The following is a 144,179-nucleotide window of genomic DNA, read 5'->3' on the forward strand; positions in this document are numbered from 1 at the left end:
AGTAGAGTCAGCACCTGTGTGACTATGAAAAAATGTTATCAGAAAGATGCAACGCTGCTGGCTTTGAAGATGGAGGAAGGAAACCAGAGCCAAGGAATATGGGAAATTTCTAGGAGCTGAAAAAGGCAAGGAAATTCCCCAAGAGCATCCAGGAAGGAAACCTGCCAAAACCTCAACTTTGGTCCAGTGAACCAAACAGTTCTGTAACCTACAGAACTGTAAGATAATGAATGTGTTATTGATTTAAGCCACTAAGTTTGTGGTAACTTATTTGTCAGTGTTCTTTTTTTTGGGGGGGGGCAAGGGCGGGGGAGGAGAGGCAGAGGAATTTCAAGGCAAACTCCAGACTTTGTATTATCATTTTATTCTCATGTACTGGGTATATATATTTAGAAATATTAATATCTTCTTACACCCAAAGTACAGTTATCACAGCTAACAAGTTGAATAAAAATTCCTTCCCAATTAAAATGTTGTCAATTCACCCAGCAATGTGTTTTTGTAGTTGGTCTTTGAGTCAAGATCCAAAGAAAGTCCACAAATTACATTTGCTTATGTCACTTTAGTCTCACAATTAAGAGACCGGTCCCTCTGTCTTCACCTGTCCCCAGTTCATGCCACTGACTTATTGAGGAAACCCAATTTGCTGTCAGGTGGAAAGACCCATATTTGCTTCTTTGTGGGATCACTAACTTGTTTCTCTATGCTCTACAATTTTTATAGACTTGAAAATAGCCCTAAAAGTTTGATTGGATTCAGGTTTATAAACCCCTGAGAAAACTCGTAAGTGATGCTGTCTGCCTCACATTGTACCACACCTGGGATACAGTGACAGTCTAGTACAGTGGTACCAATTTTAATCAGTGAATTCAAATGGTGACAATCTGATGCCTCACTACGTATTTTTTCATTAAATTTTCCTTTAATGTTTGATCTTTGACTGAATCAGTTATTATATTAAGAGTTGAAAATAATTATTTTCTGATTATATTATTCCTCTTAAGTATTAACTATGATTTTCTATAAAGAAATGTTTTTCAAAACTAGATCATATTTATAATATGCTACTATATTTATTTTATCTAAGAAAGAAATGTGTGTTATAATTATAATATTATAGTATATATACCTAGAGATTATATATAGGTATTATTTATATATTATACTTGGTTATTATACTTATTTATCATATATAGTTATATACACATATACATAATATATGTACATATTATAGGCATATATTATGTATAGGCAATACACACATATATTTACCTAGATTCTACATATAAGTATGACTTCTATTGTATATGCAAAGTAATAGAAGGATAAATCAAAACATGAAAAAATACTATGGATAGTGGGAGGGAGTACAGTGAGAGGACTAGGGACAGAATCCAGGCCTTTCTGAGTATATCTTGCTTTGAATAGTTGAAGTTTAAATTATCTAAGTATTTTACACAATTTTGAACTAAACTTTAAAATTTAAAGAAAATGTAAGAAAACTGAAAAAAAATTCCCAAGTACTGAACCTAACTATATAACGCAATTGGTGCTATAACCATACAGAGAAGTTATTACATTGCTTCTAAAACACAGTAATTTGTTGGGCACCTGGGTGGCTCAGTTGATTGAATGTCTGACTTCAGCTCAGGTCATGACCTCGCGGTTTGTGAGTTTGAGCCCAACATCAGGCTTGCTGCGGTCAGCACGGAACCCGTTTCAGATTCTCTGTCCTCCTTTCTCTCTGCCCCTCCCATGCTCATGCTCTCTGTCTCAAAAAATAATACACATTTAAAACACAGGAATTTGAATTACTATTCCTGGTGAGATGTAGGCTAAGATATTTTAAAAAAAGCTTCAAAGTACTTAAAATGCTTTAATAATGTTGTTCATAATTTGTTATTATTAATTCTAAGACTATGTACATATACATATGATAATTATAGTATATATTACATATGATAACACTAGTAATTAATATTATAGAACCAAAATTTTCTACATTAAGAGATAAAAATATAAATTTAAGTTAAATAAAAAATATTTTTCTTATATTGAATGTAAAATATGAATATGAAATAAAGATATAGTTTCTCTTAAAGCTATGTAACTCTGTCAATTGAAAATCCTGGAAACTATGATTAACTAGACTATAATGAGCACTCTAACTGTTAAGATTATGGCTACTAAATACCATTTCCTCCAAAGGAACTGGATATTCTTAGAGAAATAAGTGATGTCAAGGTTGAGGTAGGATATATACAAGGTGAGCCTGCATCTTTGCACACCAAAAGCAATAAAAATATCAAAAAAAAAATCAAAAAAGGTAATATCAAAAGAACTCAGGAGTCATATTGATTAGTCAAAAATTGGAAAACAAGAGCATTAATAAGAAAATTATTGCAATAAATCAAAACACATCATAAATGTTTAAATTAATTTGTTCATAATAATCCTCTTTATTATTTTGCCCTTTGAAAATACATCTTGGTACACCTGGGTGACCCAGTGGGTTAAGCGTCCAACTTCAGCTCAGGTCATAATCTTGCGGTTCATGAGTTCTAGCCCCCATGTCAGGCTCTGTGCTGACAGCTCAGAGCCTGGAGCCTGAATCAGATTCTGTGTCTCCCTCTGTCTGTGCCCTTACTCCACTAGTGTTCTCTCTCTGTCTCTCAAAAATGAATTAAAATGTTAAAAAAAAAAAATAAGAAAATACATCTTGCTGAGATTAAAATACAATGCTACTAGAGGGCAGGAAACAAATTTGACATTTTGAAAACACGGAATACAGATGCTAATGACCCACATAAGCATCAAACCCATCAGTTTAATTACAGGATGCCTTAATCCAGTGATTTCCAATGTTGTGCTTTATAATATGATGCTTTCAGGGTGTTTGCAGGTTTCCTTCTTTAGATGATGCAAAAACCCATTTACTTCAAAATCAATGCTCTAGCAATTTCAATTTAGGGAACAAACGCATAGCACAATTTGAATATAAACTCACATAATTTTGAACTCAACAGTAAGTAGAAAGTTACTGAGAAGAAAATAACTGTAGAAAAAGTTTACTTGTTTAATTTGAAATTTAGTTATTGACCTCACACCCAGCCTTTTCCACAGTCAGTTTTGTATAACAAGTATAATTTAGTGCTACACAAACAGCTCTATGTAGTACAATAACTCCCAAGGGCATCACTGTAAAAGAATTGTATTTATATAAATGTGCATGAGTTATTAAGAAGCACAATTCACTTTCTATGGAGAAAACAGAAAGTGCATAATATTTTTCCTTTTTGGTCATAAAACATTTCATGACAGTTTAGAGCATATCGTGGGGGATTAAATTATTGAAAACACAAATAAAAATCAATGGCAAAAAAAAGCCTTTTAAAATGAGATGGCATGAAAGTAAGAAAATTTAAAAACCTCAAAATAAAATAAAGGCAGAAACCTAGAAAGTAAAAGTATGTGTTGCATCCTAAAAGTGTCTGCCACATCCTAGAGTGATTGCGCTTCAGTGCTGATAACTAAATGGGACATTGAACAAGTTTAGAACCGACCACATAAATAAACTGATGGAAGAGCCCTCTAAAATGCTGGCAACCAAACAACATGTAAAAGGTCAGCAAGAAAAATTAGTATCTTCAGAGAGTTTGTAACTATAAATCGGCCCTCAAGAGGATTAATACATCCAATTTCATACTATCCATGTGATCTGAAAAACCTGAAAACAAAAATTTTAAGTGTTTTGGTGTCAGAAATGACCCTGAGAAATTGGCAGAACCAAAAATGAATATCTTTGGAAAGACTTTTAACACAGTTCTCAAAGAATTCCAAAGGAGTCAATATAAATGAGTAGTTTAAAGTTAACAAGCACAATATACACAAGGAAACAAGTATTATTTGTGAAAAACAACAGAAACAGAACTGAAATTTATCAGACATTGAATATAGGACTATAAAAGGCTTATGGTTATTAGCACTAGATGAAGGCAATGCTTTGTTAAATTGGGTTTCCTAGAAATAAAGAGCAATGTTTGAATATGTTTTTTTTTTTTTGAAAGAATGCTCATCAGAAAAAACTATGAAAGAGGGAATATTGGGAGGGAAAGGGCTGAGCAAGGGTAAAAGTCAGGTAATACTCTAGTCTTGTCTCAATCCATAGATTAAGGATGGTTTCTGAAGCATAAACAGCAGTGTGTGTGTATCTCCTCATTCTGTTTCTCCTTCTACTTGTGTTGAAGTAGAACATTCATTCTGTTCTACTGAATAACATTCTTTCTGTTATTTTAGTAATCACCCTGGCTATGTAAGTCTGCATACGTAACAAAGGCAATCAATCAACAGCTACTATCGGCAAGGATTGAGAGAAGAGATCTCCTATTTCCTATTGGTTGCAATGGAAACTGGTACAACTAGTTTGGAAAAGAGTTTGCTACTTCTTAGTGAAGTTGAACATGTGTGGGTCCTTTGACCTGACGTTTTCACAGTTATTATGTCCTGGGCAAACTTTTGAATCTGTGTACCAAGAATGTTAGTAGCGGCATTGTTGCAATATTAAAGATATTGGGAAGAATTCCAATGTTCACTAGTAGTAGAATAAATTAATAACCCCAAATATATACGAGAACACTGAGCAGCAATGAAAATGGATAAATCTCAAAAACCTGACACTGAGCAAAGGAGGCAGAATATAAACAACACAATTAAATTTACATGAAGTTCACACACAGGCAAAATCAGCTAATATATATTTTATGGTGCATACATAGGTGTAATACTTCAGTGGAAGTAAGGAAATGGTTAACACAAAATATGATTTGATGGTTATGTCTGGATTTGGGGAGAAATGGGAATGCAGGCAGGGAGAAAGGGAATTTCTAATGCTTTCTTTCTTAACCCGCATGACATAGTGCTGAGTATGCTTTAAATGGTTTGTATGTATAACTTGATGCAATTTTAATGTGATTAGCCTGATATTTTAGAATTTAAAGTTATAAGCACTACCATATACCTCCCCTTACTTGACCATCTAATTAATACCCTTGAGATTTTTCTTACAGTATCATCTGTTTTTCTTTCATAAAACTTACAGTTTGTAATCATATGTTTACTTGGGTGTTTATATATTTACTACCCATTTCTCCCACTAAGCTACATGCTCCCTGAGAGCTGAAACCATGTCTGTTTTGCTTACATCTGTGAGCTTCAAAACGATTTCTCCTACATGAAGTTGTATATAGTCGAATTTTAGGGTTTTGAGAACTTTTCCATCCACAAAGATGAGTTTTGCCAAAAGTTGGAGGCGGCAGCTTTGCTAAAGCAGTTATGCAACCATTCAAATAAGTAAGATAATGTATAACTAGATTAGCACAATACATGGTACGTGGTGATTATTCAATAAATATCAATAGTTGCTGGCATTGGTGTCAGTCCTGCATCTTTTTATTTAACTCTAGCGGTTGTGTAAGTTATTTCCATTCAAATTTGTTCATCAGGGACAATGATTACATTGCAGTCACTCTTTCTTGCTGCCCATGTATATAAATGTAGACTGTTTTGCCAATTCATGAGTAGTGGTTGCAGTATCAACAACTGAAAACCAGGGAAGTCCAACAGGGCTGAGTGTAACTGTAGTTTTCCTAGAGGAAAGAAAGGGCCATAGATTTTGGTTAGAGGTTGAGAGATGAAGCTCTCATTTGTTAATTCTAATTCTCAATTGCCAATATCTTGGGGTGATTTATTTCACGGTTTCAGAGAAAGAGTAACATTTTCTATGGGGGGGTGGAGGGTTGACCTGGGTGGCTTAGTCCATTAAGTGTCCTGACTCTTGATTTTGGCTCAGGTCATGATCTCCTTGTTTGGGAGATCGATCCCCACATCAGGAGCTGAGCTGACAGTGTGGAGCCTGCTTGGGATTCTCTCCCTTGCTCTCTCTCTCTGCCCCTCCTCCACTCACACTCTCTATCTCTTTCTCTCAAAATAAATAAACTCTTTAAAAAATAGCCTTCTATTAAGAGAGGTTCCCATTAAAACAAACAAACAAACAAACAAACAAACAAACAAAAAAAGCAATAGTGATAACATTAAAAAAAGGGACAACCTTGAAAAATGAATTAGGATCCAAGAGTCGGTGGGCAAACAGGTTCAATGAGTTTCAACCAGAATTTGATGTGATGAGATAAAATGAATAATAACTAGCAGAGCACTAATGATTAATGAAACTTTTGCTTTTGGTACATATACCATTAAAAAATATCATATCTAAGATGCTATCTATTCATTGTGAGAAGCGTGCTAATGTCAAGGATGGTAACATGAAAGAATGGTCAGTAGCAATGCAAGAATCATTGAAAATTGAAAAAATTCTTCTTTCACAGATGTTGAAATATGATAAAAGTTTGTATATTAGAATCAATAAAATAAGACATAAACACATATAAATACTGGTATCTGATATTAAACATATTTCTTAGTGTGGACTGCGGTCAAAATATTTGAAAGCTACTACCTTAGAAAATGTATTTTCTGTTCTTTAGATTAGAGTTGGATGGAATACTGCAAAATCATACATATATCAGACTGCGAAATTACAGTGACTATAAGAACCTCTTTGGTAAATTAAAACTAAAGCGACATTTCTAAAATTGACACAAAAAATTGCACATATATTATGAAGTTGTCAGTCAAATTATAAATTAAATCAACATAAAACATTCACTGACCATGAAATGTGACAGCTAGCTAAGACTGTATACATAATACTTGGACCAATGAAAACTTTGATCCACCACGCATGGAGAAATTGAACAGACATGTGGATACCTCAGAACCCCAGACATTTAGAGAAAATATATCAGATCTTTCTGTAAACTAAATGATTCATTGCCAGTTATGTGCAATTGGTTTTGAAAAAATTTCCAATTATTAAAATAAGAACAACAATAATAAAATATAGTAGCTCTTAGTACTACTTAAATTGTTCTAGAGAACACTGGTATTTTTTGTTTCTGCAGAGTCAAGTGCAGAAGCAAGTAGATTGATAAACTTATAAACATCATGAAAAGAGTTGTAGAGAGGAACTGGAGCCACTCGGATGCCATCTGGATCCCGCTTGTCACACTGTGGTGGAGAAAATAAAGCCACAGGAATGTTAGCACTTTTCACATAATGAAAATCTACATTCAAGATAAAACTGCATAAAGCAATCATGCCGATTTCCCTAAAACTTAATATATAAGCCTTTTGTTAATTTTAGTAAAATACAATGTTTCTGTGTTATTTGAACTCTCCTCTTAATAATAGTTAAAATATGAGTGAAAATCATGAGGATCCACCAAAGTGCATTCCTTCAGCATTCATCCTCTTGAAGCATCCAGTAAGTCATGTATGCAATTTATCTGTGGGGAGACTCTAAGAGCCTGGAACCCTTGAGCACATTTAAATGAATGAGAACTTTAGGGGCACCTGGGTGGCACAGTCGGCTAAGTGTCCTATTCTTGATCTTGGCCTGGGTCATGATCTCACGGTTTGTGAGTTCCAGCCCCACATTGGGCTCTGTGCAGGCTCCTAGGATTCTGTTTCTCCTCTCTGCCCTTTCCCCTTGTGCTCTCACTCTCTCTCAAAATAAATAAAAAACTTAAAAAATAAAAAAAATAAATAAAAGAATAAATGAGAACCTTAAAAATAAAAGTCAATAAACAAACAAATAAAATGGGGTGCTAGGCAGCTCAGTCGGTTGAGCATCTGACTCTTGATTTTGGCTCAGGTCACGATCCTAGGGTTTTGGGATTGAGCCCTTCATTGTGCTCCCTGCTGAGCATGGACCCTGCTTAACATTCAATTCCCACCGCCCCCCTCTCTCTCCCTCTGCCTCCCTCCCCCACTTGTGCTCTCTCTCACTTTTTCTTTAAAATCAAAAATACATAAATAAAAATGAAAAAAAGAAATGAATGATAACCTCTTTGACACCTAGAGAGTTTTAGTCAATTATTTTTGCATAATCCTCTAATCCCTAATCTCACAGGTAAAGAATTAGCTGTATCCCTGAAATGTCATGAAATGGACACAGATAATTTGGTCTAGCCTGAAGATCACTATTGTTAATCTTTAAGAAACCCTCACTATGGGTTAGACAATACAATAAATTGTTTATTTGTGCTGGACTATTTAATTCCCATAACAAATTTTGGAGACAAGTAATTTGCACCCAAAATCCAGATGAGAAAACTCAAGCCAATAGATGTGAGCAAACTTTCCAGGAACACACAGCTTACAAATGGTAGAAATTGACTTGGAACACTAACATATGGATTTGTGCCTCTGGAATCTGAGATAACCTCTCCTCAAGAGTTTGTGGACCAGGACACCTGGGTTTCTCAGTCAGTTGAGTGTCTGACTCTTGATTTCAGCTCAGGTCATGATCCCAGGGTCATGGTATCAAACCCTGCATCAGGCTAGGCTCCATGTTGAGCATGGAGCTTGCTTAAGATTCTCTCTCTCCCTCTGCCCCAACTCATGCTCTTTTTTTAAAAGAGAGAGAGAGAGAGAGAGAGAGAGAGAGAGAGAGAGAAAGAGGACGACATGAGTGGAGCAATTCCTAAATTACATGGCTACTGGAAATAGATACACGACCACCATTTTTCCTGAAATCACCCTATTAACATTTATTTTCTTCAAGAGAATAGAATGACCACTTAGGTCCAAGCGCTTAAAAAAAAAATTATTTCATACAATGTTAACATCCCTGAGATGTGTTTACAGCTCTCTTCTGACTAAAATGACAGGTTTGAAAATGACTTGGCTCAATCAAACAACTAAATAAGACTGATTTTTTTCCTCCTCTTCTACCATATTATGTTCTGTAATTCTAGTTATTCAACCAACATATATTATTTGGGCTTTCACTACTGAAAACTAGGGAAAACATGTCCTAATTGATTATGATGAAACCATTTTTTTTTCCTGCTCAAACTGTAATAAAAAGAATGAATAAATTATGGAAGGCTAGTTCCTCATCCAAAATTTGTGGTTTCTTCCCTTTTATCCCTTTTATCAGAAATGACAGATCTCTATGCCCTTCAATTAACACAGTGACACATGCTTAGCTGACACATAATCTATCCTATCAAACTGACTCATGAAATAACATGCAACAGTGAATTAACCAAAGAACCCCAACGTGCCACCCAGAGAGAAAACCTGGTAGCAAAGCAAGAGATATACTTACAACCACTCCTCGTTTTTCTAGTTCTTGGAATACATATTTTATTGGAATAGAAAAGGTTAGTGTTAGCTGGCAGCCACGGTCCTCTATGCAGGATGGAGTAATTATGTTCACAAATGGTCTCTTGGTATCTGCTTTATCTTTGTTACAGTAATGCTTGATCATGTATTCCAGATAACCAGTTAGCAAAACAGATTTTCTCCTCAATGCTTTCATAGTCGCTTGCTTAAAGATCTACAGAATGAGAAACAATCAGATTAATAGTGTCTTGTTTATCTGCAAAGAAGCAAAAATTAACTGAAAAAAGGAAATGCGCACTTTTGACCTTTCCAAAAACATCCCGTTTTAGACTATCCTTTGTAAAAACATATCCTCTTTTAAATGCTTGGTCGTTAAAAGCCAAATGGAAAGGTTTCCGTGACAGAAAAACTGTATAAATGTCATTTAAACAATACTTGCTAAAGAAGAAGGAAAAGTAAGGTACTATAGTGTTCCTATACAGTTACTTTACATTAGCTCAGTATAATTAGTACAAGTAAAACATACCTTAATAAATGCATTTAAAGATCATGAAAGTCAAACCTTTTCCCCAAAGCCATTTTACACAATCATAATCAAGAAGACTTTTTTTTTGATTCTGATACAAAGTATTTTGGTCCACACCAAAGTATAATAAGAGTTAAACACCCGTGTATATATGGAAGGAAGTGTTATCAACATTATTTATAATTGTTTTTACTAATTCCTAAATCTCCCCAGCATAACAGTAAGCAAACAAACAGTTAAATAATAAAGCTAAGTTTTGTCAGTCAGGGAAACAAACCATGAAACCATAGTTATTCAATGAACATATATATTTGGGCTTTCACCACTAAAAACTAGTGAAAACATGTCCCAATTGATTATGATCAATTTTTTTTCTGTTAGATAATACATATGTTAGTATTGAGGCAGTTAGGTTTGCTTCTCTCTCTCTGTGTCTTTCTGTCTCTCTTTTCCTCCCTCTCTCTTCCTTTTTATCTTTCCTTCTTTCATCATTTTTCCCCCTGCTAAACTCTAGCACTGGTGTGAAAATACTGCCATTTGCTGCCTGAAGTTTCTTATATTAAGATGAGTGACAAGTGCACACAATAACTGGTATTGGAACATTAGAGGTCAGAACAGACATGCTTTTCTAGCTTATCTCTTAAGGTCAAGTAGAGTTTAAAAATATATCCTACATATAAGAACTGAATGAACTGCAAACAGAGCGTGATGCACTGGCATGTCACTTAATATCCCTTTTCTGTATCATGTTATGCCACAGAGCTAAGATAGGGTCACTCAGTGACATCTAGACTTTATGAAGCTTGTGAAAATAGTTATTTTGGTATATACATGTGGCATGTGTGAGCAGGCATTCTAATAGAACTCAAACCATTTGGGCAAATGACCTATATTGCATGAAAGGTATGGATTTGGCTGAAGGAGACCAAGGGAGTTGTACTGATGGTAACAGTACCCAAGGAAAAGAAGAGAAACAGGATAGAATGGTATCTGTCTCTCTGCAGCCAGATGTTGCAGACTATGGAAGAGAGTTTGCTACAAGTAGGGTTTGATGTCTGTTTCAGAAGACATTCTTCAGAAGACAGAAGCCTGTTTGGATCAAGAGGGCCTGGGTCTAGAACCAAATCTCGTAAAGGGCAGGAGCAGGGACAGGCAAGGCACCACCCACATGTGGTTTGGTTGCCAGGATAGGAATAAAAGAATAGGAGAGGAATTTTTCCAATCTTCTCTTTGGACATTAATAGTAATTCAAGGTAAATTTCATTTATAAATAATTCTGAAAAACTTTCTGCTTCTACTATAAGCCCCATAAGAGACAGGTAAGAGCAATGTGCGAAGTACTACCTTTAATGATATTTCATTTGTGTTTATAGGTTAGTAAGACTTGGGGGAATATTATTTAACTTTATTGTTGTTTTTTTTTAAGGAGATTTTGTTCTTGCAGATTTCTCTGATAACTAGAAACTAAAGTTAAATTTTTTTATGACGGTCTCAATTTTGACATACTGTTACTCTTTGATAATGAAATAACTTTAAAATATGAAACCATTTCCCATCATTAAACCACAGTAAGGGCAGCTGCATGGTGAGGCACTCTTAAAATCCTGTCAGAGGGTGTAAAGGTCTCTTTTGAGGCGTCACATAAAAATATTAAGAGGGGATAATAGGAGTTAACTGGAGAATAGAATAAATATCTTCTTTTCTTTTTAGCTTCTCATTATTTCTATGCTTTCAGTATTGAGAAAGGACGATTTTTTTAAATAAAAAAATGAAAACTGTAGGTTAAAAATATTCAGCTTATAACAATTCTTGGCAGAGTTTCAACTACTCAGGTTATTTTTCTTACTGAGCAAAAAGAATACAAAGCTAGATAAGTTAGATAAGTTTAAACAGGAAAAAGAAGTATAGCATGACATTTTCAATTGTTGCATTTTTTTCTCTTCAGTTCTTAAAATTGGCTGCCTAATAACTTTCTGAGGAAACACATAGTACATTTCTCCTTATTTGATTTGTATTTAAAATTTTTTTAATGTTTATTCATTTTTTGAGAGGGAGAGAGAGAGGGAGAGAGAGAGAACCTGTATGCACATGAGGGAGGGAGGGGTGGAGAGATAGGGAGACACAGAATCTGAAACAGGCTCCAGGCTCTGAGCTATCAGCACAGAGCCCAACGTGGGGCTCAAACTCATGAAATGTGAGATCATGACCTGAGCCAAAGTTGAACGCTTAAGTGATTGAGCCACCCACGCACCCTACTTGACATGTATTTTAATTGAACACTCTAATTTTGTATTTTGGAGCTATTTACTTCATTATAAATTCATATACTGAAATGTTCTAAAAATTGTCTACTTATCATTGCATGCAAGTATGACCCTACAAAATAAAATAGATGTATTTTTAATTTCAAGCTAGCAATTGAAAAGATTGAGGAGACTTCTGAAATACTCTGGTCTAAACATCTTCATCTTAAAAATGAGACAAATGAACTCAAGAGTATATATATAGTAAAGAGAAAGTTGTCACCTGTCTAAGGTCATACTTGGTGCCTCAGTGAGGCATAGAGTATATGCCTCCTTGTTCCTACCTTAATTTCTATTGATCCACATATTTTTATATGTAAAATTTGTACCATATTTTACCATATAAATTTGTACCATATAAATATACAATACAAATGATTAAGAGCCACTAATATAAACAAAGGACTGTTTGAAATTGATTACAAGGTGCTATTTTTCATGTTATCAATCAACTGGAGGCACATGTCATTGTAAACAAAACCATATTAATACTTGTAAAAAATCACTGTATTGCAAAACTGAGATCATATCCATCCATGTACACTGATTCTTAAGTTTAGAATCTCTCCTCCAATTGGTATTTGACTATGCGGAATATTTTTTGAAAGAGAAGTAGCTACAACAAAGACAGGCACTATGATTCATGCATATTTCTCTCATTGATTCAAACTTTTTCAATCACCTATCTCTTTCAATGCAATAACTTAAGCACAGTAGCAATATGATTGCCACAACGATGCTTACCCACTTGGCATCGAGGGAGTAGAACATTTTAACAGTTAGGTAAAGAATAAGAAGAATGACATGCATTGTTTTGTAATTTCAGAATTTTGCAATTTATGATGGGGAGGAAGAATTTCAACACTTTCTTCAACACAACTTTTGCTTACCTAATGATAATTTTGGTTAGAATGTAGGCTTAGCAGTGAATAGCTTAAGTACAGTATTTCTTTCTTTTTTCTTTTTTAGTTTTTATTTATTTATTTTGAGCAACAGAGAGAGCATGAGCAGGGGAAGGGCAGAGAGAGAGAGAGGGAGAGAAAAAATCCCAAGCAGGCTCCAAGCTGACAGTGCAGAGCCTGGCACTGGGCTCCATCCCACCAACCTGAGATCATGACCTGAGCTGAAATCAAGAGTCAGACGCTTTAGCCAACTGAGCCACCAAGCACCATTTACTTAAGATATTTCTAAGAGGCTCCAGAAAAATACTTAAGCGGTAAGAGAAGTACATATCCACTCTTGTGGCCTTTGGGATCCTTTTGTTATTTGTTTAGATGTTAAAGAAAAAAAAAAAAATCAATCAATCTTCAGATTCCAGCTGAAAATAAAAACCTTGTCTAGGTGACTACAATACAGCGTAATACGGTGATAAATACTTCCAAGCTTTTTATCATTCAAGCCTAGCCTAGGGGACTAGTGGCAGGAAAATTGAGAATGTGACTTCTTTTTCATGGCAGAAGGGGTAAGTACCTGACACCACCCACTGTGAAAACATACCAAAGTTAGAGTGTCTAAAAGAAAATTTCCAGATCTGGCTGAGAACTCATTTGCAAAGGTAAGGAAAATCAGAGGACAAAACGTCAAGTACCAGTTCTTCCTAAGGTACACTTCGGTGCTTTTCCTATGGTAACTCACCTTCTCCCTGAGACAAACTTGCAAAGTGAGAAAAACTGTGTATCATTTTAAAACGTTTAACAGAAGTTTTCTCTGAATAGATATTATAAAAATAATTCAAATACCATTATCTGACTTGCTAAGCAGATTCTATCCCTCCTCACCCCTCAAAAATTTTTAAAAACTTTTTTTCCCACTGGCTGAAAAATCTTGTTACTGGGTCTATTTTCAGTTAAAAAAAAAAAAAAAAATCTGCCAAAAAGTGAAAACAACACAAGCTCCATCTAGTGGCCACATTGAGTAGATGGTCTTTAAATTGAGATGAAGTGAAATGAGATGATTACCACTATCAATGGTGAAGTTCTATTAAAAAAAAAGTACTTTATATTGCCATCCAGTGGCCAAAGTGAGAAACTGCTATATGTGTTCGCAGAATCCTAAAATTTAGGTTTAGAGATTTTGGAAGTCTTTATCTAGTCATTCATCCTGGAACACTCCACAATAGAATTTCATAAAATATCAAAAACCAGATGATTTTAAAAGACTTTAAATTAAAAAAGTCAAATTCTTTTTTGAATACCTATATATTTAAAATCTCTGTTAGAAAAAAAAACACATTTAGCTAAAATATATTTTACTTTAATGTATGTATATAAGTATATTTACTTAATATGTGTATTGATGTTATCATTAATTATATAAGGATACAATTATTTACAATATATATTTCCTTAAATAAATTTAGTCTCATTCTCTTTTTATTTAATTTTTAAAAATGTTTTATTTATTTTTTAGAGAGAGAGACAGAGACAGAGCATAAGCAGGGGAGAGGCAGAGAGAGGGAGACACAGAATCCCTAGCAGGCTCCAGGCACTGAGCTGTCAGCCAGAGGCCGACATGGGGTTCAAAAGAACCAGCTGTGAGATCAGATGAGCCGAAGTCAGATGCTTAATCAACTGAACCACAGAGATGTCCCAAGTTAGTCTCATTCTGAAATTAATTAATATCAAATAATTAAGCTATATTGATATGGATATGAATATAATATAGATATAAAAGGACAAGGTAGGTATCTATATATCTATATAAATAGATGGAAAGGTAGATATAAATATTGGAAACCAAATTGATTCTTTGGATATTATTATTTAGGGTGAAACTAATGTTATTTTAACTAAAAACATTCATTTACTAAAAAATATATATTGAGCCAGTAACAGTAGAGAGATTATACAAGAATATGATGGAATAGACACTCCAGTAAAAAAAAAGAAATCCATTTACCTTATGAGACAACCTTTCTTATTCTTTGGTTTACTCTGATTATTTGTATTTTTTTCCTTAAAGTATGTCTTCCTACAGTTCTATCATATGGCACTTGGTGAGTTCTTTGACTCACAGAACCAGAAGAAACAGAGTCTCCAGTAATCACAACAATATCTGGCACATAATACTTTCCTAATAACTAAATGTTGAATGAGTGAAATAATCAAGAACTAAATATTGCATGCTTATTTTGTCACAGAGACACCAAGAGAAGATTAAGCAACTTATTTAAGGTCACACAAATTCTAAGAGGAACTAAAAATATGTATCCCCAAATCAGTTCCAATTAACATTTATTAAGTGCCAACAACATTTATTATGTGCCAAGCACAGTGCTGGGGCTGGACACATAGATAAGAGATGTCAATTAGCACAGAGTCACTGTCCTAAAGGAGAATACCAGCTTTTGACCATTGTTTATACATAATGAACATTAATCTTGCTCTTTAGCAGAGAAGGTCCTACAACATGTCACAGTCAGGTAAAGAAAAAGGTAAAGATATGAGAAGGGTAAAGCATAGTTCACTTACCTCTAAACTAGCGTGTAAGGAACAGACCAACAAAATGGGAGGATTTGAAATTCGAAATCCACTAACCCCAGGGATTAATTGCAGTTCTGAAAAATTAACATCATGTCATTTTTATAGAATGTACCTTGAAAAGTGTCCTTCATGGATTTTTTATGACACTGTAGTAGAAGAATAAGATTTAAAAACTTTTATTTCTAAGATTTCTGAGCTATTTAAGAGAATCTCTGTGGACCTAGAATACTGGCATATTTCCCCTTCACTTGCAATGTCTCTCTCCCCTGCCCCACTTTCTTAGCAGCCTACCAAATACTAGAGCCCTTAGAGATAAAAAAATGACCTCTTAAAGAAGATTTTCTATACCTCATTCTCTGTCCTTCCATACTCCCAAGCCAGCATTCCTTAACCTGCCCCATGCTTTGCTTTTCTACTATGAAACCATACCAGTGAGAGAAAAAAAAATCAAAATTTTAATAGTTTGTAATTGTAATGTCATCCAAAGGCAGGAATATAAATTAAATGACCTATGAAGGTGACTTCTAGCACTAGTATTATTAGGTCAAGTGGCTTCTCCTAGGGAAAAAATAATAACAATAAAAAGGCTTTTAAAAAAATGATCTGCCTAAGTATGATACATTTAAAAGGTAATTTAATAGCAGGTATTATCCTAATTAGAATCAATTAGATTGAATAGTAGCAAGTTAAGTCCAATAGCGTTAAGACTGCTCGCTGGAGATCAAATTAAAGCTAAAACTGACTAAAAGAGCATCAGAACATTCTAGGTCTTTAGAGATGCATCTAATCCAGGGCTCAACAAGCTATTTACTGAGGACCAAATGTGGCCCTTGACTTGTTTTTTTAAATAAAGTTTCATTGGAACATATAGCCACATTCATTCATTTATGTATGTCTATGACTGCTTTAGCACTACAATGGCAGAACTGAACATTTGCCACAGAGACAGTACAGCCCCCAAAACTTAAAATGTCTCCTCTCTGGCCCTTCACAGAGAAACTTTCCCCACTCTTGATCTAGTCCAATTCTCCCATTTACAGATAAGAAAAGCCAACACAAAGAGCGTAGGCAACAGGCATAACAGAGCTGACTATTCCAGCAGCCAAGATAAAATGCAGGTTTCTTGATTTGACTGGAAGAGCCCATCTTGATCTTTTGCATCTTGGTTTTTGCAAATATGAATATATTTAAAATAGTAACTCAGGTTAGTAGTAGTCTGAAGGATCAAGTTGAACTGAAGACTCTCAAAACACTTATGAAGCTTTCTGTATCCCACATGATTGAAGATGGGAGTCACTCAGGAAAAAGAAGCAGGGCAGTTTGGGAGAACCCTGCACGTGTTGAAATTTCATTTCTACCTGCTGGGGTTCAACTGCCATTGTTTCGTGTGTGGCAAAAGCCACAGAAGGAAGAAAAATTGGAAAAAGAGAGACATAAAGTGAACATTTATTAAATAGCACTGCTATGTGCTGCTTGGTTTATAGCTTTGAACTTGTCTTACCCTCAAACCAACCCCTGAATTGGATATTATTATTCACATTAGATATGCAAGAAGGAAAATAAAACAAAAAACAAAAAAATCCCAAGAAGTTATAATTTGTGCAGCATCACAAAATTATTAAGCAGCAAAGTAGAATTGACATCCAAGTCTCTCTGGGCCTGACTACAAGCCAAAAATTCTTTCCTGTCCTCACTTCCTGATGTTCTGGGTACTCAATATTGATGAGATATGAATCCTATACATTACAACTCATTTCCACTTACTTCCCTACAGAGGAATAGACTCGAAATGATGCTAAAATCTACAAACACTTAGTCTTACACTCTGGAAATGTCATTTCTTATTTTAAGAATTCTCAGTGGCATTTTCAAAGTGCACTCTCCATGAGGCATGTATATTACATGCCATACAAAGACAGATGAAAATTGAAATAAAGGTAAAATAAAATGACTTGTGAAGTGAAACTGAATACACTTACTGTTATCCATCTTAAATCTGGTGCTGAGTTCATGGCCAAACCATCCCACTAACCTAAAACATAAATAACAACATTAGATATTTTGGTCTACAAAAATAACTGCAATTAATATAGGAATCTGGGCCCTACATATGAATGTCATTTGTGTTGTGATTCATCAAATATACAGGCATATATATGTTATATGATATCATAAGGCAATTAATATTTATAACCTTATCAAGAAAAGGATAAAATCAATTTATCATATAACTGTATAATTTTTGTAAAGTTAAACCATCTGAAAATCTATATTTAATGATATTTTATTGCTTAAAATAAAATGAACAAAAAATGTTGAGTTTTTAAATTTTTTTTAGATTTTGAAACAAAAGTAAAAGCTCAAAAAGAAAAAACAATTAATACAATAAAATATTTTTCACAACAAGCTTCCTAAAGAAAAATGGTGTAAAAATAACCGATATAATTGTTGAAAATTTTTGAATAATTTCCTAAGGAAATTGACTGCTTTTTTTTTAGTGAGATAAAGAAATTAGAAAAATCATATACATGCATTTGTGTGTGCATAGTAGAGGAAAAGAATTATAAAATAATTTAAAGAAAAATATACAATTTGGGAAATATAAATTCAATATTTCTGATACTCTGTTCTACCTAAATACATTTTTAGTTTTTTTTTTAAGTTTATTTATTTTGAGACAGAGAGAGAAAAAGAGCAAGCTGCAACCACATGCAAGTGAGCAGGGGAGGGGTAGAGAGCGAGGGAGGGAGATAATCCCAAGCAGGCTCCTCACGGTCAATGTAGAGCCAGATGTAGAGATCAGTCTCATTAATGGTGAGATCATGACCTGAGCCTAGATTGAGTCAGACACTTAACTGACTGAACCACCCAGGTGCCCCAATAAATATTTAGTTTTAATGCTGCCAAAATAAAAAATTCCATGGCATTTTGTTAGAACTGGGCAAAATATTTTTAAGTTTACAGAAAATATGTGAGTGAATATAGTAAATTTTGAAATATAAGACTACAATGGTTAATTGTTCCTACCAAGGAACAAATAAATAAGTCATGATGAATGAAGAAATGTTGTAAGTGAGGTGCAAAATAAACTAGATTCAGTTACAGCAAGCATAGAGGAAGCAGAGAGGAGAATAGGTGAAATAGAAGATAAAATTATGGAAAATGATGAAGCTGAGAAAGAGAGATAAGAAAATACTGGACCACAAGGGGACAATTACAGAACTAAGTGATTCAGTTAAATGTAATAATATCTGTATCATAGGAGTTCCAGAAGAATAAGAGAGAGAGAAAAGAGCAGAAGGTTTCCTTGAATAAATTATAGCTGAGAACATTCCTAATCTGGAGAAGGAAGCAGACATCCAGATCCAGGAGGCACAGAGAACTGCCTTCATATTCAGTAAGAATAGGTCTTCACCATGGCATAGAATAGTGAAACTGACAAAATACAAAGATTAAGAGAGAATTCTGAAAGCAGCTAGGGACAAACAAGCCTTAACCTACAAGGATAGATGCATAAGGGTAGTAGCAGACCTGTCTACTGAAACTTGGTAGGCCAGAAGGGAGTGGCAAGAAATAATCAATGTGCTGAATATGAAAGATATACAACCAAGATTCCTTTAACCAGCAAGGGTGTCATTCAGAATAGTAAAAGATACAAGTTTTCCCAGACAAATGAAAACTGAAGGCGTTCATGGGCACTAAACCAGCCCTACAAGAGATCCTAAGGGGGACTCTGTGAGTAGAATGCTGCAAGGACTACAAAGGACCAGAGACATCACCACAAGCATGAAACCTAGAGATAACACAATGACACTAAATCCATATCTTTCAATAATAACTCTGAATGTAAATGGACTAATTGCTCCAATCAAAAGACATTCAGTATCAGAATGGGTAAAAAAAAACAAGATCCATCTACATGCTGTTTATAAGAGACTCATTTTAGACCTGAGGACACCTTCAGATTGAAAGTGAGGGGATGGAGAACCATCTATCATGCTACTGGAAATCAAAAGAAAGCTGGAGTAGCCATACTTATATCAGACAAACTAGATTTTAAACTAAAGTCTATAACAAGAGATGAAGAAGGGCATTATATCATAATTACAGGGTCTATCCATCAAGAAAAGCTAACAATTATAAGTGTTTAGGCCCCCCAACTTGAAACACCCAAATATATAAATCAAGTAATCACAAACATAAGCAAATCTTATTGATAAGAATACAGTAATTTCAAAAAGATGTTAGAATGGGAGAGAGCCAAAGCATAAGAGACTCTTAAAAACTGAGAACAAACTGAGGGTTGATGGGGGGTGGGAGGGAGGGGAGGGTGGGTGATGGGTATTGAGGAGGGCACCTTTTGGGATGAGCACTGGGTGTTGTATGGAAACCAATTTGACAATAAATTTCATATATTGAAAAAAAAAGAATACAGTAATTCCAGGGATTTTAATACTTCACTTACAACAATGGACAGATCATCTAGGCAGAAAATCAATGAAGAAACAATGGCCCTGAATGATACACTGGACCAGAAACACTTGACAGATATATTCAGAACTTTTCATTCAAAAGCAGCAGAACACCCATTCTTCTCAAGTGCACATGGAACATCCTCCAAGATAGATCACATATTGAGTCAAAAAAAGCCCTCAATAAATATAAAAGAATTGAGATCATACCGTGCATATTTTCAGATCACAACACTATGAAACTTGAAATCAACTACAAAAAAATTTGGAAAGCCTCCAAATGCATGGAGGTTAAAGAACATACTACTAAAGAATGAATGGGTCAACCAGGAAATTAAAGAAGAAATTGAAGAATATATGGAAGTGGGGCACCTGGGTGGCTCAGTCGGTTAAGCGTCCGACTTCGGCTCAGGTCATGATCTCATGGTCCGTGAGTTCGAGCCCCGCGTCGGGCTCTGTGCTGACAGCTCAGAGCCTGGAGCCTGTTTCAGATTCTGTGTCTCCCTCTCTCTGACCCTCCCCCGTTCATGCTCTGTCTCTCTCTGTCTCAAAAATAAATAAACGTTAAAAAAAATTAAAAAAAAAAAAAGAAAAAGAAAAAGAAAAAAAAAAGAATATATGGAAGCAACTGAAAATGAAAACATGACAGTCCAAACCCTTTGGGATGCAGCAAAGGCAGTCCGAATAGGAAAATACATTGTAATCCAGGCCCATCTCAAGAAACAAGAAAAATCCCAAAAACAAAACCTAACCACACACCTAAAGGAACTAGAAGCAGAACAGCAAAGAAAGCCCAAAGTCAGCAGAAGAAGAGATGTAATAAAGATTAGAGCAGAAATAAATAATATAGAATCTAAAAAAATAGGACAGATCAATGAATCTAAGAGCTGTTTTTTTTGAAAAATAAACAAAATTGATAAACGCCTAGCCAGATTTCTCAAAAAGAAAAGAGAGAGAACCCAAATAGATAAAATCATCAATGAAAGAGGAGAGATCACAACCAACACCATAGAAATACAAAAAAATTTAAAAATACTATGAAAAATTATATGCCAACAAACTGGACAATCTGGAAGAAATAGACAAATTCCTAGACACCCACACACTACCAAATCTCAAACGGAAAGACATAGAAATTTTGAACAGACCCATAACCAGTGAAGAAATTGAATCAATTATCAAAAATTTCCCAACAAATAAGAGTCCTGAACCAGATGGCTTCCCAGGGGAATTCTACCAGACATTTAAAGTAGAGTTAATACCTATCCTTCTCAAGCGGTTTCAAAAAATAGAAATGGAAGGACAGCTTCCAGACTCATTCTATGAAGCCAGCATTACTTTGATTCCCAAACCAGACAGAGATCCCACTAAAAAGGAGAATTATAGGCCAATATCCCCGATGAACATGGATGCAAAAATTCTAAACAAGATACTAGCATAAGGCATTCCACTGTATATTAAAAGAATTATTCACCATGATCAAGTGGGATTCATTCCTGGGCTGCAGGGCTGGTCAATATTTGCGAATCAATCAGTGTAATGCATCATATTACTAGAAGAAAGGATAATGGGATAAGGATAAGAGCCATATGATCCTGTTAATAGATGCAAAAAAAGCATTGGGCAAAATACAGCATCCCTTCTTAATTAAACCCTCAAGAAAGTCAGGACAGAAGGAACATGCTTAAACATCATAAGAGCCATATATGAAAAGCCCACAACTAATATCATCCTCAATGGGGAAAAACTGAGAGCTTGCCCCCTGAGATCAGGAACACGACAGGGATGTCCACTCTCACCACTGTTGTTTAACATAGTGCTGGAAGTCCTAGCCTCAGCAATCAGACAACAAATGAAATAAAAGCATCCAAATTGGCAAAAAAGTCAAACTTTACTTTTCGCAGATGACGTGATGCTCTAAATGGAAAACCTGAAAGAGTCCACCAAAAAGCTCCTAGAACTGATACATGAATTCAGCAAAGTTGCTGGATAAAAAAAATCAATGTACGGAAATCGTTTGTAGTTCTATACACCAATAATGAAGCAACAGAAAGAGAAATCAAGAAATTGATCCCATTTACAATTGCACCAAGAACCATAAAATACCTAGGAATAAACCTAACCGAAGATGTAAAAGATCTGTATGCTGAAAACTATAGAAAACTCATGAAAGAAATTGAAGAAGGCACAAAGAAATAGAAAAACATTCCATGTTCATGGATTGGAAGAACTAACATTGTAAAAATGTCAATACTACCCAAAGCAATCTGCACATTCAATGCAATCCCAATCAAAATTGCACCGGCATTCTTCTCAGAACTAGAACAAACAATCCTAAAATTTGAATGGAACCACAAAAGACCCAATGTTTATAGCAGCACTTTCAACAATAGCCAAATTATAGAAAGAGCCCAAATGTCCATCAACTGATGAATAGGTAAAGAAGATGTGGTTTATATATACAATGGAATGTTACCTGGCAATGAGAAAAAAATGAAGTCTGGCCATTTGCAACAATGTGGATGGAACTGGAGGGCATTATGCTAAGTGAAATAAGTCAGTCAAAGACAGATGTCATATGTTGTCACTCATATGTGGAATTTGAGAAATTTAACAGAAGACCATGGGGGAAGGAAGAGGAAAGAATAAGTTCAAACAGAGAGGAAGGCAAACCATCAAAGACTCTTAAATAAGAGAAAAAACTAAGGGTTGATTGGCGGCAGGGAGAGAGGAGAAAATGGGTGATGGGCATTGAGTAGGGCACTTGTTGGCATGAGCACTGGGTGTCGTATGTAAGCAATGAATCATGGGAATCTACTCCCTAAGCCAAGAGCACACTGTATATACTGTATGTTAGCTAACTTAATAATAAATTATATTTAAAAATAAATAAATAAGTAAATAAATATAAAATAAAAGAAGTGATAATTGTCACATTTCAAAAAAATGCAAGGATGAATAAAAGATATCCACATTTTTATAGTTTTCAAAAGAAAAATTTCTTTTTGACTTTAAAAACAAAAGAAAATATAGAAGGAAATATCAATACGTTTATAAACACTTAAAATTCTATACTGAAATGACAAAATTAAAAGGCAAACCAATGATGTGGAGAAGGCTGCTACTTGCCATGTATGAGTTTTCATCAAGTTTTTTGTTTTTGTTTTTGTTTTTTTGGCAGAAAAGGGCAATGCGCCCAAAGTTACCCAACCATAGAGCATGAACAGGGCATTGTAAAAGCAGAAATGCAAATGTACCACAAATTCAGGGGGAAAAACCCTTAATCTCTGTACTAATTTTTAAAATGTTAAATAACATTAAGATGAGACCATAGGAGGGATGCTTGGGTGGTTCAGTTGGTTAAGCATCTGACTTAGGCTCAGGTCATGATATCCCTGTTCATGAGTTCAAGCCCTACATCGGGCTCTGTGCTGACTGACAACTTGGAGCCTAGAGCCTGAAGCCTGCTTCAGATTCTGTCTCCCTTTCTCTCTGCCCCCTCCCCTGCTCATGCTCATGCTCTCTCTCTGTCTCTGTCCCTCTCTCTCAAAAGTAAATAAACATTGATAATTTTTTTTTAATTCTACATATATTCTACAAACTCCATATACCAAACTGGCAAGTCAGTCAAAAAGTATGAATCCTATTTTCACCAAGGATTCAAAGAAAAAGAAATTAGTAGTTTGTCTAATCATGAGAATAGTAAGTAATAAAACCTTTATAGAGTACAGTTTGAGAATATATGTGACAAATATGTAGAATTTCCTGTCCCAGGGCTTTTGTTCTTTCCAATCCATTAAAAGTACTATTTGGATCATACTACTTGAAGTATGCTAAAATTTATGCGCTCGTACAATGAGTACAATACTATTTACAGGGTCAAAATACCTATCTCAGAATAGAGAGTTAATAACATGAATTATTCTACTTTCATACAATGGAATACTATTGAATCCATTATAAAAATCTTATTTAAAAGAATATGTATGCAAAAAGAATAAAGTGATCACAATATTTAGAATATTACTCCAATTTTAGAATAATCATATATTAAAAACAACAACAATAAAAAATATAACGTATGCATTCATTTGTAATTCTGGTCAAAATTTTAAATTTTTAAATTTCTGATTTATTTGTACCTCTGTTTTCCAGAATTTTCTAAAGAGCATGTATTGTTATTGCATCAGAGAAAAACTATAATTATAATTTTAATCCATATTCATTAGTTCAAAATTTTTTAATTTTAAAAATTATGTATATACATAATTTTGTATACACATACATATATTTTTCTATGTATATATAACATATACTTATGTAGAATTAGTCAACAAAGATTAATTATGTAAGATAACTAATGCTTTTATCCTACCACTTAAAAATATCATATGGCTTCCCTTTACTTGAAGGGAAAAATTCACAGTCTATTAGCCCAAGCATAACTTTCAAACCTTATATATAATATTTCTTTTCTCATTTCAAATAATTCATTCTCAAAACTATCAAACACCTCTCCCCACCTCACCCGAACACCACAGGTTTTCTTCCTGAAATGCTTACAAGGGTAGAAGCTGTGTAGGAGCAATGAAAGAAAAGAATCAGGGCAGAGCAGTGAAAGCCGAAGTGATATAGTACCTGAGGAAACTCCAGTAAAAACCTATTTTCTGAAGTGGAGGCAAGGTTTTCTTATTTTAATTTCAAAAGCTACACCCTTCGTAAAACCATAGGTAAAGTAGAGGGGTGAGCAGGATTATTTTCAGAATAGCTGCTATACTAAAAAAGAAAAGAAGAGAAAGCATTTATATATAAAGAAACAAGAGGAGCTCTTATACTTGGAAGTAGTCAGAGAAGAAGATACCTGAAAGGCTACCCTGTCGCCTGACCTAACCTCTGGTTTAGTCATCTCCCCAGATTGCTGACCCAGGAAAATTCAACTCATTCACTGATGAGCAGTGTGAAAAGGAACTGGATATTGCACTGTCACAAAGATTTTACATGAAAAGTGTAAAAAGAGAAAAATCTACCCACAGATATAAAACATGCACCAGGAAAAGGTTGCCAGAAAGCTGATGAAAATGTAAAGCAAGTGAGTAAATTAATAAAACAATAGAAACTGAATGAGGAAATTTTCCATATGATGGAAAACTACCAAGTAGAAATGCAGGAATAGGATTGATATAGCTTGACAATAGGAGGGATAGCTTGCAGAAATCAAGAAAAATTCAAAAAAAAAAAATAAATAAAACATGTAAAAGAAATTTTGAAAAAAAAAGGAAAGAATGCAAGGAAGTTAGGAAACTAAGGAAAAGACAGCAAGCGTCAGAGGAAAGCTGTGAGAGAAAATGAACAAAACAAAAAAGAAAATAAGAAAAATTTGAAATAGTCAAGAAAGAAAGTAATAAATGTAATTAGCAAATGATCTCTATCATAACCAAAGTAAATTTCTGAAGACAAAAAGCAATAAAAAAAAGAAAAAAAATTTTAAAAAGTTATAATTCAAGACAACTATATTAAATTAAAAAATGCATTGAATCAACCATACTGAAAAAATGCAACATTGAATTGGGGAGAATTATTCAAGATTCGTCAATTTTATTTAAACTTTATTAGTTACTTAATTTTGGGGGTGAAGAAAAATACTGAGATTTCAGGCAAAAGTGGTAAGACAGAATAAAGGAAAAAATATTAGATTTGTTTCAAATTCATCAAATGCCACACTTCAATGAAGAAAATAACGTAGAAATATGTATATAATATCCTCCAAATAGAAAGAAAATGTAATGCATGAATATTATGTGTGGATAAGCCAAACTGTATAAAGATTACTGACGTTGATTAAGCAAGAGAGCTTAATGAGCTGATATTTTCCCCGTGAATCAACTGACGTTGATTAAGCAAGAGAGCTTAATGAGCTGATATTTTCCCCGTGAATTCTTCATGAAAATCTACCTGACGGTGAATTTAGTCAGCCAAGAGATGCCTGAGGGCATTATGACAAAAAGATATGTGGTGTTATTGAGTGTATTTAATTATAGGACTAAGATTAAACAAATGTGGGGATGAAGGTGACAGAACATAATGAAAGAGAATGCTATATGACAATGTGAAAATGGACAAATGGCAAATTGAGGGAAAATAAAGTAATTTCACTGATCATCCATATTTAAACTTGATAAATGAAGTAATAGAAGTATAATTAGATCTAAGAACACACATTCAACACCAAGAAAGTCAAAATTGACTAAGTCGTGGGGTGATGAGTGTTTAGGCAGAAGGAAAAGGACATCTGCTAAATCTTTCATTGTTCATGGAAGAGAACTAATAGAAGAAAACAAGAAAGATTAGAATTTTAAATTAAAATCTGAAATATCAGAAGTATTAGCTGAAAAATAATGAACCAAAAAGGAAAACATATATCATGTTGAAAGACTAAAAAGATCTAGAAACAGGGGTGCTTGGATGGCTCAGTTGGTTAAGCATCTGACTCTTGATTTCAGCTTAGGTCAATTTCATGGTTTATGAGTTCATGCCCAGCATGGGGCTCTGTGCTAACAGCATGGTGCCTGCTTGGGATTCTCTCTCTCCCTCTCTCTTCACCCCTCTTCACCCCCGCTCTCTCTCTCTTTAAATAAATAAACATTAAAAAAATCTAGAAACAGAAAATATGACATTAAGTGGCATTGAATTAAGACTAGACATAGCCATCAAGGCAATGAAAGTCAATGGGTTTGATTTAAGTACTGAAAGACAACGTTATCAGATTGTATCATACAAAGATTGTACCATAAATCAAAGAGAATCAATTAAAATGAGTGAGTCAGAAAAAAATAGACTAAAAGGACGAGCACAGGTATAAATAGAAAATGCACAAATGAAGCAAGGGTGGATGCAATCTTTATATTAGACAAGATGAAATTCAGACCAAAAGAGTTAAATGTTTTGTTTTGAAAAAGGACATTTTATAATGCTTATGAATTAAAATATTCACAATAAAGACAAAACAGTTACGAATTTCTAGACATCACACAACAGGACAGCAACATTACAGAAATAGAAATATCTTGTGGTTTCAGTAATGTTTTATTGACCTCTTTGAGTCTATGACAGACCAAGTAAACAAAATATCAATGAAGAGGTAAATCTTATCAATAAATGTTTAATGCTTTGCTCTGAAATAAAGATTATAGCTTTCTAAGAAGTGCTTATAAAATATTGACTAAAATTAACTACAAAAAATGTAATATTTCCAAAGGGGTTATATTGCTGACTATATCTTCTGGTTACAATCCAATAAAAATAGCAATTAATAAGAAATTCAAAAAAACCAGAAGACTCAATTACTTGGGAAATTAAAATAAAATTTATCTCAAGTTATTTTTATGATCAAATTGAAATGGTAGAATTTCTTTAAAAAATAATGAAAACACTATAGATCAATATCTTTTGGATATTGATAGAATAATGCATAGAGAAAAATTCATAGCTTCAAATTCAGATCAATAGAAACATTTTTTAAATGAAGCACATAAGTCAATAATAATACTAAAAAAATCATAGAGAACAAGAAAATAAACTGAAATAAAGCTGTAATGTAAAATTAATAAAGATAAAATATGGAATTAATGGTTAGAAAACATGAGTTACAATGATACATAAATAAAAAATCAATTGTGGTGAGGGTGTGAGACATCAATGAACTGAGTAAACACAAGACAAGTGTAGCTATAAAAACATTATGGGAAGGAATAATCACAAAGTGGGAAAAGTAAGTGCATCATAAGAGACAGATTGCTGAAATTAGTTTTAAAACCTATATTAAAATGGATAATTTTCCAAGACAATTTATTTATCCAAAGTAATTCCAGAAAAGAAAAAATATCTAAATCTACAGATTTTAATAGAAGAAATAAAGAAACCTCTCAAACACCTAAAATTCCTAAGAGAAAGTGATCTCATGAGGAAATTCTGCCACACTACTCAGAGTAGATAATTCTAAGATTATTTAAACTATTCAAAAGCATAAAAACCAAAATTAATACCAGGAAAGAAAGAAGAAAGAAAGAAAGAAAGAAAGAAAGAAAGAAAGAAAGAAAGAAAGAAAGAAAGAAAGAAAGAAAAGAAGAAGAAGAAGAAGAAGAAGAAGAAGAAGAAGAAGAAGAAGAAGAAGAAGGGAAGGAAGGAAGGAAGGAAGGAAGGAAGGAAGGAAGGAAGGAAGGAAGGAAGGAAGGAAGGAAGGGAGTATGAAAGAGATTTCCACTTTTGGGGGGGAACAAATATAACATTAATATCAAACCAGATTAGAACTGCACACATAAAAGCGGAAGCCAATCTGACTTAAGAATATTTAATACTAAAATCATAGAGATTCAAATAGCACATTAAAATAATAGTGTGTTATGAACAGTAGAGTTTATTTAAGGAATGCAAAAATGGCTGCATATTAGCAAATTTAATAATATGCAATTTATTATAGTAATAAAGCTAAAAAGACAATCATTGGACCATCTCTATAGACCCTGTAGAGATATTTGCAACCTTCTGCAACTATAGTTAATTGAAAGCAAATCTAAAGAAAGAAAATAGTAACAAGAAGATACGTATTACAATGATTACAATACGTATTAGAATATCTTTGTAATACTAAAAGTCAAACTTGCATTTAATGGAGAACACTAAACATGCTTTCAACTAACACTAAGATTTTTCAGTTATAAAAATTGGAAAAGAGAAAGTAAATTATCACACTTTCAAACTCTACGATTTTGTATCTGGTATGGACAAAAAACCTTATTTAATATGGAAGTTTGGCAAAAAGTTAATATGAAAAATTAATATCTAAAAAATGAAATTACAACAAATAAATCTATTACCAAGAAATGTTCTAGACCTACATAAAGAAAAATTTAAAACTCTCCTGAACCTGAACAACAATAAAAATATTTGAATAATATTCAACATGAAGAAAAAATTAATTCTCCTCAAATTAATGTTCAAATTTAGTATGATCCCAGCAAAAAATATGAAGGATTTATTTTCATTTTTATTTTTTTGTTTTAGAGAAAGAGAGTGCGAGCAGGGCAGAGAGAGAGAGAATCTTAAACAGGCTCCAAGCTCAATACAGAGCTCCATGCAGGGCTCAATGCCATGACCTTGGGGTCATGACCTAAGCCAAAATCAAGAGTCAGGGGTGACTCAGGCACCCTGAAGATTTTTTTTTTTTTAATTTTTTTTTCAACGTTTTTTATTTATTTTTGGGACAGAGAGAAACAGAGCATGAACAGGGGAGGGGCAGAGAGAGAGGGAGACACAGAATCGGAAACAGGCTCCAGGCTCCGAGCCATCAGCCCAGAGCCTGACTCGGGGCTCGAACTCATGGACCGCGAGATCGTGACCTGGCTGAAGTCAGACGCTTAACCGACTGCGCCACCCAGGCGCCCCTGAAGATTTTTTTTTTTAATTGGGTATACGCCAAGATGATTCTAATGCTATATAGAAAAATATATCATACTCAAAAAAAGAGCAATGAAGTATTTCTACTTCATTGAAATATAGAATATTCTGTATTTCTAGAAATATAGAATATTTCTATAAAATATTACTATATCACAAAACTTCAGAATGAAAAAAAAATGTACTGTGTTAACAAGTCAATTAATATAAATTTGTTATATTTATAATGCTAAAGAAAAAGTCATAACATCATCTCCACAGACTAATGAATCAAAGAGAAAGTTCTATCAAACAACAATCTATTTAAAAATATTTATTTGTAACTCATGTCACAAGAGATTAGTTAATCCTCCTAGTATAAAAATATCTAGAGATCAATAATATAAAAATGACCCCCCCAAAATGACCAAAAGATGTGAATTGATCATATAGAAAAGGAAAATGCCTCTTCAATGTTAAGAACACCTCTCCACCACTCACTAAAGAAAAATGTAAATAAAAACTACACTGAGATACCACTGTTCACCTCTTAGATTGGCAAAAATTCAAAACTTAGATTATACATTCTCTTGGTATTAACATGGGTGATGAGTAACTCATGTATTATTGTGGGAGTGTAAATTGATGCACCCCTCTGGAAAACAATTGAATAACAGCTACAAAGTTTTAAATACATATACGCGTAGACCTAACAAATTCACTTCTGGGAATTTACCCACCAGAACCTGTACAACTATGGAGTGAATTATGTAACAGTCATCGCATCCTCTTTGGTAATAGCTTAAGATTGAAAAGAACCTAAAATCCCTTCAATAGGAAGTTGGTTTTAAAACCATGGGAAACCTGTACAATAAAATGCCATATAATTGTCAAATTAAAAGTAGTTGAGGAAGACTTCCGTGTCCTGCAAAGGGGAAGATTATAAGAGACATGAAACAAACAAACAAAAGATGAAGAATAGAATGTTGAGTATATTTTGTACGTACTAAATAATTACTTGCTTAGTTTTGTTTTTGCCCCCAACTGGCACATAAGCTGATAAAATGAGGGCCTTGCCTCTTACAGTTTGTAGAGGAGTGTTTGTAATGTGGGGGATGTGATGTGTGATAAGCAGTTAATCAGTGAAGCATTGCATAAGGCAGCTGAACCAGTATGGGGATAGTCAGGGGAGGCTCTGAAGAGGAAGCTGAGCAGAATTAGTATATTCTGGCAAAAGAGGAAGGAAAGACTGTTCCACATGGTCAGAGCCGCACGTGCAAAGACCAGAGCTAAGAGAGGGCAAGATTTTTTGGGGAGTTGAGTGACTTTCCCAAGGCAGACAACTCTATGTTGTCCAAATGACAATTATCTCAACTATTTGAGATGTAGCTAATATGTAATGAAGAGGTATTATCTGAAACTTATCCAACATTTTAAAAACCTACTTTTCTTTCAACTTTTAAAATCGCTCATTTAAACTAGAACCAAGCTGAAAAAATATATAATTATCAGAAGTTATTTTTTAATGGTTAGAATACAAGGCAGAAGTTTCTCAAATCTAATGTAAATATGAGTTCATATAACAATTTTAACTCCATCTGTGGGATAAACTGAGAGAAAATAAATTTTATGACACAACTGGTCACATGAGATTCTGAACCTTATCATAATGGATATTTACTTCAAAAAACATTAGGGGTGCCTGGGTGGCTCAGTCGGTTAAGTGTCCGACTTCAGCTCAAGTCATGATCTCACATCCGTGAGTTCGAGTCCCGCATGGGGCTCTGTGCTGTCAGTTTAGAGCCTGGAGCTTGCTTCGGATTTTGTCTCCTTCTCTCTCTGCCCCTCCCCCCCCCCCCCCCCCCCCCCCGCTCACGCTCAGTCTGTCTTTATCAACAAATGAATAAACGTTTAAAAAAAATTCAAAAAGCATTAAGAAATGATTCAAAAGACAGCTACAACAAAATACCTGAGACTTTTCTGGAAACGATTTATAAAATCCAGAAAATTTGGAACAGAAATATCTGAGAAAATTTTCAACCTATATTGTTATAAAAGGAAGAATTTTCAACTTGTATTGTATAAAAGGAAGAATTTAATAATCCTAGTAAATATAAGCAGATATTTTTCTAAATAACATACTCACATATTGAAAGATGTATCTATGAAAAAATAGAATTTTAATTATGGTTGCATCTGAGGTCTTGCCTCAGATGTGAAGACCACGTCATCTCATTTCAAATGAAATAATCATTAACTGTGAAATTTTACATGATGGTAATGTACTTAATACTTTATCCACATAGATGCCCACTTTTGCTTTTAAAGGTCTTAGGGCAAGCTTTATTTTGAAAGTTAACTTGCCAAAAAATTTCAACAGAGTAAACTTTGGGAGAAAAGTATATTCCAGAATAAGTTGATATCATACAGATAGCTAAATGATAAATTTGGCATAGTCTGAAGGGAAAAAGCAAAAGGTACAGGATATTTTAATGTAGAAAATAGGAAAGGCAATTCCTCAGTTTTCACAAGACCATTTATTTGGCATTACTCTAAATTCAGCTCAAGCCACTGAGTTTAATTCAAAGAGCCCATACATGAATTTCTCATTGTTTGAAGTTGACATTCCATCTAAACGACACTATTCACTGCTAGTAAAATCTGAGTTTCCAATTTTATATGACATATTCTTGTCCATCCCAAAATACAAAAAATATGCAGGGAAATATTTTAAATGGTCTCATTTCTGTGCTCAAAAATCTATCATTATACTTCAGTAATCTTACATATTGCCAGTTTTCATCTCCACAAACAAAACAAAATAAAAAAAAAAACATAGTGGGGAAAAAAGCTAAGAGGAAGGAATATTCCACACATAAGTAAATGAACAAATATCTAAGTTTACATTTAGCATGTCATTTTGCCTCTGGGGAACATGAGAGAGTTTGAATGTTAGGAGGTTACTGTTTGTTCTTTATCCAGTCACTGGTCATGAAATCTCTAGCATTTGAAAACTGGTGAGATTTTCAGTTGCATACATTGACACTGTGAATAATCATCGCACACCAATTCATTCTGTTTGGCTCACTGAGCATTTTGCATGATGTCCCTGATGTGTCCTCCACCTCTAACACACACATAGACTATGTGGGCCCATTTCCCTCCACCTCCCTTGTCCAGTCTTTTTAATGCTATTTAATCTTAAAAGAATTCTGATTTTTTTTTAAATTAAGTTTACTAAATTCTAGGTGTACCCTAATTCAACTTCAGTATTGTCAGATGATTTTTCCAGAATAAAATACTAAATCTGATTAAAAAACTGATGGTCCAGTTTGGGTTCTATTCCCACTACCAGTGTTATTTTCAATCACAGATTAATTGCCAATTTTCCCAACATGGAAAATTTATGGATTAAGGAACAGCTACCAATACATTGTTGTTTGGAAAAAAAATGTTTGAAGTGGTAAAACTCTGAAGAAATTAATTAAGAATTTGTCCCATAATTTTCAGTTACCTACAACTTTCTTCTCCATGGTGAATCAGTAAATTTTATTGTTTCAGGGTTCACTTGTTAAGTGGAAAGCACTAAAGGATGTATATAGTATCAAAACTCTTTTGATTTCGAGTTCCATAATGAGCTTTTTGAAATTTATAACAAAGACAGTAGTCTTTAAAAGTCACGGCTTCTGGTTTGCAATAGATACACATTTTAGAATTCTAATCATCATGTGTCTCACACAGCCTAATGTAAAGTTAACACCATAAACAGAAAATTGAAAAAGAGAATAGAGGACAAAATGAACTTAACTCACAAAGTTTTATCATGCTAAGAAAGGAGAAACTTCAGAAAGGGAAGAGAAAGATTGGATTCAGATTCCTAATACTGAGCCCTGCTGGACTCCCTACCCTTCGTTAAGTTCAAGGAAATGGGTGTTGATATGGTTGTGAGGTCACTGGGAACTCCAGATATGTTTGGGAAGAACTGATAATAAAAAATGCCTAAACCATCTTCCCTTAGCCCTTGAAGGCAATCCAGAGGGTTTGTATTGAATCCCTCCACGGCAGCTTGGTGCCATAGTCTTCGTGTAAAAATATTATCAGAATCAAACAATAATAACACATCCAACAAAGATTATTCTAACCCGAGAGACCCAAGAGAGAACCCTGAAATTCCTGAGCCTCCAGAGAAGAGAATAGAAATGACTGAGGGGTTCAGCATCCCCAGTGGATCTAAAGGGTCGGGAGAGGGGTGCCTGGGTGGCTCAGTCGGTTGAGTGTCTGACTCTTGATTTTGGCTCAGAGCATGATCTCATGGTTCATGGGATTGAGCCCTGCATCGTGCTGACAGTGTGGAACCTGTTTGGGATTATCTCACTCCCTCTGTCTCTGCCCCCATCTCTCAAAATAAATAAATAAACATTAAAAAAAATAATAAAGGGTTGGAATAAAGGGCATGGGGCCATGGTGGTTCCACAGAGAGCTTGGAGGATGCAGCAGTAAGAGGAAAAGTTGACCAAGGGGGTGTCAGGTGCATTTTAGTGGATTCCTAGAGATGGCGGTGGGCCAGATGCTTCTCCCTTAACTATAGCTGAGTGTTCTGTACATCACCCACCCCGACAATCTCAGATGCCATCTTAAGAAGAGAACAAGAAAAAAAGTCTGAACTGACAGAACTTCATCTCCAGAGTTATTGAAAAATATCACAAAGGGCACTAAGTTTACTAGAAGAAACAAAACTGAATTTCCTGCATCAACTCAGTTGATAAAGATTTAAAGAATAAAATTATTTACCCACCACAGTTTATCACCTGATGATATTTACATATATAACTTTAAAAATTATCAAATATCTGATAACTATAATTAATAATAAATTAAAAGTATATTTATCAAAGCTCTGAAATGTTTTTACACTAAATATCAGAATCAGAACCTAACTTAAGTTAATTGGGACATATAACTGGGTTGTATCAATGAGTTAAAGCGAGTGGGAAAGCAAAACCACTATACCAAGTAGTTGTTTATTTGAAGTCCTTCCTTATGTTTATTTTGATGTATATTTATTGAAAGTCCATCCTTTCCGCAGCATGGAACAGAGGTAAATACTGAGGGGACTCACTGTCATTGAAGCTTCGATTAGATTTGCATAAAAAGGAGGGATTAGGAAAGGAGTTCTAGTCTAATGAATTAGCTCTATTTATCAGCCATTAGAACAAAGGCATTGACTATTATTTTATTTTTTATTTTATGAAAGAGAAGAAAAATACTACAGTTTGTTAAAGAGAATTATTTCTTCTGTAGTTACATATTGAAAAATAATATATTGCACATAATGCTTTCTACAGAAACATTCCAAATTTACCTCTTGGCATTTTCATTTTAAAATATCTAAAGAAAATATAGTGTCTGTGAGAGAGGTCATGAAAATAATGGCAACATGTTTTTTTTCCATTACTTTTCAATAGGATCAAAATAAAAATTGGGAGAGTATTTCAATATGTTTTTCTTACTTAGGAACTTTTCTTTCATTCTTGTGTATTTGCTAAAAGACTAGGTATTTGTCATTTCTGTTGGTGGAGTGATATTAAAAATTCAAGAGCATGAGTTATGATGGTTGCTGGGAATATCTGACAGAAACATCAAAGACCAAGTGTGCGAACATGGTATCAGAGGACGAATAATAGTGTGTGCTTGAAAGTACTGACATGTTCATAACCTAAATGTGAAAGAAACAAGTGACTACATGAAGGGAAAAATGTGTTCTTCCTAGAGAAACAAAAATTGAGAACTGATTCCATAACTGAGGTCAAGGCATCATTTTTTATGCTTTATTTACTGAATCTATAAAAAGTACTTTAACTTTATATCTGAGAAAGTACAAATATGGTATTCTGATTGTTTCTGAATGGTCTACCTCATCATTTGATAACATGCCTCTTTTGCATTAGTTTACTGAAGAAATCATATTTTGTTATCCAAGGGCTTAGTACAAAGGGAACCAACCCCCAGACCCCATTGGAGATTCTAATTGTTTGCCAGTCATCATCTTCTGACACTACACCCACATTGTGCCGGGGTGGAAGTTATATAATCCCATAGTACATTTAAGAGTGGTCTAACTAATCAAATTATTGCTTCTTATGCCAATAGGAAATCTTATTCAAAAGGCATGGCTGAGCAAATCTTTCAGAAGCAAAGTGCTAAGGAGAAAAGGAGCAAAACCAAAACACGTTTGCTAGGAAATGGACAAGACAGTTTCATGTCACTTTACTTAATCTTTACAATAACACTCTCAGGAGGTATTGTTTCCACCATTTTAGATTTGAGAAAAGTAAGGCTGGGGCGCCTGGGTGGCTCAGTCGGTTAAGTGTCCGACTTCGGCTCAGGTCATGATCTCATGGTCCGTGGGTTCGAGCCCCGTGTCGGGCTCTGTGCTGACAGCTCAGAGCCTGGAGCCTGTTTCAGATTCTATGTCTCCCTCTTCCTCTGACCCTCCCCTGTTCATGCTCTCTCTCTGTCTCAAAAATAAATAAATGTTAAAAAAAAAAAAAAAAAAAAGAAAAGTAAGGCTTACAGAGACTGAGTGATTACCCAAAGGAACCTAACTGAGTAAGCCCATATCCTACTTATAAGCAGGAACACTGACCCAAAGTAAGAAGCTGTGGTTGAGATGGCATCATCAGAAGGAAGTTGAAGATCAGGGTTCAGAGCAACTGTCTTAACAAACCAATAAGCAAGTAGAAGCTGAGATGCACAATCCCTAGAAGCTGAGTGGAAGAGTACTAGCTAACATAGACATGGGTAAAGTAAAATAGTTTAATAAAAGTTGAAGTTGACACTTGTTATTAGTGAGTTCATTTCTATCACTTATGCTCCTAATTAAATTACCTTTCTTTTTGAGACTTATCAGACTTTTTCCATATTTTATTCATCAATTCCTCAGAAGTAGTTAATGAGACACTTTGCTGGAAGCTATGGATAGAAACAGTACAGTGAGCTAGAACAGAAATGGTCCCTGCACACAGGTTTAAAGTCTCTTGGGTAGATGGGGCCAGGAACTAATTAAATAGATATTAATTCAACAAAGGGGTGGGTAGGTGACCCCCCCATCCCTGCCTCTTGGTATTCATGCCTTTGGGTCACACCTTCCCTTATAACTATGGATGGGCCTGTGAGTCTTCATCAAGAAGCAAGAATCCAGGGGATGTAGTGAGGTGGGAAGAATTGAGAGAAGGCAAATGGACTGGAGCCTAAATGTTTGATATTAAACAACTGCTAAGTGGGGTGCCTGGGTGGCTTGGTCAGTGTGAGTTTGAGCTCTGTATCTCTCTGCTGTCAGCACAGAGCCCACTTCAGATCCTCTGTCCCCCTCTCTCTCCACCCCTCCTCTGCTTGTGCGCACACGTACACCTGCTCTCTCTCTCTCAAAAATAAACATTAAAAACAAACAAACAAACAAACAAACAGCGCCTATGGAAGATAGAGCCGTTGACATACCCCATTAGAAGTGAGATATCAAGTATATTGAAACCTAGAGAAATGAAGGTTAAGTTCAGTTTCATCAACATGAATATTGAAGTTATTAAAAGAAGGAAGGTAGAACAAGAGAAACAGAAGAAGGATAGGGCTCTTCATAAAGGCTATTTACACCATCATTCCCCAACAAGTAGTAGTAAATGGAGTAAGAGTACACCAGAGCAGGAAGAGAATATAAATATTATCTACATAAAATGACTGATATCTGGATGTGACAGTAATCACATTGATAACATGATCAATTTCAGTTATCAAAGTGATTACTTGATGAAAATATTCATCAAAACAACTCAACAAACATAAACACAAACTCTCTTAGTTTTATGCCACATAGCCATAAAAAAAACGGCAGGAGGAGACGTTCCATGTTGTATGTGCTTCTAAGTTCTGGGTCCAGTAGTTGTGAATTGTTTCACACTGTCACTGATTGTTCATATGATGTTTTTTTTTCCCTTTGCATCTTCATTCTGATATAAAGTATTAGTAATTACCATGTTCTTTTAATTGCTGGGTGGGGGGGGAGGGTATCTATCTTCAATCTTAATGACATTCTAAATGTTATTTCTTAGGGAAATGATTCAAATGTCTAAAATTAATTGCTCTACACTTTCACTTGATAAAAAGAAATTTAATCATTTAAATGGGATTGTGTAACAGGAAAATGACATTTTTATCTTATTAAAATTTATTTTTACCCGTAACTCTTTGTGAAGTAAAAAAGTACTAAGATCTCTTCTATAATGTTTGACATTTTTCAGGTTATTCTGGATATTTTCAGGAAAAACAACATAAATATGTTTTTAATATAAGAGCCTATGCTACTATAACTCTACCCTACTAACCAGATTAAAGTTTTGAATAAAACATTGTTAATTTAAATAAGATAATAAAGAAAAAAAGAATTCTATTTAGTAAAATAATATGCAAGAGAGACAAAGTCTTTTCCCCATATAATCTTCCAGTTGAACAACATGAACTCAGGTGATTGATGCCTCAACCATTTAGCAAAGGTCTGTAAAAACTGTCCAACAAGTTTAATTTAGGGATGCATGTGTTTATCCTGATTTAGGTTCATGTAATTGTTTAATAGTTTTGGAAGCAACAGAAACAAATGTTAATCGAGATTTCATTATGAGCCACGGTTCTTTTTTTTTTTTTTTTTTACATATTTATTTATTTTGGGGAGGGCAAAGCAAGCAGGGGTGGGGCCGAGAGAGGGGGACAGAAGACCCGAAGCAGGCTCTGCGCTGACAGGGTGACAGCAGCGAGCCCAGTGTGGGGCTTGAACTCAAACCGCGAGATCATGACCCCAGCTGAAGTTGGACACTCAATCGACTGAGCCACCCAGATGCCCCTATGAGCCACAGTTCTAAGCAATATCTTTAAAATAATCTTATATCCTAGATGCTATTATTATGCTCACTATACGGATGAAAAAAATTGAGGTTCCGAGACTCTCAATAGTCTACAATAACACAAGTGTTATTTGTTGAAGCCTAAATGTAGATATAGACCATTATGATCAAGAATATTCACAAACAGGGTGCCTGGGTGGCACAGTCAGCTAACCATCCAACTCTTGATTTAGGCTCAAGTCTTGATCTTATTCCTGAGATCGAGCCCCAAGTCAAGCCCTGCACTGGGTTCCATACTGGGCATGGAGTCAGCTTGTGATTCTCTTTCTTTCCCATATCCTCTGCCCCAACCCCCTCATTCACCTCTCCAGTCTCTCTCTCTCTCTCTCTCTCTCTCTCTCTCTCTCTCTCTGTCTCTCTCTCTGTGTCTCTCTCCCTCTCTCTTTCTCTAGCATAATGCACAATCACCTGAGGCAGATTTTTTAAAAAAATGAATCAAAGATTCTGTAAAAGTAATATTCCCCAGATTACTTAAAAAATGCACTTAGAGTTCTGAGCTGGCAGAAATATACAATTTTTTCCTTGAAAAACTTTTTTTTTTTTACTTTCTCTGTTCTTTTATAATCTCTGTAATCAATTCCTCTTCTTCAAGGGCACTGACTGAAGCATCTAATTTAGTAAACTTGGATAAACATATTGTTCATATTGCTCATACATCACACCTTGAAGCCTTTACAGATGGAATGGGGGTTGTTTAAAGTCAAATAAAGAATGATCATTTAAAAAAATGTTCATTCAAACACAAAATACATCACAAAAAAACCTAAGGGAAAGGTAAATTCATTTTAAGGCTCTACCACTTGGAGCATAGGAAAGACAAAATAAAATACAAAAGAAATGGAATCTAAATGGAATCTTGGCATGAATTCTAAAAAGCAAATATTCTAAAGCTAATGAAGAAAAGTTAAAAACCATTAAATTAGTTTATAAGTAGCTACTATCACAACAAGCTCATAAATCATTTTTACAAACTGAATATGAACAATAACAATTAAGATGCAATTTCATCTCACTTGGGCCAGAAATTTGAATCTTTTCCCACCAAAAATTAAAACTCAAGCAGGGAGTTCATTCACTTAGAATGAAGATATTAATAGAATTTTGAGAGAAGTTGTTGGAAGAGATCTGATAAATAATAAAAAGTAAAGATTTTAATATGCTTTGTGTTCTTTGAACATCATAAATTTCCTGAAAGGAATTTCAAGTAAGTATTATCAAATGGAAAGTATCACTTATTATAAAGACATCTTTGAGGCATGATATTCAGATTCAGTAAGAGAAAGCCACCAGGGATCCCCTGAATATGATTTTGGAGGCTAAGAGCTATGAAATGAAAAACCCAAACTCTCCTTGATCCCCTTAGCAAGCCTTTAATGGCAGAATCTCCACTATGAATCCCTGAATATTTCATGCACTGAATTAATTTAACTTGTTCTGCAAACCTCTTATCTCTCCTATCCCATATCACACCAAAACAAGACAAAACAAAACAACTTTTCCCAGTTTTATTAGTCTGTGTTAAAAATGCAGTTCATTGCTGGGGCAAAATTCAACAAATAAAGAGATCAGATCACAATCTGCTCTAAGAAAGTATATTTGCATAAAAGATTGTTTACATAATGTCCTTTAATTTGACAATTTATTACCATACATTTAATAATTTTCATCTGTGTTTAGAAATACGAACCTCACCAGAATAAGTTTTTTGTTTCTTTTCCTTTTCCTCATCCTCTCCCCCATTTTCTTCCCCCCACACCACACCCTCTCCTCCCGACCTCTCTCTCTCTCTGTCTTACTTAAGATCACAACTGAGAACTAAATACAATTGTCTTACTTCTTTCATGGCTTCAAAAAATGTGTTGAATCAGAAAAATTGTTACAACATTGCAGAAAAATGTGGAACATTTGGGGTACAGCATAATTATTTATTCTTAAAAATCTGTAATAGCAACTGGGGATAAGTTTGAATGCCTGCCATCTTATATACCTAGTATCCTCTATAACCTAACCTCAAGTAAAAGCATATTACTTAAATTCCTCATGAAATAATTATGTTTCACAGAATCAAAAAGTTCCACAAAGGTTGTTTTATTCAGAAAGTAATGAGAAATTTATTCATTCAAATAGCTTTTATATATTCTTAATTTTCATAATAAAATTCTGGCAGATGAACTTTCAGAAATATGCATATAGTACTCTTTTATACTTGAGAAAAGGAAAAAGATGGGAAGGTTATAGTAAAGTTTGTTACAAATTTGTCTCAACCTAAGTCTGCTTGATTGCATTCACCTACTACAAAAAAGTAGAGGGGAAGAGGGTCACCAAAGCCATCAATACAGTTGATGACACACAGATTTCCATCAAGCTGGTTTTAGTTTCTCAACTACCCATAAAGGTGGTTCACCTTATTCTGATGGTTCATTTTTATTGCTTACAAGCAGAGTTTAAAAGCTGGAAGAAATCTTAGCAATCCCCCAGGCCTAACTATTTATTTTTCCCCTGAGCAAACCAATACCTGGAGAGGTGAAGAGACCTGAATTTGTAATCAAACAGTTGATGGCTCCCCACTGTTTTTAAGCTAAAGATGAAAATTACTTACTTGGAATTCAAGGACCTCAATATTCTGGTCCCTGACTGGGATGCGTGTAAAACCACCCTGCCTGGAACACCCCTCCACTGCCTGTTCCCCTCCAGCCTCAGTACCAGTTAGGAGAATTTCTCCAGTCAGCTCAAATATCACCTCCTCAACAAAGGTTTCTCCAACCTCCCTCTTTCCTTTCTCGGCTGACATTGGGACAATGGGGCTCATTCATGTCTGTATCCCCTATACCCTGCATACTGCTTTGCCTATAATAGATATCAAGAAATATTTTTCAGTTGATAAATGAAATAACCACGTGACATTCAATTAATGATTTAGCATTCTTTTGCCCAAACATCAAATTAATCTTTCCTGTCTATCCAAACTTTTCCCTATCCTATTGATTCAATTTTCTAATAACTTTTAACCCTATTCTGTTTTTGTCATCCTATTATCTGTGACCATATTTTAGATAGTGAGCAGCTCACTTCTGTATGATTGCAAACATTCCTTAACTGGAATCCACGTTTCTATTCTTGACCTCTTTCAGAATGCTGCCACCTATTTTTTATAATAGATCCCTAATCCTACAATTTCTCATCACCTCCTCTGCTACTCCTCTGCTTTCAATTGTGACCACCTCTTTGCCTGCTTTCTCTAACAGTTCCCCAGCAGGTCTTCTGAAGACCATCCTTACCTTCCTATAGTCTATTCCCAACAAAGCCACCAGAGGGATCATTTTGAAAATTGCTATGCCATGTTGCATTTCTGGCAAAATGGGAATGGATGCCATGTCTTTATATAGTTTTCTAAGGGTCTACATGTTATGGACCTTTCTAGCTCTCTAAATTTCATCTACTCATCTCCTGTTTGCTCATTCTATTCCAGCCAGGCTAGCCTCCTAACTATTCCTCAAATATTCAAGACACGTTCCTGTCTTACGTTTAGATACTCCCTCTGCCTGGAACTTTCTTGACCAGATAACTGCTTGGCCCACCCTCTGTCTCCTTCACTTCTTCATCCACATCTTATTTTCTCAATGTGGGCTTTTCTGAATGCCTTTTAAATACTGCACATTGCCAAGGATCCCACATACAGTATTTTTATATCTCCTTTTCCTGTCCTACTTTTTCAATTGTCCATAGGACTAATCAACTTCAAATGCATTATATAATTTGCTACTTATTATATGTATAGTTTGTCTTCTCTGGCTGGAATGCAAACTCTTTGAGGACAGGGATTTTTGCTTTGTTTGTACATACATCCAAACACTTTAAAAACTGCCTGGAAAAAAATATATATATATATGTATATGATGCTCACTAAATATTTATTCAATGACTACAAATGTATTACAAGGACATTATACAGCTAGAAGTCAAATTTTTTCCACGGTGTTCAGTGAATATATTAAACTTCTTTTCAAGAACAATTATAGACTTTTTGGGCTCTTCGTTTTTAGTTGTTCCGAGCTCTATTCATCTATCATTAGCCAAAGTGTTTCTTCCAGCCTCCACTGACTGTCTCTTCTAGCCAATCAATCCAGTTTGAGAGACCAAATGCAAACAAGGAAGGGTTTGAGCATACTAAAACTCTGCCCTCAGGGAAGATATGTTTGGTAGGATTTGGGCATGGTCTCATGGGTACCTAAGACTCCTAGTCCCGTTCTTAGGCCATTCCTCACAGCGTCGCACTAACTCTGCTAAACCACTTTGCAAAGTAAGAAGAGAGACTTGGAAACAGAAACACTATTGCTATCATTTAAGGAGACATTGGAATCCAGAAATAACAGTATATCAGTGTATAAAGAAGGTGGAACTAGTTAGTGTATAGGAATAAGGAAAGCAGTAGATATAAACTATAATAAGAAGTTAAAAAAAATAAAAGAGAAAAAGCAAGGAGAGTCTAATTCTAGGCAGTTGGAGACCAGCACATCTGCAGGAAAAGTAAAATCATGGCTAAGTGACAGCAGAAGATTCAAAAGTGTCAATGACAAACAAAAAAAATCTCGAAAACTGACAAAACAGGTTGCATTAGCTTATACATTGTACATTCATCCCGTGATGCCAACAAATAGTCCCCAAGCAGGACTATGATAAGGCTTGACATCTCCATGACCCTGGACAGGTAAGATATTACCAACTCACTCTTAGTAAAGAAAATCTCTATCAAATCTTATTTTCTAAAAAAAAAAATATATATATATATATATGTATATATATACATACACACATATATATATATATATACACACATATACACACACATATATATATATCATCTCTTCCCAATTGCTCTGCTCTATTCTAAGTCTACCAATTTAACACTGCTCTGGAAAACAGTGTGAGAAGGTATCACGAAACTCAACTCCTTTTCCTCCTCTCATTTGCTCACTCACCTATAAATATTGTTTAGAGTACTCCACCTGGTTCTGTTACATATTCATTACATCTTCAAATCTTCTTTTTAAAAAAAAATTTTAATGCTTATTTATTTTTGAGAGAGACAGAGAGACCGAGTGTGAGTAGGGGAGGGACAGAAGCAGAGAGGGAGACACAGAATCCCATGCAGGCTCCAGGCTCTGAGCTGTCAGCACAGAGACCGACGCAGGGCACGAACCCATAAACGGAAGAGTTCATGACCTGAGCTGAAGTCTGACATTTAACCAACTGAGCCACCCAGGCACCCCAATTACATCTTCAAGTCTTATTCAAGGGGTGGTTTGTTAGAGTATGTCCAGGAGTCTAACAGTGTGACAAGTGTAGTTATAAAAAAGCACTTCCTGATATGATGAGTTTTGATTAATGACAATTATTTCCTGAAGTTTCAGAATAATATGGTGTCTTTAAAATAACTAAGTCAATATTTTCCTGGTATGAAAGCTTTGTTAACAAATAAACCCTTTGAAAATTTTCTATATATGCTTTCTTGAGTTATGTTATTATTTTGAAATATTGATTTATAATCCTTTGAGGTAGTATTGATGTTAAAAGCACAAAAACAGAGATGTCTGAATTTAGGACTTTCTAAAGGACTTGCTGCAATGTTGATTAAAATACTCATGAAGGATTTTTTTAAGTTGTCTATAGCTAGTTTTCCTGGATATATTTGGTCTTTGTAGAAGCATATGGAAATGCATATTTAATTTGACAGTATTTTGCAAATCATGCCCCCTTCAGAATAACTTGCAAAGTAGAAATGCTTTCATATGCTAGAGGATGGTTTGTCTATTATGCTGAGAGTAAAGAAAACCATATATTCGACAACAAAATTTTTTAAAAAGTATTTTTTTGGGACACTGCAGATTATGAAAGAAAGAAATATCACAAGACAATGTCCTTGTACTCAAGAAAGGTAGAATTAATTTATAATCAATATTCAAACAATCATATTGAACATGTAAAGGTGATTTCTCACAAGTATCACAGGCCCCTTAAAAAAAAAAAAAAGACCATTTTCAACCTAAGTTTCTATGACTTCTACCAAATCTTCTAAAATCTTGTCCAAAGCTGATTAGAGCAGAGATTGATATGGGAACCAAAGCAAAATATCTATACATGAACTAGTCATGACCAAGGCAGACCTCAACACTAGAGAAAAAGATCATTTCCACCCAATCAAATCTTCTCCTTTGTAGTTGAGTAAAAACAAGTATGCAAAGAAAAAAAAAAAAAAAAACAAAGCAGATCACATGAGTTCAGAACTTTGTTCTGAACAATGTATTTTATTACAAATGTTCTTGTGGTTGGTGAAGTTAGCCCAGCCCAGTCTTTTGAAAGCACCAGGATCCAGTGGGTCTGTGTGTGGCCCACACACAGGTATCCCTGCACCATGGCTGTTTTGGCCATCATAAGGAGCCAAATAGATACATGGATTTTTCTCAATACTAACAAGTAAAAGTTTTAGCACTAGTTCTTCATATACATATATATAAAACTACCCTGCAGATTCCAAAGGTCACTTTAGGGGCAAAACTTGAAGTAATTAAAACAAGAGCTGAAGCTCCTTGACAAGTTTTACTTTTGGTGTCTGAAAGGTTCACTGACCTCATATATCTTCAGAGACACTTAACTGCAACTTTAGAAGAAAAAATAAATTTTGAGATTTCAAAGGACTCCACAATTTTCCCAAATTAATGATTATGTCACCATTATCTGAGAGTAGTGATTTGCAAGTAACAATGGCTTTAATATATCTTTTTATACTGATAATTACTATTTTGGCTTCCCTTTAAGAGCCAGGATTACTTTATCTCCTGAGTTAAAAAAATCAGATTATTTACTGAATTTATTTCTAATTGTGATCACACCCCAGAGTATAAATGTTATTTTTATGATTACAGCTTAAATTCACAACACACAAAAATCATCTAGATGATTATGCATAGTTAAAATTATTTCAAGCCAAGAAGATAAGGGATCCTTTTAGAGTTACTAATCTAACATGGTTTCCGAATGAAGATAGGTATAGGTTATATGTCATGATTCCATCGATGAGTTTTCTTCAATCAATGTGCCATCTTTTGGGCTCCTTACAGTGAGGATTTAGGGACTAAAACTTAGAACAAGTTTAATGTCCTCCATGAGCTTGGCTCTGAAATTAAGTGTGAGCATGAAGCAAACTTGATTTCACCAGTGTTTATAATTTCTAAAATATTGTAGAATAGGCATAACGAGCAATTTCATGATAATAGGCAGAATTTTAAATGTTAAGTCAATAACTCAGGTTCCATAAAAGTTCGAGTGAAAAGTATTAAAAGAAAATGATCACTTGACATATCCCTTTAAGAAATGTCATTTAAGTAATTCTTTCTACTTCTTTATACTTTCTCAAATGTGTGAAACTAACCAAGTGAAATCTTTCTCATAGGCAACAATTTCAGCTCTCAAAGTAACAAAGAGTAAATTTATTCACTTAGTTAATGTAGCATTCCATTCAGCAGAGGATTTGTAACTGTAAATTTCCCCACCAAGCTTTTCCAAAGCACCTGAGTTAAAGGTATCTATCCACTGCTCCTATGGCAAGGTCTGAGAATTCACTTAGCAACTATAAAACATAAAAACATATAAACATATAAAACATATAAAACACATATTCTAACCTTGCGTTACCTGTCATCTAAATCAACCATCAGTTATTAAAATATTATCTCTATAGTGGATTATAAGTTAAAATCATAGGCAGTATCTTATATTTATTTTCATCTGTGAAAGTTACTTGTACAAAAATATGTATTGGTTATATTTGTTCATGTCTTCTTAATTGACTCAGGATCTTTCTTTTTTTTTAATAAAATTTTTTAATGTTTACTTATTTTTGAGAGAGAGACAGAGCATGAATGGGGGAGGGGCAGGAAGATAGGGAGACATAGAAACCGAAGCAGGCTCCAGGCTCTGAGCTGTCAGCACAGATCCTGACCTGGGGCTTAAACTCAGGAGCCATGAGATCATGACCTGGGCCGAAGTCGGATGCTTAACCGACTGAGACACCCAGGCGTCCCAGGATCATTTTCTTTACATGACAAAGATGATTACCTTAAAAAGGATACTTCTGCTGCAATAAGATAAAATGGAAGTTTCACTCTGTTTACACCCTGAGATTAGAAAGAAATATGGACGTAATGGAAGTCTTCATTATTTGATGACCAACGGAATACTGGGAAAAGGTCATTTAAAATAAAATCCATTTTAAACAAATAACCATATTTTTATAGTAATTAATGGAAGTTTTTAAAATTTGATTGAGATGCTTTTAAAAGGTAAAGTTTAAAATTATATAAAAATGTACACAAAATTTGATAAAACAAGTTAGAAGTATAATGTGCTAATTATTAAAAGGAGTAAATAATAAATCGAGTGTTGATTTTTTTGGTGTATTTTAAAAAATGTTGGGATAGAAAAATACAATCTCTTTCATATTACATTTAACTTTTTTAGCATGACCATAGAAATGATCATTTCTATAAAAATTTTTGAAGCATTCATCATTTCCTTTCAATCCTTGATATTCAAGTCATTTGCTTTTGAAGTACCGTGTCTAATTTCTTCTACTTCATCTGTTATTGGTTCTAACTCTGACAGATTCTCACTGCCCATAATTTTGTGATTCAGCAATTCTTCAGTATCACTTGCATCAGGAAATCTTGAATCTCTTGAAAAATTTTACTTTACAATCCATTTTCATTATGTTTTTATTGTGTTACCTGATAGTTATAAATTTTATAACCAGCAAGAGACCAAGACATTTTATAAGTCGTAGAGATAGATGCTAATACTAATTGGGAAAGGGTGTTCAGTAAAAGCTAATTTTGTGAGTAGTTCATTAGGGAATATTTTCTATTATGGCAATCTTTGCTTTCTAACATTACTATGTGTCTTTGGGAAGTGGGATAATGCCTTGGTAATCAGAAACTCTTGTAATTTGCAATCAGATTAAAAGAAGGGGTAAAAATTAAGCAAGTGATAAAGCTGGAAATGCAAATTGGTGTCCTCTACAAATGTCTATTATTGAAACCAAGACCGTGGATGTTTCTGGACCCAGGGACCAAAGTTGAGGCACTGAGAGTGAAAAGGTGAAAGAGTAAACTTTGTAAAATTTAGAAGAGTCATCACATAAATTGGAGCTGAAGCAAGAGAAAATGGCGCCCTGAAGCCTAGGGCTGTGGGAGGGAAACATCAATGACAAAGGGGATGGTGAAGGATATCTAATATAACTGAGAAGTCAAAAAGTTGTGGCTGAGAAGTCATCCAAGTTAATAGTAAACACCGAACTTGAGAAACAGGCTAACAGATGACCTAGGAAGTGGAGGTCACATTTCAACTTAAGATTCTCTGAAAACGGAGAAATCTATTGATATTGGCCTACTGCATTTCAAAGGACCTGGAGTTTCATGAATTTACACACCTTGCTGGTGTCCCCTACACTTCCTCGTTCTCTAGACTTTAACCAGGAGAACTTATGCAGGTAGTAGACAAGAATACGATACCTAAGTCCAAAAGGATCACTAAGAAATTAAACCAGGTTTAAATTATAGATAAGTTTTAGATGATGGCATTCTCCAGCATTGCCTGGAGAAGTATATAGAATCAATGTGTCAAGTCAGCATTCCCTGGAACAAATGTGTATTAGATGGTCTTCCCATTTAACATTAATTGTACAGTTGGGCCAAGCATGGCATGAGCTTTTCTTAAGTTGTTTTGCTACATTTTCTTTATGCCTCTTTTTATCCTTTTTTAGACTTTCCTGAATATTGTTTGGCTTGTCTTTTTTTTTTTATTTTCCCAAATAAAAATAATAATAACCTACATTGCTGAGTTCTAAAATTTGCCCTAACCATGCACTGAAGTTGGCCAGTCTCTTCAGCTGGTTCTTCTTAACCTGGAAATTACTTATTATAATAAAGAAGATGACTCAATCCCTTTAAAAAGCCTTAAAAATGTCATCTCTATTTCTAGGCTTCAATCACACACTTCTAGCTGATTATGGGAATGTGCTAACACGATTTGAAATTCTAGCATTTTCATCAAAATTATCAGTAGGTCTCATTCTTGGTCACTCAAAAAACTTAAAAAACCTAAGGGAAATGAACATTTCAATAAATCTAATACATTGGAGCATTTGGAGCTTTATTATGTCCTTTATTATGGAAATAATAAAGCTTTATTATGGAAAGTGAGGAACAGCAATTTTCTAGTATGAATGGTCTTACTGGATGGGGTAAAAAAGCAAGTGACAGAAGGAATCTTAATATGGGGCTCCTGGGTGGCTTAGTCAGTTAAGCATCTGTGCAGAGCCTGCTTAGGATTCTCTCTTTCCCTCTGTCTCTGCCCTCCCCATATCGTTCTCTCTCCTTCCTCTCTCTCTCAAAATAAATAAAAACACATTTAAAAGAAAAAGAGCTCATATGATCCAGGCTTGTTCTGTTTTCATGCTAGACTCTCTTTCTCAAAAAAAAAAAAAGCATATATACACATGCACATATATATGTGTATGTATGTGTGGCTGGGGGTGTTGAATTGCAGTCTATGGCCTCCTACAGAAGAATCATTTTATGAGCTTCAGATATTTTTGAATCCCATAAAACCAAAAGGTTAATTACTGATCTAAAGTGTACCAAAAAGTCAACATTTATAAAGTTAAAAAAATTCAATGTATTTAAGTCCTTTTTTAGTGATGCATTTCTGATCTTCAAATTCTTATAGCTAAAAGTATTTCCCTTTATATCTCAGAGCAATAATTATTAATTTTATAGAATGAGTTGAAGTCATCCTTGAAGGAAAAAAAAACAAGATGGCATTTACTCAAAACCAGTTCTAATTTAGAATAATTCTTAGCTATAGACAAAGTTTAGAATATGACACTGGAATGAGAAAAGGTGATGATAAACTAGGACAAGGTCAAGTTTTACTTGAGAATAACGGCTTGAGTTATGATGCTTAATGCAGTGGATTGACGATAGTCTGTACTCTTTCCCTTTATTGGCAAAAGGTTTTTGGAAAAAGTCTTAGGTTATATGTTCTGAAAAATGGCCAAAATGCCTATTTAAACAAAAAAAAAAAAAAAAAGTGCAACTTCTTGGTACAGATGTAATTTACCAGTTGCTAATGGAAACATATAAAATATATTTCAAAGTTATATACTGAATATTAAACTTTAGAATTCAGGGTTACACATTCTGGTATCCACTGTCTACACCAGGTGGGTCAGTCACTCCCATAATGCCCTTTTTCCCACCCTTGGTGAACATTTATGCATTCTGTTTAACCACACACTTAGAATGCCCCTAATTTAACTCTGACCTTCATCCTGTTTTACTTTTTTTGTTGAAGGTTTTGACCACACAAGTATAACACTATAAATACAGTCAAATAGTACAAGAAAAACCAATTTAAATATATATACTTTAAAAATTCTTAAGAAAGAATAAATGACATAAAAGAAAATATCACTTGTATACTACTTGTTTGAAATAACACGCTTAGCCACTAGATGTCACCCTTTAAAAAAGCAACAGAGTTTACTTCCCAACGTTTGCTACATCAATAGCTGTTACATTCCACTATTGGGTGGAAGTTGGCACCGTTGGAATTAGTCATTCTGACATGATGTAAAAAGAAGCTTTAACAACAAACAAACAAACAACAACAAACAGGGTTTCCTATAAAGAGGGCTTCATGAGTCAAGCCTGATTTGAGTCTTTGGAGACCAAAGCCGGATGGTTAAAATGCCACAAGAGATAATAACATATAATTTTCAAAATGTTAAAAGCATGTCTCTCCTATAAGTATGAAGTGAAGATCAATAAAGATCTCATTCAACTCATTAATTAGCGAGGAACCAGTCAGACGGTAAGGAATGTAAGGCCTGTAAAAGAGCATTCAAGGAATGGAAACTTACTTACACAGTTTTCCAAAGGCCTGCTGAAATGAACTTGGTAACAGACACAAAACTGTGTCATGTTCTACAAATTACAAGCCACAGCCTCTGAGGTTATGTTTTCTATTTGAGAGAAACGATCTCTGCTAGTCAGAAGTCTAAGAGGTGACATACAACTTCACAGTGAAGCGACAAAGTATTTAGCCTAGATGTATGGACAACATGTAATTCTTTCACAATTGTGCCTAGTGCTTTACATGCACCGTCCCATTTTATTCTCAGAATCATTGCTTATGAGGTAGATGCTGATATTATCTTTATGTAGAGACTAGAACACTGAGAGGTCAAGGAACACTCTTTAGGTTATGGACCAGAGAGTGATCATGCTGGAATGTGAATGTGGCCTGTCTATACAGTCTTTCTCCTGGGACCAAAGATCTAACAATTAGAGTGGTCTAGAGGATGATGGGATTCTACAAGACGAAGTGCATGTGAGCACACTATGGCGGCTTCACCCCCTCCTGTTTCTCATCCATGAAGGACAAATAGTGACAAAAGAAATTTCAAGTGCAACAGACATATGCTGTAAGATCAGAGCTTAGCTGCTAACGCTTAAATTCTTGAAAATTTGTGTAGATTACTTAACATATCCCTCACCATCCCACCAGCTTGTCTTTGGATTCGTATGATACACCAGATCCTCTATTACAATTTAAATAAGTGGAGAGTGGGAAATGATCAGAGTAGTGAGTCTCCACACAAAAGCAAGCAGTATCTTATATACTGTCTACAGGGAAACCAATTACGTTAGGTAAAACACTATCAATGGGTTTTGCTAAAAATGAAAAAGAGACCATTTAAAATATGCATAGTATTCCTGTAACATAATAATGCTTTATATTCTTTTCAGAGAATTTGGGACATGGGGAGAAATCTAATATACTGACAATATATTTGGGGAAGACATCTGCCTGACAAAATACCTGTCTAAAGAAAACGCTCTATTTAATTTTAAAACTTTCAAATCTTGAAGAAATTTTAGACACGATTAAATGAACTGTAGAAAATCATCTTAAATTTCTTGGATTTATATGCATAGAACCTCAGAAATGTGAGGTGCTCCAAGTTTTATTACTAATTCAGCTTCAATTCTTGTAAAGATTACACCACTCAGCTAGTGGCTGAGAGGATTCAGAAAACTAATCAAACATTATTATATTACCTATTATGAGTCTAGACAGTCTCCTCATCACACATACTTTGATACAAAACTCTGAAAGAAGTTTTTTCAGAATATTATTTCTTTATCTCCATACAGATAAAAACAAACTTACAAGTTCCCTAGTCAAATAAAAATGTATAAATTTGTTAATGTATCACATTTGCATTTATACTTGCTCTAAAAAATGAGAAAGTTATATAAAGTAGAAAAGTATTGCTTTTTATGCAGTCTGTGTTGTTCAGTGTTCAGCTTCTTCAGTTTTCATGGATTATAAAATCTTTTAGGACAGAAGATAATCCTTACAAAACCATCATATAATGTTTCTAGCTTTAAAGGTAGATGTAATTTTAATAATAACATACCACATTTAAGGCTCTATTAGGCACAGCTCTGGTTGCCTTTGATTTATTCATCAATGTGAGGAATCTGAAATTTCTGAAGTCTAATTTTGAAAAAAAAATAAGTCATCTCTTTGCATTAAACCATCTGCTCTACATGATTACAGTGACTCATTTTTAGCATTGAGCTTCCCCTTTTGTGATTCATGTTCAACCAACTGAACTCTTCAAAAAGCATTTATTTCTAATAAAGTGCATCATTGTTAATAGAGTGGTAATATAATCATAATCAATCCAGATTCTTATTGGATAGCACCTTAAAGAGCTCATGTAAATTTAGCATATCATTAATGCAAATTAATTTATTCATCACCAGAGAAGAGTCTAAAGATGGTACTCACGCAGGTTTAATTGTATGAGCATGTTTTTCATGGACAAAGGCACCAGCAAGACCTCCCGCTCCTGAGTTTAAATACTGGATAGAAAAGAAATTAAAATGTATGAGCATATGATAAAAATGAACAATAAAATCACTTGACTTTTTTGTGATGAAACCAACTTTTGACCAGCTCAAAATGTGTGATTATTTGAGCTTTTATAATAAACCATAATTTTACATTGCCTAACTCAAAGAAAAAAAAATAAACATAAGCATTATTAATTGAGACTAAATACCTATTACATTTTTGGCCAAATTTTGCCTCAACTAAATAGGTAACAGTTCCAATGAAGTCTATCTAATTTTAAACGCTATTCATTTCAATTATTTTGTTACAAAAATATTTCCATAATAATAATAAATCTATTTTTAAAACACCTACATTAAAATAAAATTAGTTTCATTTCCATAATCCCTGCCAATGAAATTGTCTTCAAATATCAATATCAAGTTGATTCCATAAGAATTATCTTTATGTATGTAGAAATGACACAGCATATCACCAAAACCTAAGAATCTAATCAATTTGAATTAAGTTCTAAGGGTGGAGCTTTTTTCCTAAAATCTCATGATTTTTCTATAGTAGCCAGGCAATTAAAGGAATCAGTACTCTATAGTGGATGGAAATACCCAATTTTAATTATTTATTATACTACTCTATCATATGACTTTATAATTAACTAAAGTCAGAAAAAAACAGTAACAAAAGAAATGGAGGAAAGTAAATCAAATAGTTAAAACTGGCCACCAATCCAGTTGTTCATTTAGATAACAATCAATGTGTAATAAAAGGATATGAACATATTAACTAATTTGTACCTTGTAGGAGCACCAGCAGGCAAAATCAACCCCCCAGTCATGTAAGCGGAGTTCAACATTTCCAACTGCATGTGCTAGATCAAAGCCAACAAAACAACCCTGGGGAAGAACATAATAACAAGTTTTGAATTTGCTTAATGATTAGAAATAATAAGTACAAATATCTCTAAAAAAAATCTTTGACAAACTGCTGTACTATAAATATGGTTTATCCTTTGGTACAGTGGTTCACAAGATGTAAACCACAAAACACTGGGCATTCCCAAAATCCTTCTAGGTCAAAATTGTTTTCAAAATATGAAGACATTTTTGCCTTCTTCACTGTGTTGACATTTGCAATGATACTTTAAAAACAGTTATGGGAAAATTGCTGGCATGTTAGCAAAATCAAGGCAGTGGCACCAGATTATACTAGCAGTCACTGCATGTTGAAACCATTTAGTTGCAGGGGGAAATAAGATAATTTTGCTTAAAAATCTCCTTGAAAGGGATGCCTAGGTGGCTTAGTTGGTAAAGTGTCTGACTCTTGAGGCTCAAGTTGTGATTTTTCAATCTTGAGATCGAGCCCCATGTCAGGCTCTCCCTCTCTCTCTCTGCCCCTCCCCTGCTCATGCTCTCTCTCTCAAAATAAATAAATAAACATTAAAAAAAACTCCTTGAGACATCTGTAAAAATGATAAAGTTATTTTAAATCTCAATGCCTTAGTTCTCATATTTTTAGGGTTTAACATGAGAAGTATGCATAAAACATTTGACCACATTCTGAAGTAAGAAGGTTACCTCAAAGTAATGCACTTATGCAATTATTTGAGTTGCAAGCTGAACTAGCCACCTTTACTCCACAGAGAACAATTTTTTTTTAATGAAAAAGCAACTGAGAGACAAACAACAGTAATTCATACTTGGGCATTTGATAGACATTCTTTTGGAAATGAATGAAATGAGTGTCAAATCAAGGAAAACAAGTCATAGTATTTGCTGCCAATGAAAAAAGTTTCTAAGAGAAATTAGGATTTTGAAAACTTATATCCACTTCTATGAATATGACCACTTCCCAATATAAGATATTTCTAACGAGTTTAGTAGTAACATGTGCTTTTTAAAATAACATATAATGAAATAAGTAGGTGTTTGGAAAATATGAACCAATATTTTTCAAACAACCAATGTTTGATATTACATATCAAGCATGGATAAAGACCTCTTCAAAGTACAAAACCATACAATGGATTTTAATGTAACAAAGCAGAGAAAGTTAGTAATTTGGTTTCACATTGCATATCACAACTTGTCAAATTCTGGTACAGTATCAAAGAATAGTCATAACTAACTGAGAAAAGACTATTAAAATACTTTTGCTTTTTCCAACTATCTATCTGCATGAGGACTGATTTTCTTAATATGCTTCATGAAGGAAAAAAAGCAAGAGATTGAATGCAGAAGCAGATATAAAAAACTAGCTGTCTTCTATTAAGCCAAATTAAAGAGATTTGCCAAGTGTACAACATTCTTATTTTGTTTTAGAAAACATAGTTTTGTTTCCCTAATGGCATATTATTTATGTTAATATGTAATGTGTTTGGGATACCAGGGTGGCTCTAGTCCATCGAGCAACTGACTCTTGACTTGGCTCACGTCATGATCCCAGGGTCGTGAGATCAGGTCCCATGTCAGGATACATGCTCAGCATGGAGAGATGCTTAGAATTCACTCTCTCTCTCTCTCTCTCTCTGCCTCTGCCCCTCTCCCCCTCTCATGTTCTCTCTCTCTCTCTAAAATAAAAATATTAAAAAAAATATATGTAATCTATTTGTTATTATTACTCTAAAACGAATGAATAAATGTATTTAATTAAAATATAGTAAATATAGATATAAACACAATATCAAAACCTCTTTGAGGTCTTCAATGGTTTTTAAGAGTGTAAAATGTGTGCATTACTAAAAAGTTTGAGAGGCACCTGGGTGGCTCAGTCTGTTGAGTGTCTGACTCTTGATTTCGGCTCAGGTCATGATCTCCTGGTTTGTGAGTTCAAGCTCTGCATCAGGCTCTGTGCTAACAGCTTGGAGCTTGGAGCCTGCTTCAGATTCTGTGTCTCCCTCTTTCTCTGCCCCTCCACCTCTGCTTGCATGCTTGCTCTCTCTCTCTCTCTCTCTCTCTCTCTCTCTCTCTCTCAGAAATAAACATTTAAATTTTTTTTAAAAGTTTGAGAACCTCTGCTTTAGTATATCCTCTAACCTGATGGAGTTAATAGTAGTTTTCAGTTTGTCACTGAATCCCACATCATGCCCACATTTAATTTAATTAATTCAAGTATATATATATATATGATATGATAAATTGCCTTAATGGCTTTCATTCTTTGTCCATCCTTATATCCATCTTCTTTGCCATGTAATTTTTCAGTTCTTCTCACTGTGGGCAGAATGTGATTCTCTGCACTGGGATTAGACAAGTTACATATTTTGACCAATGGAATGTTAGCACATGTAATACAAGGAGAGTCCAAAGCACTAGAGTGATTAGATTAGGCTTGTTTTCTCTTGTTCTCTGCCATCTCTGTAACAAGGACCTGCTTAGCCAACCTGCTGGCTCAGAGTCTTCCTCACCTGAGCTCAGCTTGGATCAGCTGCTCTCCCCACCTCTCCTTAGTAGGCCAAGAGATGCATGAGTGAGTTCAGTTGAGACTTAGCAGGATCTCTATGACTAAGTAATGCCTAGATCAGTTGACACAAAGATGACCAATAAAAATGATGCTGTTTCTATGACTCAACACTGTGTCTCCATATACATTTACTTGAGACCCTAATAGCCTCTTACTATTTGACTTTGCCTTATTTACTTGTTTACATGGTCCAAGTGTTCTGTATGTCTGCCTAACAGAATTCACTGTTTTAGAAACTAACCCTCTGTTTCTACTGAGTTCCCAGAAGGAAAATCTGAAGCAATGAATTATATTACCCAGATTGTACCCAAACAATAAGTTCATTTTAATGGCTTAACATCAAAACCTTTAACTTCCTATAAATCAAAATGTTAAAAGTTTTACTTTGAGAATATAGTGATTCTTCCCACATTAAGACAATTTTGTACATAAACATGAATTTAAAAAAAAATCCCTGATCATTAAATGGGGGTAATAGTTCACTTTGCAAAAATGTTTTACCTGTGAGTTTTTCTATTTTTAGCTCACTAAGTGCATATAATAATTATGTTTTCAAAACTTTAGATTTCCTGCAACTTTGAAGAAACACATCTATCTATAGAAATTATTGCAGTAAATAATTTCAGAGGGGCCAATTTTAGCTTTTTCTAACACCTTTTAAAAATAACTAATGTTCAGGAGCCTGGGTGGCTCAGTCAGTTAAGCGTCTGACTCTTGGTTTCAGCTGAGGTCATGATACCACAGTTCATGAGATTGAGTCCTGCATCTGGCTCCCTGTTGACAGTGCAGAACCTGCTTGGGACTCTCTCTGTCCCTTTCTTTCCGACCCTCTTCTGGTCTCTCTCTTTCTCAAAATAAATTAATTTTTTTTAAAAAAAAGAATAACCTCAAACTGCTATTACAGGTACTTTCCCTGAACAGAGGGATGCAAACTATGACCTGTTTTTGAAGGTAACCTTGTATTTGAACACAATTAGTTTCATTTGTTTATTCATTTATTTTTTTTATTATTTTAAATGTTTATTTATTTTTGAGAGAGACAGCGTGAGTTGGGGAGGAGCAGAGAGAGAAGGAGACACAAAATTCAAAGTAGGCTCCAGGTTCTGACCTGTGAGCACAGAGCCTGACACGAGGCTCAAACTCACAAACAATGAGATGGTGACTTGAGCCAAAGTCAGATACTTAATCAACTGAGCCACCCAGGCGCCCCTCAGTGTTTAAATTTTTCTATGACTACTTTTGCAAGCAGAATTGAGTGGTTTCAACAGAGACCATATGGGTCACAAATCTCAAATATTTAATATCTTGCCCATTAAAGAAAAGATTTGCTGACCCCTAACATATAGAATTAGTTTCATAAAGAAAACTCAATATATTGAAGAGTCAATTAGAAACTTTACTCACTATAAAGTGGCCAGAACTGGTATCTCATAGAAGAAAAAGTTTTTTACCAGTATTATATATCTGATTTTGTTTTGTTTTGTTGTGGGGGAGGGGATGGATTTGTACTTTGTTTCTCTCAGAAAAAAAAAAAAAAACAGGCAATTCATGTCATAAATGTAGAGAATGATAGAAAAGAAACACAATTAATCTCTATCAAGATTTAAAGATGGTCAAAATCTGGGTTTGCAGACTAATGTTTAAATTCAGCACACACACACACATACAGATTTTTTTGTTTGTATTTTAAGATACATTTTAATACTGAAATTAAATTTAGAAAAAAAAAAAGGTCTGAACTTGACATCCTCTTTTTTCTTGCCAACATTTCTAATTAAAACCAGGTTTTTTTTTCTTTTTTTGTGAAACAGTATTTACAACTCAGTTTTTTATATATATATTTTTAAAACTCAACTTTTCTTCGAAAACTTAAGAAACAGGAAAGGCAGCATTTTTATTTTATTATCAATTATTTATAAAGAATGTCACAATGAAGAAACAATGAAACTTCACCTACCATATCCCATTATTAAAAGCCCTGTAGTCACATCTGTGGTACCACATTAAAAAATCACTTGAGGCTCTTACAATATGTTTTAATGTATGTACAATTCTTTCCCCATGGATGGCAGAAACATAAATTATTAACATGTAACTGTTTTGAGGAAAGGACCAAAAGATACAAACTTTAATGAGACCACCAAAAAGTGATCTTTCAAAAGTTTCACTAGATGGCAGCATCTTAAAAATAAAGAAAAAACACATAGTTCTCCAAACCCTCACCATACTCATCCAGTTAATATTTTCGTTATTTTACCTCTTAAGAGTAGGTAGAAAAACAATATGAATAGGTGAAAACAGAAACTGCTCATTTGAGTGCCTACTTAATGCAATTTTTTAAATAAAAATAAAATATTTTTCAACAGATTTCTATAAAATTATCCAAAGAGCTCACACTGATATTGACACAGCCACATGCATTAAGCTTGCTAAATCACAGTTTTGAGTGCAAGATTCCCTGTGACGCTTCAAAGTTATATTTCAGAATATAACTCACTTTGCTCGGTATGGCTTTTAAAGACCTTTGTCATCTGGTTCAGTCTTCATGTCTCCTGTGCCCTTTACCTACCTCCTCTATTTGCAAAAACCTTTCTCAGTCTCACTTTGCATGGGTAGCTCAGGTTTTGATGGCAAGGTAACCTCTGTGAAAGATTATTTTGCCACACTCTCTCTTCTATCCCATCTGACAGCCCTGTTTGCATAGCTTTCTTGCAGTAAATTTCCAATCATATTGTCTTCTACTTTTACACAATATGCATGAACTTAAGTAATTGTTGAATAAGTAAATGAATAAAAAGTCATACAATTGTCAGTAGATGTTCTCTAAACTGATACTAAATTTTAAAACAATATTATTTGACGCCCTTTGTTCTTGTGGCAATTTTATGTCATAGCAATTTATTCAGACCTACATCTTTTAAAATGAAATTTCTTGGACAATTAATAGTAGTTAAAAATACATTCAAAATCCCTCCGATAAAACAAGGAATATTATGTGTTTTTTTCCTTGCCATCTTCACTAGCTCAATACGAACATTTTTCTAACCAGTGGACTAATACGCACAAGGGCTGTTCTGAGATTTCCAGGTGAAGGGGTAGCTCACTGTCTCTCAAGTTTGATTCATTATTTGTCTATTTATTAAAGTAAAATATGGGATAGTACAACTTAATTTTTTTCCTGATAAGTTTATTGATTCATTCAGACAAATTGACTTTAGACTGAAACCATTTTGTTTCTTCTTCATCAAAAAAAAAACCCCTATAAATTATTAAGACCATCAATAAGCAACAGATTTTAGTGTGAAAAGGTAATTATACAAGATTTAGTGGGTACACACAGAGCTGATAGTCAGCTGGTATGCATTGGGATGCTCATATAATTGCTAAAGTAATAAAATACTTGAAATGTTTGTCCTGATCCACTTGAGTAATCACCCATGGTGGTAGGTCCCATGATCCCTAGGAGATAACTGCAGGGATGCTTTCCAGCTAGCTTGTGGCCATTCATACATACCAGTCTCTTCATGTTCCCTCTCTAGTGCATGTCCAAACACCAGTGGATGCCCAAGGCAGTGACACTAACATCATGGTGGGTAAATTACAGATGCCTATAAGTCCCTTCAAGGCTAGTAAAGAGTACTAGTAACAAAAATGTGGCATTTCCATGGCTGTTGGGGGGAACTACAGCTTTCACACCATATCAATCAGGTCTTTAAATATTGTGAATATCATTCCTGGTTTGGTATAAAAATCATAGGAAACAATCAAAGAACTGCAGTGTTATAAATTTGGACAACATTACCTTAAAAAGAAAAACTGATGGCAAACTTTGAGGAAAGTGAACAACAAAAAAAGAAAAAGTTATAGTATATGTGAGTGAGTTCGTGTGTGTGTGCGTGTGTGTGTGCGCGCGTGCATGTTGGTCAACTCTATATAGATGGTAAAAACAAATGGTGGATTAACAGTAATAGGTTAACCAGTTATCTCTGATCTTGGGATTCTCCAAAGAAGTTCATAATTAGGGAGTAATTGGATAGTATTGGAGGAAGGTAGGAATGAAGGGGAAGAAGATGAAAGCTAGTAAGTCTTCTTGCCATAGTCTTTTATTTTTTTTTTAAGTTTATTTATTTATTTTGAGAGAGACAGAGAGAGACAGAAAGAGACAGAGAGAGGCAGAGAGAATTGCAGGCAGGTTCCACAGTGTCAGCGCAGAGCTTGACATGGGACTCAAACTCATGAGCTGTGAGATCATGACCTGAGCCTAAATCAAGAGTTGGATGCTTAACCAACTAAGCCGCTCAGGTGCCCCTCTGCCATAGTCTTGAAGCACTTAATTTTCCAAAATGGATTCAAGTCCTATGATTCAAAAGCATACACAGATGCTAAATAATAATAATTATAATACTCAATAAAGATCTCTGTAAAAGGTGCCTCTATCATCTCTGTTAGTATCTCATTTCAGAGTCAATTTTTATTCTGAAAGTCTTTCATCCAGCCTGAGTTTATTATGTTCTCCAATTTCTTTTCATTTATTCTACTATGAAAGAGTTTAGAGCAAGTGTTCCCAAAATGTGCCACTTTGGCATGTGGAATATTTTGAGCTGAAGGCAATCAAGACTCTGCAAACTTAAGAGAAATATTTACCCTAGTTACTACCTAAGAGAATCTAAATTAGTTTTTCTCAGAATAAGAGTTATTAGCAGAGATAAATTTTATCTGAATGGCCCAACTCTGTGGCAGTTCAGACATTTAAATACCAAACATCTGTTCTTCCTGTTGCCGGGTGAATTGCCCACCTCCCCATTGAACTCCAGGCCTCTATCCAATTCCTTAGCTGTGGATGGGATATATACCTCAGTTTACTTTTCTATCTTTGAATCGCTTATGTATATAGGGTTCTCATATGTACAAAATCAAATTTTATTTTCTCCTGCTAACCTGTCTCATGTCAACTTGTCAGACCAGCCAGAACAATCTTTGAGGGTAGAGGAAAATTTTCCTCCTCAACAGTGCCAATTATTCACATTTGTATAAATTGCTATTGTAGAAACTTAAATTAATCCTTTTAGTTGGACTTGCTTAAAGTACATATTGATGACACTGACAAATCCATAGATGAGTAGTCAGAGGTGGGGAGCATGGAGTCAATTTGCTACTGAAATTTAAAAGAAATGTGTCAGTTAAGAAGGTATGAGACAGAGCCAACAGCTTATGGAGAGAAAAAGGGATTTAGGAGACAGAAAAGGCAAAAAAAAAAATCTTGAGACTCCTAAGTGTTGTGTAATTTGCAGGTAAAAATGTCTTACTCTAACAAAGAGTGTGCTTTCAAGAGTAAATTTCTGCTATTTCTTTTACCAGAAAAAAAGCAGTGATTGTTGTCTCTATATATTGTTGGAAGTAAGTATAAAACTGAAGGGAAAAAAATAAAACAAATTGAGTGGCAGTGTTCTCTTTTAGAGTCTTTCTCCAGCTGGCAAGGACCTCACACAAAATAGTTTGTTTGATTTATTTCAGATACCCAAGATGAGAAAAATAGCTCAAGGTAATTTTTCAAGCTTAATTTAGTTCATTTAATATTTAATGAGTTAATGGAGCAGTCTGCATGTCCTAAGTGTGTCAAAGAATAGAAATGGAATTTGAAAAAGAGCTCAAAATTTACAAAACATGTTTTGATTTTTAGAATAGTTACCCATTATAAATAATTCTTCCAAATTTTCTGATTCTACTTAAATGGGGGCACAGTTGTGCTTTAAATAGCATGTGATCCATAAAATTAGCTTGATCCATCCTTGCTGATGTGTACACACTTATTCATCCACTGGCCAAACAGGTATGTATTTAGAGAGAGATAAGAGATTATGTGCAAAGCACTAGCATGTGTCTGTGAAGTTTATAGGGTCCACTTTCAATCAGTCATTGAACACTCTGCTGACATAAGCTTCCTAAATTTGAGACTTAAGATAAGCATAGAAATAATTACAAGATAGTGCAAAAGGTGGTCAATAATACGTTTTCCATCATGCTATGAAAATACAATATAAAGACAGATTTAGCCTGACACAGGGAAGCAAGAAAATTTTGATGATGGAGGTAAAGGATTGCACACTCATTTTTCTATAGGAGGTAGTCAAGAAGTATATGAGTTGGGCCTATAAGAAATATTTCACTTTACCCTTTCTTGTAATATAAGCATAAATACATATGCCAGCTGTCACGGCTTCAGTGCCAGGGTCAATAGCTACAGATAAGAGTTGTGCTGAAGAGCTCAAATCCTATTTAATGGGCAGAGCTATTACCCAGCCTTGCCACTTATTCTACACAAATGATGATCCAGTATTGCCAACCTTCTTATTTCTCAGGAGATATTTGAAACTAGGAATTTTTATATAAAACCTCTTGACTTTTTATTGTTAACATGTGATGATTTTTTTTTTAAATATACCATGTTTGTGGGGCACCTGGGTGGCTCAGTCAGGTAAGTGTCTGACTTCAGCCCAGGTCATGACTTCACGGTTCATGGGTTCAAGACCCACATAGGGCTCTGTGCTGACAGCTCAGAAGTTGGAGCTTGCTTCGGATTCTGTGTCTCCCTCTCTCTCTGCCCCTTCCCTACTCACGGTCTGTCTTTCTCTCTCTCTCAAAAATAAATAAACATTGAAAAAATAGATATACCATGAATGCATGTATAAAGGCTAAACAACACAAATCTTTAGGACAGGTTGTAACCTGTAAAGCAAGTAGTGGTTAAGCTGGAAGAACAGAATTCACATGTGGGAATTCTAACAGGAGGAAAAGCTAAGAATAAAGGCATGGAAACAGAAAGTATGACAACTGGGCAAGAAACCTATGAAACATTTGGTTTAGCTGAAAAAAGTTACATGAAGGAGAACAGAGGCAAATGTGATATTGATAATTTAGGTATATGCAAAATCATAAAAGGCTCAAGTGATTTGGATTTTATTCCACAAATGGCAGAAGTGTGGTGGTCATCATGTGGGACAAACATGAGGCAGGGCATCTAATAGATATATAGATCTATCAGACACATGGATCTAATCACAGCATTCCCAAACACTGGCAGTTGTCTTTTCAAAGGCATGGTGACTTTTAACATTTACTTTTCTCTTTATCTACCCATCCTGTTACAAAGTGGATTTGAAGCAACTCTTTAATTTATCCATCACAAGGTAATAATACCTATATTAGAGCCCCATTTAGATGTGAAATGAAAATACGATTTTTCATAAGGTATTTTCCAGTGATTGCTATGTCAATTTACATGGCAAATTTCTCAACTAGATTTACTTATATATGTAAATTTACTTACATACTGAACTTGATAATATTTCAGAGGAGTCAATAGGATAATTCTTGAAGATATCATCCTTAATTTCTTCCCTTGAAGCTTATTTTTACGGACAATATGATAGTAATATTCTTTGTTCACCACCTTACTTAAGATAGATTATTTGCTAAGAAAATGAATATTTTGTCTTCACTCAACTGAGGTTTGATATTCTTTATTTTATTTTATTTTATTTTATTTTATTTTATTTTATTTTATTTTATTTTTTAATGTTTATTTACTCTTGAGAGAGACAGAGACAGAGTGTGAGCAGGAGTGGGGCAGAGAAAGAGGGAGACACATAATCCAAAGCAGGCTCCAGGCTCTGAGCTGCCAGCACAGGGCTGGACTCAGGGTTCAAACCCACAAACTGCGAGATCATGACCTGAGCCGAAGTCCGACACTCAACCGACTGAGCCACCCAGGGGCCCTGAGGCTAGATATTTTTAATCTTGTTTGCATAAATAATTTAAGTGATTAAAGGAGGGAACAGTGAAGAGGACATTAAGGGAAATCTCTCATATTTTGTTGGGGACTTTTTTTTCTTTTTCTGCTTAGAGGTATTTTGAAATTGTACTTTCCTTGCTGTGAGGCACAAAATTGCCTTTCCATTCTTACAGTGGTCAGTGGATAAATTAGAACTAGTGTATATATTTCATGTTGAAACACTTCCATTTTCCAGTTTAACAAAGACTTACATTACTCTTCCTTTGATTAATCAAGTGGTATGAACAATGGGATATTGGAGAAAATAGCCTAGGGTTTAGACAACTGAAGTATTTTATAAAATGCATATCATCTACAAAAAATAAAAAACAAAACCCTAAGTGTAATATCTCATTTGGAGTTGGGGGGGGGGGGAGCAAAATGTTTGAATAAAGCTAGATCCAGAGAAATAGTTATCTACCATGGCTTTGATGGGAGTGGCCACAGAGGCAACAATCCTGATTGGCAATGAGGAGGCTTGCTTTTTCTCAGATCTGTAATTCTAAAATAATGTCTTGAATCCAAAATACTCCCTTTTTTTTGAGAATTAATCTGTCTTTCTCACACAATCCATCTAATGAAAAACTTAAAACCTCTGATGAAAACTTCTTAGAAAGAACTCAAAATTTTTAGATTCTTGGGTCCTGATCCTCATCAATATATTTTGACTTATTGTTTGCAGGATCCAACCTGGATGAATTTAAGACTACAGATACAGTTCACTATGTATTTCTGAGTAGAATAATCCTTCATTATTCCCAAAGTAATGGATGTTTAGTTAATGGGACATTTCATCACATCTCTGGCCTTTTTCCCCTTTTCTCTATTTCTATGTGTATATCTACACTATCGTCTTTCTTTTATCCTTGGATTCTGTGAATAGAACCAAATCTGGGTGAAACAGCAGGAGCTCAGTACAGATGCTTGATTTCTGATATTTATATAAAACCTGTTTTTAACATGACTGAGAGAATAAAGTTAAATAAAAATGATTTCTATGAGAGATCTGAAAAATATTTCATGTAGCACGAAATAAGTCTGGTATCTGGTACACCCGTGTTGAACTGTATCATGATAGAGATTTTTCAAATTCTTGTATAAGCAACTGCAATTGCCTCTTAACTTCTGTCCATGCTTATCGCATTCCTACTGATTCCTGTAGGCAGGAAATTTCTTTTTAAAATTAAAACAAATTCTAGTTTCTTTACTGTCTAGAAGCTTTCAGTGGCTCTCTGTGGGTCTTCAGGGAGAAGCTCAAGATGTATAATAAAGCTCAATAAGCCCTTCTTTACCTTTGTCTGTCTTATAGATTCCTTTCTTATCATACCCTTTCTAACTGTCCAATCTTTTGTACAATCAAATTATACTAAAGTATTTGCTTTCTGGCAATCCAATCAATTTTTTTTCTTTTTTCTTTTTCTTTTTTTTTTTAGTTGTCTGGAATGGCCCTGCCACAAAACTAGGTACCTGGAGGGGATTTTACCTGGTTAATTCCTACCCATAATTCTAGAATTGTCTCGGGTCTCATCTTCTCCCAGAAGGTCATCACTTTGACACTCCAGACTAAATTAGGTGTTTCTATTTGGACCTCCATTACTATAAGTTACTACTTAAATATTTACTGATAAAAAGAATGAATACAAGAACCAAATGCATGTCATTCTACTGTAGAGAGTATAGAGACATGATTCTCCTTATGCACTAATGAGAAGATCATATTAGGTGAGCTCACAGTGACTTTAATAGAATAGGTGTATTCATTACCATTTCTAGTAAAGATTAATTAATATTTAACATTCTAATATTAAACTGTTTTGGAAAAGGTTAATTTTTATGCATAAAAATTCATACAACATGCCAATTTATATTATAGTTATATATACAAATATATTTTGTACTAATTTTTCCTAGCTGATCCATTGCTCAAATCCCATGCAAGTATTGTTGATATTATTCTATCATAATTGTCCTTTACAGAGTTGATGCCCGATCTCAATAATAGAAGCATCTCAGCCAAGCTTTCTGTAGAATTTTGAGGCTTGGTCAATCATTTGTCTCCTGATAATTGTTTTTAATAAGAATTTAGCCCTTCCTGGGGCACCTGGGTGGCTCAGTCGGTTGGGCGGCCGACTTTGGCTCAGGTCATGATCTCGCAGTCCATGAGTTCAAGCCCCACATCGGGCTCTGTGCTGACCGCTCAGAGCCTGGAGCCTGTTTCAGATTCTGTGTCTCCCTGTCTCTCTGACCCTCCCCTGTTCATGCTCTGTCTCTCTCTGTCTCAAAAATAAATAAATGTTAAAAAAAAATTAAAAAAAAAAGAATTTAGCCCTTCCGTAAAGATAAATGGATAGTTTGAAGAGGTGATCATTTATATGTGTGTTGTTTAGATGTTTCAGATTTTACTAAGTGATGTTAAAGCTAAACTATGTCTTTCTTCTTAGGAATGGTGTTTTTACTTATATTCCGGCTTATGTCTTACATTATTCTGGATCCAAAATTAATTCCTTTTTATTCAAATTGTTTGGGCTCTACTAGTGATTATTATTTATTAATAATTTAAGCAGCTTATGATTAGGTCTAAGAGATGTTTGTACTCATCCTCAGTGGAAAGTGACACAGGACAAGGTAGAAGCTAATAAATTAAAGTGCAGGTTTGCAAGATTTAGTTTTTTTTAGCCATCATTTGCATTTCAATTTTCAGTAGGCTAAAAGAAAACTAACATGCTAGAATGCATAGAAGTATAGTGAAATATAATGTAAAAATGTGATAAATAAGGGGATCAATCATTCATTGATTGAACAAATATTTATTGGCACCCACTGTCTGCCCAGCACCATGAGTTCCAGTATGTTGTAGGCCATTTTATATGGCATGGAAGAGAGAAGGTGGAGTATAACCAGTTAGCATTGAGTTTTTTTAGGGATACGATTATTACAATTTCTATTATTCATTACCTAACCTTATAAAATTTCAATCTAATCTCTTGAGTCTTAGCCATGTTGTTTAGATTACTGTTTTGTATTCCAGTATGGAAGTGTCCAGTGAGAGTCTTTAGTTTAAAATTCTGAATATTTCACTTTCTGTCTAAGGATCCATTATTTCTTTTTCTGGTAGATTGGATATTCCAATATGACTTTTCTCATATATTGGTAATTGCTAACATTTACTTGAGTACTTACTAAGCAGTAAATACTAAGTGTTGTGAGAATAGTAATTTGTTTAATTCTCTTGGGAAACAGGCATTCTTACCTTCCCCAGTTATTAATGGAGAAGTGAAGTGACATTGGTAAGTTCATTCAGACAGCCAAACTATGATAGAAAGTAAGGGAGAGACATAAACACAAGACCAGGTCTGACTCTGTCTCTACTATCTAAACTTTTTATTAATGCAAATGCTACCCTGCACCTCAGAATAAGTATCCTACTCCATCAGCAAGACAAAACACCCGAGTTCCAGGTGTGGCAAAACTAATAGCTCTTATTCTTGAGTGCACAAATATAGCTCATTTCCCAGAAATGTCCATGTGCTAGCCAATGTAATATAAGTGGAAATAAATTTTGTCATGGTTAGTGCTTTTAAGAAGTTCGTATGCTCCATTCACATCCTTTTATACCATTCCTTTGGCTGAATCCAGACGGAGGCTCCAGGGTATACAAGTCTCTACTATAAGACCATAAAAGTTAAAAATTTCTTTACTCATGCTCTTTTCAAGCTACCACTTCAGACACAAACTTGAGTCATTGGAAACCTGGATCACTTCATGAGAGAAAGTGAATTCCTGGCCGCTGCATGACAATAAAAGGACATCTATCACAGTGAAAGCATTTATGGCTTTATTTATTTGTTATCAAGACCCAGTCTACCTAATATACCAAGAATTTCCATTGAAAATAACCTCTATTTGTTACCTTTTTTTTATCCTAATCCAAATTAAGAAATTACAATTTATGGGGAGTCCATTCATTTCTCCAGATGATCCAGAGATTCTCCCTTTATTCTCTCTCTTTATATTTCATTATGTTGCCTAATCAGTTTCCTGTGAATCATTTTCAAATGCTTTGTGAAATGAGGTAGAAAATAAAGTAAGAAAGAAATAAAAGAAAGGAAGCAAAAAATGAAAAATTAGGAAGGGATGGAAGAGGAAAGAGTAAATAAGTTTAAAAAAAAAAAAATGCCCCATGAGGGTGAAAATGGGAAATACTGTGGGTTGGTAACTCAAACTCTTTCCCAACCCCTTTTCCTTAACTTCTTTCTACTATAAGACCATAAAGGTTAAAAATTTCTTTACTCATGCTCTTTTGAAGCTACCACTTCAGAAGGCAATGAATCATAAGCAGAAATCTGCTAGCTTTTTCTGGGAATAATTTTGCACTTTGGATGAAAGGGATAGATTAAGCTGCATTGCTACTTCTCCTTCCTTCCTTCTCTCTGCCTTAAATAGAATTGTGATATCTGGATTTGGGACAACTGTCTTGTGACCGTGATGTGAGAAACCCAAGAAGAAAAACAAGAGAGCCCTGGAGATGCCATTTAGACGTTACTCAACTGCTTACTGCATCCCAGAAGCCTTCTAATTCAAATCTTTAATCATGGGAAAAAGAAGTTCCTAATTTTTGGCTAATTTCCCACAGGGATTTTGTTTCTTAAAGTATAAAAACTTCATAATTGATTTAGGAATATTAAAGAAAAGACCAGGGGCATCTGGGTGCCTGTCGGTTGAGCGACCGACTTCGGCTCAGGTCATGATCTCACAGTTTGTGAGTTTGAGCCCCACGTTGGGCTCTGTGCTGACAGCTCAGAGCCTGGAGCCTGCTTCTGATTCTGTGTCTCCCTCTCTCTCTGCACCTCCCCCACTCATGCTCTGTCTCTCTCTGTCTCAGAAATAAATAAACATTAAAAAAAAAAAAAAAACAAAACTGGAAAAAAAAGAAAAGACCAAACCTGAGAGGATGTAATTAAGAAGTGATTGGTTGAAAAGGCACAGAAGAAGAGCATATTAGAGTTGCCTGTAAAGGTCCAGAAGGGTGGTGGCATGAAATAGTAGGAACATTTTAGGGGGATACAAACTAGAGCATGCTGACTTCAAAGTGCATGTAGGATTTCCAGGTTTAAGACACAGATGAGCATAAATAAACATTTTTGAGTGTGGGAGTACCCTGTAGTTTCACTTGGCAGTGAGAGTGGAATCTCGGCAGTGGTTAAAATCTCTAGGGATAGTAATTCAAAGGACAATGGGGAACAATTACGTTCAGTGGGTGTAGAAAAGAAGAAATGATTAGTAGAAACAAGTAATAGAATATGAAAATTTAGAAATAGAGACATAAGGCAGAGCTCCAAAATAGCGGGTTGGCCAATAATATGAAATAAAGTAGATGGCTTCAAAGAAAAAATAAAAATGTATCTTCAAATTAAGATCTATTTTTGTATGCTGACCTTCCCTTATAATGTGATTCTCTAACCTGATGCTATGTTTAATTTTCCTTGGCCTGCCCCACTTGTCACCACCTCAGGCCTTCTCATTTAAGAAAAGCCTCAGCATCTGAAATTTGTTACATGAATCAAAACTATAGTATCAACTGTTCTTTTGATTCATTAATTCTTCTTAATTTTTAGATGATCACTAGAAATCTTGTATTTTTTCTATGCTTCAAAATCAATTTCTATTCCACCTACAACCAAATAAAAAAGACATAACCAAATATAAAATTGGGCAAGACACTTGAACAAGTATTTCATAAAAGACAGTACTCATGCAAAAACACATTTGAAAATCCCAACCTCATCAATAGTCAGGGAAGTGCAAATTAACACTACAATGCATTACCATTGCAAACTAATCAGATTGGCTATTGGTGAGGATGTAGAGCAGCAGACACTCTCATACCTACTGATAGGCATATATACCAAATTGATACAACCCTTTGGAAAGTTGGTTTTATTGATTAGGATAGAACATATGTATACCTTATTTCCAAGATTTTCAATTCTAAGTATATATACTTAACAGAAATCGGTGTGAATGATTACCTAAAAAAATATACGAGAATGTTCAGAATAGCATTTATTGCAATAGCCCTCAAGTAGAAATAAACTGCAAATATCTGTCCTGATTAGAATGGAAAACAGGGGCATCTGGGTGGCTCAGTTGGTTGTGTCCGACTTTGGCTCAGGTCATGATCTCACAGTTCGTGAGTTAGAGCCCTGTGTTGGGCTCTGTGCTGACAGCTGGGAGCCTGGAGCCTGCTTCAGATTCTGTGTCCCCCTCTCTCTCCGTCCCAACCCTGTTTGTGCTCTGTCTCTCTCGGTCTTTCAAAAATGAATAAACATTAAAAAAAAGTTTTTTTTAAAAAAAGAATGGAAAACAAAAATATTGTGATCTATTTCATACACTATAACAATATACTGAAATGAAAAGAAAAACAAAACTACTGCTACCAAAAATCTCCACAAAATTACTGTTACATACAACACGAGTGAATTTCAGAAACATAATAGTGAGCAAATAAGACAGATACAAAAGAGGACATATTAACATGTTTATAGATGGACAAAGTTAATATAAATGGCTACAAGTCAGGAGTGATACCTTTGGTGGGACCTTTGGAAAAAGGCACAACTAAGAATTCTGAGTGGCATAAATGTTCTAGAAGTTTCTTAAAGTGGATGATGATTATAAGGGTTCAGAATAACTCAACAAGCGACTTATTTATGATGTGTGCTCATTTTGGTATATGTGCAATTCCTGTCCCCACTTTCCTTTCACATGATTTTGAAATAAAAACTATTCTTGTTGACTTTCATTGTTCCATCCCAAGATCATTTTGGTTCCTGCCATACTTCATTTCTGGAAACTTTCTTCTTTTTTAAATCTTATTTAGCCATTTCTCACAGTGACTCTTTTATGCCATTTTTTTCCCCAGGATTTCCTAACTCGTTTTTGACTGACACCTTTAATTTTCTCTCTGCCTTTGTCTTCAGCTTTATCTTCATAGACCACCCAAGAGAGCTATGTAAGTGTACATTTCAAATAACTTTTCTCAACATCCACTGGGAATGTGGGAAATTGTCTAGCAAGAAAGAGTATAAATGAGTGTTAGAATAATTTTGATAATGGATAAATTGAAGTCTACTCTGTCACCATTTCACTCGCATAGTCTCTGTCACTTCTGTGCAGTTACATTTAGATGGAACTGCTCATTCCTACCTTCATTTGACTGAAAGCTCAATGAGAATTTCATGTGGCAGGCATTTATTATACTTTTTAAGTAAAAGAAAGCCTGAAAAATACCAAGAGAACGGTTTTAGCAACCAAAGTAGTTAAGAATGAGAATTACCTGTGGCACCTAAGCAAACAAATTTATTTTGCTTTTAAATGGGAAATAAAAGAAAATATATATCTGAGCCACCTTCCATAGGTTTGTATTTGTTGAGGTCAGTAGAAGGTGCGAGGGTTCCCTAACTAAACAGTGGAATGTGTGCAATACAGTGGATACTTTACATTCTTCCTTCTCAACACTGGATTTATGAAGTGGGTCCTGTTGTCCCAAATTAACACTTGTGAAAGAGGCTCAGAAAAGTCAAGTGATTTGCCTGAGATCATATAACAATTAAATGACCTAGTTAAGGTTTAAAGCTCAGACTGTGATTCCAAAGCCCGTGGTCTTTCTTCTCTATCTTCCTGCCTCATTTCAATGAAGGTTAATGAGACATGCATGTACACTAAGGGGATCAGGGACTGCTGGTTACTCGCATAGCACTGAAAAATATAATTTTTTATTGACCTCTCTTTATTTTGGTGTTTAACATTTAAAGCCTAAATTAAGAAGACATTATCTTTATATCTTTCGTAATGCACCACCTTCACAGTTATCCATCAAACCAGTTGGAAGCCGTGGTTGGAAATTCCTAGAGACGGCGGATAACGGTGCTAAATTTCTTTTCATTAGTTCTATTCATTAGCTTCAATAACTGAATATATTAACTAGACCTCACACATATATTAATCCCATAACTTGTTAATGTTCAGAAGAAAATTCGATTGTCACCTTTTTAAATGCATAATTTCATTGCTGGATCACATAGAACTGTTATGTAAGGATTTTAAATACAAATTGTAACTGTTGAACATTGATCCTCTGATTTCCTTTTTCAGGCAAACAAACACTAAAAACACTTTTTTACAAACACTTATATAAAAAGATGCAGTTTCAAAATAGTAAGCAATTTAAGTGTGATTTAGTAATATGTATGGAAAAATTCTCGTTATTGGCAGGATAATAATTTCTCAACATTCTTAAGAACAAAGTGGCTTTTTAAAAGTACACTGTGTAAAAATCGACTGTTAATTTTTATTCTGCATCTCCCTTTCTTTGAGCACCTAGGGTTAAGTGAGAACTGAGTTATATTTAGAATGAGTTATAGCATGACAAAGTAGTAGGGTTGTGTTTCGAACAATCTTGGCATATGCAGTTATTTTCTGAAGTATTCTGTCTGGTGCCTGGTGATGGCGTAACTCAGTACAAATGACATCACCTGCATGCAGAAACCTCACCTGTCTTACTGATTAGAGGGAGAGCAGAAGGTAGTAAGGAAGTGAGGTCATAGAAGTGACAAAAAGAGGTTTAAAAAGAGATGCCTCAAGCAAAAGACTACAGTTTTTTTTTTTTTTAATGTAAGACTTACTGTGTTGTTTTGTTTTGCTTTTAACTGTTGAAATAATTTTACATGGGTGCAAACAAAAAGATTTCACTACAATGTGCAGTTAGCATACTTCTCAGTAGAGTGATTTTTTTGGGCAATGTGGGAAGGAGAAAATGATGTGCATACCTTTGCTTGTCCAGCTTTTGTGATGGCAGGTATATTAAAGAGCTGTCCAGTGTAAAAATGTACCCCACTGAACAGGATCACTGCAATTGAGTCTCCTTCCTTTTCAATTACTTCAAGGATATCCTCTGTTCTCAATGTTTCTTCCCCCTAAAGTCAAGTTAGACACAAATTACACCAAATCCACAATAATAAATTTATCACTTCAAATTTTCCAATCTAAAATTCACTTTGATGGAGCACCTGGTGGCTCAATCAGTTAAGCGTCAAACTCTTGACTTTGGCTCAGGTCATGATCTCATGGTCCTGGGATCAAGCCCCATGATAGGCTCTGCACTGAGTGTGGAGCATTCTTCAAATTCTCTCTCTCTCCCTCTCTCTCTCTACCCCTCTCCTACATCTGTGAGTATGCAGGCTCTTTCTCAAAACAAATAAACATAAAAAAAAATAAAATTCACCTTGAACTTTTCCCACCTAAGAATAATCAAAGACAATTTTTTTTTCAGATTAATGGTCTTCAAAAATCTGACAAGAGAGCAGAATTTTTGTATGGTTTTTGTTATAAGAAATGATAATAAAATAATAAAAAAATGTTTATAAAGTAAAGTCTTTGCAAAACCCTACTCACTTGAGTTTTTTCTTCAGTTTTTCAATTAATCTTCAGTATCTCCATACCTACGAATTGTTTTCTCCTCCTTCCCATCCAGTAAAATATCAGAAAGTACTAGAAGTCATGAAATATTAAATGGCGAAAATTTCTTGAAAATTATTATTTCATTTATCAACCTATCACAGTATTTTTTCCAGGATAAAAAATCCTTACAGATCTTTCATCTGAATATAACCTAATCAATATTTTCTGTTACTTTAAGGAGAAACTCTCCTCCACATTGATCTAAGGATCAAGATCCAAAAATGAAGGGAAATATCAATAAAAGTCAATATTATCAAGGTTAGTTTTCCCTACTTCTCTCCAACTAAGACTAATTATTGCTTACTTAGAGAAAATGGCTAATTAATTTAGATTTGGTCTTGCAAACAACTTGAGCAAAAAGAAATCAGCTAAATAAATACAAAGTATCTACTTGTCCAAATCATTCTTAATCATTCATAAAGTTTTTATGAATTTTCTACTGTGCTAAATCTGACATAGTTTTGAAGTCAAAGTATAATTAACTCCATTAATATCTGAGGGAAACTCCTTAAGGTATTCATAAATTTTCCTTCAGTTATTTTAATTTTTGGTAACTGTTGTTATTTGTCCATTACTATTCCCATGTTAGGCACATATATATCACAAATACAGCACACACTTTAATTTCTACTAGAAGCTTGGAACTTGTTTACAAAATTGAAATCTATAAAAATGGTATCGATGCTGAAATCTCTAAATTGTTAACTGATGTATACTTTATATGTAAAAAGAATGATTTCAGTAATTGTAAGAAAAATTCTAAGTAAAATTAATAGCATGGTAATCCAAAACCTTTTTCTGGGAAGAATCTAATATATTTGTCCACCATAATTTCAAAAAGAAGATTAATAAAAGTATTATATATTAACAATCTATATATTTGAGGATTCAGTATAAAGCAAATAAGAAATATATTTTTTAATGGCAGAATGTGGTTCTCTCTGATGTTGAATTTCTCTGATCTCGTAATGCTAAAGAATGCTCCCAAGATTATGATTAACTCATGAGGTTCCACAACACTTGTCTCTCTTAACATTAAAACGTCTGGTAAATTAGTGGCTATATTCATTTTTAGTAGAAATTAGCAATTTTTATATGAGGTATGAAATAGATATGCTGTCACAGGTATGAGAACTTTCTATTCCATTAATCTATTGCATGTTGGCAAATAGAACTAAATGGAGTAGATTTTAATTTCTCAAAGTATTCTGGATTGAAAGAAATAATTGTTCAACATTGGCTTAATAGCCTGGGAGCATCATTTGTGAGACCTGCCATTTATTCTGTGTAGATCTCTTGATGCCAAATTACACAAGCTACAAGGTTCATATGTCAAAGTCTGTGCAACTTAGCCTTACATACATCTCTATTAATGTAAAGTGCACAGTATTTTAGATCGTAAACATATGTCAAACCTGATTAGGTGTTTCCTTTGTTACCTGTTTAAATATGAAGGTATTGCAGAGAGATAAAGTAACTATCTCAAAGTCCCTTGCCCGATAAGTTGATGGGTCTGGGATTTCTGTGGAGTGTATTAGCCAGGCTGAAAAGCCCAAGTCCTTTCCACTAAACCATATCCCTCTTTACACCCGCTTTGAGTCAAGCACAAAGGACAACATCTGATACTTAGAGTAAAAAGAGATATTTCAACAAATATCATTTTAAAGGCATCCATAAGCTATGGAGCTTGAAACTGAAAATGATATATGTAATTTGCCATCCTTTCCATCTCACTGAAGAAAATGAGAGACTCTAGTGGTATTCAAAGGAAAATAGTTTGCTTGTAACATGACTATCCCTTGAAACATGAAAATAAATACACTTCTGAGTTAATTCTCCATTGTAAGCAAAATTAGCTAACAGTAACAGAAGTATAGGTCTTTTATATTTTCTTGAAAGTTCTATTAAAGTAATGAAGATAATAAACTTTTGAGGACACTGAAGAAAAAAATCAATCCCAAATAGAAGCATAATGAATATTTATTTATCTTTCTCTCATACCTCTCTTGGCTTTACAATCCGCATACTCTTCTCAATGTTAAGTCCATGTAGTTGAAGCTGTGACTCAACAGCATACTGGAAAAGAAGAATGATTTATTAAATCAAGTCCAATGCACAGAAATACATTAAAATAACTCCAAAAAGAGATAATAAAATGACAATAAAAGCACACTATTACATTAACTTTAAGGTCAAGGTTAAAAGTGACTAAACAGAACACATCAGAGAAGAACTGCTTAATATAGTTTATACACAGGAATCTGAACATTCCTTGAAGCACTACATTTTTCATCTAGACTTTAGGGTGTTCCAAGTGATTTTTAGAAGATGTTTTGTCACCTAACTTAAGTCAAAAATGGAGCTTACAAAATAACCAGAGTGAGTACTGTGGACTTGCTATGTTTGAACTAGAGTATAAAAAGGGCTTACCCTAAAAAGAAAGGCTTTACCCTAAAAAGAGTAACTAATAAAAGGAAAGAAGATCAGAAATTTCCCTTCCCTGAGCCTACAGGATATGAATGGGAACAGGAAATTACAGGGATCCTGAATTTTTCTCAATATTAGGGTTTTCATCCTTTTTAGTGAAGTAATGGCTATTAATTTGATTAATAATGTCAATAATATATAATTATTAAGCAATAATTAATATTAGGGTTTTCATCCTTTTTAGTGAAGTAATGGCTATTAATATGATTAAATGACTTAAAATTACAAGATGTGGGTTAGAATAGTTAGCAGTGATAACAGAAAGACAGAAATCAAATTTGTCTAGCACTAAATCTGAAACACACAATACACTTTTAGTTGTGTCTCTGTCTGGAACAATCAAATTTCTTAAAGTAGCAAGATTTAAGGAACAACAAAAAAAAATTTTAATCTTTAATAAATATTTTTTTCAATAATAAAGCAGCAATAATTATGCTAGCATGCTATCGACAAATACAAGTTTATATCCTTATTCTATGTAGCTGAAGGGGTAAGCACTGGGGTATGTATTGATTTGATTTCATAAAATAAAACAGCAACAAGAGTTAATAAAACATTTATAACTGCACTTGATTGAAACCAGCAGTTCACTCAATGTTTTTAAAAAGACTAATAAATCAATGTTCCCATTCAATCCTTTCCTCCCCTAACACATGTTTTACTTGAACAGAAGGAAAAAAAAAAGCTACATTCTATATTTTTAAAATGCCTAATCAAAAGCACTTGACAGATGTTTTTATTGTAAGGTTACTTGGAAGAGATTAGTGAATAAACATTCAAAGCAGGCAAATGGTGTGCACCTCTAGGAAGAGTAGAAAGAATATAAATATAATTTGAAGAATCCTTACATGATCTGAAGGGAAGGCTTTGGCTTCCAAAAGAATCTTATACCGTTTTGGTGTAGGCTTAAAAAATGATAGCTGCAATGAAATGGATTTATTGAGAAAAGCATTAATGCACAATTTATACCTGTGTTCATTGTATACCACATTACTTAATTACACATCTCCGGCATTACTTAATTACACGTCTGCATGTCTATCAAGGGTACCTTTGCCAATTAGCCTTATTTCCAATGAATTACAAAAAAGATAAAGGTATTGGTTCATTACATTTATCAATGGAAAAGCAAATTTGGGAGACAATGTGAATCAGATAAAAACAAATTTTCAAACTTTACCTAAATTTTAATTGATAAATTGTATTCCTAGTGCTTTTAATGGTGATTTCTCTATCATGAGGCTGAAATATCATGTTCTATATAAATCTTATTTATATTGATTTATCTTAGGCTGTTGATTTGGTTTCTGGTACATAATATTTCCACTGCTTTATGATTTTATGAGATTTTATTTTAGGTCCAACTAAAAGTACCTCAGGCCTGACATGAGACATTTGGCATTTTAGAGGCACCAGGGAGAAGTGGCTTATTTGTTCAGGGGGGCCTTTCTTTTCCCCCCACAGTTCCTAGAAGATAACAATAACAACAATAGCAATGGAATGATTGCTGCTGTTAACTCAGTGTTAATCATTGGCCAAGTGCTAAAGCAATTTTCACATATCGCATTTCACCCTCGTGTATACCTGCAAGGTAGGTACTCTTGTTCTCATTTTCACAAAGGAGAAAATGAAGATTTAGAAATCACTAAAATCTTGTCCAAGGTCAAACAGACATTAAGTTACTTAGCTAAGAATCAAACCCCAGGGCATCTGACTTAAAACTATGCTATTTACCATCATGTTTAACATAATTCATGAACATGTCCCTCTGGGGATATTTCATAATCATTTCTTCATTTCATTAAAATAAAATATTAATACAGTCATTGTGCACCTTGGTTACATAGACATGTTTCCAAAAACTTGCTTAAAAATGAAAATATTTTTCAAAGCATCAAGCAGTTACTATAGGCACCATATTCCAAATCAAGAATATATTTGACATCGTAAGGTATACATATTCATTAAGTACTTAGGCAGTATGAAACACTTTAAATACAGTAACTCATTTAAGGTATTAGATCCCTTTTCTCCAAGCTAGTTTTATTTTTTAATTCTTTTTTAACCTACTCCTCCAAAATTAATCTACAAAAACATAACTGATCCATAATCCCACCCTGCTAACGTCCAGCATACTGGAAAACTCTTTCTGAAAACCTCAGTGTTTGCTGGCATTTGTACATCATTGTTTTGTGTGCTTGCAAGCAGTTTTGCTTTTAACCCACTGTGACTTTTATTCCTTATGTTCTGAGATAAGAACTGTTCATCATTTTAAAGCTCTTAGCAAGAGTCAACTCTCCCATGATTATGAAGAAGCCTTTCTATCATAGTCCAGCATTTCCTGGTAAAAATGAAAATAACCTCACAACTTATTTTTAAATAAGTAAACCACCAGATGCTCATGAATTAAAGATAGAAAAATGTCAGATTCTACAAATGAGTGTATACTAAACATTGGTGGGAAAGGAAACTTACCAGTAGAAGATGTAAATTAACAGTCAAACCATTCATTAGGGCTATTTCTTTCTCATTGGCTCCTGCAGAGTAAACATATCATAATTTAGATTTTTCTATTCATGCTAAAGTTACTTGGAAAAACAAAGTAGGAAGGCTTTGCTCCTTCATCCTTAATGCTTTTAGAGATAAGGACATATTTGATGTGTCATCACAAAGAAATGGAAGTTTTCCCGCTTGACTCATTTTGCCAAATGATATCTGGACTCACATGCACATAGCTAGCTAAAATTATATTTACTTTTTGATATAGTAAATAATAGCAACAAAATAATGAAGCATTTGCTTTTTCCTGTAAACTAAAAATGATTTATCCTATTATCAGGTAGTTTACCAAATTCCCACAGAGTACATTTTTGTGGTAAGTGTATCTCGAAAGAAATCAAGGCCAATCACAGGTTTAAAGCTGGTTGTTTCAAATGTCCAATTAAAATGCAACTTTAATAAAGACAGCTAGTTTGCCAAACATAATTCACTGTTATTGCAGTGAGACATATAGTAGTTTATAAGACAAAAGAGCTAGGAAGCAAAATACAAAGACCTAAATAGCTCTGGGATTTATTCATACACACCAAGATACAAGATAATTAATATAGATAGGTATCATCTGGTGGAGAACAAAATTAATATATCCACTACACAATCATAATCTGATCTCATTCTTAGTAAGGAGGGTTTGAGTGCTAGAAATAGACCCAGAGACAAAACATATATTAGATACTTAAGAACTCAGAGTAATACAACAACAATAATAATACTTCCTTATTTTTAGTTCTTATGATGTCTCTTAAAAGCAATTAGACCTGTGGAATAGGAAAAATCTATTTAACCACCACTGACAAAAATGGGTGACTTAATGTTTGTAAAGCTGTATCAGGTGTTAGAGAACATGTACAATACAAATCCCATATTTCATATCCAAAGAGATATTTCTGTTAGAGTTCCATTTTAAAAGAAGAGACAATAAGTACAATAATTAATCTAATTTATAGATAGATTTTAGGATAAATTCACTTGAGGAGAGGCCACTAGAAATAAGTTTATAACTTAGAAATTTATATTTCAACACAGTCATCTAGTCAAGAAAAACTTTATGTTGCATTTAGCAGATAGATTTCTCCATTTGATCATTTGATGTGCAAGGTTGGTAAACAATTGGTTAGAGAAATATCACTGGTCATTTGTTAAGGTGAACAGTGTCTGAAGTCAAGAGTCAGTGAGACCAATCTCATTCTACATTCCTAGCACTAAATAAAATTTGTCCTAGACATACAAGATAGATATGAATATGATAACCTTATGTTGCATATAGTGGCATATGTCTTCTCCTACAATATGAAAATCCTTTGGAAATATGTAAGATAAATGCTGCCAGCTTTACTATATTTGTTTCTTTGCATTATGGTATGACTTTTTCCTGTTATTTCTAAAACAAAACATTATCTAAGATATCTAACGTAATATTATCTTTAATTCTCTGAAGCTAATTACATGCATCGTTTCTGAAAACCATTTATTTCAAAAAATATTTTGGCAGGAAAAGTGAAAGGAGAAAAGGAAGGCAAAGTAGTATAAAGAGAGAGGAGATTTCATAGATACAGAAGCATCTGAAAGAATGTAATGAGAAGTAAAAAGAATTCAATAAGTTAGTTACCACAAAATGAAAACAAAGAAATAGAAGAGGCAGGAAGGGAGGGAGACTTTCTGATGAAGTTTAGACATCCTATTTTTGCTTAACAATTACACTCTGATTAAAATGACTGTAGATTTCTTGAAAATTTTAGTCCTCTAAACAATACAGTGTTCATTGTGGATAACCTAATTTTTTTTTTTTTTTGTGAAGAATGTAATGAACCGTTTGTGCTAGGCACAATTAATGTAGACATACACTTGACCCTGCTTCCAGCCCACCCCAGCCCCCACTTTCAATGGCATACTAATGGTTGGATCAATTCTTTGTAAATAATCCCTCACTGTCCTGAATAATTTATCTGTCAGGATGCACAAAAATTATCTCATCTTAGAACACTCCAAATTCAACCAAGTACTCCACAAAAAAGATCTCCTCACCTGCTAGTGAACTTTGTGAAGGAGACAGTCTATTTAATGTGTGTGCATATGTATGCAGGTATATGTGAGGACGGTGCAAATATTAAAGTTTCAGAACATTAATGGAAATGTTTATTTCAAATATAACCTAAAAGCACTGAAGAATCAAGGGTTCTTAACATCAAAGGACCACAAATCAGACTTTTTTAGCATATTTTTAAAGGAAAATTTACCTATTTGACCTATCTTTTGATTAAAATTGCATTTCTGAAACCAACAGTTGTTCTTCTAAGATATTTCAGTATCATCATCATGCCATAAGAAAATTTTAAAAAATTAAACAAACTGAAATTCTTTCAAGATGGTTTTCCTTGTTCTTTTTCTTTTTCCTAAGAGCTTTTTTTGAATTAATGTTGACACATCAAGAACTATCCGCATTTCAGGGTAAAAACATTTTTAAACTTCCTGAAAGCTTATCAAGATTTGAAAATCTTTACTTTAGAAGGTCACCCTCTCTTAGAAAAAAAGAAAGTTTCAAGATTACATTGGGAAGCATTGTCTACATACATTATCAACTCCCTGTAAGTCAAATATAGGAGGCTGATGTTCATTACCAACATTTCTCTGCATGTTTCTAATTTTAGTTTAATTTCAAATATTTTGCCCAGAGAAGATGATAGGGCCCCCAGCTGGTTAGTGTTTAATAAGAGGATTCATGATGGATCTCCTACCTGCCATCCATGTTCTGTATAATTTATTAAGCAGATGCAAATGTTATTGTGGATATGCTTATTTATAAGGTTTGTAGTTACGCTAACTCTCAGAACTTTCCATTCTGTGTTTCAAGTAGTAAATTCCTGCCGCCTCTGTAGGTAGCTAGTGCATGGTTAAGGATTTGTAACTGGAGACAGCTTCCAGGGATTATTGCTTCTCAGAGGGTCAACCATGAGTTTCATAAAGCAAATTTATGTCCACATTACAACATTTTTATAAGCTGAAATGCATGTATCTAGCCCTTTGTGATTTTTATGTACCCAGGGAAGAGTAGGCTTAATAATAATACTAATAATATTCTTCAGCAATTCTATTTCTAGCATCTTGATAATATGACATTAATTATAAGGGGAATTTACTCCATGTTTTGCAAAATTGTTGGCTCCATATAAAATGTTTTATTAATAGTTTTTCTGCTCAACTGAAATTGGAACTCTTTTCTATGTCTATGAAAAAATATAGGTGCTAATTGTCTCCTCCTCCTCTCCAACTACTCTATCAATTTGTACACGTAATAATTTTTATTACCCTCCTGCTACTTCTTTTAGGGAGATTTTATGGTGAAATAAAGGCTGTGGTTTTAAGAACCTGGAAGATTCCATCATTGCCCCAACTATACAACTTGTCTGTTTGCTCATGACACATTTAGGTAGCTGGGCAACTAGCAAAAATAAATTTGACTTCCGCTGCTCTTTACTGTGCTTACCATATAATTATTTTAATTATTTCATGATTTATACAACATCTACTTCCAACCAGGATTTGAGGTTTCTTTGGTTACAAAGTGAGGGAGCATTATAAAAAATAGCATTAGAGTACAATATATGCAGATGAGAAACAAACAAAAACTGTTAAATGTTTTTGTTACTTCCAATTCAGTCAAATTTTCTCAGAATTTCCTAGGAATCCAGGCAAAAAGGGAACCTGGGTGGGATTTGCAACAAACAAGATAAATACAAATATATGTAAAAACATTTTCTAAAACGATCTATTCCTAATAAAACAAACAGTGTGAACTTATTCATTTTTCAACTTGTCTTAAGAACCATTTCTCTAATATACACAACTGAAAAAAGTAAAGAAAATTGAAGGATAATAGTGACTAAAACTTTTTTTAAAAAAGTACCAAGTTTTTAAAATATCATTTATAATACACATTTGTAGACACAGTCAATTCATATTCCTTTGGTCAATAAGAAATAGTAGAAATATTTCTCCTGATAAAACACAAATTGTAGAGAACAAAACAGACATGTAATAAAATCACAATTAAACTAAAGATCACCTTCATTCACTGACATTTCAAAAGAAATTTTACAACGTATTTGTCATATGAGGCTTGAGACTTCAATAAGACTATCTACCTTATGTAAATCATTTATTATATATACTTATTATATATAATACTTATGATATATACTAACAATCATATATCTATAAACAAAATACATGTTTCTTGAGCTCCATGTCTACAAACGTGACTGTGCTCATTTCAAGAAGTAATTGTTATCTTTTACAACCCATATCATTAGGATCAACTGTCTGTAATTCAGTTATTACAACATTAAGGACAAAACCACAAAAAACAAAGAAGTTTGTCCCATATGTGTGATAACTTTGTATGGTATTTCAAAGACACAGAAAAATCCATAAAAGTAGAGTTGATAAATATATATATTTAATTTTTTAATACATTCAATCCTTTTACTTGTCTAAATAAATCTGACTAGTTAGTGGGCTTTTTTTTTTCATTTTCCTTAGTAATTGTAATGAGAGGTGGCTCGTTTAAAATTTCAGTGATTGTTCTGATGCATTTGCTGGGCAACAAAATACTCGCATATTTAATAAGTTTCAACAGAGCTATAAACTTTTAAATGGTCAAAGGAAATCTTTTTGCAGGGTTTATTGGATTCATAAATAAATCTCACAAAATAATATTACCTTCCCACTTGCCTGGCCTGTATATAAATATCCTAACTTGTCTTTAGAGGATGATAAATATTAAGCACAAAACAACAGGATTAGAATGCAGTTTATGTTCTGAAAGCAAACCTCGTAAAGAAAAAAAACAATCCACAGCTAAAGAAAACATATATGCTCAGGTCAAATTAATCCAGGATTTCTTCAGGTTTTTTTTTTTTAATTTCTATGTTAGACATTGAATGAATATAATTAGCTTCTTAAAAAAATGAACCCATATGGAAGCATTATTAAACAACGATTTAACACATCCTTAAATATAATCAAGGACTTTCCTCCATCAGAATATACACTCCTCTGGATAATGCTGACACCTGATCAAGTGCTCTGTGTTCTCAAGGACCTGATTGGTCTGGTAGGAGATGTTAGGTTTTCATACCTGCCCTGGCTGACCAATATTCTGCCCATGGGTCCCAGCCTCAGGCATTGAGAGCTATGCAGATTCACCCCAGGGCTCCTTGCAAAGGTCTGCATTCAAGCCCTGCACACTCAGCCTGTCTCCTTGTGCTGCCTCCAAACTGTGTTTCCAGGCTTCCAACTGCTACTTTGTTGAGCAGCGGAGGTATTTCTGGTCTATAGAGATTTCTATTGATTTTTTTTTTTTTTTTAGTGCTGCTATAAGTCTGTAAATCTAATGTTTTTCCTATCATTTCTATGTGTTAGGAATAGAAGGGATCCCTTTCAGTTTGTACTTAAATCTGTTATTTTAAATGAGAAGTCAATATTCTGATCCTATAATATAACCACATAAAACAGAAATGTATATGGTATAATGATTACTCAACAATGGCTAGTAGGAAATAGCACTTGCTTTTGCTTGCAACCCTTCTATTTGTTTTCAACTTTATGAATATGTAACACTATTTAACACAAAACTAAAAATAGATTTTCCTTAGAAGTCTGGTAATTTGGGCTACATCACACATGAGTGTCTTTTCCACTGTGCATGTGATGGGGTTTGCTGTAAGGTGACCCTATTGAGCCACTGTATTGGGAAAACTCATGTCAGAATCTTTAGGTTGTCCAAATATCACAGAGAAGACGTTAGTAGTTTCCTGCATAGATACTGGTTGCTAAGTTAGAACAGAGGCAGGTAAACATTTATTTAACTCTTCTGTCTTCACCAAGGAATTTGTTATAGACTAAACTGTGTCCTGCTGAAATTCCTATGTTCAGGCCTTAACCTCCAGTGTGACTGTATTTGGAGACAGGGCCTAAAGGAGGTAATAAAGTTTAAATGAAGTCATAAAGGTGAGGTCTTAACCCAACAGGACTGATGTCCCTACAAGAAGAGAGACACCAGAGATCTCTTTCTCAATGAGTGTGCACAGAGGAAAGGCCAACTGAGGAGGACACAAAAGGCAGCCACACACAAGCCAGGAAGAGAGTCCAACCAGAAACCAATGCTTGGATCTTGGACTTCTGGCCTCTGTCTTGAACTGTGAGAAAATGTCTGTTGTTTAAACCACCCAGTCTATGGTATTTTGTTATGGCAGCCTGAGCAGAGTAATATAGTATACATATCCTCCCTTTGGAACCTGCTTTTCCCTTCGCCAGAGACTCACCCAGCAGTCCCCGGGGGGAGGACTCACCTGACAGCATGGAGTGGGCAAAGGGAGCTGGCATTCTAACTGAATTTTAAACAGACTTACAACACATCTCTCTGTTTTCATCCTATTTTACTCACACTTTTAGAGATGCTTATTGTAATTCCCAAACTTTTGAAGGCTCTGCAGTGTAAAGCAGGTGGCTTTCCATTTTTTGCCATTGAGAGATTAAGATTTGGTTAATTTAATTTTATTTTGCAAAAGCAGTTACCATTTGTCCACCTGCTATCCAACTCCCAAAATGTTGCTATAATCTCCTTTGCTATTCTATTTGTTCTTCAGGGTTTACACTTTTTTATTTATTTTTTTAAATTTCATTACAAGTTGTTTAGTGAGAATTCAGTAAAAAGACTTAAATGCATGTTCAGTCCTCTATCCTTAACTGGAAATTACCTCTGTTTTGAAGCACTAGTCCCAATGTTTGTTTTGTTTTGTTTTGTATTTCTTTGTGTTATGTATAGATTATGTATATATATATTAATTTTACTTTTTTTTTTTTTTGGTATCTTCCTTTAATGGGAGTCCCATGAGGATACCTCATGGGATAAGGGTGTTGAGTATTCTTACTCACTCTTTTACTTACTCACCATTTGTCCTCAGTGCCTATCACAAATCCTGACAGACACACATCAGAGGCTCAATAATTATTTTTTGAACAAACTATTCCTCAGGTTTACATGGTATGCCAATTGCCATAATTCTTTCAGGTGTAAGTCTTACTTTCTTCGCTCTAATTCTACTTTGTCCCAGCTCACATTGCTTTGGTTTTCTGATCCCTGACCAAGATACAATTGGAATGAGGCAATAAAGATATTTTTATACTTGTCTGTAGAGGAGTGAGGTTTGAAAAGGCATTATGAAAGTTTGAGGTTTCCTCCAAATAGTTCCAAATAATAGCACTCCAATTGTTTAAATATCATTAATTTTTTGTTCAATGCCGTAAATATCATACAAGATTTCAAGCAGTGCTGAATATTTAACCCAATTAAATATTTTTTTTTTTTTTCCAACGTTTTTTTTTTTTTATTTATTTTTGAGACAGAGAGAGACAGAGCATGAACGGGGGAGGGGCAGAGAGAGAGGGAGACACAGAATCGGAAACAGGCTCCAGGCTCTGAGCCATCAGCCCAGAGCCCGACGCGGGGCTCGAACTCACGGACCGCGAGATCGTGACCTGGCTGAAGTCGGACGCTTAACCGACTGCGCCACCCAGGCGCCCCGAAATATTTTTTTTAATTTTTTTAAAATTTTGTTTATTTTTGAGAGAGAAAGAGAGCACGAACAGGGCAAGGGCAGAGAGAGAGGGAGACACAGAATCTGAAGCAGGCTCCAGGCTCTGAGCTGTCAGCACAGAGCCTGATGAGGGGCTCAAACTTGTGAATCAGGAGATGACCTGAGCTAAAGTCAGATGCTCAGCTGACTGACCCACCCAGGCGCCCCCCCACCCATTAAATAACTTTTTTTCAAAATGTTAACATATTCACCATCTAAAACTTTCCTTGAATATTACCTAGAGTACATACAACTCATTTTAGGAAACACATAAACCAAAGAACAGCATCAACCGTATTATTTCTAATAATTCTCAGATTAACCTGAAATTTATCACCATGGATCAAACTGAAACAAGCCAAACCCTGCTTGGCATTTTAGGATTTTAGCATGTAAAGGTTAGTGTTTACTTTATCATGTATAATGAAGTATTAGAAAATTTAAGTTGATTTTTATGAGATTTATTTAATTACAAATAAATACAATGCATGTGTTTTTTATTGGAGAGTAAATGTTACTGTTAAAATACACAAGAAAAAATAATAAACTATTTTACTTCTGTACTAAATAACCCAGTTATGTCCTCTACAGCCACCACGTCTCAAAGGTATCCTCACTCTTTACCTTACTGGGTTAAAATAGAAAATCAGGATGTTCTTCAATAAGATTTTTACTTTATAATCTAGGTTTATATCTAAATGGTAATGCCTTTATGATTCTTTTGGGAAAAATCCATTTTGTACTTACCTACAATGTCATTCATAAGGCCTAAAATAGTCTCATCTCCTGTAATCCAAGGACGTTTCCCTATCTCATGACCATAGGCTCCCCTGAAATTGGAAAGGGACATAAACATTATTAGTTTGTTGGAGGATACTTGAGACTGCCCATGTACTATTCCATTTTTTTTCTCTATTTTAGCATCTAAGATGTTCCTTTTTCTTCTTTATTTTGAAAATTTCAAAACTATTTGAACATTCTACTTGTATACCTGTAAGCATATAGTAAGTAGTATCTACACTAAAACATAGCTACTATTTTTTGAGGCTAAAGATTAAAATGATTACGAATTCAGTTTTTAAATACAGCTACAATCTGTAAACTAAATAAGAGTGTATATAACATGACTACACTCATGATGACATTTTAAGTAGATAAATAAACTTGGCAATAATCAAAGCAAACACTGTATCTTGACCTGTTTTCTAGCAATTACATCTACCATATTATAGCTCAATTTTATTCTTCTAGTAAGTAAATATCCCCGTTAGGCATAATGACAAAACACAAAATGCCTAAGAGAACTTTAACTTTCAAGAAGTTTCCATTACATGAGGAAGGCAAATACTTTTGAAATACACAGAAAGGAATTGAAACAAAGAATCAAGGTGGGGAGTGACTTCATGTGCTGTTTCAAACTTGTGCCTTAGGGAACTCTGAATTAGACTGTCCTTAATTCTTTAGGAATCTAAAGACTGCATAAAGTTGTAGGAAAGGCATAAACATGTATGTTTTGTGTAGTGCAGTCTGTGCCTGGATCTATGCTTGAAATCCAGTGAGCTGGCAGTGGTGACGTGGTAAACCTGCTCTCAGAGGTGAAGGGGGGCAGAATATGTCCCCCCGAAACATGTCGCTGTGGTGTAGTGATTATCTTGAGCTGCAGGCTTAAAAAAAAAAAAAACTGCTAATACAGGGAGAGGTTGTCCCTGAACTCCCTTATCTGCCTGAAGACAGATCCCCAAAAGGAATTCAGCTGTCATCAATCCCCTCCCTGGGAGTTTCATCAACCAGAAAAGATTGACTCTTGTCACAGGAAAGGGGACTAGAAGTCAACACCACATCCAGTTGGGCTTTGTCACAATCTATTCTATCTTTTATCTATTCTCCTAAGGGCTCTTTCATCTTTCCTGAAAATCACTTATTCTCTCCTCTGTGGCCTCTCCTCTTATCCTCCTCCTCTTTCCCTATTAAGATAGGATTTAAGCCTGAATTCTAAGTCATTGCGAGGAGTTCTTTTCCCCTCGCACGTGTCTCCCATGTGTGTAAGGTATACATGCTAATAAATGTGGGGTTTTTTTCTCTTGCTGATCTTTTATTATAGGGGTCTCAGCTAAGAATTCAGAAGGATATGGGGAATTTTTTTTTCCTCCCTGAAAGAGCAGTGAGGTAACAAGAGGAAAGGACCCCTGTTTTTAGCTTTTGTTGATTTGACGGTGTGAATATTCCCTGTGGTCCATTTCTTGGCATCCACAAAATTCCTGAATATTTAATGACTGGTTTTCATTGCCTGGTCACAGCCAATTCCAGGTCACCACTGGTTATGACACTATATGTATTAGAAGCTAATAAGGGGGCGCCTGGGTGGCTCAGTGGGTTGAGCGGCCGACTTCAGCTCAGGTCATGATCTCGCGGTCAGTGAGTTCGAGCCCCGCGTCGGGCTCTGTGCTGACGGCTCAGAGCCTGGAGCCTGTTTCAGATTCTGTGTCTCCTTCTCTCTGACCCTCCCCCGTTCATGCTCTGTCTCTCTCTGTCTCAAAAATAAATAAACGTTAAAAAAAAAAAAAAAAAAAAAAGAAGCTAATAAGGCCTGTAAAAGCAAAAGTAAATGGGTGGCAATATGTACCTTAAAGGATTGCAATGGAATAACATGTAACACCCCTTTTCTGACTATTCCCTAACGTAAATCTAATGCTACAACTCCCTTCTTGGGCATGTGGGTTACAATGCAGTTTTTAAACTAATATTTTGATTACCGTATAAACTGACACGAGGGAAGAGGACTTTCTTTGAGGATAAACAGAGACTGTAAGAACTGAGGAGGAAGAGAAGGGCAATTGCTAGCTATTATTATTCATATTATTATTAGATAGCCTGCAGCTTGCCTCTTCTTGACTTCCAATATAAATGCTAAAGACAAAAATCATTATCATTAAATGGTAGTTAAAGGCAGATACTTGGATCCTTTTTTATTTTAATCACACAGAGCTCCATGGCCTTGCTGATAGCACAATACATCTTATTACATTTAGGTAGTAAAATTCTATGTTCTGCCTCAGAGAATTTATATCTCAGAATATTATGCCACCTACTTCTCACTCTGGTAGACACCGTGGCAATAATCTTTAAGAGTATGTTTCTTCTTGCAATGCATTTGCCATCTCCCCCCCTTTAAAATATCACACACAGAGTCTGCTTCTTCATTTTGTCAGTCTACTAGCCTGGGGTAGTGAAATGTATTTAGGAAGTTGTTACCCCAATAAACTCCAACTAAAGTGGCCTGTCTTTATAAAGAGTTGATGTAGATTACAGTGCAAGTTTAAACATATGTATCAGAGAAAACGATGATATTGCTCTCATTCAAAACTGCCTAAAATACTTGCAGCACAGTTGGAATGTTCTTTTACAAGTGCTGGAAAGGAAAAGAGCGTGGCAAACAGTTCACTCCCCATTGAGGCATAAATCATTCTCCCTGAGTGAGGTGCTCTCTGAGATGTCTATGGAGTGCTATCTACTCACGAAATTAGATCTCAGGACATAAAAGCCTATTAGGAAGTTAATAGTGGATCCTCTTTGAAATAGGACCATGCTTTAACCATCCTACAAAATAAAAATTACCCAGCTTTTTAAAGCTCCTCCCAGCCCCGCCCATGAGTAAATAAATAAGACATTAATGATTGGCCAACACAGATGTCAGGAAAATCTTTGTAACATGTAATTCCATGTACTTTCTTATTCATGCTGAAGGCTGGCAGACTATGCCACACTAAAATATGCCTCTTTGGCATAAAGAATACCTTGAGCTGAAGGCACCTGATGAACAGCAGGTGCAGGGACTAGATTCCTCTGAATTCCCCCATCCGCCTAAAGACAGGTCCTCCAAGGGAACTCAACTATCATCAATCCTTCTCCAGGAATTTCATCAACCAGGGAAGATTAACTCTTGTTCCAGAGAGGAGCCTACAAGTCAACACCACACCCAGATGACTTTGTCACAAACTCTCAGGTCTCCCATTTATTCTTCTAAGTGCTTTACATCCTTCCTAAAAATAATTTATTCTCCTCTATGTGGCCTACATTTTCCTCCTCTTCCCCTCTTAAAATGATATATAAGATCTCAAATGTCACCAATTTTTTCTGGTTTTCACTTTTTTTTCCTGCCACTGAAAGGGCGGGCCTACGCCGGCCGACTCCATCTTGTTCTGTGTCCTTCACCTAGACCACGCCTCCACCCCTTGAGTAACCTCCCGCTCACCCGTTCAGACTTCCTGGTCAAAACACGCCCAGGGACCTGCGTTAACAGGACTCCGACCCTTCCCCAGACAATCAGCTGAGGCCACAGCCATTACCTCACCAACTGTCCCTAGGCCCCAATAAAACCTTTGTCCTTTTGAAACTCGCTCTCTCTCCCTGGTATCTCACTGCTGCATTGGTGCAGGTAGGGGATTGAGCTTGAGCTAGCTCAAATAAAGGCTCTTTTGCTTTTGCATCGGACTCGGCTCCTTGGTGGTCTTTGGGGATCACGAATTCTGGGCATAACACCACGCTCTCATGCATATATTAACAATTAATAAATATTAATTATTATTTCTTATTAATCTGTGTGTTGTCAGTTTATTTGATAGATCAGTTGTTGAATGTAGGGGGTAGAGGGAGCATTTTTCTCTCCTAGAATACACTTTTTTTTTTTTTTTACAGAAACACTTGAATTGAATGAAACTGTAGTGTCGGCAGGAGCATGCCTCTCCCACGTGTGTCACCAGCACCCTCCCTGCACACATTGCCATGTCAAGTCAGGCATTGTCTGAACACTAGGTGGTTTGTTCCTAATGTGAAATTCAGTGGGCTATTTTCTTAAATAAGTCGACCTAAAATGTCACAGGTCTTAGAAGAATCCCCGTAAAGACACAAACTGGGTCAAGTCTTTGCGCCTATGAAAAAGAAAGAAAACCATATACCTAGTAGATAAGACAATGAAAAAAAACCTCAAGTATTGTGATTATATCTTAGAGACCTAATATACATTTCTCAACTTAGAGTGTGCTCTTTGGGACGGATATATCTTTCTCGTCTAGCCAAACTTTCCCACTATGATTATTAACCCATGTTATTCTCCTTTAATCTGAGCCATTAGTAAATCCATAATACATAAATATGTAATTTTAAATTTCTAAAAAAATTCTGGCCAATCCACAGTATTCAAGCATATTAATGCTGTTTCTTATGGTTATAGCCCCATTTCTGATAATAAATTATCATATGTGAAATGAGTCAAATAATCATAAAAATTTTCTATTTCAGAATATTGAAAATATCTAAATGCTGTCATTTCACAAAGCAAAAATAATTCTCCCAAGTAAAGTGTTATTAATCTACTTTAAAAATCGCATGCAGTAGAAAGTAGCCATAATGAGAAGTTAAACAAAATCCACAGAGGTAAGTGCATTATTTTCATTGTTTTGTCTTGAATAACTTAAAATTTTAGAAGAAATCAGTTAGGTCCAAAAATATTTCTTTTTAAAAAAATTTTTTTTAACATTTATTTATTTTTTGAGACAGAGAGAGAGCACGAACAGGGGAGGGTCAGAGAAAGAGGGAGACACAGAATCTGAAACAGGCTCCAGGCTCTGAGCTGTCAGCACAGAGCCCAACGCGGGGCTCGAACCCACGGACCACAAGATCATGACCTGAGCCGAAGTCGGATGCTTAACCGACTGAGCCACCCAGGCACCCTGGTCCAAAAATGTTTCTAAGTGTGCCTCTATTCTTGACTTTCTTTTAGCATAATTAATCAAAGATGGTAGCCCTATGAATTATAAAAATCAGGCTGCCTTATCGCCAGTGATGGTTTATTTTGTAGATAGGTAGGTACTAAGTCTGTGATAGGATGTAAAAGATAGAGATACAGACAATAATAGCCATAAGCCAAGTGGCATTTCCTACCTTATATGTCATAAATGGCCAGTCAGACTTGGTATCAATATCCCAGAGCAATATCTCACTTAGGCAAAGTACTGTAATTTTTAGTTACTGTTAAGATTATAATTTTTTAATATATTTTTTCCTGTTAAGAAACTAATTTCACTTTGCATTATTTAGGAACTGTGTAGCTCTCTTTGACTCAGTCCTTCTTGAAGTCTTCCACTCATCAAGAAGAGAGGAAGGCACTGGCCTGATTTGGTTATCAGCTAAGAAGTAGGGCCGAAGTGGGGTTGGAGAAGGTGAAGAGAAACAGATAATCAGAAAAACTCACCACAATAATGGGAGGCCCTGGACCTAGAGGCAAACCAAACATATGTGGGGGTATTTAGTACAAAAACACAAGCAGAAGCCAGACAAGTGAACAGACCAACAGCCCACCATAGTGGCAAGAAGATTACTTAAATTAAAAGCATGTGAACAAACAGAAGCCTAAGAAACACTAGACTTAGGGAGAACATCCTGAAAATGATTAGAAATATTTTAAAAATATATTCTGATTATTAGAATCTCAAAATAGATATGAAGGGAAGCCAAACCTGAAAGGAAAAAAATGCAGGAAAATGAAACCAAATCAGATAAGAATTCTGAGCAAGACATTTGGCTCTCATGGAAACTCTGTCTTCTTCTTTCTTCAGTTTTCATGACACTGGGCCTTCATATTGGTAACAGTGCCTCCGTTTCAAGTTTATTTTAACACTGCCTGTGCTAGTACCGCAGGCATTAGATAACACTGCAAAGTTCTTCTTCTTTTTTTTTAAGTTTATTTATTTATTTTGATAGAGACAGAGACAGTGTGAGTGCATAAAGGGCAGAGAGACAGGTAGAGAGAGAGAATCCCAAACAGGCTCCGTGCTGCCAGCACAGAGCCCAATGTGGGGCTCGAACTCACAAACCCAAGAGATCACTATCTGAGCTGAAAGCAAGACTCAGGCACTTAACCTACTGAGCCACCCAGGCACCCCGTAACATTGCAAAGTTCTTAATTTCAGTGGTTAAGAATATAAATTCACAACTCAATGCAAAAATCATAGAGGCTTACATAATTTATTAAGCCTGTATAACTTTATCTGCATAACTTGTATGCATAAATTGAAAAGTAAATATCACCACATTTGGAAGCATTTTGCACTAGCAGGGTTTAGTATTTAAAAAATGAGGGTCATAGTTAATAAAAATGGTTAATATTCATTTTTGGCCCTAATATAAAAGGGAGCAGAGAATTAGATTGGATTTGAACTTTAGAGTGTCCTTGCCCCCTGGATATTCGTTCAGCAAGGCTGTGCATTTTTATCCTTTAGGCATTTAAAAAAGATTCTGCCCTGCTGTCCTGTTCATCTGCTATGATTACCGTACTTTACTAGGAGACTGGTTGATTGTTTTCAAGACTTTAAAGTTGTATTCCAGGGAAGTGTCTTTATGTCATAACACCCTTCTATTGTTGTTGATTTTAAATTTTATATTTTACCTTGTGACAATGGAAAATTACATACTCTTAAGCCCTTCTACCTATTTTTCATTAGACAGATGATTCAGAAAGGAGGTGCATTATTAATGCTTCAAGCAATGTCAACTAAATTTTAAAAAGACTTCTGAGTAAAAGATGAGGTAGCTAGTTTGTTTTATTTTGTCTTTGTTTTGTTTTATTTAGCCTTCTTGCTTTATTATTTTTTAAATTATTTTGTTTATTTTGAGAGAGTGAGAGAGAGAGAGAAGGAGCAGGGGAGGGGCAGAGAAAAGCCCAAGCAGGCCGCATGCTGTCAGTGCAGAGCCTGTTGTGGAGCTCAAACCCACAAACTGCAAGATCATGACTTGAGCCAAATCCAAGAGTCAGACGCTCAAGCGACTGAGCCATCCAGGTGGTCCTAGTCTTTTTGCTTTAAATTGTGGTGGCCCAGTCACCATCAGGGTCCCTGTTGCCCTGTGGATGTCAGTGGTGTTTGAGGGCCATGATCAAAATCGCGTTCTATCCTATCTCACTGCCCATCTTTGATCTCAAAAGTGTTCATTATTTCTTTGGTCCTAAATGTTTAGCTTAAAATTTTACTCTGGACTTTTTCAGCTAAGGTTCTGTTGGGAGGAAAACTTTTCCTCTATTAGTTTACATCCTTTTGGTTGAGGACCTGAAGGTTGATTGATATGAGATAGATTAACAGGAAAAGTTTCTTTCATGGGCACGCAGAAGTACTCAACAAAAAAGTGATTCACTGAATCGCTTAGGATGATTCATCATCCTAAAAAAGAATGAAATCTTGTCCTTTACAACAATGTGGGTGGCTCTAGACAGTACAATGCTGAGTGAAATAAGTCGGTCAGAGAAAGACAAATACCATACAATTTCAATCAGTTGTGGAGTTTAAGAAACAATGATCAAAGGAAAATAAAAGAGACCCAAAAAACCAAACTCTTAACTAAAGAGAAAAAAACTGATGGTTACTAGAGGGAGGTGGTGGGGGGATGACTGAAATAGGTGAGGAGGATTAAGAGCATATTTATAGTGATGAGCACTGACTAAAATATAGAATTGTTGAATCACTATATTGTACACCTGAAACTAATGAACTCCATATGTTATTTATACTTGAATTTTTTTAAAAATGAAGAAAAATATTAAAAATGGACTATATATATATATATTTATATATATATAAAACATCACCTTTATCTTTATCCATTTATCTATGGATAGACACATGAGTTGCTTCCGTATCTTGGCTATTGTACACAATGTTGCAATAAACATAGGGATGCCCACATCTTTTCAAACTAGTGTTTTTGTTTTGTTTGGGCAAATATTCAATAGTGGAATTACTGGATCATACAGTAATTCTAGTTTTAATTTTTTGAGGAACACTTGCACTGTTTTCCACAGTGGCTGCAACAGTTTGCATTCCCACTAGCAGTGCATTTCTCCACATCCTTGCCAACACTTGTTATTTCTTATGTTTTTTATTCAAGCCATTCTGACAGGTAAGAGGTGATATCTCACTGTGGTTTTAATTTGCATTTCCCTGACGATGAGTGATATTGAGCACCTTTTCACAGGTCTTATTTTTAATAGTGTAAATATTAAACAATTTAAAAATAAGATGAAATTTTGGGGGGCGCCTGGGTGGCTCAGTCAGTTAAGTGTCCAACTTTAGCTCAGGTCATGATATGGTTCATGGGTTCGAGCCCCACATCAGCTCCACACTGACAGTGTGGAGCCCATTTGGGATTCTCTCTCTCTACCTTTCTCTGTCCCTGCCCCACTTGTGCTCTCTCTCTCTCTCAAAACTAAATAAATAAGCTGTAAAAAGAATATTACATTTTCTATAGCTAAAAGTATTTTTAAAGTATTTTTAGTTTCAGCTTTATTAGTAACTACTGAGGAAGGATAAGAAGCACATAGGATTAAGTTATTTCCCTAAAGGAATTTATAATATGGCTGAGAATATGAGGCCAATGAAAATAGACACCTCTAAACTACTTATCCCAGAGCAGTGATTATTAATGCAATGGACAGTTGGGGAGAAGAGATCATCTGCATGATTGAGAAGGTTGAGATTAAGAAAGGTAAGCATCCAGGGAAGCAGAAGGTGTGAAGGGTTTCATAGGCAGAAGAGTAAAAATAGAACAGAAGAGATGGAGGGGGAAAAAAAAAAAAAAACAGATATGATTTCAGATTCCCACATGGTTGGAGCAAACCCACTTAGCTAAGCCCAGAGTATCTTTTTAGTAAGCACGCTCAGTTTGGGGATAGCATTACCTTCTGCTCCACTATTTTCTCCCTCTCGATAATTTTTACTTTCTTATTTATAAAAATCAGTGTGATAGAATTTAGCTGGAATGACTCATGAAAATACTGAATTGAATTCTAAATATTAACTCCTTTAATCAGTCACAAAATAAAATAAAATGATTACATATGATTTAGATATATCAACTTGGGAGAGGGACTTTTTTCTAATATTGTAAAAGTGTTATTCTTGACTCTGCCACTAACTTGTCATCCAACCTTATTTACTGATCCTTAGTTATGTCATTAATAAAATAAGAGTATTGAATGACATGATTCCTAAGGTCCCTCTGTATCCTAAACTTCCTGGAGTCTATTGTATACCTTTCTAAATATTAGATAACCTAGCGTGATTTTTAAAGTTCTTACTGATTCAAAGAGATACATGCACCCTGATGTTTATAGCAGCATTATCAACGATAGCCAAATTATGGAAACAACCCAACTGTCCATCTATAATGAAAAGGATATAGATGCAATGGAAATCTACTCATTTATAAAAAGGAGGAATTTTTGTCATTTGCAACAATGTGGATGGAACTTGAATATATATATTCAATATATTATATATATATATATAATATATATTATGCTAAACGAAGTAAGTCAGTCAAAGTCAGTCAAAGAAAAATTCCATATGATTTCACTCATATGTGGAATTTAAGAAATAAAATAGATAAACATAGTAGGGGAGAAAAAAGAGGCAAGCCAAGAAACAAACTCTTGACTGTAGAGAACAAACTGCCGGTTACTGGAGGGGAAGGGGACAGGGGAGTGGGTTAAATAGGTGATGGGGATTAAGGAGGGCACTTGTGATGAGCACTGGGTGTTACATATATGTAAGTGATGAATCACTAAATTCTACACCAGAAACCCATATTACACTTCATGTTAACTAACTGAAATTTAAATAAAAATGTGTAGAAAAAAAATAAAGTCCTTGTGTGAGATGTCAAATGATAGCTTTTGAAATAATACTTACATTTTGGCCCACTTATCTAGTTCTTCTTCCAGATATGCTTTAACCATTTTTGGTTGCAGGCCAAGAGAATTGCCCAAGAAATAGATGGCATTTTCATCCTTATTCACTAAAGATAAATCAACTGAAACAGAAAGAAATGAAAAAAAATGCTTATTCAATTAATTAACCTTCTTCCATTTGGCATTGTTAATCCAGTACAAATAATTAATGTAATTAACTCCAATAAGGATAATAAATAACTTATAATTCTTCCCAAAGATAATATCACATTCTCAGAAAAATAATTATTCTTTTACATTTATATTTTAAAATATAATTTAAACGTATAGACTTTTATTGAGAGCTCTCATATTTATTGTGCTCCACAGGGAAGTCTAAATTAGCAACTATACCCAATCATAAATGGACAAAGGCAAAGAAAAATGTTAGAAGCAGAATTTTTATAGGAAGTATATCAGCCCATCTAGACATACTAGAAATTTACCAGAGTCTAAGCAAGTACTCACCCTCTTCAATAACTGATGTTGTAGATAAGGCAAATAAAAAAAAAATTAAAGGAGTACTTACATATCTGAAGTAGATATATTAGCTTTATACATTTTGTCACTCTATATATCTATATACATATATTAATATAAACATATGCAAAGATTGTTCTCTGTATCTATGTCTCATTCAAATAAAACAGAATTTTAGTGATCTGTCTATCTTACAACTCTCCTTTGACTGCAACAAATACAGTTTCACTAGCAAACCAATTCATGTCTGAAGACTCAACGTGTTCCATGCAGGTCAGCCTCAGCAATGACCCAGCATGAGTAGCCAATCACGCATATCTCTGTTCCCATTGTCTTGTCTTGTTCTTCCATTGCTGATGCTTTTACACACAAATAAATAGTGGGCTGCTCATATCTAGACAGTCATGTTTAGTGTGCTCAATGTGAGAGAAAAACAGAATTATAAACGAAATTATCTTGTCCCATGCCAGACAAAAGTATGCTTCCCATCTCCTTTCCCCATCTTTGTTGAGTTGGTTGTTTAAAAAGTCTCAAAACACATCAAATGGCTTTGAGAATTCAATTGGCATTGTGTAATATGGCAGAATAGAATATCCAGGAAATATATTTTATAAAAACCCACGACAATAGATTGCCTACCACTCTCCACCTGAGTCGTATTGAATCTGTGCAACATGAAAGATAAGCAGAACTTTAATCCTTGGGGCCTAGGCTTCTCTTGTGCCAGAAAAATGTTAAATATGTTTGTTATTAAACACTGGTGTTCTTGGCAGTGATGGGATTCAAAACTGCACATTTTACACCAAAATATGGCACCTGGGCATACTAAATATTTTCAGCTGAGAGAATTTGAGAAATGGAAAGACCTTCTGACTTTCCCCTAAGGAGGTCATAAAACCCTCCTGTGAGAGGTGCCCTCCCTATATATCTTTATCTCCAAGACACTGAGAGGAATTGAAAGAAATAGGCCTTACTGTTCCCCAAGTTTACTACTCTTAGCTCATACACTTCATTATCTTGTCACATTCCCCCATGACGTTTCAGTCTTCATCAAACCTAGCATTAAAAACTCAGGTTTAACTGCTTCTTCAGATCTGCATTTCCTGTTGAAGTCTCCTCTGTCATGTAAAACTTGTAATTAAAAAAAAAATGTATGCTTTTATTGTGTTAATTTGTCTTTTGTTACAGGGCTTTGGCCTCGAACTTAAAAAGGTAAAGGAAAAAGATATTCTTCCTTCCCTACAGCAGCATAGGGTCCTAACAGAAAACCACAAGGCCTCCAAGGGTTGAAGGAAAAGCAGGCGAACCAACTTGGTGAAACTGCTTTCCATAAGACTGAGAGAAGGAAGGAATGTATCCCCTGCAAGTGGCTCCACTAAAGATCCCAGGCATGACAGAAAGCTGGTCTAGTCCCCAGGTGTCCCCAGATTGATGGAAAGGAGAGGCTGCTGCCAATGAAGCCACTTGCTCTCAAATGGCCACAGATGCGGGGCAAGGGGGATGAAGACAGTTCACCACAGACCTGTTCCTAGGGATAGCAAGAGGCCTCCACAAATTTCTGGACCCCTAGGAAGAGCGAAGGCAAATTCCCAAATAAAGGAAACAAGATTTTCCATCAAATCTTGTAGGTGTCAAATTTGATTCCATTTTCAAAAAGTGAAAAATGAAAAACTATACCATTTTCAAAAATGAAAACCTATACCATTTTTGTACCTCCAGTGTGAGACTGCAAATTATATCCCTTGCTATATATTTTAATTGATGTACCATGGCTCAAATTTCAACTAAGTATTCAAATAAGTACAGTAATCGAGACCATTGGGAGGATATTAATAAGGATGACTTTTTTTAGGGAAAAAAATATGTATTTACTTATTTAGAGAGAGACAGAGAGAGAGAGAGACAAAGAGAAAGAGAGAAAGTACAAGCAGAAGAGGGGCAGAGAGAGAGGGAGAGAGCAAATTCCAATCTCATGAACCATGAGCCGAAATCACAAGCTGGACACTTAACTGACTGAACCAGCTAAGTGCTCCAAGAATGACTTTTTTTAAAAAAAATTTTAATGTTTGTTTATTTTTGAGAGAGAGAGAGAGAGAGAGAGAGAGAGAGAGAGACAAAGACAGAGTGTGAGCAGGGGAGGGGCAAAGAGAGGGAGATACAGAATCAGAAGCAGGCTCCAGGCTCAGAGCTGTCAGCACAGAGCCCGATGAGGGGCTTGAACTCACGGACTGTGAGATCATGGCCTGAGCTGAAGTCGGACACTTAACTGACTAAGCCACCCAGGCGCCCCCTAGAATGACTTTTTAATTGCACCAAATAAAAGATCCTCCTTCTCCTAGTGATCTCTCATTCCTCTTAAGTCTAATGAACCTTTGGAACTACCTTATTTTCCTAGTTGGATTCTGTAGAATAATTATAAACTCACTTTATTTTTCTCACACCACTGCCCTTCAAAAGTTTTACTTAAGATGCATTCATCTCCCTGTGTGATATCTCCTACAGGTCTCACACTTGTAGGTATTACAGATGCATTTTCTTCTCTCTCTCTCAGCACTGCCATAATGGTTTGTATTCTTGGAGAAAGGGAGAATAAAGCTAGCAATGTGAGAAGGACTATTAGGACCTAAGTTTGGGAAGAACCACCTCCCACCTTCATACATATGTACTGTACAACCATGGCCCTCCCCTGTTCACTAGCCTGTAACCAACTATGAGAAACAGTAGCTATGGTAGGTCAGAGAGGGGGGGATGCATTGGAGAGGAGAAATTCATAAATGAATTTCCTATTGCAATGCCTTTCAACAAATACTCAGTATGTTTGGAGCATCCAGTTAATGTTATCAAAGTTGGCCAAATATTGATCTAATTGCAAATATACTGTCAGATAACAGTACTAGCTGTTCTCTTTGAAAGAAATGAAGTATTATTATCTTACAACCATATATACATAGGTATAATACTTTTTAAACTAGTTAAGATAATCTATTCATGAAATGATAATTTTAAAAAGACAAATATAAAACTAGACATTTATGATCTTTATATATTTTATTTGGATTTATGTACTAATTTATCACATCAGGAACTTTACAAAAATACAGTGCCTACGCTTGATACAGAGACTCCAATTTAATTGGTCTGTATGGGGCCTGGAGGTAGACACTATTTTAAAATCTTTCCAAATAATTCATTATATGGCCACATTTCAAAAGTCCTGGCATTAGCCCCCATATTAAAAACAAAACAAAACAAAACCAAAACTGAGATTTCCCAAGTTTAACTGATTTCTTCAGGTCACAGAAGATACCTAACTTTTAACTTAATGTAGAATGTCATTATTATAATTTACAATTTTATTAGTCCACTTAAAGTAAAATACATGTAAAATCATTCTAAAGCAAGGTTAGTTAATTATAAAGTAATTTTAATATTTTCCTTATTATAAATTAAAGAGGAAACCTAGAAGTAACTGAAAAACAGAAATAAATTCCAAAGATTTAAAAAATGACTAGTTTATGTAAAGAATATTTTCTAAAGTAAATTTTATATAAAAAGGAAGTCAAGCATTAATGGTTTTGTTTCTAAGGTGACAGTGTGTATCTTTGTTATGTATGCCAGGAGATACTATATGCACGTAAACCGACATAAACTGAGAGTGTCAGTGTGTGAAGTAAATCTAAATATTTCCTTTCAGCATTGCAAATTTTGTTTAGTTAATTCTGTATAATTTTAATGTTTATTATCAGAATATTATTAGATACTTATTGATTGGAATAAAATACTAGTTTAGTAACATATTCTGCTTTAATTTTTTCAAATAATAAATTTCACTCTTTTTAAATATAGCTAGTTTTAATTGATGCTTTTCTCTTGAACTCCTGGGTTGGCTCCTGTGACTGATAGATTTTCATCATAAATTTTTCTTTTTGTCTGCAGTAATGGGGAAAAAAAAGAAAGAAACATCTCTGTGAAAGTTAACCCCCACCAGAAATATATTTGTTTATTTGTTTTGAAAGACTTTATATTTAAGAGTTTGTTTCCTCCATATGTGTATGAAAAAATGAAACCCTTTACCCAGCAAAGGGACATTAGATAGGTAGGTTTATGGGCATTACTGCAGTGCTGTGCTGATTAGAAATCCTAGGCTAAAACTTTAACCTACTATGAGTGTTTATTTGACAAATCTGAGCTAAGTTTTTATTTATTTTAAAGAAGGAATTCTGTTCTCAAATTCAGGAAGAAAAAGAAAAGAAAAAAGGAAAGAAAGAACAATTTTTAAAAAGACCCTCCTCAAAGAAATACAATGTTTTTGCAGATTAGTGAACACGAAATTATTGCTGATTGTATTATAATCATTAATGGAAAGCATAGGGATTCAAGCTGTGTTTGTTTCATTCGTGTTTTGATTATTTGGAACCCTGGTAATACCGATAAGATTGTAAGCAGATGATATGAATTTATTGGATAAGAACTATCTAATTGTAAAATTGTCTCAGTCTAAATGCTTGTGGTACTAATATGACTGGGTTCGGGTTGTTATAGTTGTTGGCAGTACTGAATCCAATCTTGGCAATTTGGAATACTGCTGAACTGAAATTGATGCTTAAGTCTATAAGTCTCTGAGACGATAGTCCTCTGAGGAACTAGATCAAAATTTTATCAATAAACAAATAATCTCCAGATGAAAACCAATGGGGGGCCAAGACCGATCCCTCTTATTACATGACACCTAGGGTACTGCATCTCAATATTCCCAAGGACCAGTTCTGGTTCTGGTCATCAGAATGAAAAACTAGCTTGCTCAGGGTGCCTGGGTGGCGCAGTTTGTTGAGCTTTGGACTTCTGCTCAGGTCATGATCTCATGGTTCATGGGTTCCAGTCCTACAACCGGCTCTGTGTTGACAGCTTGGAGCATGGAACCTGCTTCAGATTCTGTTATCTCCCTCTCTCTCTCTGCCCCTCCCCCACTCACTCTCTGCCTTTCTAAAATAAAATAAAATAAAATAAAATAAAATAAAAACATTAAAAAAACTAGTTTGCTAACATAATCTTCAAAAAAGTTTTAGAATAAATGTTTTTTCCTCAAAGTATAGTTTAGATTTAATATGGTTTTTTTTCTTGTACTACAGAAAAATACTTCTGGCCTTCTATATTTTAGAAAAATCTAAGACACAATTTGACATGGGAAAGTACATCCTGACACACTGAGTGTAAGTAAAATACATTGAGTAGCATTTTAGAATCTGAGGAGTTTGAAAAATAAATGATAGTAAGTATACTGGGGAAGAAAACCAGAATTTGAAATGCCACCAAATTGGCATTGAGTTTCTCATTTTCTTTCTACTTCTGAGGAATCTCTCAGGGTTTGCTTTCAAAGAGAGCAAGAAACTCCAAGTTTTGTAGTGAGTGTGAACTATAAGAACTCCAAGAGAAGCCCACTATCCCTATTTCTGAAGAGTTACAAAGAGAATCACTAAGGGCCAGAGAGACAGAGAGAGTGAGAGTGGTAGAAATCTTGTTGGTGAAAGGGCGGGGCTACGCCGGCCGACTCCATCTTGTTCTGTGTTCTTCACCTTGACCACACCTCCTCCCCTTGAGTAACCACTCCCCCCCTCACCTGCCTCACAGGACTCGGACCCTTCCCCAGCCAATCGGCTGAGGCCATAGCCATTACCTCACCAACTGCCCCTAGGCCCCAATAAAACGTTTGTCCTTTTGAAACTCGCTCTCTCCCTGGTATCTCACCACTGCGTCGGTGCAGGTAGGGGATTGAGCTCGAGCTAGCTCGAATAAAGGCTCTTTTGCTTTTGCATCGGACTTGGCTCCCTGGTGGTCTTTGGGGATCACAAATTCTGGGCATAACATTGGCTTTTCTCTTTTTTCTTTCATTTATTTCTGTTCTCTTCCACAGTAACCACTAGTCAATTCTGTGAGAGTGGCAGCAGTTATAATAACAGTAGTTGCACAGGAACCCACATCACTGAGAAAGGAAACCCTTCCCTCTAACTACAGGAAGGATGGTTCTAAGAATGTGGGATAACTCTAGTTGTTTTGTTTTCTCCCTGTCCTCTTGTTTCTGGTGCCCAGAAGCAACCATAGTCATATGCATAACAAAAAGGATCAATTAAAATGCCCATTTTCTAGCCAGAGGAAAATGAAGATGGACCCTGGGAAGCAAGAAATTGTTAGGCCTATTGAAAAGAGAGAGCTTAAGAAAATGATCATATACCTTTGTACATGAACTTTTGAGCGCACCCATGTACTGTGCCTGAATAGATCTAAGTCTAAGTGATTCAACAAAATTTGAGAATTGAACCTAGATTCTAAATTGGTGTTTGAGTGTCATATATACAGGAAAGATCCAAATAATACTGCAAAGTCTTTGAAAACTGAATTACCATTGGAACTACCATCCACAGAAGGTGAGTAGGAACTTGCAAACAACTTATCTGAGTAGATTGCTTGCTAAAGTAAACCAAAGGAAATGAACAATATCAACATTCTTGATAGGATTTAAAATGACAAAGACTTATAGGGTAATACCAAAATGTCTAGAACACAATATAAATTTACTCAACACAAGATGAACCAGAACCGTCTCAACATACCTTAATGGAAAAGAAAATCAATGGACATCAAACCCAAAACAACACAGATATTGGAATTATCAGACAAAGACCATAAGGTAGCTATTATAACTATAGTCCAAGATGTAAGGGAAAGCACTTTTGAAATGAATATAAAAAAAGTAAAAAGTTTCAGCAGAGAAGTAAAATATTTTAAAAAGAAACAAACTGAAACTTTAGAACTGCAAAATATAATAAACTAAATTTTTGAGAAATTCCAAAATGGACTCGAGAGCAGAATGAACATGACAAAGGAAAGAGTCCTTGAACTTGTAGACAGATCAAAGAAATTATCCAATTTGTACATCAGAGGGGGGGGGGGAAAAAGAAATTGTAAGAAAATGAATACAATCTCAAGAATATGTAAGCCAATACCAAAAGGTATAATATTTGTATTATCGGAATATCAGAAGAAAAGGAAGAAGAATGGGATGCAAAAATGTTTTAAGAAATAATGGTTAAAAATTCCTCAAATTGGTCAAAAATTCAAACTTGCATACTTAAAAATCTCAGTGAACTCCAAGGAGGATAAACTCAAATAAATGCATGCCCCAAAGAGGTTAGAGGTTAGAATAAGAGACTCTTAAAAACTGAGAACAAACTGAGGGTTGATGGGGGGTGGGAGGGAGGGGAGGGTAGGTGATGGGTATTGAAGAGGGCATCTTTTGGGATGAGCACTGGGTGTTGTATGGAAACCAATTTGACAATAAATTTCATATATTAAAAACAAACAAAAAAAAAACAAATAAATGCATGCCCAGACACATTATAATCAGACTGCTGATAATTTAAGACAAAGAAAAATCTTTAAAGCAACCACAGACATCGGTCCTATGTCTATTGGGGACCGATAATTCTAATGATGACAATTTCTCATCAAATAACATGGAGGACAGAAACCAATGGACCAAAATTTTTAAGAAGTGACTGAAAGAAAATAATTGTCAGCACAGAATTCTATGTCTGGCAAAAATATTCTTCAGAAATGGAGGCATAATAAAGACATTTTCAGGGGAAGAAAAATGAGGAAAAACCTTTGGTTGTAGATCTGTCTAAAAGAAATACTAAGGGAAGTTCGTTTGGGTGAGAAGAAATAATACTAGAGGGAAGTTTGGATGTTAGGAATGAAAGAAGAGCAACATAAGTAGTAGGTATCTAGGTAAATGTAAAAGACTCTTCTTTAATATTTTTAAATACACATGATATACAGTTATACATATTGAAAAGAAAAAATGAAAACGGTATCTGTTTGGGTTTTCAGAGTTTGTAGATGTAATATATATAACAACTATGACATAAAAAGATGAGAAAGAGAGCTAATTATATAATTTTAATTTTCTACATCCTATTTGAAGTGATAAAATATTGTTTCTAAATCAAGTAATGAGTTTAAATAGATATTTAATATATATTAATAACTATTAATTAATATATTATATATAATGTATATTTTATATTATATATTTTTAATCTCTAGAGCAACCAGTAAATCAAACCAACAAAAACTACACAAAAAGATATAATACAAAACTTAATATGTAACTTAATGTGATACCAAAAAAATATAGATATCATCAAAGCAAAGGCAAGAAAGGGGCAAAGAAATAAAGGAAACTTGACACAAAACAAATAATAAAATGGTAGATCTAAATCTACACTTGTCAATAATTACATTACACATAAAGAGTCTGAATATGCCAATGAAAATTCATTGCCAGAGTGAATTTAAAAAGAGACCCAACTCTGTTCTATCTATAAGTAGACAGTCTATTTTTCAATTGCAATGATATGGGTAGGTGGAAAAAGATATGCTAAGGAAACACTGATCAAAATGAACCTAGATTAGTATATTAATATCAGACAAGGAAGACTACAGAGTAAAGAAATTACCAGGGATAAAGTAGAACATTACATAATGATAATGTATCAATTCAATAAGATATAACAATCTCAAATGTGAATGCATCTAACACCAGAGTTATTTCTCCCAGTTAACAGTTTATTCATTGAATAATTAACTCAGGTTTGTTCAATCAGTATTTAAAATATTTCTTGAATCTCTACCCTTTTTTCACCTCCAATGCATTTACTTTGATTTCTATAGTTCCTTTTGGATTTCTGAAAAAATATTCTACATCATTTCCTTAATTCTACTTTTGTCTTCTTCAATATGAGTCTGCAGTCTTGATGAAATGAAATTAGTAACATTAATATACAATTTTGTGGTTCCAAGCTTAAACATTTTCCACAGCTATGAATAAACTCAGCAGAAATTCAAACATTACTGGGCAGTGAAAGAAAGAAAGAAAGAAAGAAAGAAAGAAAGAAAGAAAGAAAGAAAGAAAGAAAGAAAGAAAGAAAGAAAGAAAGAAAAGAAAGAAAAGAAAGACCCACATGCAAACACACACACACACACACACACACACACGCATGCAAATTTTCTAATTCTTCAGCAACTATGCTTTCTCTTGCTTGTGTGTTTACAAATGCTGTTATTTCTGAGGGATAAGACCTCACTGGCCACCTCCACCTTAGGGTCTGCCTAGAGGACTCCCATTCATACAAAGAGAAATAACATAGCCCTTGCTTTCAGGGAACAATTAGTCTAATACAAAAGGAAAGACAAAATTACAAGTAGGTCCATGGGGTGCCTCGGTGGCTCAGCCGGTAAAGCATCCGATTCTTGGTTTCCCCTCAGGTCATGATCTTGTGGTTGGTGAGTTCGAGCCCTGCATCGGGCTCTGTGCTGACAGCTCAGAGCCTGGACCATGCTTAGGATTTTGTGTCTCCCTCTCTCTCTGCCCCTCCCCTGCTCATGCTCTGATTCTCTCTCTCTCTCTCTGGTAAAAATAAATAAACATTTACATAATTTTTTAAAAAGATTACAAGTCCACAAAATTGCATAATGCAAGTGCAATGAGAAATTCAAAATGTCTACAAAATCAAATTTTTAACTAAGAAATATTCTTACTTTTTTTCTTATAGAAATTAGATATATAAATCATTAGAATCCTATAGTCATAAATATAGCTGGATAAAACCTTTATTTAACATGTTAGCTACTATTAAATAAAGGATTATACTTTATGCTAAAAAGCATACTTTCCCATATTTCACTCACTGATACCTCATACTTGTCACTAACTTCTGAGCCTAACAATAGTTGAACTGAAGAGGCTCTATTATATTACATGGAACCCCTGGAGACAAACTCAAGCATGGCAGTTTTCTATGCCAATTGTATCTAACAGGATAATATCACAAAGTCATAGTAATGGTAGATCTTGTTTGGAGAGCATTCAATTTAACTTATTAAAGTTGAATGACAATTTTCTCATCTTTCCTGAACATATGATAAAATTAAAAGAGGGGAATATTTGAGGATGAAAGAAACAGTGATAGGAATACCATTGAAATAACTTTCTAGGTCCAAGACGGAGCTGCTTCTGCCCAGGATGATACATCAGCATGGAAACTTAGGTGACTTTCCTAGTCCCTATTAATGTTCTGCTTGACCAGAAAGGCAGTACATACTGTCAGCCAATCCTAATGCCAAGCCAACTCTGGACTCTATACTTATTTCCTTATTCCTTCTTGCCCCAAACAAGTTTTACTATGTGGCCCCACCAAATCAGACATTTTCTATTTTTCTCTTCCTGTTCTTTATTCTTTGTCCTATAAAAGCTTCCTGCCTCCCACCCCATTTTGCAGTTCCCTGGACCCTAGGGAATGGAAATTGTGAGTTTCAGGAAGTGTTAAATAAAGTCTGTATCATCTAAATTGTCTTTGTTATCATTTTTAAGCAACTCTTTGTGTAAAACTACTCTCAAACACAAGTTACCTGCAAGGGCATTGTCTGATTTAATGATCTATATAGAGCAAAATAGTAACAGGTTTGGTAGATTACTGGCCACTTGGAGCTGGGGATGTAAAAAGGGAGTAAAGACTCAGGTTGTGGTGATGATCATCAAACTATAAGCACCTATTGAACTATGCACTTAAAAACATTTTTTTAATGTTTATTTACTTTTTAAGAGAGAGAATGAGAGAGAGAGACAGAAGAAAGGGAGGGGCAGAGAGAGAAAGGGAGACACAGAATCTGAAGCAGGCTCCAGGCTTTGAGCTGTCAGCATATAGAGACTGATGTGGGACTTGAACCCATGGACCATGAGATCATGACCTGAGCCAAAGGCAGACACTTAACCAACTGAACCACCCAGGTGCCCCAAACTGTGCACTTAAAATACTAAATGATATAAGTCAGACAAAGAAAGAAAATATTGTATGATATCACTGATATGAAGAATTGAATGAATGAATGAATGAATAAATAAATAAATAAATAAATAAATAAATAAATAAATAAGAAATAAATATAAATGAACTGATAGATACAGAGACAGATTGGTGGTGGTTGCCAAAGGCGTCAGGTGTGGGGTAGGCAAAATAGGTAAAAACACTCAAAAGGTACCAACTCTCAGTTATAAGATAAGCAAATCCTGGGGGTATCTTGCAGAGCATAAAACAAAGTGGATTCTATGGTATATAAATTCCAACTCAATAGACTAGTTGAGCTTACTTTTTTAAGTAAGCTCTATGCCCAACATGAAGCTTGAGCTCATGACCCTGAGATCAAAAGTCCCATGCTCTACTGACTGAGCCAGTCAGGTTCCCTTAGAGTCATCTTCGAAAAAGTAATAGCTTTGAGTCAAGACAACTGGAGAAGGAGTCCCAAAATTTGGAATCCATTTCTGGTTATATCGTCCAGCTACATGGACTAGGCAAATTCATTTAAAATTCCTTACAGGGGTGCCTGGGTGGCCTAGTCGGTTAACCGTCCGACTTCAGCTCAGGTCATGATCTCATGGTTCGTGAGTTGGAGCCCCTCATTGGGCTCTGTGCGGATAGCTGAGAGCCTGCCTCAGATCGCTGTCTCCCTCTCTCTCTGTCTTACACTCCTCCACGCCGCTTACACACTCTCTCTCTCAAAAATAAATAAACATTAAAAAAAAATTTAATTTAAAACTCCTTAGAACAAGTTGTTAATATAACTAAGGCTTAAAAAATTAAAATCAATTGAAAAATAAAATATCTAGAAGCAATAAACTTTATAAATGAAGAAAAAATTACAACTTTTTAAGAAAAGCAAACGGCCAAGGAGTTTATACAAATTTCAAACACTGTTCCAAGATTTGCAAATTCAAACAAGGAAGGAACAATTTTTGATTATCAAATAAACAAAGATGTCCATGACACAAGTGCTTTTGTTTCTGGAGGAAATACAAATGTAAATGTGGAAGTCATTTTGGTACTTTGATAGGTAGGTCATAAAAACTTTGTCTTGTATCTCTGAAAAACCAATATATGAAAATACAATAAAAAGAAGAGTTGGGATCTTATGGAACTATCCAGTATCCTCTCAGAGATTCAGGAACAATTATGTTCGAAACAGGAATAATTTAGAGAGATTTAGACACGTCTTTCCAATATTTATGTCTTGCATGCCTTCCTTGCTTGCTTTCTTCCTTTTTCTTGGTGCATATGTTTGTGCACGAGTGTGCGTGTGCATGCATGTGTGCATGTGTTATTTTGGGGGTATGGTCTTTAGAACAACATTGAACATTAAGTGCAACATCAGCTAAGTAAAAATAATTTTGACCCTTTTCTCTAACAATGTCTCAAAAACCATCTAGGAAAAGGAAAATAAAACCTATATTTATTTTGACAAATCTTTTTTCATTGATGTAAAATGGAGCAAAGTCAAATATTTTAAAAATTTCATATTTTTATACTTGTCCTACCTATTTTTTTAAAATAGGACATCCCCAAACCAAGAACAGAATCAGCTTACCATATTATTTAAAAGAAAAAAAAATGCAATATGTATTTCTTAGTCACTGATTGTTTCCTTATTTTTGGTAATTCTTATACATGCCATCTTTACTCACAGCATACAAAGATGGTTATTCACATAATATCTTCTTAATATGCCCAAATCACAAAATAATATTTCCTCTAAGAGAAATATCATGCTATCATTAACTAGGTGCCACAAATAAGAGATATTCTAATACTGTATTGAAAAGAAATTGTTTTGAGCTCTAAGTGCTTAGAGAACAAGTAAATGCGTCTGCCTATAATTTTCAATCAGTCACTCTATTGTTCAGAGAAATAGATGACAGTATAAAAACGCTGCAAGTATTTTATTCAGAAGAAGAAAAGGAACATAAAGAATCTGAGGCTAAGGTTGGCTGACAGGCTGATTTAGTAGCACCAGGAACTTTCTGTTTTTCAGACATAATTACAATGGCTCTATTATGTAAGAGAACAACGATTTCAAAGGTTTATGATAAACTCATGTAGTAGCAAAAATAAATTAATAAATTAATTAAGAAAAATAGAACTCTTTTCAGTGTTCTTACCTGCAGGTAGATCCTGCATTTTGGGGATATGAAAATTCTCTCTGAAGTGCCTCAGCTTATCTTCCTTATCAAGGTGGAGGGCAACCCTCTCATCTGTCAGGTGACATCTAAGTTCAGATGCGATGCGTTGAAGTGTGTCAGCTGGTAACTCAAGAGGTGAAGCCTCCATTACAAGTTGTTTCTCTAAAAGTGAAGAAAAATAATTAAAAATAATTTAACCACCACCATTTTTTTTCTGTAGAAAATGAGCCTTTTAGGTAAAGAATGTTGTGTCTTTCCTTTTTAAAAAAAAATTTAATGTTTATTTATTTATTTTAATTTTTTTAATGTTTATTTTTGATAGAGAAAGAGAGCATGAGCAGGGAAGGGGCAGAAAGAGGGGGAGACACAGAATCCGAAGCAGGCTCCAGGCTTTGAGCTGTCAGCACAGAGCCCAACGTGGGGCTCAAACTCACAAACTGTGAGATCATGACCTGAGCCCAAGTCAGACGCTCAACCGACTGAGCCACTCAGGCACCCCTAATATTTATTTATTTTTGAGAGAGAGAGAGAGAGAGAGAGAGAGAGACAGACAGACAGACAGAGCATGAGCAGGGGAGAGGCATAGAGAGAGGGAGGCACAGAATCCAAAGGAGGCTCCAGGCTCTGAACGGTCAGCACAAAGCCCAATGTGGGGCTCAAACCCACAAACCATGAGATCATGACCAGAGCCTAAGTCAGATGCTTAACCAACTGAGCCACCCAGGCACCCCATGTCTTTTTTTTTCTTTTAAGTTTATTTCTTTTGAGAGAGACAGAGAGAGTGTGAGCAGGGGTGGGGCAGAGAGGGAGAGAGAGAATCCCAGGCAGGTCCCAAGCACAGTCAGCATGCAGAGCCCTATGCTGGGCTCAAACTCATAAAACCACAAAACCGTGAGATCATGACCTGAGCAGAAATCAAGAGTCAGTCACTTAACCGTCTGAGCCACCCAGGCATCCCAAGAATCTTGTCTTAAATACGATTCTCATTTTTCCAACCTTAGAATAACTTTATTAACCAAACAGCATTAAACCTCATGCTTGAGTTTTTCTCATGTATGAAATAAAGAAAATGATAATAACTTACGGATGTTGAAAGGAATAAATTAGGTAATGGTGGTCAGGACAGAGTATGCTCTCAATAAATGTTAGCTCTTTCCATTTTTATTTTCTGGATAATGGTCCAAATTAGTGGCTTTCAAACATACATAATTTTATCACCTTTTCCTCTAGATGTCTTACTGGGGTAACAGTAAAGATGCTTTTGTGGGGCAACAAGGTGGCTCAGTCGGTTAAGCAATGGACTCTTGATTAGGAGTCAGGTCATGATCTCATGGTTGGTAAGACTAAGCCCTGCATTGGGCTTTGTGCTGGCAGCTCAGAGCCTGTTTGGGATTCTCTCTCTCTTTCTCTCTCTCTGTCCCTCCCCTGCACACACTGTCTCCTTCTCTCTCAAAATAAATAAATAGACATTAAAAAAAATTTTGTTTTACCTTTTTAAAATATTTACTTATTTGTGAGAGAAAGAGAGACAGAGCATGAGTTAAGGGGGAAGGGCAGAGAAAGATGGAGACACAGAACCCAAAGCAGGCTCCAGGCTCCGAGTTGTCAGCACAGTGCCCGACATGGGGCTCAAACTCACAAACTGTAGGATCATGACCCGAGCCAAAGTCAGACACTCAACTGACTGAGCCACCCAGGTGCCCCTTGGATCATAATTTTAAAATTAGGGACATATATACAATAAAATCTTAACAAAGTCTTTATTGTGAATGAAAAAGGTAAGTTTACCTTAAGAAATGTTGACTTTTGCCATAGGAAGACCAAAGAGCTGTTTCTGCTGCCATAATGAGAAACTTTTCTCTCACAACTATATGTTCCATCTTAGAATGAAACAGGGCCCTGTGGTATTTTGTGAAACTATATCCTGCTGTATGTAACCATCATTTAAATTTCGCACAATTTTGGAAAAAAAGCTCAATTTTCTGGAAGGGAAAAAATAACAGTGGAAATTTAACTACGTATTCTTAAACTTTACCCAAGTTTTCTTTATATTTATTTATCCATATTTCACAAAGTTTTAGTTTTTTTTGAAATTGAGCAACTATGGTATTAGAGAAAAAAACATTTTCTCAGGCTAGCTTGATTTACAAATTTATACTTTTGTGGCTCACGTATACATTCCTCCATTTATTTACTTTCCAACAAGTACTTGTTGAATACCAGCCATGTAGTTCCAAGCACTGATAGAATAACAGTGTAAAAGATGGTGTATAAGTAATTAATTAGTGGACAATGAAAAAAATAATTTTAAAAAATGTAATTTGAGATCGTTTCAACAGCTACGAGTAAACAGAACAGAGTAATGGGATAGAGAGTCACTGGGGTATGGAATGGCTTCTCAGGGAGAGGGTCAGGTAAGTGCATCTCTCTGAGGCAGGGACATATGTGCATATGTGGAACATTTTATGGAGTCAAACATGTGAGGACCAAGAACCAGAGAAGATGACAACAAGTACACAGATCCTGTGGTGGAGATGGTCTTGGCCTGTTCAGCTAATGCACTAAGGGATGTAGTCAGAAGGAGAGACTATGAGATAAAGGAGACAGAGGCAGAGGCAGAAGTTAATTATGAAGAACTTTGAAGCTAGAAAGGAGTTTGGGTATTTTTCTAAGTTTAATGGGAAATTGTCAGAGAATCTTGAGTAGGAAAATGACATGATGTAATTTTGCATGAAATAAAAATCACTTTTTCTGCTCTCTGATGAATTAGAAGAGTTGAAAAAGAGAAGCAAATTAAGGCTATTTTAGTAGTTCAGAGAAAAAGTGATGGTGGATTAAATGTGAAAAAGAGAAAAATAGAGAAAAGTGTGAATTCATTATATATTTTGGAGGAAAAGCAAATAGATTTTCTCTGGTGTGGGATCTGGGCAAATATGTTGGAAGTGGTGAAATAAGAAATACCCGGGGAAGAAAAATTTTGAGAAGGAAAATCAAAGTTCTATGTAGGACACATAAAGTTTGAGGTAGAAATATCAAACTGGCCATTGGATGTTGTGTTCTATAGCTTAGAAGAAAATTAGATCACAAGATATAAGCTTGATATTTTTCAACTCATAGACTATACTTAAAGCCTAGAAATCCTAAGAACTAACTAAAACTAACAGAGAGGAAGCTCTCAAATCTCAATTCAATCATCTGTCTTTAATTCATCACCTTTACTTCTCCCACCCCAACGAACACACCCAGTATTAGGGAATAAACAGTTGCATGTCTGAATATTGTACAATGCCAGTAAAACAAGCATACTTCTTATTCTCTAAACTTAAATTCTTCTGCTTGTTTATTTGAGCTCTTCTTTTGTCAATTGCCAGTGGTCTCCTTGATGAGCTGTTCTGTATATTCTCAAAGAAAGATACTGATCTTGATCTGAATATGTTTTTAGCTTTGATGCCAATAATGATTACCAATTGCTCCAATCCATGCTTGTACAAAAGTCAATGATTTCAACATTGGTGTTGATTGTTCTTTCAGTATGTGATCATACTAAATTATTGTCTTTTTCATGAAATTTTCTATGTGATTTTTCATGTCATTCTCATGTCATTCCCTTTGCCTAAAATGTCCTATTTCCCTTTATACACATTCACATCCTAGTCACCTTCAAAGCCCTAGCTCAAATGTTACTTTTTTTATCCTATAAGTCCTCAGCTAAAAGTAAGTTTTCCTCCTCTGGATACCTGTAACACTTAGAAGCACATCCTAATTGATAAATAATGCATCTTGTCAGATACTATATTTATTTAGATGCATATATGTTTGGGAAAGCTTAAACAAGTTGCCGTGCCTACAACTTGATTTTGCATGGGTTCATACCTATTACCTTCTGATGAAACAACCTGCCTTTTGAATGGAGATGACTGTGCCTCTACCACTTGACAGTATCAACTGCTTGGTCACACTTGATTAGACCCCTAATGGACACGACCCACTTGAGACAATCACCTGTTGTGTCAATGACCTGCAAGAGACTTGTGAATGCCTTAGCCAAACAGTCATTCATGATTGTGTTTAGCTGAGCATCGAATCAAATTCTTTCAGGAATCATAGCTATGACATACAGTCATTTATTCGGTTAGAAACAGGAGCAAAAACTTTAAAAAATCATAGAAAGCAATGATAAAATGGTTGGGTGTAGGAGTCTTGTCATGAGTGACTCATTTTTTCAAAGTTAAACAGAGCCACTGGTTGCTAAAGCATGAAGTGATTTCAGCAGCAAGTAAGAATCAACTTAATTATGCAACAGCAGGTGATGGAATAGCTATGTCTCCTGAAAGGTCCAGGAAAAACCAGTCTGGAGAGTCACTGAATCCTTCCATGCAGCAAATTATGTGTAAGGCCTGGAAGGCCACCTACTTGGCTGTTCTGAGAATCCCACGAGCTATTTTCTGCCTATCAAGGGTGTCTTTACTATAAACCTATTACTTACAGTGGCTTGATTGAGTTGCTAGTCTACACTACTGAACTGTATTCTACCTAGGGGCCTGAATCTTGTTCATCTTTGCATCCATTCCATTCCTGAGCAATGGCTTTTAGATAGAGAGTTCCCCTAAAACGACAGTTGAACAAAGATGCACAAAATAGCTTGAATTATTTCACATGATTAATGACTGTTCACAGAGGATACCATTCTTATTACAATCACATGGAAATTAAAAACATTTTCAATGAGACTAAGAATCAAGAGAGCTTGTCTTACATTTAAGAATGTCTTTGGAGAGTCAGCACTCTTTTATTTTTATTTATTTTAAATTTTTTTGATTTTTTTTTTGAGAGACAGAGAGACTGAGCATGAGTCGGGGAGGGGCAGAGAGAGAAGGAGACACAGAATCTAAAGCAGGCTCCAGGCTCTGAGCTGTCAGCACAGAGTCCCACACAGGGTTCAAAGTCACGAGCTGTGAGGCCATGACCTGAGCCGAAGTCGGATGCTTAACCGACTGAGCCACCCAGGTTCCGTAAGTCAACGCTTTGATGGTTCATTGGAGTTGACTGTAAACTCTAACTGGGTTACCTAAATAAACTGACAGATTAGTTTGCTACCATTATATTCCCAGTAAAATCCAACTTTCTTTGTTTAAAACAAAAAAGATATTCATATTCATTCATTAGCTAGTTTATATTTGTTTCTTATTTAATCCTTGTAACAATCCTGAGGGATCAGAATAACTCTCCCATTTCCAGACCAAACTCTGGAATCAATAGAGAAGAAAGAAAAAGGTATGAGGATAAGAGAGTTCACTGTTTGGGACTGTACTTCACTTGAGGAATTTAGTCAGTCGTGCTTATCTTTGGGATGGCATGCAGGTAGAATGTACAGAGCAGGATTCCTGACCCTCTAAATTTATTTTTCCTTTCATCTTGTTTTATGACTTTTAAAAAATGTTTCTTTCGCTCATTCTTTTTTCCCCCCTTCATTATTTTTTTCAGCTTTGTACTCAGTCTGCAAAATACTGCAGGCAATGAATCTATCTACTCTTTTTAATCAGTCCTTCCAGTCCAGTCCCAGCCAGGCAGAGTTTAAAGCAGCTGGTTCCTCTTCTGGGCCTGTCACAGCCCAAATGTCACAACCCCACCTGCACTGACAGTGAGATACCTGCTGGCAAAATAATCTTTCTGGGAGAACACACCTGGTCTCACCCTGCCAACAGGCACAGCCACCACCAGAAGCTAATACAGTCCTCAGTGCCCACAATACCACAGTGCCCTCACTCCAAGGAAGCAGTTTATTAACTCATAACAGTTGCTGCTTCAGTCTGCACTCATCCTGCCATCTAAGACAATTAGTGCTTCACAAGCCATAATTTTATGCCTTGTGTAGGTTTATCACTTTCAAATAAACTAACATGCCCTTATTGTGAAATAAAAAAATTCAATCCAACTTAAAAACCCCAAATTGTATATGTCACATTTTAAATAATGATGTTATTAAGAAAGTGGAGATGTATATGCATTTGGTCTTGGGCAAGTCACCTAACTTTTCTGTTCTGCAATGCTATATAAAACTAATTTAAGTTCTACTTTCTTCAGAAGATCATGATTAAGAGTGAATGAAATTAAGTAGGTAAATTTCTTTATAAAGAGATAAAAGATGTGCTCATGGTATCTTTAAGTATTAATACCCTGTGATGAAAATTGCCATTTTACCCTCACTTTAGCTTTTGAAATTTTGAAAATTGCATTTTGCCAATTTTATTTGGACAGCTACAACTTTAAGGCTAAAACTTTTATTAAAAATGATTGTTTTGGGGATTCTCGGTGGCTCAGTCGGTTAGGTGTCTGACTTTAGCTCAGGTCATGATCTCAAAGTCCGTGGGTTTGAGTCATGCATTGGGCTCTGTGCTGACAGCTCAGAGCCTGGAGCCTGCTTCCGATTCTGGGTCTCTCTCTGCCTCTCCCCACTCATGCTCTGTCTCTCTCTGCTTTCAAGAATAAATAAAACATTTAAAAATTTTTTAAGTAAAAAAAATGGACTGCTTTCAAGGACTCATGGAATTCAGGATCCTCCAGTCACCCATGGGACTAAGGTTAAATAGTTAAATAAATGACTATTGAATACTCAGTGGTTAATCTTTATACAGATTCACGTTTCATGCCTGAAATGAGCCAATTAAACACATGAGTTCAAAGTTTAGAAGCTGACAAAGCAAATTATAAAGAAAGTGCATAGCGTTTCATTGAGAAAGAAATAAAGTATTACTTAACTTATGTGCACAGAGCCACGTTCTTTAAACATATCATTGTTTGAGAAATGAGTGACATGATTGTCACAACTGCATGTTTCATATCAAGGATTATATGAGTTACATGCTGAATTTCACATTAATAAGATCAATGCATTTGCTCCAATGCTATTACCTAATAAAACACCCCACCCCTCTCAAAATAAAAGCAGGAAAGAAAGAAACAAAACAAAACTTTCTTACCTATTAAAAAAAAAGTGTACCAACTCTCCATTTTTAGGAAAATATTTCATAAAATGAAAGGGGAAGAAACCCTGCTCATGAAATAGACGTTTTCACTTCCCCAAATAAATATTTAATATGACTAATGGCACCACAAGACAACTAGAATTACCAGAAAACAGAGGACTTCATGCTTATTTAAAGATGTGAATTTTTATCTAATCTTACCACTTCAACTCAAGTAACTGCAGAAGTACTTTAGTCAAATGTAATTATCTTTTAGTAAATGAATTGCACAGTACTATTGACAACAGTTCTTTTTCACTACATTGGTAAAGATCTCTTTATTTAAGCGAACATTTTAAAGGAGGGGAGGGCATTAGGGGGCTGTGTCATTTTTATAAAGATAATTTGGAGAAATAAAAAGAGAAGAAAGATCCTGGCAGAAGAAACCACTAACACAGTGTAGCAAGGATTCTAGCAGAAAGAACTTTCCTTTAGAAAAAAATCACTGACTATATATTTGTGTAGAGTGTATTATCTGTGTCTCTGTGCTTACCAGCTAGGATTCCGATGATGGGATGGATCCACAGCTCCCTGCCTCCTTTAAAAAAAAAGAAAGAAAGAAAGAAAAGAAAAAAGAAAAACTCTCAAGATTTCCTTGCAGATTTACAGGTCAGAACTCAGGGTGAGAAACTCTGGGCACTTCTGCATAGACAAAAACCTGTGGGGAATTTGTGAGCTAACTTTAGTTCCTCCCCCTTTTTCTAAACTGATAGTAAATCTCCAGTCACTGACAAACACCTAAGCAACAGGCGGCTCTTGCTCTCTCTTTCAAACAGGAGGGGCTTATTTAGGACTTTGTCCTCTAAGCCGCTCTAAACACTAAACTCTAAACACTTCTTTGCCTTCCAACTCCTTAGAACTTTGGGCAAAAAAACTATATCCTATAATGATCCTACTGAGTAAATAGAGTAACCTTGTTGGTGTGTAAGTCATACCAATGAGTTTGCTCTGGAGCTAAATTCCAAAATTCGCATTTCTTCTTGGTTTGGGCTCTGGAATACACTAATAAGGACGGGAGAGAAATTCTTTCCCAAGTCTCAAAATAAAGGAAACTTGGCTTTTGAGGCCACGCCCGGTGATCAAATGCATTGTGAGTTTCTAGTCTGAAGGCAGAGTTTGACATTTAACAGGTTAACATTTTTAGTCACAAGTTTAAAATAGGTCTCAATTCTAGAATATACTTTATTGCCCAATAGGTGCATTAAAACACACACACACACACACACACACACACACACACACACACAACTTCTAGATTATCAGTTTAGTTAACAAGACAATCAAGAAGAGAGTTTGAAGATAAAGTGGAAATTTAACCTCAAAATCTTCACAAATGCAAATTCTTCCTTTAAGCCTATGGTCTGTCTATTGTTCTACCTCTGTTATCTTTTCATGCTGATCCCTGAGCTTGGGTCTAGTGGGTGAATATACTTTTAGGCATAAAATCAAAGAGTAAAGAGTTTTAGAGTGAAGACTAAAGCTAGGGACTGGGCCTGAATAATTGAATCCCTTTTGTATGTATGTTGATGCCTTTTTTGAGCACCCACACACAACAGGTAAAACATTATTTGATTCAATCATCTCTGCCATGTGTTCACTATATAACTCAGGACAATTTACCTAATGCGCCCTGAAACTCAGTATCCATCTATCAAATGGACACAACATTACCTTCTCACGAGATAAGTAAAATACAAAACAATGCATGTGGAAAGCCAGCACACCAATACACATAAGTCAGCAAATGACACATTCTTTTTTTTTTCTGAATTAATCAAAAAGTATTGCCCTCCAGTGTCCAAAAGAGGAGGATAAAACACATGAAATGAATTTAATACAAGTAATTGAACAGTGAAAATAAAATATATTTCATTTCATCTCTCCTACCCTTACAATAATCCTATAATGTGTGTACTGTATCCTTACACTATTTAGTTGAAAGAGTAAACCTTTGAATCCAGTCTGGGTATCTCAAAATTTGCATTTTTTTTCCTATTTTGTTTATTTCTTGGGATGTAAGAACTTTGGAAGATTTGACCGGTTTTAATATCCAGGAAGTGAGCCTGGGCTGGAGTCTGTGTCATTTTTGGTAAAGAATCATAATCCTTTAACTACTGACTATGGATATTGAAATAGAAATAGAGCTACAGGTTTATAGGTCAGGACTTACTTTCACATTGCTTCTTCTAAAATCTTTTGATAGTAGTGTTAGAAACCATCCCATCAAAATATTAATCTGCCCTATAATAAGATCTCCTTCTTTCCCCATAAAGGAAGGTGGTCTTGTCTGAAACAATCTTCTCTTTTGCCAGTAATTTTCTTGCCTCCTTATAAAATCTCCATTTTTTAATGTTTATCTCCTTTTTTTTGAGAGAGAGAAAGAGGAAGAGAGAGAGAGAGAGAGAGCAGAAGCAGGGGAGGGGCAGAGACAAAAGGAGAGAGAATCCCAAGCAGGCTCTGCACTGTCAGCACAGAGTTCAAGGACTCTGGTGAGCATAGAACTCACCAGCCTTGAGATCATGACCTGAGCCAAAGTTGGATACTCAATACACTGAGCTACCCAGGTGCCCCAGCTACATCTTATTTCTTATGTTTTGTAAATCTCTTTTTTAAAGTTTGTTACCTTCTACTAAAATGCAGAAATTCAAAATTTAATCTCACTGGCTTTATTCAATACTTCATAAATTGGGAAGCGCTCAATTTAGCGGATAGAAAGCCGCTCCTAGGAGCTGTACAAAATGAAAGATTTTCATAGAAAGAAGGAAGAGAGAACAAAGATGTTATATTAGACAAAAAAGATAGATTGGTTATGGCAAAGTCACTTTCCTTTAGGGCATGACAGGGGTTTTCAAGTGCATTATCTAATTACTGTTAATCAGGTAATTCCTGATTCCTGGTTTAAGATGTCATTTCTAGGAAAGCCAAAACTATAATTAAGTCTCAGTTTGGTGATGTGGAGCTTAGCATAAGTGACTCCATTATGGGTCTGTTATCTTGTTTTTAATTCTTCATTCACTTAAAAAAAGAAGTATCAAGCGTATTCTTTGCATCAGGCATGATTATATGCCAGAGATATTAATGATGAGGAAAATCTTTATAATATTAACATAAGTCCCTAAAGTTATAAAGGAACTGTGAAATATCAAGCCATGGAGGGAGTGGTGGAAACAGGGACCACTGCAGGATCAGCTCTGGAAGGAAAACAAAGAAGGGATTGAGCTTCTATTTCTTCTTTTTGGAAAAAGGAAGAAGAAACATGCTGCCAGGATAAACTGTTGTTACCAATTCAGTTGTCTATTAATTTCCATATATATCATCTTGCCTACAACATGATAAATCTCTAAAAGGTTAAACACTTGATTATACCTTCCTGAGCACCTTGCCCTTAAAATGGAGCTAAATAAATATGTTAAATTAGTTACTTTTTCCAGAAAAGGTTCAGTTTCTTCTATCAAAATACATGAAGGGGATATAATGATGATTATTATCCTATTCTTCAGGGCTTATTCACCATGGCTAAGCCAGTGCCAGGGAAATAGTAGACTTCACTGGGTGCTTGCTGTATTATTTACCAAATTAAATTCAGGGCAGCAAATTGTGTCTGCAAGTATCCAAGGCTACACACCCAACTATGACACTCCAGTGTGAAATGTTCCATGAGTAGAAATGGGTAATGAGATTGAACACAGAGCTGCTGCTCAGCAGCTAATTCAGGTCCTACTATTAATAAAAGTGTTCTGTAGAAGTGAAGAAAAACCTCAACCATAGGGACCAGTTGGGGAAGAACTGATAAACTGCAGTCTCAAACTTGGGTGTTGAAGGATAGCAGAATGTGTCACCCAAAAATATGACTGCAGGTGTTCAGAAATTGCCACCACAAAATATGTCTCTGTGGTATATTGATTATCTTGAGCTGAAGGCACTTAAAAAACAGCAAATGGGAGAGAGGCTGTCTCTGATCTCTTATCTGCCTGAAAACGGATCCCCCAAGAGAAGTCAGTTGTTATCAATCCCCTCCCTGGGAGTTTCTTCAACCAGGGAAGATTGACTCTTATCACAGGAGAGGGGACTAGAAGTCCACACCCTGACCAACTTTGTCACTAACTATCATATCTTTTACCTATACTTTTCAGGGCCCTTTCCTAATAAACATTTACTCTCCCTTAAGAGGCCTACATCTCCCCTCCCCTTCTAATCTAATGGGAGTCACCCATTTTTCCCTGGGTATCTCCCATGTATACATGAGACATTCATGATAATAAACTTGTTTTTCCTCTTGTTAATATTTTATTATAGGGTTACCACCTAAAAACTCAGAAGGGTTGAGGAAGAATTAAAATTTCCTTCCCTACAGTATATAGAAAATCTCTCATTATTCTATTATATAAATTAAATTATATATATATATGTATATATATATATAATTAAACAGTATATTTATTATATATATATATATAATTAAACAATTATATAAATTAAACAATTTAGGATCTCAATTGTCACTTCTGTAAAGGGAGAATTAGTCTTGAGTCATTACTGGGACTCTCCTTTTCCACATGTTTTAAGCACAACAAAATACTCTGAGATGAGCCTATTAGCTTCCTTGACTCTCTTCCCTTCTGCCTCTCTCTTTTCCCCATACCATCACCCTGCACTCCCAAACACTCTTTCCCTCTCTTCTGAGGGTGAACCAATATAACATAAGCTTTCTTAAAAGCCAGGTCAGGATGTTCTCACTAAGCAATTTCTATCCTGAAGCCAAGAAATGCAGAATCTTCTTTATATGGGTAGAGAAAAATATAAATAAAGAACAGTACACACACAAAAAATTATTTCTCTGCTCTTTCCCTTCCCCTTTCTTTTTCCCCCTCCTCCTCCTTTTCCTATCTTCACTCTCTCCTTCTCTCCCCCTTCCCTTTGTCTTTATTTCCCCTATCTCCCCTTTCTCATTCCTCCTCCCCTTCTCCTCTCCTCTTCTCTCCCCAGTGTCTCTCCCCTTGCCTCCCTCCTTCTCCTCACCTCTTCTTCCTCCCCCTCCTTTCTCCCCCTTTCTCCTCTTCCTGCGCTTCTGTAGCAAGGAAAGCAAAACAAATTAATGTGCCAGTAAATCACTAGGTTGTATTTAAATAAGCTCTTCTCTCCTTCCTGTGAGGTATATATTCTGGTTATTAGAAAAATTTTCCAGTAATGGACAGGGAGTTTCCTATCCTCTGTACATAGTATTTTCAGTTTTTCTGAGAAACATATAAGAGCTCATTATAAGCAAATATCATTTTGCCAGTTGATGATTAAAATTCATTTAGAAACTAAAATTCCTGTAACCCATTCACTTTTCCCTAAATCAGAATTTCTCCCTCATTATTAAATTCACAGAGATATTTAAGGCAATCTATATGTGGTGTTCTGGCAGGGGAATTTTAATAGTTCTCTTTTATGTGTGTTCAGATGTCAATTTGCCCAAATGTCTGATTGTTTACCTTAAGAACTGGAATTAACAAATTACATTTTTCTCTGTATTTAAGTAATGAGCAGATAAAAGAATCTGAGCTAGATACAAAGGGTTTTCACACAATCCATATACACAGTCTTGCTAGTTGAGTTATTTGATATTCTATGTAGCTAATTAATTAGGTCTATTTGCTTTGTTGACATGTGAAATATGTTAATTTTAAAACTTTGAAGATTTATCACTTTATCACATTTTATTGATTTCATTTTTAATTTTTATTTTGAAATAATTTCACTCCTGTAGAAAAGTTGCAAAAATACTACAAAGAATTTTTTGTGAGGGTGCCTGGGTGGCTCACTTGGTTGAGTGTCCGACTTTCGCTCAGGTAATGATCTCGTTACTCAAAGGTATAAGCTCTGCATTGGGCTCTGTTCTGACAGGTCAGAGCCTGGATCCTGTTTCGGAATATGTGTCTCCCTCTCTCTCTCTGCCCCTCCCCTGATGATGCTCTGTCTCTCTCTCAAAAATAAACACTAAAAAAAAAAAAAAAAAATGTATATTCTTCACCAAGACTTACCAATTTTAGCATTTTGATATATTTGCTTTTTTCTCTCATAAACATAGCCATATACTCCTCAAGACACATCTGTGTGTCCTTTCTTGAACCATTTAAGACTAAGTTGAAATGTCATATTCCCTTATTCCTAAAGCTTCCTAAGTGTGACTTCCAAAGAATGAGGATATTCACTTACATAACCTCACTATAGCTATCAATATCAGGATATCCCATATTAATATAATAGTATTAGCTAATAAAAAAAAACTTTATTCAAATTTTTCCAATTGGTATAATAATGTCCTTTATAGATATCTTCTTTTTAATGCAGCCTCAAATCCAAGATTATGCATTGAATTTAACTGCCTTGTCTACCTTAATCTGAAACAGTTTTTTAGCCTGTCTTTGTATCTTTTATTCTTTTTCATTTTTTACTTGTGTTTGTGTGGTGAAAACACATAACAGAAAATTTACCGTCTTAATCAACTTTAAGTGTAGAGCTCAGCAGTGTTAAGCATATTCATATTGTTGTTGAACAATTCTCCAAAACTTTTTCATCTTGCAACCTTTAAACTCCATACTACTTGACCAACTCCCCTTTTCCATTTCCCCCAAACACCTGACCACCACTATTCTACTTCCTGTTATGAATCTGACTACTTTAGGTACCTCATAAAAGTTGGATCATATAGTATCCTTTTTTTTGACTGGCTTATTTTACCCAGGATAACGTCCACAAGGTTCATCTATGTTGTAACATGTGACAATTTCCTTTCTTTCTATGGCTGAACAATATTCTATTGTATGTATACATCACATTTTGTTTATCCATTCATCTACTGATGGATATGGGGTTGTATCCACCTTTTGACTTTGTGAATATATTATTTTTTTGTGAAGAATGTAGTTTTAATGATGACAAAAGTAGTTTCATTTGTCAAAATATGTTTTGAAAGATACATGTCCAGATTTTAACCATTTTATGTTATATATTGCCCATTCATTGAAAACATTTTTTTTCAAGAAACACAAAAAGTATTGCCCCTGTCCCAGTGGAATTTAGATTCAGTAAGTCTAGGATTTTAGCACTGTCTGTCATGTGCATTACTCTTTTTTTTTAATATAATTTATTGTCAAGTTAGCTAACATACAGTGTATACAGTGTGCTCTGGGTTCTGGGGTAGACTCTCAGGATTTATCACTTGCATACAACACATAGTGCTCACTCATCCCAACAAATGCCCTCCTCAATGCCCATCACCCATTTCCCCTCTTCCCCGCCCACCCCCATCAACCCTCAGTTTGTTCTCTTATTGAAGAGCCTCTTATGGTTTGCCTCCCTCTCTGTTTGAAACTATTTTTTCCCCTTCCCTTCCCTCATGGTCTTCTGTTAAGTTTCTCAAGTTCCACATATGAGTGAAAACATATGATAACTGCCTTTCTCTGACTGACTTAATTCATTTCCCATAAACCCTCCAGTTCCATCCATGTCGTTGCAAATGGCAGGATTTAATTCTTACTCATTGCCAAGTAGTATTCCATTGTATATATAAACCATATCTTTATCCATTCATCATTTGATGGATATTTGGGCTCTTTCCCTAATTTGGCTATTGTTGAAAGTGCTGCTATAAACATTGGGGTACATGTGCCCCTATAGATCAGCACCCCTTTACCTATGGATGAATTCCTAATAGTGCTTGCTATTACTGGATCATAGCATAATTCTATTTTTAATTTTGTGAGGAAACTTCACACTGTTTTCCAGAGTGGTTGTACAAATTTGAATTCCCACCGAAGTGCAAGAGGGTTCCCATTTCTCCACATTCTCGCCAACATCTGTTGTTTCCTGAGTTGTTAATTTTAGCCACTCTGACTGGTGTGAGGTGGGATCTGTGTGGTTTTGATTTTATATTTCCCTGATAATGAGTGATGTTGAGCATCTTGTCATATCTGTCAGCCATCTGGATGTCTTCTTGGGAAAAGTGTCTATTCATGTCTTCTGCCCATTTCTTCACTGGATTGTTTTTTGGGTGTTGAGTTTGGTAATTATAGATTTTGGATACTAACCCTTTATCTCATAAGTCATTTGCAAGTATCTTCTCTCATTCTGTGGGTTGCCTTTTAGTTTTGTTGGTTCTTTCCTTTGAAGTGCAGAAGCTTTTTATCTTGATGAGGTCCCAATAATTTATTTTTGCTTTTAATTTCCTTGCCTTTGGAGACATGTCAAGTAAGAAGTTTCTGTGGCTGAGGTCAAAGAGGTGGTTGCCTGTTTTGTCCTCTAGGGTTTTGATGATTTACTTTCTCAAAATTTAGGTCTTTCATCCATTTTGAGTTTATTTTTGTGTGTGGTGTAAGAAAGTGGTCTGGTTCTATTCTTCTGCATGTTACTGTCTAGTTCTTCGACCATCATTTCCTGAAGAGACTTTTTTCCACTGGATACTTTTTCATGCTTTGTCAAAGATGAATTGGTCATGCATTTGTGGGTCCAATTCTGGGTTCCCTATTCTATTCCATTGGTCTATGTGTCTGTATTTGTGCCAATACCATACTGTTTTGATGATTACAGCTTTGTAGTAGAGGCTAAAGTCCGGGATTGTGATTCTTTCTGCTTTGGTTTTCTTCTTCAACATTACTTTGGCTATTTGGGGTCTTCTGTGGTTCCATACAAATTTTAGGATTATTTGTTCTAGCTTTGGGAAGAATGCCAGTGCAACTTTGAGTCGGATTGCATTGAATATAGATTGCTTTGGGTAGTATTGACATTTTAACAATACTTGTTCTTCCAATCCATGAGCATGGAATGTTTTTCCATTTCTTCGTGTCTTCTTCAATTTCTTTCATAAGTTTTCAATAGTTTTCATCATACAAATCTTTTACATCTTTGGTTAGGTTTATTCCTGGGTATTTTATGGTTCTTTGTGCAACTGTAAATGGGATTGATTTCTTGATTTCTCTTTCTGTTGTTTCATTATTGATGTATAGAAATGCAAACCAATTTCTGTACATTGATTTCATATCCTGTGACTTTGCTAAATTCATGTATCAGTTCTAGTAGCTTTTTGGTGGAGTCCTTGGGGTTTTCATGTAGAGTATCATGTCATCTGTGAAAAGTGAAAGTTTAACTTCTTTACCAATTTGAATGCCTTTGATTTCCTTTTGTTGTCTGATTGCTAAGGCTAGGACTTCCAACACTATGTTAAAAATAGTGGTGAGAGTGGACATCCCTGTCGTGTTCCTGATCTCAGAGGGAAAGCTGTCAGTTTTTCTTCAGTGAGGATGATATTAGCTATGGACTTTTTCATATATGGCTTTTATGATGTTAAGGCATGTTCCTTCTATCCCAACTTTCTTGAGGGTTTTTATTAAGAAAGCATGCTGTATTTTGTCAAATGCTTTTTCTGCATCTATTGATAGGATCATATGGTTCTTATCCTTTCTTTTATTAATGTGATGTATCACATTGATTGATTTGCAAATATTGAACCAACCCTGCAGCCCAGGAATGAATCCCATATGATCACGGTGAATAATTCTTTTAATATACTGTTGAATTTAATTTGCTAGTATATTGTTGAAAATGTTTTCATCCCTGTTCATCAGGGATATTGGCCTGTACTTCCTTTTTAGTGGGGCCTTTTTCTGGTTTGGGAATCAAGGTAATGCAGGCTTCATAGCATGAGCCCAGAAGCTTCCTTCCATTTCTATCTTTTGGAACAGCTTGAGACGGATAGGTGTTAACTATGCTTTAAATGTCTGGTAGAATTCCCCTGGAAGCCATCTGACCAAAGACTCTTAATTGTTGGGAGATTTTTGATAACTGATTCAATTTCTTCACTGGCAATGGGTCTGTTCAAATTTTCTATTTCTTCCTATTTGAGTTTTATAGTGTGTGTATGTCTAGAAACTTGCCCATTTCTTCCAGGTATTGTCCAGTTTGTTGGCATATAATTTTTCATAGTAATCTCTAATAATTTTATTTCTGTGGTGTTGGTTGTGATTTTTCCTTTTTCGTTCGTGATTTAATCTATTTGGGTTCTCTCTATTTTCTTTTTGAGAAGTCTGGCTAGGGGTTTATCAATTTGGTGTATTTAAAAAAAAACAGCTCTTAGATTCATTGACATTTCCACTGTTTATGTTTTTGTTTTTGTTTAATTCCATATTGTTAATTTATACTCTAATCTTTATTATTTCTCTTCTGCTGACTTGGGGTTTCTTTGCTGTTCTGCTTCTAGTTTTGTATTTGGGATTTTTCTAGTTTCTTGAGATAGGCATGGATTGAAATGTATTTTCCTCTTAGGACTGCCTTTGCTGCATCCCAAAGTATTTGGACTGTTTTCATTTCATTTGCTTCCATATATTTTTTAACTTCTTCTTTAATTGCCTGGTTGACCCATTCATTCTTTAGTAGTATGTTCTTTAACCTCCATGCATTTGGAGGCTTTCCAAATTTTTGTGTGTGGCTGATTTCAAGTTTAATAGCATTGTGATCTGAAAATATGCATGATATAATCTCAATTCTTTTATATTGATTGAGGGCTGTTTTGTGACCCAGCATGTGATCTATCTTGGAGAATGTTCCATGTGCACTCGAGAAGAAGGTGTATTCTGCTGCTTTTGGATGAAAAGTTCTGAATATATGTCAAGTCCATCTGATCCAGTGTATCATACAAGGCCTTTGTTTCTTTTGATTTTCTGCCTAGATAATCTGTCCATTACTGTAAGTGGAGTATTAAAGTCCCCTGCAATTACCATGTTCTTATAAATAAAATTGCTTATGTTTATGAGTAATTGATTTATACATTTGGCCATTCCAATTTGGGGGCCTAAATATTTACAATTGTTAACTCTTCTTGATGGATAGACCCCGTAACTATGATATATTGTCCTTTTTCATCTCTTTTTACAGCCTTTAGTTTAAAATCTAGCTTATCTAAGTATGGCTACTCCAGCTTTTTTTTTTTTTTTTTTTTGACTTCTAGTAGCATGATAGATGGTTCTCAGTCCCCTCACTTTCAATCTGAAGGTGTCCTCAGGTCTAAAATAAGTCTCTTGTAGACAGCAGATAGATGGATCTTGGTTGTGTTTTTTTGTTTTTTTGTTTTATCCATTCTGAATCCCTATGTCTTTTGAATGGGGCACTTAATCCATTTACATTCAGAGTTATTATGGAAAGATATGGATTTAGTGTTATTCTGTTATCTGTAGGTTTCATGTTTGTTGTGATGGTCTCTGGTCCTTTGTAGTCTTTGCAGCATTCCATTCAGAGTGTCCCTCCAGATCTCTTGCAGGACTGGTTTAGTGGTCATGAACTCCTTCAGTTTTTGTTTGTCTGGGAAAGCCTTTATCTCTCCTTCTACTCTGAATAACAGCTTTGCTGGATAAAGATTCTTGGTTGCATATTTTTCCTATTCAGTACATTGATTATTTCCTGCCACTCCCTTCTGGCCTGCCAAGTTTCAGTGGACAGGTCTGCTACTGCCCTTATGTGTCTATCCTTGTAGGTTAAGGCCCTTTTTTCCCTAGCTGCTTTCAGAATTCTCTCTTAATCTTTGTATTTTGCCAGTTTCATTATAATATGCCATGGTGAAGACCTATTCTTGTTGAATCTGAAGGGAGTTCTCTGTGCCTCCTGGATTTGGATGTATGCTTCCTTCTCCAGATTAGGAAAGTTCTCAGCTATAATTTGTTTGAGTAAACCTGCCACTTTCTCTTCTTCTGGAAGTCCAATGATATGGATATTATTACGTTCCATTGAATCACTTAGTTCTCTAACTCTCCCCTCATGGTCTAGTCTTTTCTAATTTCTCTTTTTCTCAGCTTCATCATTTTCCATAATTTTATGTTCTATTTCACTTATTCTCCCCTCTGCTTCCTCCATCCTTGCTGTCACTGCATCTAGTTTATTTTGCACCTCATTTACAACATTTCTTAATTCATCCTATTACTTAGTTCCTTGATCTTTTTAGCAATAGATTCTCTTCTGTCTTCTATGCTTTATTCAAGTCCAGCTATTAATCTTATGACTATTATTCTAAATTCTTGATCAGATATATTGTTTACTTTTGTTTTGAGCAAAACTAAACTCTAGCTGTTGTTTCTTCCTGGAATTTCTTTTGAGGAGAAATCTTCCATTTCATATTTTTGGCTAGTTTTCTGTCCCTTACATGTTTTAATAACTTGTTATGTGTCTTGCACCTGAGATCACTACTATACTAATAAGGGGTCATACCCTGTCCAGGACCTGGCCTTCAAGACTATTTTTGGAGTTTGTTGCATGCTTTCTATTGTTGTGACCCTAGTTGCTTTATGTCCCTACTCATGGTGGTGGTTTGGACCTTTTGCCAGGTGCGCTTTGATTTGTTCATTGAAGTAACCTTGGGAACATTTTTAAAAAGGGGGTGGTGTTGGAAGAAGCCTTATCCCATACAAAAAGAGAAATGACAGGGGCAGGGGAAAAGAAAAGAAGAAAAAATCAGACCAGGCAGAGCATCTGAGAAACTATACGGCTTAATCCATAGAGTGAGAGAGAGAGGAAAATAAAGAAGGAGATACAGAAGAGGTATAAAAAGAATAGATTAAAAATGTCTCCTTAAATAAACCAATAACTAGAATAACCAGCATAGAGAAGGGAAGAAATAAGAGGAAGAAAAGAAAAAAGAAAGAAAGAAAGAAAGAAAGAAAGAAAGAAAGAAAGAAAGAAAGAAAGAAAGAAAGAAAAAAATATATATATATACATACATATATATATATATATATATATATATATATATATATATATACACATATATATACACACATACATATATATAAGAATTGATCAAAAATCAAGTCCGAAAATGCAAAAATGCTGGACTCATATCTGATGCTGCCTTGGAACCAGTGGCTGCACTGGTCTGGAGGAGAGGCTGTCTGGTTCAGTCAGTGTCAATCTTGCTCTGTTAGCTATGCAGTACCAGGCATGGAGGGGTGTGTTTTGGTATAGGAGGGTCCTGCCTTCACTGTGGGCCTGTTGTCTGTTCCCTGAAGCCCCACCTTGTTGGTGATTGAGAGAAAAATTGCAACACCCCAGTCTCTCCTCCCCAGACCAGGTACCCAAACCATTCTGTTCAGGCCATCCTCACAGTGCCACATAGGCACAAACAGGCTGGTTTGTTCTGCTCCACAATCTCCCATGCTTCTCAGGCACTTGGTTGGAATCCAAACCCTGATATCTTATGGATCCTGCTCCACATGCCCTGGTTCCAGGTAGTGTCACTCCACACCCACTGACAAAGGGCCTCTGGCTGGCCAGTGCCGACAGGGTCTTTTGTCCTTGGAGTGGCTATATGCTTTCTTCCCATATCACTCGAGGGAGGGGACTGCTATCTCCACTAAGCCCCTGAGCTCACTAGGGACCCCCTGCCTGGCTCCCCCTCCTCCTTAGTTGTGCAAACAGGATAGCAGGCCCCAGTCTGGAGAAAGCCCCACAACCCCAGAATGAGTTGGAAATTGATTCTTTTTCCATTTTTTTCCATTCTCCAGTCCATGGTTTTTCTCTTGTCCAAATACAATCCTACACTTCAGCAGTCTCTCTTTCTCTTTTTTTTTTTTTTTCTGTCCACAGAAGGGAATCCCTCCCCTCCATGCCTGTGCTGCCTATTTTATCTCTTCCAATTCACAGTCACACACCCATGGCCCGCCACGTTGTCCCCATGGGCCCCTGGAGATGTTTCTATCACTCTATAACCCAGATTCCAAGTCTTCTGGCCTCAGTACTGCTGTGTTTGAGGGAAGAGAGAACTTCGGGTCCTGCTACTTCTCCACCATGTTGACTCTGATCTTTGCAAATATGTTATTATAAACATGGTGTGCAAATATCTCTTCAAACCCTGTTTTTAATTCTTTTGGTTATACACCCAGGAATGGGTTTGCTGGATCATGTGGTAGTTCTGTTTCTAAATTCTCAAGAAACATCCATTTTAATGTGCACTCTCTAATGATTAGTGATGTTAAACATTTTTCCATGTGCATGTTGGTTGTCTTTGTAATTTAATTTCTGGAGCACCTCGGTGGCTCAGTTGGTTAAGTGTGTGACTCTTGATTTTGACTCAGGTTATGATATCATTGTTCGTGAGACTGAGCCCTGCATCAGGTTCTGCACTGACAGCGCAGAGCCTGCTTGCAATTCTCTGTTTCCCTCTCTTTCTCTGCTATTCCCTGTGTGCTCTCTCTCTCTGTCTCAACAAGAAATAAATGTTAAAAAAACTTATATTTTTGAAGTGCACAAAATAGTTATGTTATAGAATATTCCTCATTTTAAGATTATCTGATATTTCCACATGATTTGACCTATGTTCTGAATTTTTGGCAAGAATGCTCCATTAGTGACATTATGACTTTCTAAGTGAATCTCTTTAGGAAGCACACGATGTCAGTTTTTCCCATTGTTGGGAATGATAATTTTTGTGTTCTAATTGTCCCATGTTAGCTAGTGGGAGCGCTTTCAACCTGGTTCCTATGTCTTTTTGACATGTCACCATCATGTTATTTTTAAACATTTGCTTACTTTTTAACACAAGATGTTCCAGGCTAATCCTGGATTTTTCTAGCATCAGCACTGTAATCAGCCATTCCTCCAAAAAGCTTTGGTTCTTTTTAGAGGGGACAATTTAGAACCCAAATCTGGTCTCTAGATAAGCCTATTGCTACCAGGTATCAATGCCTCCAGTCACATAGTACTGAAAGTTATTTAGATTAGTTCCAGCTTTATCCCATTCAGGGTAGTTTTATTATATTATTAAAATACAGTTCAGTTTATTGTTTTGGTTTATATTTAATTTTAGGATTTTCCCAATTCATATTGATTTAATTTTAATTTTTAATAAAGCTTAAAATATTATTTTTAACATTTTAATATTTAATATTAATCTCACAATTAAAACTAAAACAGTATTTTAATATTTAAAATATATGAATATATACACATAAATATATTTACATGCACAAATGCATATATAATAAATAAACATGTATATGTTTATATATATAAATATATGTATTTAAGTACATACATATACATGTAAATATTCAACACAAGAGAATACTTTATTCCTTAAATATGGATAAATATATTTACATGCATAAATGTATATATAATAAACATGTGTATATGTTTATATATATAAATGTATGTATTTAAGTACATACATATACATGTAAATATTCAACACAAGAGAATGATAATACCTTATTCCTTAAATATGGAGTGATCTACCCATTTTTTTAAAGGACAGATACTCTAAGTCTTTCAACTGGACCCTATCATTTCCCTCTGGATGGGCAGGAAAACTATTTAGTAACTGGAAAATAATTTAGCATCTTTAAGAGAAAAAGGCAAAATTTTTTGTCCCCTCAATACTTTGAGCACAAGGGAAAAAGGTCAAACAAACACTTCAAACTTACTCTTAAACAGTTCATTCTTTAAAGTTCACATAGCTAAGTTGAGATGGAACAGACAGAAAGCAAAATTTGTTTATCATTTTAAAATGGAATCTATGTTAAGATTCTTACAGATGGAAAGTGGTGGGTAAGTAGGAAAAACAGTGAGAGAGACAAAGTCTGGTGATTGTTTCTGGTACTGTCCTACACTGTAAACATTTTCCAACTAAAATTCCAACCGAAAGTCTTTTGTCCACATTACACGTCTATAAATAAATAAATAAATAAATAAATAAATAAATTTGTAGAAGAACTCAGGATAGAGGTGATAAGTATATCCTCCTTACCCCACCACACTCACACATACATACCCTTGGAGAAAGGATGGATCTCTTCAGATATCACTGACATTTAAAGGAACATGGTCAAATCAACTGGCACTTGGTGACTTTTCAGGATCATCAGATGCACACTTGAACCCCACTGCTTCAGGCTGTTAATGAATTTCACTCTTGTAGAACTCCAACTTGACTTTCTGCTTTGGTGTGAATTGGGGAGGGGTAAAAAAAAGCAGAAGCATGGATTTTACTTTATATATATTCTACCTCAAAACATGATTCTGCATTGAGAAATCATAGAAAATATATTCAGGCCTTAGCTTTTGGAAAATTCTGCAGAATTGTGCTACTCTTTGCTTTGGGTACAAGAGATGTTAAAATCAACTTTTTGCTCTACCTTTAGTTGTCCTTGTGGTACCTTTGGTTTACATCATTGGGTTCTAACTTCTTTCTGTATTTACTGTACAATAATTTATCCACTGCATCAATGAATTTACTTATTTATTTTTCAATCTATATGTGGCCTATTGCATTTTAATATATATTATAAATTCCTCCCCCTGCTTAATTAGTAATGGATAAACAAACAAACAAACAAATAAACATATACAATTCCAATTCTTGCTCCCATACAAATTCTTCATCTCTCAACTCTGGCCCTTATATGCTGTTCTGTATTCTACTTACTGCTTACCTGTTGACTCCATATTGTATTCTCCAGAACATTTGTTTAAAATATTCACCCTCATGACCCTTCATTGTAGGAAGCTTTTGAAAAGTCAGATCTCCATACCCTTCACTGTGTTGATCAAAGCCTCTGCAAACTATTTTGCATGATGAGAGGGCTTTATGGTCTGGATGTTTGTTGTGGCATCCAAGCCAGCCAGGGAGTAGTTTGTAGAGTAGCTATGTCTCTTATCCAGTTTACAGAGGACCTACTTTCAATAGGAGAGTATATATATTGTCTGAGTTCTAACTTTCAATTATCTGACCCAGAACAAAGATAATTTCTTGTAATTATTCACTCCTTATGAGACCCCTGTATCTTTATCGTGCTTGCAAGAATGGACTTTTGCACTCACTGCCCTGACACAGGATGGATACAATACTGGGTTAATGTCTTTCTTTCTTTCTTTCTTTCTTTCTTTCTTTCTTTCTTTCTTTCTTTCTTTCTTTCTTCCCTTTGTTAAATGTTTATTTACTTATTTATTTTTGGAGAGAGAGAGCGCACACACAAGCGGGGAAGGGGCAGAGAGAGAAGGGGACAGGGATCCAAAGCAAGTTCTGCGCTAACAGCAAATAGTCCAATGCGGGGCTCAAACTCACTAACCACGAGATCATGACCTGAGCCAAAGTTGGATGCTTAACCAACTGAGTCATCTAGGTGCCCCAGGTTAGTGTTTTTCTAACACCAACAGATAGTTAAGTAAGAGGCCCTAAAATTTAAATAAAAAGACACTAATACAGAACAAAAATCATCACCAGGAAGAAAAATGCAGAAAATTATTTCCTTTGATCTGTGTGACTCTTTATGAAAATCACAGAATCATCATCCTATTGGTGCTTTACAGAAAGCATGAAGCCCTCACTTTGAACAAATACTGTGTATTCATTCCTTCCATCCCACTTCCACTATCACTGCCTGTCATGATTTACAAAGGGCTTTTTATAATTTGGTCTGTGTCTACCTGGGATTTTCATTTTAGCCCTTTTTCTCCACAGCTGTTTTACGCTAGTTATGCTAAACTGACTCAGAGAATTTGACACCCCAGTTCTCATCTACCTCTGTATTTTCCCTTATATAGTTACTTTTCTTCTTTTCTCTTTTGATTGAACTTTTCCAAATTTCAACCTAGGTTTTCATCTTAACTCTGTGGCCTTCCTTTATACTCCAGTAAGACTTTATTGTCTACTTTAAATGCTTCCCATGATATTTTATTTAACTGACTGATTATGTTCCAAGAGTTTAACATGTTCTGTAACTCAGAAGCATGACTAAAGTAGCCAGGAGGTGTAGGGGATTTATCTGCTTAGTGCGGTCCAATCCTCTTAGTTGCTATTGAAGAAATAAATCAGCGTGGCTTAGAGTGCAGATCCAGGAGACAAAGATTTTTGTGTTGTGAGATGATTTATCTAATTCTATTGTGTGTAAAGCCAATTGTTGTTGCACTTTTCTCCACACTACCATAATGGCTGTGACTTCTTATAACTTCTTATGTTTCCTTCCAATATTTAGAGTGCAATGGAGTTTAGAGGTTGCTCCTGTCTATCCAGTTGTCCAGAATTATTGCTCGGATAAGATAATCTTTATTGTGTCCCATAGGACTGGACACCTGCCTCAGAAGAACTCCTTCCAGGGTTACATGAGCTATGAGTGTACTCTCTGCACTGAGACTTCTTAGGTCTGAAACATTACTATATTCAGCAGCTATTCTTCATAAGTTCCCGTTTGGAATTATAGCTATTACCTGTTTTATTAAAGAGAAAATTTTCTTCTCCATTTACTAAGAAGTTTTCTCTTGACCTCAAAGAAAAGAGGAGAGTAGTAGTGGCTTTAATTTGCCTCTTTAACTGCAAGCTACCCTTAAGACTTACTTCTACTTCTACTGAATTAATCAACCTCTTCAGAAGCAAAGTTCTAATAATTTGCCAATTAGGAAAATATAAACTTCCTTCTCTGCTGACAGCCTCTACATTGACTACTCTTATGTCACAGACTCTGGGTCTGGAGTTCTCTCTTGTCCAGCAAGAGAGTGGATGCAGGATTTAAAATGCAAGAGAGGCTAATGTCTGGGAGGAGACAAGAGCCCCAAATAAGGGTCCTTGCTCCGTTGTTATTAGGATCACAAGGCTTACAAGCTTATGGGCTTGCACAAAGAGATAATGAAACCATGACTTTTAACTCACGGGCGTGAGAGAAAGCAGGGTTTGAAGATATGAGGTTAGGGGTTTGGGTCAATACAAAACAAAGTCGTGGTGTCAAAGTCCTGGTGCAGGGCAGATGACTGTTTACAGCAGACATGAGGCCCCACCTCTGTTTACCTAAACTTGCCTACGGGGAAAAGAAAGACAGAGCATGCTATCCAGGGTCAACAAGGCATCTTTCTTTTGCTAATTAGCTCCACTCTGGGCAACTTCCCCCTGCTTTGGTCTAAAGTCCTGTTGCCTTGTTTACCTATTTTAGTTTCCTTCCTGTGAAAGCAGTTTTCTGCTATTTTACAAAGTTGGGGGGTGTTTCCATCCTGAATACCTAACCTTGTTTACCTAATTTTTGATGCTTTCATCCTGAGGCTTTTCTATTCCTATATCTTTGTCCTATACTGGGGGCCTTTGCCCTGTTTACCTAATCTTATTTACCTAATCTTGTTTACCCAAACTTGGGTGTGTTCATCCTATTGCTTTCTAATTCTTTATTGTTAACCCATCAGTGCAAGCTCAGGGATTTCCTAAGCTATTCCCCACAGTTCCCCCAAGTTATGTTGATATGTGGATTTACATAAATTTCACCATGGCTAACAGTACCGGTGAAGAAGGGAAGGCCTACCTTCCATGGATTAACAAGCCAAGGTCCTTTAATTTCCCTTTATGTACAGAAATTATAGGGCCAGACAAGTCTCCGTCTTTCAAAAAAAAATATTCTCCCTACTAGACTGGTCAAAGGATATGGTCTATGTTATTTTGTTTCAAGATGTCCTCCAGGACCTTTGTCAATAATAGCCTAATTGTCCCAGTGAATATTATGCACAGTCTCTCCATAACAGGTTGTCCAAGGAATATTATTCCAGGGGTGGTTTGAATATTTGAGACTAGAGTAAACTGTAACGTTAGGAGTGTGAGATATATGGGTTTTTTGTTTGTTTGTTTGTTTGTTTTGTTTTGTTTTTTTGAGGTGTATCAAAGCTTGTGGCTGAGAAAAAGGTAAAATTGTCTGGCCTTGTAGAGGCTTTGGTCTGTAGACACAAAAAGTCAGCTGATGTTTAGTTTGAGACCAGCAGATAAATTGCTATGTTTGGTAACACACATAAGAAGTGCTGAAGTAAGCCACCTTTGAGATCTTGGCATATAAAGCCAATTCTTTTGTTCAGTTTGGAAGGGTGGGTTAAGATTGGCTCCTCCCCCTAACTCTGTCATTATTGCTAATAGGAATATCCCAGCCTAGGAGTGTTAAGCTATCAAATATAGGTGGGTTAAAGATATGAGCCCAATATGAATATTGAGCTTGACCTGGACAAATGAGGGCAAGGAGAAGAATCAGGGTTACATATATCAAATTCCAATTAATGATGGAGATCATGGCCATCAGATGCGAATTAGGGGTATATGCAATATCATTGTGCTGTAAGAGGATGCTGGCCTGGTTAGACAGTGGTTTAAGGCTTCCCCATGTTATATCAGGGGAAAAGACCTGCATTTGTAGAGTGGCTTCAGGATGAGGAGTCAATGAAAAGGCTTCCTCCATCCGGAAAAAGGGGGGTGGTGGCTGCTCAATCAGAGCCATTCTCTGGAAGTTTTGGTTCATTGGAAGATATCCTGGGTGTCTCCATCATGCCATGGTATGGCTTCACCAACCAAGAGGGAATCCACAGAGGTCCAGAATCTGAAAGAACACAAGCATATCCTTGACCCCAGGTGAGAAGTTTAGTGGGCACGGTCTATGTGGGCCCCCTTCGGTGGTTTTTTATCTGATTTTGAAGAATGTCACTCAGTTGCAGTTAGTCCTTGAGGAATAATATTTTAAAAGTTAAGAGTAATCATAGCACAATCAAGAAGGAGCCGAGGTTGTGCAGACAGCCAGGGGTATCTCCCCCTTTTTGTTTTTTTTTTTTTAACATGTTTTTGAGCATATTATGTGCTCATTTGACAATTGCTTGGCCTTGTGGATTATAAGGAATGGGTAATTCCAACCAAGGCTTGAGCAAAACAACTTAAAAGGGTGTGTGGTCTTGTTGTTTTACCTTTCTTGTTAAAACTTTATTTATTTACTTATTTATTTATTTCCTTTAATAAAAATGTATTCTCATTTTTTATATCTTTCTTACATATCTCTTTTTTTTTTTTTTTTTTTTTTTTTTATATACAGAGTTACTTATTTCCATTAGCCTTACTGGCTACATTTAGCAGAATTTTAACTCTTAGAAAGCTTAGTCTCCAGTGAAAAGTAGTAGCCAATTGTGAACTGTCTGTTACGTCAGAAAGTTTCTAGGGGGCAGACTTATGAATCCATTAAGGATAAAGCTTTTTTTTTTTTAATGGATTTAAGTATCCCTCGTTTTTTTTTGCCATAGAAGTCAGAAGCATAAACCTATGTTTAGTAAGTAATGCTTCAGCATTCCATTTGATTTGGAAGAGGCCTACATGTCCAATGAACTTAATTTAATTTATCATTTAAGCAAAATGTTCAAGTTTTAGGTTACCAAAGACTCTGAAAGCTATTTTGACAATTACCCATGAAAACTATGAGACAGACAAAGTTAAGCATTACTTTAAGTCATCCTTTTGCTAACAAATTGGAACAGGTAAACCTGAGTAGAATAGTTTTATTATTCAATTTTGATAATTTAAAAAACATGTCTATCTTAATTACATTTTTTCTGTGTGCCCTTAAAAGTTTACCACAGTCAATGTTTTCCCCTGGAACCAGTGAGGAAATCTGAAGTGGGTGGTGTAAGTCTAAGGGGATGTTTTTGCCTTTTTTTTTTTTTTTTTTTTTTTTTAAATTTTTTTTTTTCAACGTTTTTTATTTATTTTTGGGACAGAGAGAGACAGAGCATGAACGGGGGAGGGGCAGAGAGAGAGAGGGAGACACAGAAGCGGAAACAGGCTCCAGGCTCTGAGCCATCAGCCCAGAGCCTGACGCGGGGCTCGAACTCACGGACCGCGAGATCGTGACCTGGCTGAAGTCGGACGCTTAACCGACTGCGCCACCCAGGCGCCCCTGTTTTTGCCTTTTGACAGCGTGGGGAGGAGGAGCTGATGCTGCCTGAGGCGTTGAAGAGCCAGAGGTGCAGACTGCACCCCAGGTGGTGCAGAAACAGGAGGAGGGGGAAGGGAAGGCAGAAAAGGTGAGGTATCACCAAGAGGCCTCAAGGCAGATAAAGGCGCAGAGGGCAGAGGAAGAGTTCTCATAGTCCTAAAGCATGTCAACTCAGATAGATGAGCAGATACAGATTTTTGTTTTTCTTTTGTTTTGTTTTGTTTTCCACTAGTGGAATTAGGCAGCCCATGTCGGGGCCAGAGAAGACAGGGAAGTTCCCCAAAACAAAAGGAGTTTCAGCAGCTGCTTGGGAATATTCCTTAAAATCTTCATCCCGAGGTAGACTAGCCAGAGACAATTGGCTGTAATCATCATAGTTATTAATCCAGAAAATGAGTGAGGGAGAAGCCCCCACATATAGCTAGAGTCACCAGAGTGTATTGGGAGAAACAGTCAGAGAAAGAGTTAAGAGTCCCCTATATTAGTGACGCGCTGTATAAAATATATCACACCAGTTTAGTGCATTATTTTACTGACAGTGATTGGAAGCTGGGTTTGCTGCCTTGGTTGGGAATATTGCCCTGTGCCAGATAGTTGTTCAAAAGACACTGGAATAGCAGCATCCAAGTTTTGCACATCATGAGTTGCACAAGCATTATGAAACTCTTGGGCACAGAAAGCATATTGGGCTGAGGTTGTTGGGAAAATGAATAAAGTTTTACACCATAAGATGGCTGACGGGACTAAAACAAGCTCTGGTCTCTGGCTTAGAAACCCCTCTTCTGGGTTTTTCTTGCCTTGTTTGCCGCGCAGAACCCCTGCCCCCCCCCCCCCCCCCCCACACACACAAATATGAAGGTGGACAACTATAAATTACCCTTCCTGCTTTCATTCGGCGCTCAGAACTTTGGAGAAATGGTCTCCTCTGAGACTGCCGATGTTAAATAAATCTCCGATCCACCAAGATCTCCGAGTGCCGCTTGGTTTTTCTGCCAGCGTTCCAGCCTGGTTCTGTAACATATTTGGTTCCCTGACTGGGAAACCCAACCGCACTGGCCCATTGTTGCCACCAGTTTGGGAGAATGGTGAGGCGGTGAAGGAACGAGGGATCACAAGGGAGAAGGTGCGCCCTGCCTGAATTTTGGCAGTCTTCTACTAAGTCACCTCAGGCTGGCCCCGCTCCACCGTTCCTGCCAGACTCGAGGAGACTTGGCAGGTGAGGACCTGGACCTGATGTCAGAACCGGTAAGGCTGGGGCCCAATCTAATTAGGCCCACTTGCAAGAGCGGAAGGGGGACCTGATCACTCCCTGAGACTTCAGAAGTCTCACAGGTAGGAATTCTATGGGAGGGAATGTAATTACCTCTGGTGTGTATGTGAATGTGAATGTGCAACTCTGTCTAGCTTGCCTGCTGAGTTCGATTCTGTGGCTCCATAGGCGGGCACCTTTGGGGTCCCCAGGGGCCCACAGAGTCTGAATGTGCCCATCTGGGATTCCATGATGGATGATGTGTGGTCTGTGGTGGCATCAAGTGGTTTCTGATCATGGCTCGCAGGGCTGAGACCGCTGTGGCTGAGTGTCACCTGGGTTCCTTCAGTACATGGCCAGTCAGGCATCTGGCTGGTCTACTCATTGGAGGGGGCGCCCCTGTCCCTCTGTCTGTCTTTGAGACTTCGCCTCATGGGAGCATTGTGGGGTCGGGATGGAGCAAGGAGGGGGTTTTTGGGAGACTGTGGAATTGGGATAGCCCTGGCACGTTGGGGACCCTATGTGAGTTGGAATGGCCCACTTTTGGTGTGTGGGGGCCTTCTGGGGGAACCTTGGATGTCCCAGTGGTCCACTGCATCTGGCATATTGTCTCCAGAGACCCAGGTCACACTGACCAATTCCCATGCATCGACTCCTGGCTTGAAATTGCCCCAAATCCTCTGCCTTGGGTGCAATTCATCCATAGTAAGCAGAGCCAGGCAAAGGTTTTAGCCACTTTATCCAGAAACTCACCCAGGGGACCAAAGAAGCAACCCACTGCTCCCCTAGTGTTCCACCTCCTCATGACTCATTAGGCTCCCTCCCCACTCCCCTGAGCTTGAAACTCCTCCCCTGTATGCTGCCCATTTCTCCTCCCCTTCCAGGCCCAGAGAACCCTCCCCCACAAGGACCAATGGCCAGATTGCACCCTTGGCCAGGCACAGGTGCTCTCCAGATGCTGGTCCACATGTCCCGATACCAAGAGGCTCTCCTCCTGGGGACCAGAACAGGGGGCTGAGAAGGCCATAAATATGCCCAGCAGCAAGGGGATCCCCCCCTCTCAGGGATTATTATAAGAGACTATGTGAGGCTTACATCCTGTTCACTCCAGAGGCACGACAAAAGGACAGAGAAGGTCTAGCCACCAAGATGGGGGAGGCCCAGAACCTCCTTAGCAAGGGGTCAATGAACCTACTGTAAGGAGAAAGGACATTAAAAAGAATAAGTGTTCCAACCAGGGAAAGTCCCAAAACCCAGCTGATATCAGGAGGAACCTCAAGAAGGGGACCTTAATAGTCTAGCCAAGATAGAATCAGACTAAAAGGGCACTGACTCTCAGGACACTGACTCTCTCTCCCTGTTCCTCTGCCAACAGATGTGAGGGATTATCCCTCATTTCCCAGGTTAACAGCTATAATTGGAGCCAACTGTGGTTAGTCTACCTTGGGACAGGGACTTTAAGGAATATTCCCAAGCAGTTGCTGCTTCTGCCTTCCCGTCCCCCTCATGTTTCTGCACCAACTTGGGTGTGGTCATATATCATCTTCAGTGTCTCAGGCACCATTGGTTCTTCCTCCCACCCTCCAAGTCAAGAAGCAAAGTGCACACCCCCTTGGACCACCCATTTCAGATATCTCCACTGGTGCCCCAAATGAAAATTGACAATGGGGAAAAATTGATTGGCTTTTGGGTGGATGCAGGTGAAACATATTCGATGTTAAACTAATTTAAGTTTATTGGACTTGTCTTTAAATTACCGGCAAAGGTCAAATGAGCTCATGTTATCTCTGTTGCAATTTGTTAATGATAGTTAATTTTGTCTGTCTCAAAGTTTTCATGGGTAATTGTTAAGATAACTTTCAAGATCCTTGGTAACCTGAAACTTTCCAGATAGGATGGAAGGCTAAAGCCTTGATTATTGAACATAGGTTTGTGTTTTTAACTTCTTATTGCTGAGTAATTAAGGCTATTCGGACCTATTGGAAAACATGTTTTGTACTTAATTGGTTCATAAATTTACCATCTAAAAAAATTCTGGTGTAAACACCTCTCAGCTGGTTACTAAGTCCTCAATTGGAGACTAAGGTTTCCTAAGAGTTAAAATTCTGCTAAGTGTACTTAAGACTGATGAAAATAAGGAAAGAAACCCTGTATGTAGGAAAATAGGAGGTATATAAGAAAGATATAAGGAGTGGAAATACAATTTTGTTGAGGGTAGATGAAAATAATTTTGTCCTAAATGAGACTGGTTATTTGAAAAGAAATGGCTTTGGGACAAAATCTGAAAGAAAAAGAAAGTTGTAGAAGGTTGAGATGAATGGAATTTTAAAAGTACACTAGTGTAAGGTTGAAATTCTGCTTTTCTCTCTGCTCAAATGACAAAGTTTTCTTGAACTGTTGATCTCCTCTTGATAAGACAGTGCAAAGGTCTGTCCTCTGGGAAAATCAAAGTTTTAAGTTTCATCTTTATCAGGTCTTTGATTACTTAGTTAAAACTTCCCAATGTTTAAGGAGCTAGGTTTTGATAACAACTATACAATGCTATATATTCACCTGTGGTATCTTTTATTGCCACTTTAGTTGAATAAATAAAATTTTAAGATTTGTAATGATCTGTAATGTAGGATGCACTTATGACTTCCTGGGGTTTTAACAAATTTCTCAGGATTTAAATGATAAATGAATCTTCTTGACCAATTAGGCCCTTTTATTTGGGATGCTAAGTTACTTGGAAAATCACTGTCATTCAAGGGTAAACCTTAGGTTGTATTGTACAGGTAAATGCTGTAACTGCCCAAATATATGCAATTCCTAAAGTTTTAATGTTTTGATATAAGGTCATCACCTAATATTCTGATTACTTGAAATGTTATGTGCCACAGAAATAACCAAATTTCTTTGTCAATTGCATCATAATGAACTCTCATCAGATCTTTAACAATGTCTATTTCTGAGATTTTGTCATTTATAATCATTCTTATTCTCTCACAAAACATGTTTCTTCTTCAAGGAGATTTATAAAAAGGACTTTGAGGACAAATACTGGTATTCTACATCTTTAAGATTAATACTAAAATGGGTAAGAATTTCCAGAACTAAAAAGCTGCATTCAAATTGAACAAGAATTAGGAACATGGGATTAAATGAACTGAGAAAGATTATAGTTTTGTGATTCTTGTCGAAAATATTGCTGGTTCTCTAATGTTTCCTCTTCCAGATTAAAGAAACTTTCTCTTAAGACAGATACCATATGTTTTCACTCTTATGTGGATCCTGAGAAACTTAACAGAAACCCATGGGGGAGGGGAAGGAAAACAAAAAAAAGAGGTTAGAGTGGGAGAGAGCCAGAGCATAAGAGACTCTTAAAAACTGAGAACAAACTGAGGGTTGATGGGGGGTGGGAGGGAGGGGAGGGTGGGTGATGGGTATCGAGGAGGGCACCTTTTGGGATGAGCACTGGGTGTTGTATGGAAACCAATTTGACAATAAATTTCATATATTGAAAAAAAATAAAATAAAACAACATAAGCTTCAAAAAAAAAAGGGAAACTTTCTCTTAAGATATCTATGATATACAAAAATTTCATAAAGTATTCATTTGTAAACTGAAGCATTTATCTTTTCTCTCTACATAATTCCCCTGAAATTCAAAAACTCTCAATAAGTATTCTTTCTTTCATGGAAATTACCATTGTTTGCCTAAGTTCAATAAGAATCTGTTCATCTTGTAACAGGTCACCATTGGAAATACTGGTTATTTTACCAAGGCTTTGACTGGAATGTCATATATGATGATGACATTCATAGACTCAGATATGACCAGACAGCTTTAAGGAACTAGGGTTGGCTTTATAAAACATGGAGCCATAAAGCCCCTTGGAAACGTTGGCCTGGTGCCTTGCGTACAGAGTTCCCAGCAGCCTCACCAGGTGAATAAAGAAGGTCACTTCCTGGCAGG

At 35.5% G+C, this 144,179-nt stretch overlaps 1 protein-coding gene across 3 annotated transcripts; it reads right to left on the minus strand.

Annotated features, from left to right (window-relative positions):
- Window positions 1-2,435: 2,435 nt before the first annotated feature.
- On the minus strand, window positions 2,436-117,983 carry KYNU (kynureninase). 3 transcript variants are annotated; one of them, XM_058715406.1, is made up of 15 exons: window positions 117,729-117,980; window positions 110,190-110,372; window positions 96,624-96,744; window positions 86,635-86,717; window positions 78,167-78,228; window positions 76,540-76,611; window positions 75,206-75,280; window positions 72,514-72,660; window positions 53,190-53,288; window positions 52,333-52,406; window positions 36,353-36,436; window positions 17,540-17,592; window positions 15,549-15,634; window positions 9,233-9,463; window positions 2,436-7,125 (listed from the first exon to the last, which is right to left on the minus strand). In XM_058715406.1, the coding sequence occupies exons 2-15, from the start codon at window positions 110,356-110,358 to the stop codon at window positions 6,988-6,990; spliced, it is 1,494 nt and encodes a 497-aa protein (XP_058571389.1). In that variant the 5' UTR covers window positions 110,359-110,372; window positions 117,729-117,980; the 3' UTR covers window positions 2,436-6,987. The 3 variants fall into 3 exon arrangements, with proteins under 3 accessions (XP_058571389.1, XP_058571390.1, XP_058571391.1); XM_058715407.1 differs by lacking the exon at window positions 36,353-36,436 and having other exon boundaries at window positions 117,729-117,976; XM_058715408.1 differs by lacking the exons at window positions 2,436-7,125; window positions 9,233-9,463 and adding an exon at window positions 14,490-14,682 and having other exon boundaries at window positions 117,729-117,983.
- Window positions 117,984-144,179: the final 26,196 nt, after the last annotated feature.

The sequence above is a fragment of the Neofelis nebulosa genome, chromosome 2 (genome assembly GCF_028018385.1).
Source record: "Neofelis nebulosa isolate mNeoNeb1 chromosome 2, mNeoNeb1.pri, whole genome shotgun sequence".
Taxonomy (NCBI): domain Eukaryota; kingdom Metazoa; phylum Chordata; class Mammalia; order Carnivora; family Felidae; genus Neofelis; species Neofelis nebulosa.

Excerpts from the sequence above, each read along its gene's own strand:
- KYNU (XM_058715406.1), bottom strand. The coding sequence starts at position 110,358 with ATGGAGGCTTCACCTCTTGAGTTACCAGCTGACACACTTCAACGCATC. Across the intron at positions 78,229-86,634 it reads CCTTATGAATGACATTGTAG|GAGCCAATGAGAAAGAAATA; the intron begins GTAAGTACAAAA and ends TTTACTCTGCAG. Across the intron at positions 76,612-78,166 it reads TTAATTTACATCTTCTACTG|CTATCATTTTTTAAGCCTAC; the intron begins GTAAGTTTCCTT and ends ATTTCATTGCAG.